At 39.2% G+C, this 115,262-nt stretch overlaps 8 protein-coding genes and 1 long non-coding RNA gene across 10 annotated transcripts; 6 read left to right on the forward strand and 3 right to left on the reverse strand.

Annotated features, from left to right (window-relative positions):
* Positions 1-260: 260 nt before the first annotated feature.
* prlra (prolactin receptor a) lies at positions 261-14,110 on the forward strand. The gene is made up of 9 exons (XM_044334675.1): positions 261-474; positions 6,048-6,135; positions 6,452-6,584; positions 8,718-8,887; positions 10,228-10,394; positions 10,596-10,737; positions 11,113-11,209; positions 11,969-12,038; positions 12,167-14,110. The coding sequence occupies exons 2-9, from the start codon at positions 6,066-6,068 to the stop codon at positions 13,262-13,264; spliced, it is 1,947 nt and encodes a 648-aa protein (XP_044190610.1). The 5' UTR covers positions 261-474; positions 6,048-6,065; the 3' UTR covers positions 13,265-14,110.
* Positions 14,111-15,096: 986 nt separating this feature from the next.
* Positions 15,097-27,126, forward strand: LOC122968245 (alanine--glyoxylate aminotransferase 2, mitochondrial-like). 2 transcript variants are annotated; one of them, XM_044333294.1, is made up of 14 exons: positions 15,097-15,350; positions 17,000-17,088; positions 17,324-17,514; positions 17,639-17,762; positions 17,859-17,953; positions 18,268-18,361; positions 18,932-19,025; positions 20,135-20,235; positions 20,499-20,591; positions 21,518-21,650; positions 22,679-22,767; positions 22,943-23,092; positions 24,324-24,422; positions 25,857-27,126. In XM_044333294.1, exons 1-14 carry the CDS (start codon positions 15,272-15,274, stop codon positions 25,956-25,958), a joined length of 1,533 nt encoding a protein of 510 aa, XP_044189229.1. In that variant the 5' UTR covers positions 15,097-15,271; the 3' UTR covers positions 25,959-27,126. The 2 variants fall into 2 exon arrangements, with proteins under 2 accessions (XP_044189229.1, XP_044189230.1); XM_044333295.1 differs by lacking the exons at positions 15,097-15,350; positions 17,000-17,088 and having other exon boundaries at positions 17,349-17,551.
* Positions 27,127-28,009: 883 nt separating this feature from the next.
* Positions 28,010-33,320, reverse strand: LOC122968246. The gene is made up of 2 exons (XR_006398794.1): positions 32,641-33,320; positions 28,010-28,127 (listed from the first exon to the last, which is right to left on the reverse strand). It is a non-coding gene; the product is annotated as an uncharacterized LOC122968246 (long non-coding RNA).
* Positions 28,414-39,548, forward strand: LOC122968244 (alanine--glyoxylate aminotransferase 2, mitochondrial-like). Its single transcript, XM_044333293.1, has 14 exons — positions 28,414-28,615; positions 29,843-29,931; positions 30,826-31,016; positions 31,130-31,253; positions 31,355-31,449; positions 32,162-32,255; positions 33,367-33,460; positions 34,173-34,273; positions 34,470-34,562; positions 34,724-34,856; positions 35,589-35,677; positions 36,086-36,235; positions 37,681-37,779; positions 39,446-39,548. The coding sequence occupies exons 1-14, from the start codon at positions 28,519-28,521 to the stop codon at positions 39,545-39,547; spliced, it is 1,551 nt and encodes a 516-aa protein (XP_044189228.1). The 5' UTR covers positions 28,414-28,518; the 3' UTR covers position 39,548.
* A 366-nt stretch (positions 39,549-39,914) lies between these two features.
* On the reverse strand, positions 39,915-47,886 carry dnajc21 (DnaJ heat shock protein family (Hsp40) member C21). The gene is made up of 12 exons (XM_044333292.1): positions 47,448-47,886; positions 46,929-47,022; positions 46,658-46,781; positions 45,737-45,868; positions 45,272-45,576; positions 45,015-45,181; positions 44,662-44,746; positions 43,534-43,725; positions 42,739-42,787; positions 42,503-42,648; positions 40,842-40,926; positions 39,915-40,609 (listed from the first exon to the last, which is right to left on the reverse strand). Exons 1-12 carry the CDS (start codon positions 47,542-47,544, stop codon positions 40,448-40,450), a joined length of 1,638 nt encoding a protein of 545 aa, XP_044189227.1. The 5' UTR covers positions 47,545-47,886; the 3' UTR covers positions 39,915-40,447.
* Positions 47,887-50,522: 2,636 nt separating this feature from the next.
* bxdc2 (brix domain containing 2) lies at positions 50,523-54,326 on the forward strand. Its single transcript, XM_044333838.1, has 10 exons — positions 50,523-50,722; positions 51,698-51,809; positions 51,958-52,001; positions 52,090-52,160; positions 52,253-52,302; positions 52,398-52,471; positions 52,702-52,752; positions 53,108-53,209; positions 53,358-53,486; positions 53,699-54,326. Exons 1-10 carry the CDS (start codon positions 50,573-50,575, stop codon positions 53,945-53,947), a joined length of 1,032 nt encoding a protein of 343 aa, XP_044189773.1. The 5' UTR covers positions 50,523-50,572; the 3' UTR covers positions 53,948-54,326.
* On the reverse strand, positions 54,240-58,892 carry rad1 (RAD1 homolog (S. pombe)). The gene is made up of 7 exons (XM_044333839.1): positions 58,811-58,892; positions 58,188-58,389; positions 57,928-58,036; positions 57,567-57,724; positions 57,322-57,422; positions 56,785-56,883; positions 54,240-55,343 (listed from the first exon to the last, which is right to left on the reverse strand). The coding sequence occupies exons 2-7, from the start codon at positions 58,380-58,382 to the stop codon at positions 55,166-55,168; spliced, it is 840 nt and encodes a 279-aa protein (XP_044189774.1). The 5' UTR covers positions 58,383-58,389; positions 58,811-58,892; the 3' UTR covers positions 54,240-55,165.
* A 2-nt stretch (positions 58,893-58,894) lies between these two features.
* Positions 58,895-61,484, forward strand: LOC122968522 (UPF0729 protein C18orf32 homolog). The gene is made up of 3 exons (XM_044333840.1): positions 58,895-59,022; positions 60,694-60,909; positions 61,349-61,484. Exons 2-3 carry the CDS (start codon positions 60,730-60,732, stop codon positions 61,412-61,414), a joined length of 246 nt encoding a protein of 81 aa, XP_044189775.1. The 5' UTR covers positions 58,895-59,022; positions 60,694-60,729; the 3' UTR covers positions 61,415-61,484.
* Positions 61,485-63,712: 2,228 nt separating this feature from the next.
* Positions 63,713-115,013, forward strand: dym (dymeclin). Its single transcript, XM_044333731.1, has 17 exons — positions 63,713-63,932; positions 65,655-65,861; positions 67,676-67,728; positions 67,916-68,009; positions 69,060-69,196; positions 70,304-70,376; positions 72,590-72,715; positions 73,899-74,038; positions 79,770-79,955; positions 80,113-80,291; positions 81,984-82,109; positions 82,239-82,352; positions 82,614-82,708; positions 86,144-86,243; positions 101,732-101,914; positions 104,207-104,320; positions 113,460-115,013. Exons 2-17 carry the CDS (start codon positions 65,722-65,724, stop codon positions 113,607-113,609), a joined length of 2,010 nt encoding a protein of 669 aa, XP_044189666.1. The 5' UTR covers positions 63,713-63,932; positions 65,655-65,721; the 3' UTR covers positions 113,610-115,013.
* The last annotated feature ends 249 nt before the right edge of the window (positions 115,014-115,262 follow it).

The following is a 115,262-nucleotide window of genomic DNA, read 5'->3' on the forward strand; positions in this document are numbered from 1 at the left end:
TTATGTAATATAAACCAAGTTGAGCAGAAGCAAAAAAAAAAAAAATCTGCATGACAAGATTTTCATTCAACACTTCACAACTTTTGAGCTACCAATCATCTAATCTTGTTGTGAATCGTTTTCTTTTAAGGGACTTTTTTCCTGGATGGCCGTCTCGTCCACCAGCCCGGTCTCTATACTGTCTACTCTGGCGGATTGTGGCAACCCCGGCCGCGGGCGGGGCTTGTGCGGAGGCAGGGCTCCTCCGCCCCGCCCCCGCCAGGATCATAGAGGCGCAGGAGGAGAGTGGATGCTGCGATTTCTTCGCTGACGGGACGGCTGAGCTGCCCGAGTTGTTCTGTAATGCATGTTTGTCTCCTGTCATCCCGGTAAACCCGTTACACAAGTCGGAAAGTCCGCTCTTGTGGGAGCAAGCGGCGGAGTCACCACGGCTAAAGCACCGAGGGAGAGACTAAAAACTCCTGTCAACTGCTGGTAAGTTACAGCAATACAGATTGTATCATCGTGACCGGTGTGAATAAACCCAGCACAGGCTGGGACCATGTTGTGTTTACTGTACTCATGGGTGGTCTTTTGTGACCAGTTACAGATGATGGACTTGCTGACTGGTCGTGCATCAATTCCATGTGTGTATAAAACCACATCCTGCAGCTTATGAAATGCTTTTTATATGTCAGGACTTTACTTTGAACATCAGGTTATGCTTTAGAGTCCAAATCTTTATTTCTGCGAGCTGTTTAAGGGCACAGCTAGTGTCATTATTATATTGCCATTATTATTTTTGTGAGTGTGTGTTAAAAGGATAAATTATTGCCTGTTCCCATGACACAATAAGATGAAAGCATGTCACATGTCATGTGAACATAAAAAGGAAATAAATGTTAGGTCAAAATCAGTAATGACGTGAAAATGTTAATAATTAATTTCACAGAGTGAGTTAGAGATGAAAAAGGATTGTAAGTCATTGTGTGCAGATCTTAAAAGGTTTGTGAGTCAGTCAAGTGATTTTTTTAATGCTAATTGCCAAAGTAATTCTACATCAAAGTTGCACATTTGTCCCTCTGACAACCCATAAAAATTCATTCAGTTGCAATTACAACAACTTACTTTGGATCAGTTTACACCGATTTGTAATGTGACAGAAAAGTAGCAAAAAGAAAGAAGTACTTTGGTGTAACATCGAACAAGTGAGTGGGATGGTGCTATTTTTGGTTTCCTTTGGATGAAGACATATTCCCTGCTTGACAGCTGACCGATTGGCAGGTTATTTCCTTCTTTGTAGGAGGATGATGATGCTGGGGTGTCAGAGGTATAATGAGATTTTCATGCTCATGATCTGCTCCTCCTCTGCATACCCACTGACCTTTAGTCAGGGTAGGAAGAGGTGAAAGAGACCATTGGCTATTATAGCACCAAGCTGATCAACTCAATACTGGATTACAATGTTAGGTGCCTGCAGCTTACTGACTCTTTCCACTGTCAGCCCTGCACCCAGGCTTTATATAGTTGGTCCAGGGCGTTGCATGTTACAGCTGTAATTATTAGTCTGATGAAGCATAACTGAATGTCGTCCAGGATAGCTTTTAAAGCAGTGCGTAGCTTTGGCCTGAAATTTAACATGCTTGCTCATCAGTGATAATGAATTATACACATTTAAAGGGTACAATTCCATTTGATCAGTTCTCCAGATCAGAAAGGCAGTGCTGACTTTGGCCTTTTGTTACACCTATTGAAAACACAAAAAACAAAGGCTCATTTGATATTACAGGAAGTGAACTGTAATATGAGTATTTCCTGCACATAACAAAAACCATATCATGTGACAGATCATAGCTTCATATCATAGCTTTTGTAGTAACTGCTGCTGTCACACATAATAATTGGCACCACAATAAGTGATGACTCATGGTAATAAATTCTCTTCACAAAAGTATGATGGCCTGCTTTTAACTTCCTAATGCACTCTCCTCACTTTTCTGACTTAACGACAAAAGAAGTATCCGTTCTTTCCCCTCACCTTTTCACACATGCACACACACAGCTCAGCTATTTCACTCAATGTTTCCATCTGACAAACCAGATGGAGGTCAGTTGGAATGTCGTTATGCCCACCGTCAGAAAAAGCACATGCCTGCAGCCACAATTAAATCCTGGCAGGGCCACCTATGTCAAATCTATCCCTTACACTCCAGCTGTGTCGAGGGAAATCAGATGTTCAATTATTTCACCTTTAAAAAACATGCAGTAACTGCTTTACCAGGCTGATGTGTCCCTTAAACCAATGGAAACCACTCCCAAAATAACATATTGCTACTCTCTGAGCCAGTATGCTGTAGCGGCCTTCTATAAATAAAGGTATCCTAGTCGTTTCCCTTATTCTATTAACCTATTTCATAACTTCACTACAGCTGAAGATCAGTAGGATCTTTATTGCTGCAGGTGGTGACGGGCGTGTTGTCCGCCATCGTTGAAGCTTGAAGCTGCGTGAGTGCTTCAAAAGCACAGAAAAGCACAGGATATAGTCTATTGTATTGATTGGCCAATACAATAGAGGAAGTACAATTTCTCAGGCAACAGTGAAGTAAAATTTATTGCAGTAATGGTAGCTGGAACAGTGCTGAAATATCTGACGCATGATGAATTGTTGATTTTGGGAGTTTTTATGGTTTACTGTGAGAGCTGTAAATTGTTTAATGCTGTCAAGTGAAAGGTGCAATGACAACTTTATTCTTATCGTACATAAATACGCCATTTATTCGTGTATGCGGATCAAGCAAATAGACTTTTGCTATTTGTGTGTAATTGAGCGCCGCTATGCTCGCACACTGTGTACAGTATGTGTATGTTTTTGTATGTGTGCACAGGACTTACATTGTTTGACTTTCAGAAGTATGTCAGAGAACTATACCTGAACATATAGATTGGTATTAAACTCTGCTTGTTCTCCTATTGTCATTGTACAGTTTATACAATAGAATACCCGTATGTACTAGCTTTTGTCATCCTACAGTGTCCATTTTAAATAAGTAACTCTACTGATTCTCCAGACTCCAGGGTGTTTTTGCCAATGATTAAGAAAAACAAGAATAAAAGTCTAAAATCTGTCCTGTTAATTATTCTCCATAATATGAATGTGAAGTGACAAATTTCCTTCATGTACAGTATAGCTTCAACAGTAGTGTAGCTAAAAGTTTGTCTTTAGGGTGACACTAGAGCAAAGGCCACTGGGTCATTAAAATCAAGTGTTTATCCTTATAGGAGCAGTTTCATTGCCATGAAATTTGCTCAGCAACTTCAAGTTCAATGTTTTGTTTTCTTTTGCTCTGTGCCCTTGACTAACCCCATAAGAAAGAAAAAAAAAGTCCCTAGAAAGGCGTAGGTGCTGGTGAACAAACCGGTTTGTTTCGGTCAGTGCTCACGAGAACGCTGTGACCCTGCATGAGAAAGAAACATTCCTTATTAATCACCTTTGCAAAGGTGGGCTGTTGTACAACCATGCCCGAGGGGATCATCTTGCTTCACTGCTCACATTTTACCTCAACATGTCGTTTGACGCGTCCTCTCCTCACCTTTTGAAATTGAGAGGCCACTGACAGACACAAATTGTGAATGATTCATATTTACTGGTCTAAATTTGGATCTTAGCCTCATGTTGACCCAGCTGACTCATTTTTGATTTTTCACACTCCTTACATTACACTTGGAATTAATGCCAAGGCTAACACACTGTATTATTTATCTCTCACTGTTTTTTTGTTGTTGCTTTTTCACATCGAAGCAGAACAGCTGCTCTATATTTGTCAGAGCCTGGGAAGTATGACATTAAACATACTCACTTATTTATAGATCATGCACTTATTATGCATAGGTTATTGAAAATGTAAGCTACGTGTGCTGAGAATCCTTATAACAAAGTTAAAAATTTAACATCCAGACCATTATTATCTGCGAGGGAAGAGCTTCGCACTGTTGGCCAGTACTTTCCCAGCTTAGCAGCTTATTCAGTTTGGGCTGCTGGTTATGTAAGACAGCTATATGCAGCAGGAGGCTAATCCAGTGCCTTGACCTTAATGCCAATTATCAGATCATGGTGACGTTATTGAAATGAAGGCACCATAAAGAAGAGTCGATAACAGTTTCTTGCCGAAAGTCTTTACGATATTAAGGATGTGTAACAGCCTGAAGACAAGCTTGATGCAAAGGTGCTGCAAGAGTAGAAAAGCTTACGTATTGTAGTCGCCATGCGGCCACCGTGACTAATACATCAGGTAAAGTTAAGTAAGCTTACCAGTGGACATGATGTGATAACACATGCCTAAGCAGCTACACCACCCACCAGTATTGCAGCACATGGTATTAATGATGAATTTGCAAGCTTACATCATTTTGTGAATGAATATAAAGTAAAGTCAACAAGTAACTTGGCAGAAATTAAAAAGTAAACAAGCAGTCTTTGCCTGTTGAAACTTGTATTTTAGTGTGATAGTTCGTACAAGGCGTTGTGTTGACGTTCTTAGAAATACCACATACACTCCTTGATTTCATTATAACACCCCTATGTTTCCACCCAAGCTCACTGCACGAAAGAGTGAAGCAAGTAGCCTACAAGTGCGGGCGGAGCACAAACACTAGAAATGTTTCCGATCAAATGAATATGATAACGATAATGTTTTAGACACAAGTTAAAGAGTATCGTTTCGAGCTGTACTTTTTTTCTGAGGGAATTGTGACTTCTAACTGGCTTAAATCAAAAACACCGTCAAACAATAGAGCTTGAAATTTCGCTTTTCTAAACGCATTTCTTATTCCATTTCCTAGCACCTGTGCCATCACACATTTTTCGCACCACGGCATTGTTTTGTTGTGTCACGTGTAAATAAGGCACAAATTGTGGAGCATCTCCAAATTTCGTCAGCTGACCGCCTTGTTTTGCATCTGTTTTATGTGTTTGTGTTTGGCTAATTATTTTTTGAAAGCCCAATGCTTTGGGGTGTAGTAGAGGGAAGTCATTCGCATACATTAAGACTTTATTTATTTTCCTAGCCTTCATTGACTAGAGCAGTGCAAAATGTCTCTATTCAGTATGTCAAATCCTCAACTGACAGCAATAATTCAACATCAGTAATCACAAGAAAGACAGAGAGCATATGAGAGAGCATGTGAGGGAAAGAGCTTTCTGCCAGCTTTCAGTTGTCACTGATGCAACATCAGCTCTTCTATCTATTTGACCTCCTTATCATTTCCCCACCTCCTATTCTCCCCCCCTCCCACCTCCCCGGCTTTCCCATGGATTCAGACATGAAGGGTCACGCCTTCAACATCTGCACATGGCTAGGGAAATGCAGATTTCCAAGTCATGGGAACAGGAGTCGTGCTGGCTGGCAGCGAGGCTAACCGGCCTCCCGCTGTGTGTGTCTGTTGTTGTGGCAAAAGCCTGAGCTCAGGTTATGCAATCATTTACGCTGCATGTGCCAGCTGGTAGAGGTAGACAGAAAGAGAGAGGATGATTTTTAATCCTTAGTGGAGCAGCATACATTCTTCATAGAAGATTTCAGTTGTATCAGTCTGTATTCATTCAGACTTTGTGTCATTTTAATACTTGTTTAAGACATACAGTACTGTAGGTTTGATGACAGGATTCAATACTGTTCTCAAACAAATTACTTGTTGATTCTGTTCTATATCGCTGCTGGAATGTATAAATCTTTACCTCCATGTTTTTTTCTCCCACAAATTCTTAACTGTTCACCTGTGGATGACAAGTTTTTCATTATGTCTCCAGGGCTTTAAACTAATTATAGTATCGCACGCATCACTTCACTCACAAATGTTGCATGACACAATAACAAAACATTACACTTTACAGCGGGCAGTTTTCCTTTATCATGCAAGTATGTTGTGACTCACTACAAGACATGCAGCTCTGCTTTTGTGGCGGACAGCATCAATCATTGCAGGTCATGTGATCTGTCAAGAGCACAGATCAGATAGTTCCCCTGTCAACACTTTCATTGTTTTGTTTTGTTTTTTTTCCCTCTGTCCAACAGCCAAGGCTTTGCGGTGCCATGATGAAGAGAGTCATGGAAGCAGTTCTGCTGTTGTTGCTAGTCTTCACGTCGCATGCTAAGGGAACACGTAAGTCTTTGGAAACACAGTCTTAGTATCTTCTTAAGTTTCTGGCAATGAGTTAAGACATCTGAGAGATGTCTGGTGGTTGGTAGGCTGTTGAAACAACGGGAAACGGGAGCCAGAGCTGCACAATTAATAGGTGATAATAGTGTTGTTTATCTGTGGATATTTTTGCGGTATATTACATAACATTCACAATTCAGATTTTAAATCGGTTGCAGCTGTGCAAATATTTACTGTTGTTCTCTGTTTTTTTAATATAATACACTCTTTTCACTACGTGCTTCCACTTCCTTTTCTGACATGTCCTGTCAATCTGTAGGCTACAGCCCGCCAGGGAAACCCGCGCTGACCAGCTGTCGTTCTCCTGAAAAAGAGACCTTCACCTGCTGGTGGCAGCCAGGCTCTGATGGAGGACTGCCCACTACGTACGCCCTGTACTATCGCAAAGAAAAGTCAGTGGCTCCCAGTTTCATGCAGTACCACATTCACTTAATTTTGTCTTTTGTTTAATTTTTTGCATTTTATATGACCGTACTGACCAGAAAAGGATGGATTGTTAGCACAGTCACCAGTCTAGTCAGTAAGGATGAGGATGTCACACCAACATACATGCCAATGGAGCATAGCAGCAGTATAGCAGTTGTAGCAAACACTATGAGATGTTTTTACATTGTCAGCACAGTCGTTGGTGAGTAGCCTACCTGTTGGTTTGCAGGATTGAGGGCAGCCAACAGGTGCAAGAGGATAAAGATTGCAGAAAGTTATGCGGCTCAGGTTGTGCCTGATAAGGAACAGACATACAGCAGATCTAGAGAAGGAGGGAAGGGACAGGAATCACTTTTGTCTATTTCCTCTCACCTCACACTTTTTAAAAGAAAGCATGTTTTAGAAGAATGAAGGTGAGGTGGTAGAGCAGTTACAAACTCTTGGTGGTAACAGAGATTAAGATTAAGATTAGTGTTTCGGAAACTGTTAAGGAAATAGTTTGACATTTTGGGGAGTGTGTTCATTAGCTTTCATGTCAAGACTATAATGAGAAGATCAATACCACTCTCACATCTGTCAATTAAATATGAAGCTACAGCTAACAAAGTCCGCTGCAGGCCTTTGTTGCATGTCATACCTCTCTTTCTACTCCTGTTTCCAGTCAATTGCTGTATATATAAATAAAGGAAAAAATGCCAGAAAACTAAACAAACAAGAAAGAAAAGAGTTGCTGGTTGGCAGATTTTTTTTTCTTTCTTTCTTTTGACAAGGCCCGGCTCGCTTTTTCCTGCTTTTTCTAGTCTTTGTACTAAACTAACCATCCCCTAGGTGTAGCGTCACATTAAACTAACAGACACGTGAGTGGTATCAATCTCTCTCATCTAACTTTCTAGTGAATAATAAACTGGTAAATGTCAAGCTCTTCCTTTGAAGAAATGCAAACAGGCTGCACAGAGATGAACTAAACTTTAACAGCTCAAAAAACAGAGAAAAAAAGAAAGGAAAATATGTTTTGAAGCTCTGTGGTTCACACCAATGATGTTCAACCACAGTGTGATTAATACTCCATTACTGATCAAACCAAGTCATAATACCGTAAATATTTGTGAAATGTCAATATGGAGAAATCTGTGGTGCTTGATATCAAACATCTGCGAAAGACATGGAGAGGTCATTAAATCACACAAGTGTTTGAATCACATGTTTGTGGTATGTAAAGGTCACTGGATTGTGCTGTGTGTCTGTGCTATGGGATTTAAAAGGGATAATGAATCATACATGACATATACTGTACACTTGACCTGATATGGAGTGGCTGTTGAACTGTATCAGAGCTTCAGAGCTTTATATTATCTACTACATCCTTTGGAATGGGGATTTTTTGGGGGGAGGGGAGGTTATACTAACTATTTTTATTGAGTTACTACATTGATAGTTTATAAGGAATGTCTATTGCTTTCCAGAAGCATACCGAATGGAGCCAATAATAATAGACACAGCTGGAGAGCCCTCTGCTCAGAGAAGAGTCATAGAGATCTTAAGAGATTTTATTCTGAGTAATCAGTCTCCATTAGTGCATGACGCACTTTTCAATTGTAGTGAGAAAACATAATAGCTGACACTCAGTTATGTTCATTCTTTCAGTATTTCCAGTTTTTCTTCTTCCTAGTAAGCTCTGTTAACATAAACACTTCCAAGTGTGTTCATTGAACCACCCAGGTTTACTGGAATTGGAACCCAAGTATGCTCAGGGGTGGCCAAGTGCTCATGCACAACATGTCGGCTGAATTATTTCCAATGTCTCCTTGAAACGTGCCTGCGTAACAGGACAGCATGAAACAAGTGCAGATAACAAAAGGACTAATTGAGAGTGTAGGAAATAGAGATGAAATTACACTGGTATTGTCCTTTAAGCACAGTAGTTGTCCACTCATCTCTTTTTTGTTGCCCCACACACACCCTCACAAAGACACACACACACACACACACTGTTTCAGGAATTGTAGCATGAAGAATGCATGTTGTTCAGTGTAACAGCAAAGTACAGTGAAAATACAGAAATGCACAACTAAATGCCGTTCCCCCTATCTGTCTTACAGCTCTGATACGGTGTACGAGTGTCCCGACTACCGCACAGCAGGACAGAACTCCTGCTTCTTTAACAAGAACGACACGTCCATTTGGGTCAACTACAACATCACCGTGGTGGCCACCAACTCACTGGGCAGCACCTTCTCCGACCCCGTGGATATAGATGTTGTCTACATTGGTGAGGGAATATTTGCTACTTTTTTAAAAATTATTTGTTCTCATGGTTTAGCGTGATGTTGGAGACACAATTTCCCTATGAGGATTAAATAAGTGTATTTTAACACACACTCGCAGTGGCACACTATGGCTAATGCTCTCTGAGTGTACTAACCCTCCCTCCAGCTGTAACTGCTCCCTGAAGGTCACCATTTGAAATAAAAAAAATTACGCTGTCGGCCCGCTGAAGACATCACAATTGAGCAAAATGTGAAAGAAATCAAGTCACTTAAAGGATAAATCTGGTGACGTCCTGTATATTTCCTTTATTACAACCAACACAGCTTTATTTTGAGGCAATCGCACATACACCATCCTGCTGCCGGAAATACTCACTAGCACACCAAATGCGTAATAATCCTTAGCTGAAAATAGTCCCCAACCAGTGCACCATTTACTCCTCTTTGGGTAACCTTTTCTAAAATCTACCAACTATTTTAAGAAATTACTTAGCTTTTTTTTTTTTTAGAAATGAAAAAATATCTTTGTGACTCATCTTCATAGTGATAATTATAATTCTAGCCGTTTCCTTTTAAGATGAAATTAAGTAGATGCTCGGGATGTTGTTCCACTGCTCCATGAAAATAGTAAATGCATTGCCTCCGAAGTTAGATCCTGAAGTTTGTTACTGAAAAATTACATCTGATTAAATATAAAAACTGCGCAGATCTACTTCATATTATGTAACAAAATATAAATATTGAATGAAGTGTGGAATTAGTCCTGTTCTGTCATGTTGCTTAACACAAAAGCATGTGGTTTTGTTCATGAAAAATCCAAAAGGAGCGTAAACTGGTAGATTTAAAAGACTTAAAAGTATCCACCTTGCCCTTGAAGCCGCTTATCTGAAAATGCTCCTCTTCCCCTTCTCTCTAATAGCATTGACCTAATTTAGTTATCAGTCCTCAGTGATATTTATTTCCTTGTCATATGTCACAATGTGTCTCCAAGAAGATAACTTAAAAGCCTAAACATTTATCTCAACCACGTCACCACACATAAGCACACGTCAACAAATATTTGGAGAGTCACTCCTGCACCATCGGTGTTCATCCGCTGGAGGTGTGCATTGGTTTACTATTACACAGAGGAAGAGACATGGACACACTCCTGTCTGTCGGGAACTAATACCATAGTGGTTTGGCCCGATGCATTTACACAGTAACAGTTGGCTCCTAATGTATTTCTGTGTCACAAACATTATTTCCCACTTAATTTCTTTTTTTCCTCCTCCGTCTCAGTCACACACACACACACAAAAAGATTCTCATTCACTTTTTCTCTCTCTTTCTCCTTCTCCAGTCCAGCCTAATCCTCCGGAGAAGGTGTCAGTGACTTTAATGGAGGACAGAGGCTTGCCTTTCCTCCGGGTGTCATGGGAACCGCCACGTAAGGCTGACACTCGTTCCGGTTGGATCACACTCATCTATGAGATCCGCATCAGGTTGGATGGAGAAAACGACTGGGAGGTACATAACATTACCAAACAGCGTGTTGACATTATCTTATGTTCCTCTAGTAAATATTGACAGGGTGGTAGATTTTCACCAGGGAATATTCCTGATTAATTTTCTCATAAAGTCTTTGGATGTCATACTATACAACATTTCTAATCCATGTGGTGACAAGATTGTGCATGACTGCTCATGTCAATTGTGTTGTATTTCCAGATGCACCCTGCTGGCCAGCAGAAGTTGTTTAACATTTTCGGGCTGCGGTCAGGTGGTACTTACCTCGTTCAGGTGCGCTGTAAGCCTGATCATGGCTTTTGGAGTGAATGGAGTTCCACTTCCTACATCCGCTTTCCTGACTGTAAGACATCTGCCAACATCTACAGTACACATATATATATATATATAAAGTGATAATATAGATATACAATATAATGCATGTATGTAGGGAATAGTACCACATTTGGTGGAATACACTTCTTTCCTTTTTGCCAAGACTTGGATGAGAAGATCGATACCACAGTCTTCTCATTTTACTCTCAGAAAGAGAACGATTACATGTATTTCCCAAAATGTGAACTATTCCAGTAACTAACAGTTAATGGGACAAAAGCAGAATGATGGTATAATTATGCATTATACTCCTTTAATGTCCTATGATAATAATCACCATAGGAAAAATTCAAATGTTGTATGTTGTGTTGAAGCACTTACATTTTTATGTTGTGTCTTACAGATTTCCATCGGGAAAAGTCAGTGTGGATTCTCATTACTGTCTTTTCTGCGTGCATCTTCCTCATCCTCACATGGTTGTTACACATTAACAGCCACAGGTAAATGGATGCCTTATGCCATTTTTTGTGTCAAATATTGACATTTATTTATTTACTTATATGCTACAGAGGCTGCAGCTGTATTTTTTAGGCTCTTTATTTCAGAGTTTCAGTGTCAGATTATCCTAAGATTTCAAACTATTTCCTTTGTGATCATGACTTACTTGAAGTACTATTTTGTGATGCTCATGAATATATTTCTAAACACAATATTCAGATAAGAGATAAGAATGTAATGACATTGCCATGTAGAGATGTCAGTCATCTGTTTGTTGTGATAAGCACAGAAAGATCTCATTCACATTATTACATATGAATTTTATGAATTTTAATTAGTTTAGAGGAGAAAGGTCTTACTACAACTTAATGGACAAGTTCACAGGGAAAATTATGAATTTACTGTGTAGAGATATTGAGAGTACTTGAGAAAAATAGTGTCTGTTAAACTGACCATCACAAAATTGCTAAAATGTTGTAATCTGTTACAGTTATTTCCATGTATTCCTCATTCATGGCAACTAAATTGTTTTATTATGGCAGAATAATTAAAAAAACGTACAGTGAAAGAGTTTAATATCTTGAGATAAAGTGATACTTAAGTTGTAATCATGAAATAAAAGGTTGTGTATAATCACTGCCACTCTGAGCTTTTATAATATGCAGCAAGTGAAATATTGATTTTAATTATTGTCTCATATTCATTGACTTTCATCTGCTGCTCGCAAATCCTGACATTGATCTTCTTTCTTTCATTTGAAGTTTGAAGCACTGTCTGCTTCCACCAGTCCCTGGTCCTAAAATCAAAGGATTTGATAAGCAGCTTCTTAAGGTAAAGCAACAACATATGGAAAGATATCATTTATACAATAATTCTCTCAATCTGCTGCTAATAATCATATGTAAATAAGAAAAAAGGACCTCTGACTTATCACAGCTTGTTTATCTCTTTGTGTGTAGAATGGCAAGTCAGAGGACGTTTTCAATGCACTGGTGGTGTCTGATTTCCCCCCAACCCCATCATCCAACTATGAGGACTTGCTGGTGGAGTACTTAGAGGTGTATGTCCCTGAAGAGCAGGAGCTAATGCTGGAGGAAGGCAAGGATCTTCATGATAGTTGCCTCAAATCCGAGGGCTCCACATCTGACAGTGACTCCGGCCGAGGTAGCTGCGACAGCCACACTCTGCTGATGGATAAGTGTGGAGAGGCAAAAGATGAAGAGAGACGAACAGGTCAGGAAGGTGGTCGACTGAGGACAGAGACAAAGAGGCACCAGAAAGACTGGGAGGAGGAGGCGCTGGCCTATGCTCATGAAGATATGGTTAGCCCTGATATGTCCAGTGGGAGGGTGAAGACCTGGCCTTCAGTGTTTTCTCCACTGCCCCAGTACAGCTCAAGCCCAGCGGACCAACAGAGCTCACTTGAGATGGCCAAACACCACTGCCTCTCCGACAGTGTGTTCCCACCAGGCTCCACATCCTTCTACCTCACCCAACCTGGCCACAGCTCCAACGAGGCTCTCGGACCTAGCTACTGGGAGTTCTGTTTGAGCACCAAGCAACCTCATTCGCTCCATCCCCAGATGCAGGCCCGCCAGCAACTCCAGGCCCACAGCGACATCAACATCTCCAGCATCGGACGCAAACAGGTACCTGCTGGCCATGAGTCGCCCGCTCTCCAGTCCACTGAGTATGTCGAAGTCCAGAGGGTCAACGAGGATAATATGGTGCTCCTCCAGCCCGTTGAGTCGGGCCAAGGCCAGCATGAAGGCAGCCCGCAGGTTCTTCGGGGGGAGGACTACAGCAAGGTGAAGAGGGTGGACAGTAACAACATGCTGCTGCTCCAGAGAAAGGTGGATGTGATGGAAGAAGAGGTGGACAGGTGCCCTTCTGAGGACCAGGGGACAAATGGAGTGACGGAGAGTTGCTACACATCATCCACCATCACCAATACCCAGAAACCTACAGCCTGCATTCACACTGCCATGCCGGTCCAGGAAGAAAGGGTCCTGTTTGCCAGTGGTTATGTTGACACTGCCACCATGCCCACATACTAGGAGCACAACTGGCAGGTCTGGGACTTTGCAAGACCTGTTCTAGGCAAAAAACACTAACACTGTGACTGTGACTCCTTCAGAAATGGTTGCAAAGACAATATTTTGCTATGATTTATTGTATAAATTATGTGGTACTACTACTACTATGCTGTTACTATGATTAATTATATGTCTCATGAATCTTTTTCTCCGTCACAGGTACGTTTCATGTCATGAACATTTTTTGATATCGCTAATGAAATATATTAATGTATACTGGTGTAATGTGAGTCTCTGTTAAATGATTTATGTAAAATCAAAACTGCAGAAAGCTCAAACATCAAACGTTTTTATTTTGTTTTGCTTTTTTGTATGTGCACATTTTCTCTGCTCTCTCTAGAACACTACATTTAAAGCTGCTTGCTGGTTTCCACATTTATACACAGTATATACTTATATACATATATATATATATTTTGTGTGTGTCAAAAAGAGAAAAACTGAGAAAGAGGGAATATATTTTTTCATTCAGAGACTATTTTATGTATATAAATTTATTACTGCTTTGATCAGCTAAGTGGTAAATTAAAAAAAAAATTCTACAAAGATATTTTTTGGATGAGAAAGTAGTGTCATGATGCCATGTACAACACTAACCTTAAGTGACTCTGTCTCTATTGTTTAACAGTGATAAATTGCTGTGTTTTACCTTTTTTTTTCTTTAGCATGTATAGCTATCTATGTATATCTTTATAAACAGTCAACTGCCCAAATAGAAAATGTGGAAAAGTGGAAAGAGCACTCAAATCTTTTTTGGAAAGCTTGCCGTAAAAAATATACCCATAATAAATTTACAATATTGAGTAATGGGATGTTGATTTTTATTTTTTTTCACTGAAATTCCAACAAGTGTATTGATAATTACATGCCACTTATTACCTGTGTATATTTATCATAATGGCAAAAAAAAACCATGCTGACCTGTGATTTATCAATAACTTCTGACTCTAGAAACAGCCACTGTTGTTAATACTCATCAACAAAAAACTGAGAAAACAAAAGGCAAACTGCAAGTAATATGCAAGTAAAATGCAAACTCAAACATTTAAATTGTTTTCTTTTGTTTACGTTTTTAAAGAATGTATTGTTGTATTAATATGGATAATGTATAGGCAATGGAGATCTTAAAAGATAGGTTCACAGTTTTTCAAGTCTATCAGTAATACTCAAATGAACACTGACACATGTTTTTATTTCCATAATTATTCCTCCTGTTCATACTGGCCATTAAGAGATCCCTTTATGATGCACTTACAATATAAGTGATGGGGGACAAAATCCACAATCCTCCTCCTGTGCAAAAATGTATTTAAAAGTTTATTTAAGGCCAATATGAGACTTCATCCATCCAAATTAGTCAAATCAAGTCAATATCTTTAAAGGTTAAAGTCATTTTAGTGTCAAATTCCCTTTTTTTTGTTACTGCAGCTGAACAGAAAATCACTGTCTGTTGAGACACAAAGACGGAATTTCTACTCAAAAGATTGTAACTGTGGAAGATAAATTGTTTGCCTAACTCAGGCGACTGAATCCTTATATTATCTTCAGATAAACCTTTAAATAATTTTTGTTCAAAACGAGGACCTTGGACTTCGGCTCCCATCACTTACATTGTAAACACATTTGGAGGATATCTTCTAATGGTCAGTAGGAACAGGATGGAATGATTACAACGAGAAAACCCTGTTTCAATGGTCATTTGGGCATCTCGCTGTTGCTTTAAGACAGACTTTGCAAATTGTGAACCCGTCCTTTAATCTACTAGTGACACTTTGTTTACAAACTCGATTTGTGTACTTGCGCGCGCATCCTGTGACGTTGCAGCTGGGGTATCCTGAGTCAGGGTCATTGGCCGCGCGCTGTCCGCCCTTCCCAGAAACTTAACAGAGAAAAAGAAAAGTTTGAACGGACTGAGTGTCAAGCGGTGAAGGGAATAGGACAGCTGTGAGCCCTCAGCACCTGCTCAACATGTTTAAAGTTGTGTCCTGTCTTCTAACAGGACAGTCCTGCTGTCGACCCAGTCTGGCCAAATTCCACTTGGCAAGTGGTGAGTTACCATGGAGACCAACAAAATCCAGAGCTAGCTAGTTGGTTATAGTCTGTAACTGCTGCTCATACAACCTGATACAATCTGTAACAGACCAGAAACTGACAGACGGTGTGTTTAAGTTAGCATGTGTGTTTATCATAGTCATATTTGTCTGTTTTTACGAATTACCGTAATTATTTGAATTAGACAAACCCAGATTGAATGAAGAAAACAGCTCTCCCGGTTTTTAGCCAAAGACAACGTGAATAAATCCACAGACGTTAGCGTTAGCATTAGTTGAACAGAAATCAATATTATGTTTACTGTACTGTAACGTTAGTTTACTGTGTTATAGGGAACCAGTAGAAATCAGTACAATGCATTAACTAAATTACTGTATATACACTTAGGGTTGCAAATAAATACAATTTAATTTCAATGTCAATTATAGAGCTGCAACGATTAGTCGCTTAATTGATTAGTTGCCAACTATTAATTAATTGCCAATTATTTTGATAGTCGATTTATCATTTGGAGTCATTTTTTAAGAAAAAAAAGACCAAATTCTGTGATTCCAGCTTCTTGAATATGAATATTTTCTGATTTCTTTAGTCTTCTATGATAGTAAACAAAAAAGCAAGACATTTGAAGACGTAATCTTGATCTTTGGGAAACAGTGATTGACATTTCTCACCATTTTCTGACATTTTATAGACCAAACAACTTATCTATCAATCGAAAAAAGATATATTATGAAATTAATCATTACCTGCAGCCCTAATCAATTAATCTGTCAATTTATTTTCTCGATTATACAATGTCAGAAAATGGTGAAAAGTGTCAATCACTGTTTCCCTAAGCTCAAGGTGCAACCTTAAATGTCTTGTGTTGTCCTGGCCAACAGTCTACAACGCAAAGGTATTAAGTTTAATGTCATGAGGACTAAAGAAACCAGAAAATGTGTTTTTTCTTAAAAAATGGCTCAAAGCAATTAGGCTAATCAATTATCAAAATAGATGGCATATTTGGCTGGGTGACCTAAAAATACAGGTGACAACATTGATTAAAAATACACCTTGCACACTGATTGCAATCCAATTTAGTCATACCATGTCACCTTATTTGAAACAGTATTTGGTTAAATTGTGACTTCATAGGAAGAGGGGATTGTTGAGGACATGCTATTTAGACCTTTACATAATCTCTACTCCTCTGTGCACAAGGTAAATGTTTCTCCGGGGGCTAGACTAGTCCTATCTCACAGACCAGTCCCTCTGCCTCACGTTTTACAACCAAGGGTAAACATCAGCATTTTATCCTGTGTTGCACAATGTGAAGTCCAAGGTGAACTTAATGTCAGCTAGGTTTTAAATCTGATTAAATGCACACAAGAAAGTTCTGGATGTTATGAAATTGATTAAAGTATCAACAATAATGAAATATTTGTCTGTTGATAACAAGGGCTCAGAAAGAAAGATGAAAGTTGTAAGACCCCAGGGGAAAGTGTCATCACAGGTTGTTTCACAAAACAATCCGAAATGTCACCGAAATGTCACCGTAAAGCTTTGATTAGCCTTAGCGAAGGAGCACAGTCATCTCATGGAGATCTTCACAGTAAATATCTCCTTTATCTCTCTGTCTGAACTTCAATCACAATTATTTCACAGGTGCATTATGTCAGAAATCAGCCTTAAAATACCCTCCCACAGACCTCCCAGAGATGCCCCCGTGCAGTTTCAAACCAGAGGAATACAAGGTAAGAGCAAAATCCTCCAGGTGCACAGTTTCTCTGTCTTGCACAGTTGGGCCCTGTGTTCTGTAATCACCTCAGTAATGAATGTAAAATATTATTATTCCAGACTAAGTAAATAAAAATATACTGGTTCATTCATTCTCAACGTTGTTTACAGTGGCACTATCACAGCTACAACCACAGACTCCAAACATTGATCATCTTATTATGTAACTCTTGTGTGTTTGTCTTTGTCCAGGGTATGTCCAAAGAGCGGATGATGGAGATCCGCAAGCAGAACTGCAACCCCATGACCATGAAGGTTACCTACTATAAGAAACCAGTGTTCATCCACCAGGGATACATGCAATGGCTGTGGGATGTGGACGGGAGGCGATATCTGGATCTGTTTGCTGGTGTGGCTACTGTCAGTGTGGGTCACTGCCACCCGTAAGATCCTTTTACTTTGCTGTGTTACACAGTGGAAGTAGGTTTTATTCTGATATACATTTTGTAATGAAAATGACTTCTTATTAGTGTTCTTATATGTGATTCCTCCTAACTGTGGTTACAGGAAGGTGACAGCAGCCGCAGAGCAGCAGTTGAAGAGACTGTGGCATACGACTAACATCTACGTCTATCCTCCTCTCCATGAGTATTGTGAGAAACTGGCTTCCTACTTCCCAGATCCTCTTAAGGTACCAATTTTTTATTTTGGTCACCTGAGGGCAGGAGCCTGGATAAATATGTTGGCTGAAATTAAAATGTCTGCATCTCTCTGTTTCCCCGTCCAGGTGATATATCTGACCAACAGCGGCTCAGAAGCCAATGACTTGGCTATGTTGATGGCTCGACTTCACACAGGCAACTATGACATCATCACTTTCAGGTTTTCACTTTTATGAATTGCCCATAGAGACAAATGTATGTGCTTTATAATAACATAAAAAGTATATAAAAATGAAGAAATGTTTTTGTATTAAGCTAATAGTAACATTACTTTTTCTTTTACAAAGCAAAAGACTAAAATTTAAAGGCAGTGTTTACTTTTTTCCTGGCCCGGTAATAGATTTTTTATTGGCTTTGCTTTCCTTTTTCCTTTTTCCTATTAATTCAAGATTCCAGCTTGATAGCTTGATTGTTAAGAAAAGTTCTCTGTAATCTAAATGTCCAAAAGGTTTCTGACTGATTTTTCTCTTTCAGAGGGTCATACCACGGTGGCAGCCCACTGACCATGGGTCTCACTTCCAACTCAGCATATAAATACCCCATTGCCAATGGTTTAGGCTGCACAAATGTATGTATGCATGAATTTATTACAATTTCAGACCATGAGAAAACCATATATAATATGGTGATATACTAAATGCACCAGCACAATTATGGTAAATAAACACAGAAGATAAAGGAGAAGCCATTCATTGCTAAATGCATTTGAAATTTTCTAAGTGAATGCGCACATGCACTTGGAAGCAGACAGAGCACACACACACACACACAAACACACACTTAGACACACTAAATGCTCAGGCAGCATCTGCCTGAAGAATAGTTGCCATTCCAGATGTTCCGAGAAACACATTTCTAAGTTTGGACTGCATTGGAGCTCATTAGCTGTCATTCCTAACATTTTTTATGGATTTTTTTCTTCTTAGTGTTTATATTTAAGCATTACTTGAGCAAATTAAATTTCACAAAGTTTTGTATTACGCTATTTTTGCATGGATTCCACAGATATCTGAATTATACAGGTGAATATGGCTGTGGCACCATTCCAAGTTTCATGCAGATTTCTTAGTGCTGCATTAATTATGAGTGACTGTTGCTGTCACTGATCCTACTGACTAGGTTTCTGCCCAATAAACAGACCATGTGTCCTGATGTGTTCAGAGGTCTGTGGGGAGGAAGCCACTGCAGGGACTCTCCCGTGCAGACCATCAGAGAGTGTGGCTGTGCCCAAGGTACACAAACACACGCATCTACGGTTCAACACACTCAGGTTATCTCTCTTGCACGCTCTCATAAAAAGGAAAACTCACCACCATTGTCTGTTGTCTGTGAGATTAAACATTACGATCTCTTTGCAATATTCCTACATTAAATTATATTACTTTCAATTCACGTATTGTATTAATGCACAGTGATTAAAAAAACAGCTCTTGCTGGGCGTAGTGTGTTTTAATTTATTTCATATCAATTTAAATGCTGCACAATATCCACAGGAAGTCATCATTTGCTTGAAAGATTTAAACAGAGTAAAAATAAATAAAAGATAACAAATAAAAAGATGTCAACACTTTTGGCTGCTCTCAGAGCCTCTGGCAGGCTGTTCCAACAGCTCAGAGTAGGAAAACTAAAAGCTGCCTCACCAAACGTTTTCGTCCTGCATTTTTTGGAACAACTAAAAGACTTATGCCAAAGGACCTGAGGGGCTGTCCTAGTTTTCACATCAGAAGCATGTCACACAAATAGTCTGGTGCAAGAAGTAGAATCATGAAGTACTTTAAAAACACAAGACCAGATAGGAGAGTATGACAATAGTCTAGAGAGTGCTGGATATTAAAGTGTGCAACAGTCTCTGTGTAATGCAGAGAAATGTCTGCACAAAGCAGACTCGGTGACATACCCCACATGAGCCTTAAAGTTTCATTCTGAGCCAAAGACGCCACAGAGTTTTCTTGCCTGTCACTCAGGGTAAGTCCAAGAGAATATAATTTTATGGCCAGTTTCTCTCTCTGAGTCTGAGAACCTATAACTAATATTTCATTTTATCCTGGTTGAGCTGTAAAAACATCTAAAAAGAACATCAATTGATCCAGTGTCATCAGCTCTGAAATATGAAGGATCTCACATTGTTTTAGATCATTCATTCATCTGTGAACCACAATGTAGTAATATGAGTATTTTGTCATGACACTATTATATGGAAAGATGACAAACAATGTATTGAATAATTATTCAGCCTGTGCATTTTTTTTCTTACAAAGATAGGCATTATTTTCTCATTTGTATACATATGCTAATGTCTGTATTAGTTTGATACAAAGGACTTTTCTGTTTAATCCAACAGGCTACTGCATGGCAAATGAACAATACATTGGGCAGCTCAAAGAGACATTTGCTACTAGTGTCCCGAGTCGAATTGCTGCTTTCTTTGGAGAGCCTATTCAGGTATAATATTCTTGAGCATTACAAAAAGCCTAGTCTTAGCATGTTGTAAATGCTACCGTACTGACTGTTTGATCTGTTGCTTTGCCACACTGATTATTAACAGTATCGACTGTATTAGCAAGTAAAATCAAGTCATCAGAAAAATCTGAACAGAGTGGCATTGTTATCATGCCATCTGTGTTAATTGTTTTCTCATATTCAGTGTGACTGCTTGTGTTAATTAAGATGGGACTGCGGGATGTCAATGTGTTTGTTTTGTGCAGGGAGTCGGAGGAGCTGTGCAGTACCCAAAAAACTATCTCAAAGAGGCTTACAAACTCGTGAGAGAAAGAGGAGGAGTCTGCATTGCTGATGAGGTTAGACACGTATTTTTTATATTTTATAAAATGTTCTGTTTAAAATGTATACTCTATTGATTAGTATATTAATACTTGTGCATCACAATGCACTCACAGTGTATAAAGTTTGGATATATGGAGCCTGTATTTATGAATTTTAGGTTGGGAATCAAGAAACGTCATATGTGAAAAACTTATACAGTACATATTGTTACATCGTTAATCAGTATCATCATACAAACCATTAAAAATAACTTGGAGGCAGAGCAACAAGGTGCAAACACAACACTGTTTAAAAGGTTGCTACAGCAAACATGTTAGCATGTCTATTTACACATTGAGCAGACATGGTGCTACATTATCATCAATTTGGTGTTGTTGTCCACAATTCTCACTCATATGAGCTCTTTTTGGTCTACACTAACGCTGAGAGAAATAATTGTCTCTTTAGCCACTAAATGTACTTATGCACTATAGTTGTTAACTTTGTCCGTCTGCTGTTTGTTGCTGCGCAGATGATGTATAGTTTGTCAGACCTTTTTTGATGAAAACAGCTGCTTCCTGTGGCAAGAAATAAGGATGATGAGAGCAGTGAGAGTGAATAAAAACAGTAAATTCACAGGGTGTAAAATCAGAATAATGAGCTGAAAGATGTTAAAAGGCAGAGCTAAGTGACAATTGTCTGTAGGTTAAACACAATGAGCAACTCTTTTCACATTATACATAATCATTTGACCAATTGTTAACATAAGAATATGGATTATTGCAGCTTTGCAGTTCCACAACAAAGTTGATATGTTATGCCCAAGAGAAAGACACATAAAGCCATCACCATATCACAAGGCTTTCTAATGGTACTAATGGTCTCTTAGTGCTTCCACAATACATCACTGCATTTGAATAACAGATGTAAATAAACTTCAGGGATGTTTTGCACCTTACAGGTCCAGACTGGATTTGGGCGAACAGGAACCCACTTCTGGGGTTTCCAAGGTCATGATGTCATTCCTGATATGGTTACAATGGCAAAGGGTATCGGTAATGGCTTCCCAATGGGAGCTGTTGTTACAACACCAGGTGAGAACATAAAACACAAAAACCTTGTTTGAAAATCTGCTTATATTTCCTTAAAAGTTGATGAATCATTCGGTTTTATTTTGTGAGTTGATTGTTTTGGACTAAACAAGCTCAAAACTGTGGGACACACAGCTGGGAACATTTTAACTATTTTAAGTTATTCATGATGCTAGGCTGACCAGAAATTATGCTAAATTCTAACATTTATTTCAACATGTATTGAAAAAAAAAACATTTCATCAAGTAATAGTTACACATTCAGTTCCTCAATTACTAGTCGAAGAGATTTTATCACCACCTCTGGTACATTTTATACATTTACTTGTAACAGTATTTATCATAGACGATTGTAATTATGTCCATGACTCACTGCTTTACCCTCAAGGAGCCAGGCTCACTGCTGAAGGAGGGGGAAACTGAACATCAGCTGCATTTCTGGATCCTGGATAGATAGATTACACAACACAACAAGGGTCATTAGAGGGCTCTCTGGTACCAAACTCATTAACACATCAATACGGGTGACCTGTGAGAATTGTACTGAGGTTCTTAGAAAATAATAATGCTGAGAGGATGAGCCCTCTTGACCTATCACCACTATTACTAGTTGCTATGGCTCTCAACCTCCTTTTCTGTATGCTCAAGCTGAACGGATGTGTTGATTACAACGAAGAATAGCGTTGTGTCTTGAAACAAATACGTCTATTTCTGGCAGTGGATGCATGTTAACAGGTTGCACTTTGTGTTATTTGCTATTTGTTGAGATAGGAAGTTGCCATATGTCTCTCTCTCTAATCATCCTTTAGATGCACAATTACTTCACCCCAGTGTTTTCTTTTTTTATGTCATTCTGAAATCCTTGTTGGTGACATTTCTATAAAGGTACAGAGACCAAACATGAAACCGCTTTTATATTTCAATGAATCATTTGTAATGCATGTAGTCTAAGAAATATATTTTTGTTTGAGGTTTTCATTGGTGGCAGCAGAGGGTGGAGGTGTGATCTTGTTTATTCATGTGTTTTCCAGAAATCGCAGCCTCATTTGCCAAGGGGGTTCACTTCAACACCTTCGGAGGAAATCCTGTGGCTTGTGCTGTTGCTTCGTCAGTGCTTGATGTAAGAATTCATCTTCTCTTTCTACATCAGTCCTGTTCATCAGCTCAAGAGAGATTCATTTGATCAAAATCCAATGTATTTCTGCTTATTGTTATTGTAGCTGCATGTGAAAACTCAAACTTTGGAACCACACAAGAACACTGAATTATAACTCAAACACATTTTTACTAATCAGGTTATCAAAGAAGATGGCATACAGCAGAACAGTCTGGATGTGGGCACCTATCTGATGACAGAACTGGCAAAACTCAGGGACAAGTACGAGATCATCGGTGATGTCCGTGGGAAAGGCCTGCAGATCGGTGTGGAAATGGTCAAAGACAAGGTACTGAATTTGGAACAGAAGTGCCGCTCACCTCTCCTCACATGCTTGTACAACGTGTTTGTGTGCGCTGTGCCTCCCAGGGGCATGGTTCAGCAGTGCCCCAGTTAACTATTAGCTGGAGCAGCAGTGACCATCTGTAATTGTGAACAGAACAATCTCTGCTGCACTGCATGTACTACTGACTGAAGTTCTGATTTAAATCTGGCAGATACATGAAACAGAGCATGTACAGAATCTTCTGATAGTAAAAGACAGATGTCCGGCAGTAAATACCAGTGTAGTGAAATGTGGAATCTTCAGTTTTGTTTGGCAGATATCCTGCTTTGTCTGTTTTGTTAAGGGTCTAATTTTGCCCAGTGTTCCTCTTTGCTAAAGCAGTTTTCCTCTGTTTGGCATAGTCATCATGGTTTTGTGAGACTGTCCCTTTGCTGCATTGTTTGTAACTGCTGTACAAGCCATTTAGGTAGAATGATTCTGACCTCTTAACGCTTTATTTTAACCTGGAAACACTTAGAGTATTCTCAGATAGAAGTGTTGGTGTGTCAGCAGTAAACACCACAAAATTATGAAAAGTTGCAGAATTATCTTAAAATTTATGACGACTTATAGGAAATGCGTGACAATTACAATGACAGCGAGAAATAGTGATCAAATGCAGACATTCATCAAGACTGCCCTAAAAGAATTTGCTCTAAAACCACAAGCTGCGGTCTCAAAGATGACCATCAAATTGTAATTAAAAGCTTCATCCCATTATACACAATATATTATGTAACACCAGTCCTGATATATTGTCTCAGTTTGGAGAAATGTTGCATCTCACTCCACACCACATTTTCTATTTGAAAAATACCATTCAGTACTTTGAATTACTGTTCAAATTAGGGACTGATTGAGCATGAGCGGAAATTAATTATTCCTGGAAGACACCATTTTCTGTCGCCATGTTTGAACTGCCTGCTTTTTACCCAACAGCTATACTTAGCCTGAAAATTGCAGATGTGGTCAACTCATTTTGGAGATACTATGCACAAGTTGGCCTTGCCATTATCCAGATGTATAGCCTGTCAAGCCAATTAGCAATTAGAGGTTAGATGCTTCATTTACAATTGAATAATTATTGGAAACAGGCAGTTGGACAGTGTTCATTTAGTTAGTTACTTGAATTACTGTGGTTACTGTAACACATTCAGCCTCACCCACACGTTCACCTCTTCTCTATCATCCACAGGCCAGCAGAGACCCGCTGTCTCCTGAGGCAATGAATGAGATCTTTGAGGACGTCAAGGACATGGGAGTCCTGATAGGGAAAGGAGGATTGTACGGACAGGTAACAGCACTCACCTTCTGTCCTTCTGTCAGATAATTTTTTCCTGGGTCAGCAAACTTTGTTAAAAACAACAAGCTAAACATGTTAAACAAGTACACTAGTGCACTTTAAATACAGCTTTTTCACCCGCATCAAGAAAGATCCATGTTGCTTTTGGTAGTAGCTTGACAAAAAGATTCATTGATAAATTTTAATGTTACAGTTTTTGATCATTTGTGTTTTTTTGGGTTCAGCAATTGTAGGCTTTCAGAAAGACTACCTCGGGTAATTTTACCTTCAGCTCTTCTCATCGCTCTAAAAGGACCATTTTGGTGTGAAACCTGCTATTTACAGATAATGAGCATGTTGCTTTTACTGGCTTTAGAAAACAAATTACTGCAGGTATTTCATGTTTTAGCTGCATAGTGATTATTACACTAGAACAATAATATTAAATATGCTGCACATGTTTTGAACACTCACATCATATCTTGTCAATCGAAAAAGAGGAAGTCTGAAGAACATGAAAATCATTCTTTATACTGTAAAACTGTCCACATTTATTCCGACATGAACCTCAACTTTCACACATAAGTTTTTTGAGTAAGCTCAGGAAATCTGATGTTTCAGGGTCCAGTTTTACACATCTGTTAGTTGTAGAAAACGTGGTAACTTTCTCCATCACCGTTTGGTTCTGTAGTCTGATTACTACTGAAACAAATGCATTACAAAAAGTATTAAGGCTGTATTTAAAATTACTGGCCACACCCTCACATCACAGGTTCGCCTGCATCAAAAGGTTTTGAACATTGTTACAGATTATTTTTACCCAGCAGCTCCTCTCTTTGAGAAATTGCCCCTGTGGAGGAGGTTTAGACAACTGTTATAAATGTGAGCTGTTTAAACGAAGTACATTCCCTGCAGTAATTCAACCCTTGAATGGTGATGTAATATGAATGGTAAGGTAATAATTTATGGTATTTTGTGTATTTTTGATGTGTTTAGGATATCTAACTTCTGAATTGCAAACCTCCAGCCCTTTAATGTGTATCATTTTTAGTTTATCTTTTATATTTATGGTACTTTTATTTATATTTAAGGTTGTTTTGTGGTATTGAATGTTGTCCTGTGTGTCCTGTTGCACTATGAGTACACCAAGACATTTGCTGAAATGGCAATAAAGTCAACTCAACTTAACTCAAAGAACCATGCTAAATCCAGGAATAATCCATCAGTCCAAAACACACTTACTGGTTGTGTTTTACTTACACTTTATCTTATGAAAAATGCTGTTTCTACTGCTTAACATATGTTCCAGAAATATATGAAATGCCCGCTCTTCCTTTAGTGTGTGACACAGAATGAGGCACCTGGTTGTGCCAGTTTTTCCTGGTAATAAGTATCTCTAGCGCTTCAATAATCTCCCATCTTGTTTTGTTTTTCTCACCACTTCAGACCTTCCGCATCAAACCCCCCATGTGCATCACGATGGAAGATGCAGATTTCTTCCTGGCAGTCTTTAACAAGTCCATCCACAACTACATGGAAAGAAGATGAAGGTCAGATAGATTACTGAGAGCCAAGGACCAAACCTGGAAATCCACTCTAGCAGTGGATTGCTATTTTTGTACATCTTTTAAAATGTTGAAAATGTCAGTATTAATCATTTTGACCCTCTGGGGAAATCTACCTCTGTTTTTGGCTTTGCGTAGCCATTGTAAAAGAGATGTTTAACTATGTTTTAACAATTTGAAAAAAAACAAACTTATTTGATTTCTGGTGGTGAGTTAGCATTTGTCGAGTTGATCGATACCACTCTTATCTGTCTCTTAAAATACAAAGCTACTACCAGCAGCCAGTTAGTTTAGCTTAGCACGAAGACTGGAAACTGGTGGACACAGCTAGCCTGGTTCTCCCTACCAACACCTCTAAAGCTAACCAACATGTTATAGCTTGTTTGTTTAATTTGTAAATTTTTTTAAAAAAGTATAGAAAACAACAACTTGGAGTTTTACCAGGGTTTGTACTGGACTTTCTCTTGGCTGGGACTAGTAACATCCTTGGATCTTCACTGGTTGCTTGGCAACTGGCCCTGAGCGAGAAATAGTTCAGCACATAACCCAAGGTAAAGCAATTAATTTTTCTTTTTTTTTGGTATGGATTAAACAAACGAAATATAATATTTTAATAATTTAACTTTAGAGGTGATGGTAGGCAGATCTTGTTACCTTTGGACAGGCTAGCTCTTAACCCTTGTTTCCAGTCTTTGTGCTAAGATTAGCATTAATTGACTACCAGTGGCTTCATATGCACCATACAGCCATTGGAGTGTTATCAATCTCTATGTCGCACTATTCATTTAATATATTATTTAATATAACACCTCATTAATTAAATGAGAAATAAAAATCATGTACAGTGTATTTTTAACACCTGACGAAATTAATTTTGTTCTTTGTGGATGTACTGAATCGTGCTTGGATGTAACGTATGATTGTTTAATAGTTTGTAATTTGTGAACACATGCTTTGTTACTGATTATAAATGTGAGCTTGAGGAACAACCATTTGTGCTTTAACAAATTGGTCACACTGCCCCTTCCTGTTTGTTTATGGAAGTCCTATAAGTACTGCAGTAGTTTTAATGATATTTTTAATCCAGTCATCCTGTAAATCACATGTGAATTACCTCATAATCTTGGAATAAAAAAGTTATTTTATCATGATAATGGATTACTTTATGTCTGAAAAATAAAAGGTTGTTTTCTTGAGATAACAACAAGATAAATATCTTGTTTTTACAAGATAATAAAAGGTGATTTTCTCAAAACAATCCAGTATCATATATATACATATCCAGTTGTTTCCTCTGGCATTGATGATCTGTTGGTGGGTCTGCCACATTGGTCCAGACTGAAATATCTGAACTATTGGGTGGATTGCCATGAAACTTGGTACAAACATTCATGGTCCCCAGACAATGTATCCTAATGACCTTTCCTCTTACGATACCATGAGGTCAACATTTTCGGTTTTGAGTGAAATATCTCCATAATCATTGGATGGATTTCCTGATTCTGTACACGAGCCAGCTCTAGTTTTCTTGAGATTTTGTAACACCTTCCTCCTTCCTTTCTTGACCAACAAATACAGTGTGTCAAACAAACTTTTGTTTGTGTCAAAACAAAAGTTTTCCAAACAACTCAATCCCTGAAGTCAAAGCTGAAAACCGAAGGTCCATCTGTTTAACAGCAATGTCAAATCCCCTCAGCCAAGTGCTGTGAACAGGCTAATTTGGAGAAGTTATGTCTTGATAACTAACTCTAACTCTCTTGAATAAATGTCTCAACTCTGCGTGGTGTGCTGGGCTCGAGTCTATACAGGCTTCCTTAGATGCCAATACGCCAATACAGGCTGGTTGTATTAGTACCTGGGCAGGTGGCGACCGGTGGGTTTTCAGAGCTTTTTAGCTAAAAACAGCTGTGTGCCGAGGCTGGAAGCGGGGTTGATAAGAGAAACAGAAATATTAAAAAAGCAACCCCAAACATAAATACTGCATGTTATAACTTGGCTCAGACTCCCAATTGAGGGAGTCCACACACAAAAAAGTTGTAAATGCCAATTTAGTTTATTTTAGGAAAATATGAAAGAAAGTGGAGATGTCAAGGCTGTCCAGCGGTCCAGTAGTCAAGTCCTGACCAGTAGTGGCCTGGGAGAGTTTTCCCTCCTGCAAGACGAAATGCAGGCAAAGTATAGTAAGCATGGATGGTGGACTGTCACACTCTACCATACATCAAATTACCATAAATACAGAGTGAGATTAGTGTCTTTTCTGGAATCCCAACAGAAATTAACTGGCACCACGCAACATATCTGACCTTCCTAAACTCAACTCCCAATCAGTGAGCATGTTGTGGAAATGTAGTCACCTGGTGCCACTTGTTATATATTTAACTATGTGACGTCTCAGAGAAATCATTGCCATTTGGTGGGATCAGGGTACCATTGGCTGCGCACTGTCCACCCATCCTTGTAACCTTGAAGAAAAAGAACGTCCTGAAGCTAATCAGCTGCTGAGTGTCAGTGTCAGTGAAGGGAGCCCTCTGTATCTGCTCAACATGTATAAAGTGACTTCCTGTCTAAGTGGCCGGTGTGCAGGTCTCACTAGACAGGCCTTCTGTCTTCCTGGTTTGGCCAAATTTCACCGGGGAAGTGGTGAGTTATCATGGATGCAAACAAAAAAAAACATAGTTTGTTAATTATGGTCTGTTGCCGATGCTAATGAAGAAGTATTTTATGTAGCATTTATCTTGTAGCATTTATCTTTGACATAGTAAATATAGTAAGTGATCATATAGCTAAAATAATACGCAAATTATTTTGTCTTTGTTAAACTCAGAAACCAGAGATAAACATTAGTTTAGATGTGTTTATTATAGGCTACAGTAGTAATTGATGCACTACACTAGGTAACGTATTTACTGTTATTCAGTAACTGAGTCAGACAGACTTGTGTACATTATGAAAACAACTTCATATGGTGACATTAAAGTTCAGGTAACTGCATCAAATTAAAAACTGCACACAAATTACTGTCATTTTATCTAATTTGAAACATGAGTGGGTAAATATATGGTGCATTGAGAGTTAAAAACATGTTATTCAGACCTGTACATAATCTCCACTTGTCTGTGCTCAGGTGAAATGTTTATGCAGCAGCATTAATTTGATTTGATCATATAAATAGACATGTTGTCATATAAATAGCCATGTAATAGGAAAAGCACAAGTGTTACTTATAACATTAATAAAGGGTCAGTTCTATTCAAGAGTCCCAGTAAGTCTTGATAGTGTGATAGTGAGCCAGCGTTCACAATACCAGGACCCTGAAACCAAAGGAGATCAATAGAATTCAGTTTATTCATTTTATTTATACCTGTAAAAAGGTCTTTTGTGTGTTTGTCAGTCAGATCAGTTTTAACTGACATTTTCCAGAAATGGGTCAACTACAAAAAAACAGGCAGCATGTTTTTCCTAAGTTGCACAATTTTAAGTTAATGTGGTTCAACCATCAACCAGGTTTTAATCCAATTAAATATTGACCAGATAATTCTGCAAGGTACAAGCATAATAAAAATTGTGCATCTGATAGGTATCCTTCTGTAGATAATAAGTAGCCTGGTTCCAGATTAGACTGACATCTGACTTTTTTTTTTCAGCAATTCATTGACAATTCACTGAAAAAATGCAATTTGATTATTAGGCTTGAATGTAAGATTTTAGAGAGAAAGTTAAGATTTTTAGACTTCTGGGAAAATGTTATTATATATTGTCACTCAAACAACTCCCAAATGTCAGAAACAGAATCAGCTTCAGCCGATAAACGTGATCAGCTCATGGAGTCTTCCTTGCAGCTCTTTCTGAATTTTGATTATTTTACAGGTGCAGTATGTCAGCAAACAGCCCTCAAATACTCTCCCAAAGACATCCCAGAGATGCCCTCATGCAATTTCAAACCAGAGGAGTACAAGGTAAGAGTGATGTGCTGTCCAGACAGTATCTAATGCACTGTTGGTGTCACAATGGCCACTTCAGTTTAAATACACAATAGCACAATACGACTGCAGGGGGCAGTGTGCATAAGGACTGCTGATGGTGGTAAAAGTTAGCAATGCGCAAATAAAAAGACTGCAAGCTGATTTAGGTTTTGAAATACTTTATGAATATTTTATGAGGTTAAAAAATTTAACATATAAGGGCCTAGCTACACAAAACTGAAAATGCCACAGGGTTCCTCTTAAAGCTACAGAAAGACAGATTTCTCAAGGAAAACTGAGTCTTACTAAGAGTTTAGACACTAGCGGCGCTGTGAGGTTGGGGACACAGGAGTGCGTTAAACTAAATACTAACATACACACAATCGCAATGTTAACACGCTGATGTTAACAGAAAACGTTTACCGTGCGACCCCTTTAAATTTAACATGCTAGTATTTGCCAATTGTGGGTAAAGCCTATTCACGCATCCTTGTGAAATAGGTGGAGTCTTGGTGTTGTAGTATTCACAGGACTAGTTGATTAACTACTAGAACAAAGGTGTAAATTTATGTCAGGGTTCACCAAAGTTTAGCTCAACGCGAAAGGATTTACTTCACACCCCCGCTGGTGTGGTCGGGTCTTACATTCTGACCTGCCAATGGCGCCAGAAGAAAAGTCAAGGGATCAAATAAATCATCAGGATTCATCCTCTAGGCGTCACAGATATCTGTACCAAATGTCATAGCAATCTTTCCAATAGTTGTCAAGACATTTCACTCAAAACACAACCCATTTCTTATGGAAAATCTCTGTCCCAAGTGCTAAAAGAAGGCCATGATCCTCCTATACTGTAACGTTAACCCCTCTCCGGTGTTTGTCTATGTCCAGGGTATGTCCAAAGACCAAATGATGGAGATCCGCAGGAAGAACTGCAACCCCATGACCATGAAGATTACCTACTATAAGAAACCAGTGTTCATCCACCAGGGACACATGCAATGGGTGTGGGATGTGGACGGGAGGCGATATCTGGATCTGTTTGCTGGTGTGGCTACTGTTGGTGTGGGCCACTGCCACCCGTAAGGTCCTTTTTTTCTTTGCTATTTCACACAGTAAAAATAGGTTTTATTCTGATTATATTAAGTATCCTGACTGTTCCTTGTTGCTCCTACACTGTTATCTGTGAGCACAGGAAGGTGATAGCAGCCACAACACAGCAGTTGAAGAGACTGTGGCACACTACCAACATCTACGTCCAACCTCCTCTCCATGAGTATTGTGAGAAACTGACTTCCTACTTGCCAGATCCTCTTAAGGTACCATTGTGAAGTTTTATTTTGATCACCTGAGAGTTGGAGCCTGGATAAATATGTTGGCTAAAATTAAAATGTCTGCATCTCTCTGTTTCCCTGTCCAGGTGGTGTATCTGACCAACAGCGGCTCAGAAGCCAATGACCTGGCTATACTGATGGCTCGACTTTACACGGGCAACTTTGACATTATCACTTTCAGGTACAAGTGAATTATCCATAGAGATGTCCTCATGTGCTTCAAATGAATCAATGGTATTTTGTGTTAATGCCCCAGAAAACTTGGGTGTGTATTAGTAACATTAATTAATCAATAAAAAAGCCGCAATCAAAGATAAACTTAAAGAAAATAAAACATTGTTCAACATCATTTATTGAGTATTTAACACTCAAAAACTCAGCCAATCTGATTGATCTGGACTGTATAGGTGTGGTTTTCAGATCAGTGTGCAGAGTCGTTTTCAGTCTGTCTTTCAAATAGATGTGACTGTTAAATTCACTAAGAGAAAACCAGAGTCATCTGAAGTCACGACAGTCCTGTAAACTGCGGCAGGTGTGCACGCAGCGTAACTAATCACATCACAGTTTACGGGACTGTCATGACTCAAAAAATTCAAAAAATCCACAAGCACTTTTTCCTTCTCTAGATTAACCTGAATTTTTTTTCTTGGCTTTGCAATAGTTTGTACTTTTTCTCATTAACTGAACGTTCCATTTGGACAAATATAAATCCTTTCATGGACAGAGGATGCCATACACGAGTAAACAGAAGATCTATAAAAAAGATTCTGTATGAATATATTTGTGAACCTGTTATATTATTCTTGTAATTCATTCAGTATGTCAAAACTTTAAAACTTGATTGATAAGCAATGTTGAAAAAAAAAGGTTTCTGATTGGTTCTTGTCTTCCAGGGGATCATATCACGGTGGCAGCCCACAGACCATGGGTCTCACCTCCAACTCACCATATAAATACCCCATCGCCACTGGTTCAGGCTGCGTAAATGTATGTATGCTAGGGCTGCAACAATTAATTTAATTATCAATTAATCTGTCAATCATTTAATCAATTAATCATTCAGGCTACAAATTATGAGAGCTCAAAGTAACATCTTCAAATTACTTGCTCCAAAACTCCAAAATATGCCTTTTTTGCTGAATCAGCAAATATTTGGTATTTTTTTCTTGATAAATGAGTTATAGGATTACTCAATTATCAAAATTATTGACATTTTACTGTCAGTTGACTAATGGATTAATCGATTTGTTTCAGCAGTGATGTATGCATTAATGTCCCACAATGTCATGCCATAGGAAAACCATACAATCCAAGCATAAAACACACATTAAAATTTGTATTTTAATGAGGTTGAAAAAATTGCATCACTGACTTGTTGCAATGTCCCGTTGTGAGGCCGGTGGTGATAGTAGCTGTTCCAGTTGGTGGAAGGCTGTCTTTGGTCAGCCCGCTCTTCTCTTGACGTTGACAGTTTTGATTTTAGTTCATTAGTAAATAAAAGAAGCGGCTGGCAAAGTTCACCTCTAGACCAATATTTCAAAGAGCTGCCACAAGTGCACCATGTGCTCTGCCCACAAAGTGAAAATATGTTTTTAGAAAGTTCTGCTAATTTATTAAAAATGAAAAACTGAAATATCTCATTCATTCAAGTATTCAGACCCATAACTCAGTATTTTGTTGAAGCCCCGTTGGGTGTCTGTGAACTGCTGTCTTCAGGTCTCTTGAAGTCTGAGCCACTCAAGGACAGTCAGAGACTTGTCCTGAAGCCACGCCAGTGTTGTTTTGGCTGAATGCTTCAGGTCATTGTCGTGCTGAAAGGTGAACCGCCACCCCACTCTCACGTCACTGTGGAGCAGGTTGCTACAGGTGGACTCCAATCAAGATAATTAAAACAAACAGGATGCCCCTGACCACAATTTGAGAGATTTCAGTAGGGAGAATACAAATGTGTGCATTAATTGACCACATTAAATTTGCAACACCTCTGCTTATTTTGTATGAATTGGTGAAGGTGAATAATGCTGTGGCAGTATTCCAACACTCATGAAATGTTACTGTCAGATTGACCCAACTGACTAGGCTTCTGCCCAATATACAGGCCGTGTGTCCTGATGTGTTCAGAGGTCCGTGGGGAGGAAGCCACTGCAGGGACTCTCCTGTGCAGACCATCAGAGAGTGTAACTGTGCCCAAGGTACACAAACACATGCATCCATGGCTCAACACACTCAGGTTATCTCTCTTGCACGCTCTCATAAAAAGGAAAATTCACCACAGTTGTCTGTGAGATTAAACATTATTTTCAACTTCCATTGGAAACTGCTTGTCTTGTTAGAGTGAATGCTTGACTTTTGATAGCGTACAGTCTGGATCCAAGGTTAAAGAACATTTATATTTTTTATTTATACCTAGTTTTATATTTCCGTATAGACCTCAGTAACAGCTGTTTATTTTAGTTAAATTGCCTGTTGTTTTGACAACTGGCCCCCTTCTTTAAAATTTGCTTGAAAGTAAGAGGGGTTAGTTTTATCCTAGAAAATCAGACAAAAGTGTTGAAGTTTCTGTATAAAGTTCTAAGTCAGAGTCTACCTGGATGCTCAGTATTTTAGCATATTTTAGCACTCATCTACATGACTGTTTACATAAAGTATAATAACAGTATGAAGAATAATATCAGGCACACCAGAGTTAGTAAAACTAGAACTTAAACTCACCTTCACTCCATGGAGTCAAAATATTTTATCAGAGTAAAATCCTAGAAGAAAGCCTGTTCTCAAGTATTTAAAATCTCATGCAGTAACAGATTTTGGTAAGATGATTAACCCTATATTTTTTTAATATTGCATTTAAATATACAAATGTGTGTATTATTACTCTCACCAAAAGAAGTGTCTTTCATCACACAGGCCGCTGCATGGCAAATGAACAATACATTGACCAACTCAAAGAGACATTTGCTACTAGTGTCCCAAGTCGAATTGCTGCTTTCTTTGGGGAGCCTATTCAGGTACGATATTATGTTCTGGAGTAGTGATTTACCTTGAACATTAATATTTTTGAATGCACGTCATCAATGAGTAATTTTAACTGAAATCAGAAAAGTTCTTTGCTATTATGCCATCCATGTTTGTTGTTTTTTCGTCTTCGGTGCTTGTGTTCTTTAAGTTGGAACTATGGGATGTGAATGTGTTTGGTGTATGCAGGGAATGGGTGGAGCTGTGCAGTACCCTAAAAACTACTTCAAAGAAGCCTACAAACTAGTGAGAGAGAGAGGAGGGGTCTGCGTCGCTGACGAGGTTAGAGACACATTAAATTATTTTATGCTCAAATATAAAACACATAAGCTACACTAACAGCCTTTGTGCCTGCATCTCTTTGGCACAAATGTTTGCATAATATATAAAGAAATTAGAATTTTTATAACCTAGTAAATTTAATCATGTTTTGCACCTGACAGGTCCAGACTGGATTTGGGCGTACAGGAAGCCACTTCTGGGGTTTCCAGGGTCATGAGGTCCTTCCTGATATCGTTACAATGGCGAAGGGTATTGGTAATGGCTTCCCAATGGGAGCTGTTGTTACAACACCAGGTGAGATAATTAGACACAACTGCCTTGTTTGAAAATCTGCTTATATCTCCTTTAAACATAAATACAGGTTTGTTTGTTTGTTTTTTTTTAAAAAAAGAGGCTGTGTGGTGATTTTCTCTAAATTATATCCACTATTAAACAGTCAAGAAACACTGAAAGAGATGAGAAAGATGTATGGTCTGATAAACTGTTTTCTTTATGTATTGGAAAAACAGTTTGTGATAGTTACACAATAAAATAGAACAAGATTGAAGGTGCAACTTCCTGAAAGGTGCTAGATAAGAACTACAGAAACAGATGAGTAAAAAACACTCTTGAATATACATGATTTATATTTACAGAACACCTCAGATACACGTCATACACACAATCATACCTCAGCTACTAATTGCAGACCACTCACCACCATCTGTGGTACATGTTATACACGTAACAGAGTAAACACAGGGTTGACCTCTTCAATTAAACGTACAGTACATCGGCTCTCTGCCTCATTTTTTATATGTTTGTGGTGACCTGATATCGAGTTCATGTTCTTTTGTCTTTCAACCATGAACAAATACAGATGAATGAAATATTGTTTTTCAAAAATCCTGCTGGGTGGCATTTATGTAAAGGTTCAGAAACCAACATGAAAACATGTATTTTGAGAAATATATTGCCAGGCCAGGGTTTTAATTTGTGGCAGCAGTGAGTGGAGGCGTGAGCTTGTTTATTTGTGTGTGTTTCCAGAAATTGCTGCTTCCTTTGTTAAGGCGTTCCACTTCAACACCTTCGGAGGAAATCCTATGGCTTGTGCTGTTGGCTCATCAGTGCTTGATGTAAGAATTCATGTTCTCTTTCTAAATCGGTCGTTCACATCAGCACAAGAGTTCATTTTGATTAACTCTCTTGTGCCGATGTATAGGGGGGGCCCCCTCAAATATTTCTCTGGTGGTACAACACACTGCCTGCCTATGGCTTGTAAGCTACAGCACTTTTTTTTTTTTTTTTTTACTTTGTCTCTCATTCCCCTGCTGAGGCTGTTTGGCAGCTGCTGTCAATCAAACACAGACACCAACACGCCCTTCCAGCAGATTGGACAGAAAATGAGTAATTCTGATATTTCCAATGAGACCTTTATTTCTTTTTTAATAATAAAAATCAGTTGATAATATAATATGAAAATATAAATATATTTGACTTCAAAAACTAAATGTGACATTAACAGACAGATTTTTACTTAACAGGTTATCAAAGAAGATGGCATACAGCAGAACTGTCTGGATGTGGGCACCTATCTGATGACAGAAATGGCAAAACTCAGAGACAAGTACGAGATCATCGGTGACGTCCGTGGAAAAGGCCTGCAGATCGGTGTGGAAATGGTCAAAGACAAGGTACTGAATTTGGTACAGAAGTGACAATCACCCCCTCTTCACATGCCTGTACAACGTGTATGTGTGTGTGTGTGCTGTGCCTCCCGGGGGCATGGTTCAGCATTGCCCCAGTTAACCATTAGCTGGAGCAGCAGTGACCATCTGTAATTGTGAACAGAACAATCTCTGCTGCACTGCATGTGCTACTGTCTGAAGTCCTGATTAGTACTCCTCGTAAATGCACTTGTTCCTAAATTTTCCCTGAAATCATTTTAGAAAATTATAGCCGTGTATTTGCAGCATGACTGGATGTTTGTCCTTCACCTCATATTGCATATTAACTGATACTGTTTTTATTAATTCCATTAAATCTAGTAGATATTGTATTTGAAAAGGGAACAAACAGTTTGGTGATGCTTGTAATGTTCAATTTACTTGCGTCTTTTTATTGAACGTTGCAGTGCTGTTAGGCAAATATCCTGCTATGTCTTTTAGTCTTTGAGTCAATTTTTTTCATTTTTTTTTCTCAACATTTGTGAGCTTTCCCCTTTGCTACATTGCATAATTTGTCCATAACTGCCAGCAATTTAGGCAGCTGTTTTCTGGGCTCTCTAATTCCATAATTTGTTTTTATTAGATCTGGAAACACTCTCTTAGCTGCTTTTTGTAGTTGTAATGTAGTGTTCTCTGCTAGAGGTGATGGCACACCAGTTGTTAGCACTACAAAATTGTAATATAACAAGATCAGAAATCATGAAGACCGATACCAAACTCTGGATAATAAGAGCCTCAATGAATAAAGTCAGTCTAACATTTAATACTCCAGTCTTAAAGATAACCAGTGACTAATAAACACCTGTTAGCTTCATCCAGTTAGATTCAGATTTATTAACATGTTTCTGTTATTTTGTCCAGCTCATATATTGTAAGTGTCCTCCACAGATAAAGAAATTGTCTGTTTTTACTACTGTACACTATCTGACACCATTCATGACATTTTGCATGGATTTGGAGAAATGTTTAATCTCACCACTCCACTTTTTAGTGAAAAATACCATTTATTACTTTGGATCACAGTTCAAATAAGTAACTGATTGATGGCGAGGAGGAATCATTATCCCTTGAGTGTTTTCTTCTACCTTGTTATTGTTGGGTTTTTTTTTTTTTTACCTCTCAGCTATTATTGGTCTGGAACTTGTAGATGTAATTAACTAATAGCAGAAATCTTTATTTCTTGCAACACTGATGCTTACGTTGATGATAGCTCAGTGTCGGTTCTCGTGTGGGTGTATGCGCCCTTGCCGACCTCTTGTAAAGCCTCTGAGGCCATTTAACAGTCAGTGAAGTAACAAACAAACAATGTGAACATTTCTGAATGCCTGTGTCCAAGCAACTAACCACTAAGTATCATTTATATAACACATCCAGCCTCATCCACACTTTCATCTCTCCTCTATCATCCACAGGCCAGCAGAACCCCGCTGTCACCTGAGGCAATGAGCGTGATCTTTGAGGACGTCAAGGACATGGGAGTCCTGATAGGGAAAGGTGGAGTGTATGGACAGGTAAGAGCACTCACCTTGACGTAGCCTGTCCCCCTGTCAGTTTATATTCACAGTTTTAGCTTAACTCTGAAGGGAAAATAAATGGAAGTCATAATGTTATAAAATAAAGAGAATAAAGTTGCAATTTACAAGAAAAAAAATCATATTTTTAGAATAAAAAAATTGCAAGAAAAAAGGTTATAGTATTTCAATAAAGTTGTAATTTTACATTATGTTTATTTTAATACTGAGTTGCGAGCAGTGTCTCAGTTTAAATGTTAGATGAGGTTGTATAAATACCTTAAAGCCGTGACGACAAAACGTAGTAAAAGGTTAAATATAAAAGTCAAAAGGTTAAAAGTCAAAGTCACAAATAAAACTGAACACCTGCTTCCGTAAGTCATTTAAAACCTCTGATGAGAAATTTATCTTAAGAAAGTTTGTTTTACAAAAGAAAAGACCTCAAGGATGCATAACTGCAGTGCATAACCCCTTCTCTAAGCTTTATACAGTCGTATACTCACTTATCCAAAAATCAGAGAAATGCAATGTAAAATAAATAGTAGTCTGATCTGCTCAGTCTCATCATAACATACAATGTTTTTGTTCTTGAAATATAGTAACCTTCTTGGAGCAAATACTATGACTTATTATTATGATTGTTTTCTCATAAAATTTTAGATTTTATTCTGGGAGTAAAATAACTTTTTAGTCAGGCAGCAGAATGCAATATTTTAACAATTATTGGAAGGATTGTCATGAAATTCGTGGCAGACATTCACTTTCCCCTCTAGTGCCATCATCAGGTCAAATTTAGCAGAAAATCAAATTTGTACATTGTGAGCATGCTGATGTTAGCGTTAAGCTTAAAGTACAGTCACCAGCATGGCTGTTATACTCTTTTTTAATACAACTTTACTCTTGCAATCTCAGGTTTCTCTTTCCTTAATACTCAGTGATAAAACACAGCCGACTCCTACATCAAAGTAGATTTTTAATACAACCTTGCTTCAACTAAGAGGCAAGTTCCTTTCAGTAGTGGCTTGACACTACAGGATTTCTTTACTGTTTTCAACATGGCAAAGTCTGCCATCGTTTTGTGATTCTTTGGTCCAGCTGCAGTATCCTTTGATTGACACCATCTTTGGTCATTTTGCCTCCATCTCTGCTCATCAGTCTTCACTATGAACAGACAATTTTGGTGTCATACAATGTCTACACAGCACATTGCTTCTACTGGCTTTAGAAGATAAAATACTTCATACTATTTCATGTGTAATTGCTATAAAAAACTGTTCATTCACAAAGTAACAAAGTATAAATCTGCAATCGTTTTTACAATTTAGTTTTCTCTGACTTAAACCTTCATCATCACCTCGGCCTCACCTTTGAGATCTCTTCTGTTAAAAATAATTTCAGTTGCAATAGCAGTTTTCCATACATGACACAGTAAATAAGTACCATATGAGCCAATTGTACATTTCAATACCTACTGGAACTAATTCTAGTCCACAGGATACTGATGTGTAGATTAACTTCACTATCTCACCTTCTCTTCCTCTAACATGTGCCAGAACTGGCTGAAGTGCCTCCTTTTTCAGTAAGGTTAAGAATGTTTTCCTGGTAATCTTGTGCTAATCAGCTTCTTTTCTTTTTTTTTTTTCCCTTTTCTCACCACGTCTCACAGACGTTTCGTGTCCAACCCCCCATGTGCATCACGAGGAAGGACGTAGATTTCTTCCTGGCAGTTTTTAACAAAGCCATCCACAACTACATGGATGGAAAATGAACGGCTAAATCATGCAATGTCAATCATTTTACGATCTGCATTTTATCATTATAAAGACACTTGAGCTGCAGTCATTCCTGCTTTAGAACATTGTTTCACAGTGAAAACTCATAATCATCACTCTGAGGGGAAAAAATATTACACCTACACATCTCTCTAACGAGTGACCTGGAGTTCATTTTGCTCCAGTGCTTGAATCTGACACCTTTATGATTGTTATGCAATGAATCTTTGTGAACACACAATGTGTTATTGACTGTGAATGTAATAATTATCGCAGTTTAATGACAACCATTTGTGCTTCGACATATTTGCTTCAGTATCTCATTTTTTTTCTGTCTCACCAATAAAACAACAGATAAAAAAGTGTGGTTATATGATTGATACAGACACATCCAACATAGTTTATTCTCAGACGTGGTTACTAGAGGCATTAATGCAAATTATACCGACATGCAGTATCACCTCTAATGTTATGATAGGAAAAAAACAGCTTAATTGTTGGCTGCGGTAACCAAGGGAGACCATTCCTAAAATAGTAAAGGATCTGATAATGGGGATAAATGTGTATCCAGTGCACAGCCTTGTATGTTTTTCTCCACTGGTTCATCAATTCAGAGGATCTTAGAAGTCATGGGGAAAAAGGTGCTGAATTACTTTGTTATAGCAGCCATAAAAAAAGAGTCTCAGTGTCAAACACATACGCAGTTGTCTCACTGATCACGATTATTATGTAATTTTAAGAAACTATCTTCACGCAGTCGGCCAATCCAGTCCATTAAAGTCCACTTTCAAAGGCTTGTTGTCTGTCTGTTTATTTATTTTCCTACTGACAGACGTCCCAAAAGCGTCGTTTCCTCCCTGCTGAGTCAAACTCTTTCAGGTTCAGATGAAGATGTGTTATCTGTTCTTCTTTTTGTCTTTTTTGCTCTTGCTCGTGGAGCTGTGAGCGGCGTTCGAGTGGAGCGCGGAGGCGTGGCCGCTGGTTTTCAGGTGGTCGAACAACTTGTTTCGGGTGGGGAACTCGTAGTTACACGTCACACATCGGAGGTTCACTTCCTTCTGGAGGTTGGGAGAGGAGAGGGGGGGTAAAGTGAGTGCCATTTTAAGTTTGGTTTTTTTTAGTTTTTTTAAGTACAGTAAAAAAAACAAAACAACACTTTTCTGAATCTTTCTTTTTGATAACTAAGAGGTGGGAAAGGAAAATCGAAACACTGACAAATGTGCAAGTAGGCAGAAGAGATCTGTTCTAATAAAACTGATTAAGTTAAGTTTTGGGTTTTTCTGTACAAACCTCAGGACATTGTTCTCCTGTGTGAGACTTGACATTCTTTGGTTTGTCTTTTCCTCCTCCCTTCTTTCCTTTTGTCTTCCCGGAGCTGCAGAGGCAAAGCAGAAAATACAACACATTACATTACGTTAACACAATTAACTTGTGTTACTTTACATAATTTATTTTAGAAATAAACTGTCATGTGTTCAAGAAAGAATTTTAAAATCTTGGATAAGATCAGGTTTCTATATGTCCAAAAATATCATTTTTCTGTTATGAATGTTGTGTCAAAAACTGAATGAGAATATTTGACCTTTTTTTTCACGTAGTGTGGCCAACATAATTTTTAATTCTTTGTTTATGCTCGGTCAGATTGGATTCCTGTTTGTCTGAAAACAGGAACCTGATCAGAACCCAACAGGAACCACAGCAGCAGGAACAGGAATACAAACAGTCTTCAAAAGTCTAATGAGTGGGAACATTTTTTAAAACACTGATGAACAGGGGACACCCATGTATGTAAAGTTTCGGGCCTAATATGAAGTCTAATACAGATTGGGTAATGCCATTAACATATTTAAAGCTGCACTTATCAAGATTTTTAATCAAAATATGATAAAATGAATTGTGTGAAAGGTGTCAAAGTGACTTTATCACCCAACTCTGCAGATCCCCTCATCTCTAAGGAGCTTTATAGCATCTTTAAGCTCATTGTTTGATTTTACGACTCACAAACTCTGCTCTTATCAAGCTCGTTTTCTGCAGGCAGCTGTTTTCAGCTCGGATGAACCCACTGTATGCTACCTCCCTGGCAGCAAATGGCAGAGAGACAAAGTTAGCAGTTAGGAGACCAAAAATAACTAAAAGGAGACTGAATACTGGATTTAATATTCATCAGGCAGCCAGAAACCCGACTCCAAATGAATACTTATGTTTCTCTGTGTCTGCTGGAGGTGTAAATGGGAACATTTGCCATGACAGATATTGTGTTTTCTGCTTCTTCTGTTGTCCCCAAGTCAACAAATATTTAGTACCTGAAGAAAAAGTGTATATATAAATTTTGCCTGCCTCATTGGATAAAATCTAATAAGGTTTAAAAGTGGAATAGCTGATTTTTTTGGCCACTTGGGGGCAGCAGAAACACTGACAGATCATATTGTTTAAAGTTACATATCCTGCAGTTAAAGAGCAACATTATCATTCATTCAGAGTTGTGTTTCTGTCCACCTAGTGACTTTAAGTCCAATATTCACTCTCGTTTACTTCTGTTTTTGGTCCCTACCAACTCCTGAGGGAAATATCTGGCTCTTAAGCTAAATGCTTAAGAGCCACTATGTTCACCAGCTGGTTGCTAACTGTGTCTGTTTGGTGCTGAGCAGACAGTATTCGGAGGGTTTTTAGAGCTTTTGCCCTAAAAATAGCTGCCTGCTGCGGCTGAAAACAGAGTGGTGACGGTTAAACAGTAAAGTTGCAGTCTGGACAGTTTAACAATGAGCTAAAACCCGCTATAAACTCTGTGGAGCCGAGGGGAGCTGCAGATATGGGTGATAATTCTCTGTAGGTTCATCACTTTGAGCGACAACTCTCACATTACTCGTTGTCTTTTAACACATTACAATTATAAAAATGATGAGAGTACAAACAGTGACTGTATCTAGTAGCATGAAGAACAACTGGCCGACCTCTTTGCTTCCGTGGGAGGGAGTTCATCCTGCTGCTCGGGCTCTGTGGGGTCCGCTGACTTCTCGGGGGCATCTTCATTGCATGTGGTCAGCGTTGGTTTCTCCTCCTCCTCCTCCTCCTCCTCCTCCTCCTCTGGAGCACTCTGCTTTAGTGGAGGAGAACATGAATAGAGAGGGCTTTTAAGGAGGGTTCACTGAACCAGGCACAGCCGCTTGAAAGAAAAGATATTACTCACATGCACTACTTTCTGCTGTTTCTTTTTCCTCTTTTGCTTTTTGGAGAGCCTGTATGGGTGGACAGAAAAATGTCAGCGAGACGACTAAGAAATTATATGAAATTCTGACACATCATCAAGTTCTGACTGTTATGGAGAAACGCTGATCAACGGTCAAGTCATCAGTGAAGAAAGCGTCCAGGAGCCTTTGATGTCTTCTGCTGAGAATATTTATTGAACACTTTATCAATCACAGTTTTCTGTGCATTGATGTTGTCTCTAATGCTCTGACTTTGGTCTTTAAACCCCACAAATACTATACGCCCAGAAATGGTCAAACTCAATGCATCTACAATATGAGAAATGACTCTATTGGTTCATTAGTTTCTAAACAGGGAAATGTTTTAACCCGAGTTAGTTCAGTCACATTGCATAGAGTTTGGAGCCGCTGTTGTCTGATTATGCCAATGGAATATATGCAGTCATCTATCTGTGGTGTCTAGGGAGTCGGGCAGTCACCCCCTCTGACCTTGGTAACCACGGCAACGCTGACTTACCCTTTATCAGAAAGGCTTCCGCTTCCCCAAACATCACAGACAGCTGCTCTGAGTCTTGAGAGGAGACAGTGTCTCCTTCAGATTTAGTGTTGCTTACTGGGAGACCTCAAGGCCAAAGCTTTTCCCATTATAACCCAATTTGTAACCCCTTAAATTAGAATTTTCCACTAACCCTACCCACACTAACTAACACTAACCACTCCAACAACCAGGTGAAAATACGTTTTTTTTACAATTACATCCGGCATGAGATACATACTTTTGCCTCGGCTTATCTTCCTCCTCCTCTTCTTCTTCTTTTTCTTCTTCTTCCTCTTCCTGCTCATTTTCCTCCTCTCTTCCCTCCTTTTCGTCCGCGTTCAAACCGAGTGAATCCTCTTCTTCCTCCAGCTGTTGCCGTAGCAACGCCACCATCTCCCGGTGCTTTTTGGATTTTTCATGGTTTTTCATGCTGTAGAGACATGAAAATGCATTAAGAGCATAGACTTAAGTTAACAATGTATGAAAGTCGTTTACAGATTTACATTATTATCACCAAAGAGTATTAATAGAATCATTTTATATGTATATAATTATATATAATTAGTATAACTTTCTCATTTAAGTGAATGGGAAGGTGTGTCCAAACTTTTGACCGGTTCTGTGTGTGTATATATATATATATATATATATATATATATATATATATATATATATATATATATATATATATATATATATATATATATGTATAATTAGTATGAGTATACATATAAAATTATTCATCCATGGAAATTAGCTCAATCAAGGAATTATACCCATGGCAATGAATCATTTCTAACCATTTGTCTCAAGTGTGCAGTACAACTGAGTACGGAATGAGACGAGAAAAAAAACACATCAACAGCTCCGAGCAAGTCGATGAGTCACAGCCAAATCAATTAGTAAATTCCCACAACACGTGTAAACAACCGCAACCAATGAACTTGTCATTCTAGCTTGACTATTAGTTTTTCCTCCGTTGTTCAGACGGAGGAAAAACTAATAGTCACACTTATTTTTCAACAAAGTACATCTAGTCCACACCTACAATCATCTAGTAGTGATAAAAAAATACAAATAAAATGACTCTGTGTACTCTCTATATTGATAATTACTACTCCATATCTTCTACATCCGGCCACTGATTTTCAGTCACATCACACCTCCTGTCCCCTCCGGCCAAAGACACACACAAAAAAGCTTTGTGTGACTTTCTAATGTGGTGCTGAAATCAATGAAAGTTAACTGAGTGCTTTTGAAGTTATGTTGACTGCCTGCTGACCATTACTAAAATCTTAGCGAGGTGCATTAATACGTGGTTCCAGAAAGCAGCAAATAGAGGCTGAGTGGGAGGGAGGATACTCACGCTTTATCTGATTTGAAGGATTTGTCGCAGGCTGGGCAGTAAAGATCATCAAAATAGTCGATCAGTTCCTCTCCATCAAGCTGCTCTGCATTTGTGACCACACACACACACACAAAAAAAACAGAAAAAGCACATAATACCTTATTTATTATCAAGTTATTACTAATAAAACATCACTTGAGAATTTAAATCTGTGGAAATGACTGAAAACATAATTGGTTTGTCTAACGGGGAAAAAAACACACGCTGACCGATCACAGTTCTTGCAGTCTCTGTATGTTATTTCTGTAGCCGCTGTAGGTGCGACGTAACCACTTATCACAGAAATATTAATAACACAGACTCTCACTGACCTATTCCTTCTTCACTGGTCTTCTCCCGTGTCTCCATATCCAGCTCTTCTTCCTCACTCTCTGATGCATCACCGAACTCCTCTCCGTACTGAGCCTCTATCTGCTGCAGCTCCTTCTCGAGTTCAGACATGGCCGCCCAGCTCTGCTCCTTGTACTCCTCTGCCAGTCTTGGATGGACAGACAGAACAGTATTATGAGTATGAGGAAGACATAGAAATACGTAACACATTTAACCCAACTCTCCATCCCTTACTCACTTGGCCTGGTTGAGCTTCTGCTTCCGCCTAAGCTCTTCCATCTTCTTGATCTTCTCCGCGTTCTGTTCCTCCACCAGCTTCCTGTGGGCCTGGACCCGCCGGTCACGCTTGCGAACGAAAGCCACTAGCTGTCGCACCAGCTCGTTTCGCTCTTTTCGAGCCTTGTCTCGGGTCTTCTTGTTCTCCTTCTCCATAGCCCTTTTCTCCCAGCGGTTGGACGCCTGCCTTGTATCGTACTCCTCCTTCCAGGCAAAGTTTTTCCGCGTGCAGAAGCTCTGCCAGAAGCCGTAAAATACGTGCACTACCTGTAATACGGAAAGAGAAGCTGATTAAGTATCCCTCCTTACTGGTTCATGATTAATATTTCAGTCATGTTATGTTTTAAACTGAATTGTATGTGGAACTCATATCATCCATCAGAGGAACAACATCGTGACACATGTTTTAAGTATGGGGCTGGCTTACGGTATCATAGTCACTCTGAGAGTCTCCGAAGGGCGGAAACTCTTCCTCCTCTTCCTCATCGTCCACCCTGCCATGCTCCGTCTCCTCCTTAACAATAGACTCAAAGAGATTCCTGTAGACTGTGTAGAAGCCCTAGAGAGGGCGAGTGAATGAAAACAAGAGGGAACAATAAGAGAGGAAATTAATGTGCATCGTTCAAAGCGCATGCAGAATATCTGTCCACACAATCATGAAGGATAAAGCTGCCACCTCCAACCTGGACAGAGAGTGCTGTGTGTTCTTACGTACTGAAAATAAGACTGGATGTTTTCTTTTTTTAAAAGTGGAGGATTATTTCCAGCTTGCCCACTATCCTACAGCTGATGTTAATGTTGTCATGGCTTTTTATCTGCCTTTTGATAATCTCATTACACCCTCTCACTTGTACACTTATCCAGCGAGGACAGACAGTCTGACCTGTTATTTAACTGAGTGGTGCCAAAGTTCCTGGGTTACCCTGACCTTTTTTTAAAAATCAGGAGATATCCAATCAAATTCTCTGGTATGTGTTTTGAGTTGAAGATTGCATTTTCTAGGCCATTCGCGGTCATACGTTTCTCTGTGCTGATAGAGACGACGCCTGCACGCCTTAATGGAAGGCTATTTCATTTCACACATTCAAATAATTCTCTTGGGAACAATGTTAAAATCACTGATTCTGACTTTATATGGCTCTAAAAAGCTTAGACTATGTTCCTAAAATAGTTTTTACTTTCCCTCCTTTTATTGCCAAAATACATTTTCAGTCTGGACGTACAATAGATAAAGTAGTTTTTTTTGGCAGATGCAGCTCCTGTTTTCTGTTAAGATTGTCTTTGTTTGAAGAAAGTATCTTAAAAGAACTGCTTGTGAGTACTGATCTTTGCATACATGACCACAAACCTTCTCATCATCTCCGTATCCAGAGTAGCAGGTAACCGTGAAGTACTGCAGCAGGTCGATGCTATCATCTTCATAGTCTCCACTCAGTCCTCCTTTCAGCAGCGCCTCTCTGTGATTGTCATACCTGCCACGCAGGAGGAAACAGAGACATCATGCACAAGCCAAACTGCAACTGTCTGTATATAAAGCAGCAGACAGTGAAAATATTGTGAGTCAGGGAGAGATGTGCTGCTGAGGGTAGACAGTGATGACGAGGTAAATTTGTACAAACCAGGCTCTCTCCTGTGGGTCACTCAGGACATCATACGCTGCCTGAATCAACTTAAACTGCTCCGCCGCTTCCTCGGCATTGTCCAAGTTCTTATCTGGAAATGTCAGAAGTATATCAAAAGGTCTGAGTATGATTTGACATTTTGACAGGCAAGTCTGAAAGCATATCAAGCCACCCAGCCCGGGCCAAAGGAGATTCAGGAGTATTTCTGTTTGTTGTTTCACTTTGGGAGCCTGAAAGCTCAACCTGCACTACATTTCAAAAGCAATCTTGACATTTTTATTGTCCGTTTTACAAAATACGTCATGAAAATAAAGCGTTTGGGATTCAAAACTTGCCAATTTCACCATCACAATGTAATGTCGTAAGACGTGAATGAATGTCACACCATTCTTATCTATAACGTTAGCTAGCACTGTTGGTAGTGGTGCCTCTATTTAATTACAAAATAAAGAGGCGAATTATACTTTAAATACTTGAGGATAACTTGGTACTCTCCTACTAACTGCCACCACTTACCTGGATGCCATTTCAGTGCTAATTTACGATAAGCTTTCTTCAACTCGTCGTCTCCTGCGTCCCGTTTCACTCCCAAGATTTCATAATGACACTTCATTGTTCACTTACTAATAAGAGAAACTTGAAACGGGGATAAATATTCAGTAAATGTTGTGAAAAACGTTGTCCCAGACTAGGCTAGCTTTAGCATTTGGCTAACTGTTAGCATGCTAGCGACCGGTAAACATCTCTAATTTATCTCTAAAAATAACCGAAACTTCACAGATGATGGCGACAACATTGTAATGTTTGGGCTTTACATATTCAAATCCGTGCAAAGCTGTGTATCACTGACAAAGCTTCTATAGTATTTATTTATATTTAAATAGTCACTTTACGACCGGTAAACCATGGCATGGATGGACTGTCCTGTGCCGTTACAGTCTCGCGAGAATTCGTCTTCTTTTGTGTTATAATCTCGGCTGACTTGAAGCTATAAGCGCTTATTGCTGCCCTCCACAGCTCAAAATGAAGATCGTATTCAGTTGATAACTTAAAGATCCCTTCCAGACATATTTTAAGATGTATATAAAATAATTTACTTTGAATAATAATGTGTGTCTGATATGTTTTTCCCACAAAAAATATAATAAACTTGTTAAAATCCCTAAAATGGCATCTACTCCCTCATTGAATATTCCAGAGTCTATGAATATGCAAATATATTTCATTTCAGATGTTTAACTACTTCACAGAGGATATATCCAGCTTCACTGTTAAGTCAATTCTCAGTGTATGTGCTCTGGAGGCTTCAAGTTTCCACATCACACTTGTGTTTGTTGAATAATGGACCACAATTCGCTCCAAACCATTTGTGATGTCACAAATCATGCTTGGTGACCCACCCCTTTAAAATGGTATTTTCAATGAGCACAGAGAAACTTTCCACTTTCAGCAGTTGAATGTGAAAACTGCCTTCTACTGTCAAACTCTGCACATACATCATTCTGCATGGTGAAGCTCAAACATCCAACTGTAGGAGCAAGAAGAAAAACATATTTTTGATTGAGGGGGACTTTACATATTGTTGATTATTATTACTAGGCTCTACCCTCTCAGTGTTCTTCTAACGCAACCGCAGAGATATTTTCCTCAACTGAATTAGAAGAGCAGAGATGATAGTATGTGAAAGGTCACTAACACTCAGTTTTTATCTGTATTGGATCCGAATCACAGAGGACGCTGCATACATCAGACAAACAATGAGGATTTTTTAGGGTTTTTTTGGTTTGCCTGAAGTAACAATAAGAAAAACACATTTTTGAGTGGAGGGGGACTTTAAATATCTGCACTCTCTGGTCTACTGCCTATTTTTTTTTTTACAGCTAAATACCACATATTTTGGTTTGACTACAGATATTTAAAAAATCCTACTCATCAAGCTATCTCATTGGACCTTTTATGTGCCTCAGCTCATATCTGTCACCTATAAACATTTTATTACACACCCCTTTAAACTTATAGTTTAGGCAAATAATTGTCATGCCTAATTTTATTTCACTAACCTGCATAAATGTGACTTGTTGTCCGACTTACCATAACTGACAATGAATACTGAAATGCTCCATTATTACACAAAATCTATTTCCAGCCAGTCAAAGCAATGATTAGTAAATTAACCACTAAAGTATTAATTATTTACAATACACACTGACTACCACAGCTCTCTGTTTATTGCATACTGTTATAATTAACCTGTGATTGTACAATGAATACAAAATGTCACAGATACCAATTTACAGCCATTAGTTATCCCATGATGCACTCTAGTGATGACGAGGAGACTTGCACCTTCCACAGACCACCTCCTCATCCAGGATCATAAAGGACACTAAGTCATTCAGACAGGTATTTTATAAGCTGATTCTAGTATTTTTTTTAAATAAATATTTTGGGCCAATAAAATCAAATAATAAATAAATAAAGGCTTTAGTATTTATCGGCCAGGTTTTTATTTCTGGAAACACGGAGAAGGCTTTGAAACACCTTTATGTTGGGAAAGAAAAAAATATAGAAAGTATAATTGAACAGGTAGATGACAAAATAGAAAATATCCAAATAATAATGATGAAAAAAACATTTAGATTTTTTTCCCCCTTGGTTTCTGCTGATGTAGGTGGGGGTGCTCTAGTCAGACACATGGCCTCAGCCTTTTGAAAATCCAGGTGACACAAGATTATATTTTATACCTATTTTATACCCATTATATAGGACATTGTAATCCCTTTAAGTATAGTTGATTCAAGTCAAATCAAACATTTCTGAATAAAAGTCTAAAATCTGTCTTTAGAACCGACAAAAGTCACTTGATTAGACTAAGTGGGGGAAGGAAAAAAAATCACATTTCATAGTTGGAGCATAGCTGGTGAAAGGACAATGTTCTCTGGGATGGCAGTCTTTGAGAAGGGACACTGAACTGTGACCAACAATGGACTGATGATGGGATTAAAAGCTAAAGTCTTCAGACAAAGCTATAAGGGATGGGGCTGGAATTTTCTGGACAGTTTTGTGTTGTTGTTGTTGCTGTTGTTGTTGTTGTTGTTATGTTGTCATGGTTTGTTGGTTTCTCCCTCGCTCCAGGCTCCAGAGAAAAGGAGACTGAGCTTTTTTTTTAGGTTGTAGCTCCTAAACTTTGGAATTCTCTCCCATTGGGACACTTTTAAAAAAAACAGCTCAAGACCCATTTCTTTAGACTTTCTTTTGTTTAATTTGTTTTGTTTATTTCTGTTTTTGCCTTGTTTTCAGCTGAATGTCTGCATTTAATGCCTGTTATATTGTTTTTGTTTGTTTTTATTGCGAGGCACTTTGTGACGTCTGCTCTTGAAAGGTGCTATATAAACATTAATCATTTTTATTATTTATGTATTTGTTTATTTTGGTAGGGGCTACACTTTCAAAATGCCATAATTTGTCTGTGTATTGGTCATTAAGTTTTGTGCGCACTTTAAGTGTTTTTGGATGTAGTTTCTGCAGTACCACCTCCGCGCCACCAGGAAGGCGCTCCTCCTCTGTTTGACCCACACATGTGTTGTTTGAGTCTTCGGCTACGCGAGACTTGTGTCGGCGTGCAAAAAAAAAAAAAAAACATGTCGACACACAAGAGAAAACGTGGAGGACAGGGTCCCGGTGGAAAAAAGGCAAAGAAAGTAAAATTTGTAGCAGAAGCAGGTGAGCCACCCGGTGAACCCGAACAGGAGAAGGAAAATGAAGTCACAATCCCAGCACCGGTGTCGCAGGTAAGTGATCTTGCTTGTTATTTGTCAGTGAAGTTGGTAGCTTGTTAGCGTTAGCATTATACCTGGGGGTAAATTGTCTTATAAGTTATTTATTGTAACATTAAAATGGTTGTCAAGCATGTTGCTATAAGAAATACACTGAAGAGTAAAATATAATGTACAACTTTACAGAGAAAGAGCCCTTAAATTATAAATTACACTCAAGCTGCTCCAAATAGAAGTCTGCCTTCACCCAGCATGTACACCATGCATCATGTTCACTCTCTAATCGGGGCCAAGATACATTTGATTTACCCAGTATGGTTAAAGGACGTGTTCACAATATTTCATGTCTGCCTTAAAACAACAGACAGGTTCCCAAAATGAACATTGAAACAGTTTTTTTTTTCTCGCCATAATCATTCCTTGCCTCATACTGGCCAATAGAAAATCCCTTCATGATGCACTTACTAAGTGATGCGGACCAAAACCCACGAGCCTCCCTCTGTGGAAAAGTGAATTTAAAAGTTTATCTGAAGCTAATATGAAGCTTCAGCCGTCCAAATGAGTCAAATGACGTAGATATCTTTCAATGTTACACTCTTTTTAGAGCCAAAGTCCCACTTTTTTGTGACTATACTTCTGCAGCTCAACAGGGAAAGACTGTCTGAGTAAACACAAATTTGATGCTTAAAAGACTGTAAATGTGGTAGATATCCACTTGATATGACTAACTCAGACCGCTGAAGCCTCATATAAGCTTAAAATAAACTTTTAAATGCATTTTTTGCCCCAAATGACTGGATTTTGTCCCCCATCGCTTACATTGAAAGCACATTTGAAGGGGATCTTTTAATCACCAGTATGAACAGGAAGAATGATTACAGCGAGGAAAAACCTCTTTCAGTGTAATGATGAATGACAGAGTGATTTCAACTTCACAACAACAAACATGTTTTAGTTTGTTTTGATGTTCTGTGATAAACTCTTTAACAGGGCAAATGGACCAACAAGGAAAGGGTTCTCATTTTCTCCTCGAGAGGCATCAACTTCAGAACGAGACACTTGATGCAAGACCTGAGGACTTTGATGCCTCATTCAAAAGCAGGTTAGTGTCATGTAATATTGACATGCAGTATGTCTTTCATACAACTATCTGCACTGATCCATATCAGACTGTTATGTATTCAGATATCAGGATGTCACTATTTTGTATTTTACTGTTTATAATATCAAGAACATTTTCTGCCTGATAGATACAAAAATGGACAGAAAGGACAAGCTGTTTGTTGTAAATGAGGTGAGTTCTATGTTATTTAAAATGTGGACACACTCATTATATACCAACACACACTGCGGCAGAGCTAAAGATCAGCATTGTTTTACAGGTGTGTGAAATCAAAAACTGCAACAAATGCCTCTTCTTTGAGGCCAAGAAGAAGCAGGACCTCTATATGTGGTGAGTATTTGTGATCTTTATTACATTTTCTAAACGTCATCAGCATTGTAGAACGAATTAAAAGTAAATTCATTAATGTTTTTGTTTTACAGGATTTCAAACAGCCCTCATGGACCTTCTGCAAAATTTCTGGTTCAGAACAGTAAGTTACTCGTCTCTTACAGTCCTGAAGTGAATCAAGACTACATTTGTCATATTGTACAAGAACTGATTTACATGTTTTACCTACCTCCACAGTTCATACACTGGCTGAACTCAAGATGACAGGAAACTGCCTCAAAGGATCCAGGCCGCTGCTGTCGTTTGATCCTGTGAGTAGCCGCTGGACGCTCCGTTGTTAATGGGATTTTGTCAGGATTTGTTTTCATGGATTTTGTGACGGAGACAAAATTATTCAGGTCACAAAAACCTCTAGTCCTATAGTCCCCAGATGCTTTGGAACAATTTACTAGACTTTGCAATTATAAGAATTTAAGAAAGAATTTGTGAAAACCCAAACAAGAGTTTAAGGTTTTATGTTGTTCTTTGTTTCCTCCTACAGAAATTTGACAAGGAGCCCCACTTTGCTTTACTGAAGGAGCTGTTCACCCAGGTCTGTTTCAAGTTGTTTGTCAAAGGATGCACACATTAATGCTGTCAATACGTTTAGTTATAACCTAGCAAAGTACACCTTCTGTCAAACTGTAGATCTGATGAATGTTATTGAATTAAAATGTTCAACTATGTGACATTTAGTTGCTGCTGTGTTATTTAAAGACAGGTGCAAAAACTGAGAGTTTACTTGATGTAATATGACTTGGACTGTGTCAATACTGATCATTGGTTAGATCCAGCAGTGAATGTATTCTCAGCATAAACAAGCTGTGTTTTGTTTTAAAGCTGTCAGAGTTGTATATCTACCTCTATTTAAATTTAAGAAAGTACTCACAAAGTTTTTTCTGTTCTAGACATTTTCCACTCCACGCTACCACCCTAAGAGTCAGCCTTTTGTGGACCACGTCATAACATTCACCATCGCAGACAACAGGATATGGTTCAGAAACTACCAGGTGAATAAATGGTTCTAGGCTTACATTGGCATTTTTAGGTGTATTGAATATAAAAATCTTCTGTTGTGGAGCTTCTGAAATGTGATGCTCAGCGACTTTTTTTTTTTCTTTTTGTAATGTTGCCATAATCTCTTTACACCACATTCAGATCATCGAGGAGGATGCCTCTCTAGTGGAGATTGGACCTCGCTTTGTTCTTAACCTCATCAAGATCTTTCAGGGGAGCTTCGGAGGGCCTACGCTCTTTGAGAACCCAGACTTCCAGTCTCCTAACATGGTAAAAACCTATTTTCAGCCAGTTGAAACTGTAGGCATGATATTTTATCTGTGAAATTATGCATTTTGATGGTCAAAACTTATTTCGTCTGAGTTTAATGTTGCTATAGTCTTGGGTTTCACACCCAAGTGGCATCTCTCTCCAGCTGTATTGAGCACACTTGCTAAGAAAACCACACCTGATCTTATATTGTCTGATTGTGTCACCTGCAGCATCGGCGAGAGATGCGACTAGCAGCGGCAGCCAGAGTGCGTGAAAAGCAGATGGTGAAGGAGATGCAGAAGATGAAGAGGACCGAAGCAAAGGAGGATTTAGCCAGAGATGTGACCGCCGACGTCTTTGTAACACCGGCTGAGGAGAAGCCTCTTCACATCCAGACAGAACCACCTGAGCCAAAAGTGGTGAAGAAGAACAAACACAAAGCTTTCAAAAGACAAAGGATGCAGATGGCACGCAGGTAACCGGATGGACTGGATCAAGCTGAGAGAATGACTCACTGCTACTAAGAAAGTGCAGTGAAAGGTTCAATATTCAGAGCTGTTTTGGTCATGATAAGACTTTGCCTGCAACATGTCGGCATTTCATTATCAAATATTTGACAGTCAGAGAAAATCCTTTACTGGCAAATGTGTGTTGAGTGTCTTTTGCTATAGTTTGTGGATTCACACACTATATACTAATGTTGCTGGCTCAGTCACACGAATATTGTAACTGGTAATCAAAGTCTCAGCTTTTAAAACATCACAAACAATATTTTTCCTTTTTGATAACTTGTTTATTGAGTTTGAATGTGACTATAATTTTCTATGTCCTGGAAATAAAACAGTCCAACTTACAGTATCATCTGATGTCTTCTTACAACAAATGGTGTGATGTGAAAGGAAAATTATAACCAGATGTGCAGAACCGCTGAAACATCTAAAGCTTTGTAGATGATGTAGACACACTGTATATCATCTCATAGAACCAGCCCACTGCATGCGTCAAAAAAAGGGCTCCAGAAACAGTATGTGAGTGGATGAAATATAAAATTGCCCTCATAATAATCAAAGGTAACGTCAATCTTAACAAGTAGTAAGAATAAAAGACCGTTGTCCAGCTCTGTTCATACCTGCATACACTGGGTGAAAGGCCTCGACAGATCTCTAGTCTGTCATAACACCCTAATAAGTTAGTGGTCTACTATTGTAGTGTGGATAATGTGAACCATTAGGTGATGGTTGGCGCAGAAATGGTGTTGTTTTAGACTTAAAACACTTCTGGAGGACAGATTTGTTCCGATGCAGGAAGAAAACTATTCACAAAGGCAGACAATGTCCACATGTAGAGTGCCTTGTGTTAAAAGAGCCGGGACTCCAGTGTAACTTGAACACAATTCAGTAACTGCAACCAAAGTCATTTCCCATATTTATAAAGGAAGCAAAGAGCTGAGTAAGATATTCCCATTAGTCCAGTGCCAAAGTGCTACTTAAATGTCACTGTTTGGGAAATGAACAACCAGTTGATTTTGCCATAACAATCCAACTTTGCCCATTTGTCCATAATCCACTGTGCTCTCTTCACATTCATTTTTGTCCAGTGTGCACCCCACAGGCTGTGCTGCCCTCCCAGGATTTCTTGCGCTAATTCAAAGCGACCGGCCACCACTGATGATAATGTGTTTATCAGAAAGAGTGTAATCAATCCTCATCCACCTCCTCGTCAGGACAACAATAATATTCTACAAAGCAGATTTGTCCATCGTCGTTTCTGACCAGGTACTGCAGAGAGAGGAAACCTCTGCTATCTGTCCTCACAGAGACTTTACAGGACAAAGCCAGAGCCTTGGTGGACGGCTTCAACAACGACATCTTATACCTGGTAGAGGGAACAGCACAGAATATGGACATGTTAGAGAAGAAACAAGGATATTCCTAGGTTAATAATATAAGAGATAATGGAGTCGACATAATACAGTATAACAACGTATAAATTGAGATAAAGGCCTTTAAAGCCCCTCAAAAAGCACAGGTGTTAATAATAACATCATTAATAACTGTCACAAGTTGCCAAGCCCTGCTATTGTGCATGCTGACTCACTGGTATGTATGGCTGGGTATCAGTACTCAATACCTTGAAGGTATTGATTGAAATAACCCAATACCAAGTAGAATTAAAACTTCTCCAGTCAAACGATACCTGCAATTGATCCTTTTTGTCTCCAGATCTAGAAAAAAATGTATATGGTTTTGCTCGCAGCCAATCACCACAAGCGTTCTTTGATTTAATGCGATGTGTGATTGGCCCACTACCATAGCAGCTACAACCCATACAGTCTATGGTAATAATACTTCATTGTACAGTTATTTAATATTTAAATAATTTAAACACTTTCAAAATGTATTGATGTAAAAATCATTTGGAGTCAAATGAAGTACTCTACTGGTATCGGTATCACTTTAAAGGTACTGGTGTTGTAATTTTTTAAATGATACCCAGCCCTACCAGTATGGCTTACTGAGACATTTAAATGGAACAAAGCAATCATTAATGTTATTAATTACACTAGCGCTTTTCCTGCTATGACAAATCACAATGTCTGCTGTGAAGAAAAAGGCCTATTACATAACTAGTTACAGTATAGAGGTATATTAATTCAGTGAGGTCAGCCCTTCACCACTTTTACAATCCAAAATAAGACAACTAAATGAAATCCAAATAGGGCCATGCAAAGCGTGTGCAATGATTTAAAGGCCCTACACTCTAACACAGGTGTTGTCATCTATTCTGGCTGATTAAACTTCTGCACTGGTTGGGTAGAGCGACGCTGAGAGTTACAATCCAATCTGTCCGCCCACACAGTACTGAGGAGAGCTCTGATCAGACAGATTAAGTGAAAGCACTAGTGGGGTTGAACCCGTCTGTGTCAGTGTGTGTGCGTGTGTAGGGGCTTTAACAAGGCCTTCCACATGTCTGCATTGGCAGAGTCATCTCAAGTTGAAGGTCATCAACGGGATGAGCACATGTTTAAAACATGTTATGTCAATATACTCCCGACTAAATATTATTTATTAACAGGATGAACTCATCCATTATCCAAATCCCATAAGGATTCATGGAAGTAGGTTCCACTACTTGATCTAAAATCATTCAAATTTACTTTAGAATTATCCACTGTTACTTGTTATACTGATTACGATTTGCATGGCAGAATGATTAGGAGGATTAAACAGTTTTATAAGGTCCTTCCTCTCAATGGGCGTTTCTATCCTGCTCCACCACATTTCTCTATAGTCTTTATACTATACTCTGTGCTTACCTGTTGGTTTGTGTCTTGGTGCAACGGAACAGCTCCATCATGTCTGAGTCTTTGGGATAATCATAATGTGCATTTCCAGAGTTCCCAAATGTAGACAACCTCAATAGAACAACAAATCAAATAATAAGTTAGTTAAATTCAGTCGGCATAGAAAAAATAGCTGAAGAGACCTTTTGCATGCTTTCGTCCTTAAAAGATTAGACAGTCCAATTATTGACAAAAGGTTAAATGTATTTTAAACATTATTTTGGGCACTTATGCAATATAACCATAAGCCAAATGTCCCCAAGAAATTATACTGAAATTGTTTAAATAGTAGTGGTAGTATCAGTAGTAGTACTATGTGAACCTCACATAGTATAGATTATTGGGAACAGCAATAACATATAGTTGCAATAGTAGCAATCGTGTAGATGCAAGACTACTCTTAAACTATTTACTTGATGTAAGACTTTGTTTTCTAACACCAATTGGATAAGTGTATGGTAACTGATGTGAACAAAATATTTTAGTTTAAATAGTGTTAACAACACACACCGAAAGTATGGCTGGCTGGGGGACATAGTGATCTGTAGCACCTCGCTGGTCATGTCCAGTTCAGAAAAGGCTTCCTTCAGACTCTCTGACAGCAGGATCGCCTTTGAAAGGAGCCAAAGATACAGTCAGTAATCAATAGAAATCAATAGAATATGCATATTTTTGTTTATTTTTAGTCTCTAAAGAGATTGGTATTGGTAGAGTATATCTCTTTCATTATATTATTTAATATTCAGAAAGTTCACCTTGTTTGTGACGTTGGTGCTGCAGAAGTCAAAGTCAATTGGCTCTTCTGGTTCTTGTGTGTTGATCTTGCAAACAGTCACCACCCCACCCTCCTCCAGGAACAAGGTCAGAGGGTAACCATATCCCCTGTAGCACATCCGTAAGGCTGTTGATATTCCTGCAACATCACGTGAGGGGGATAATGAAACAAAGATAAACTACACTCATGCTCCAAAAATGCAATGGGTAATAAACTAATGATGGCTTAAGATGATTTAAATTTAGTAAACTGTGTTGAAACCAAATAAGAGCTGGTTTAATTAATACTTTTTGCATACTCTGAGTTTCAGCTGCTTCCAATGTGGTTTCCCGTTTCTTTACCTGGTACTGTGCTTCCTCCAAAGATATTGAGGCAGTCCAGCAGAACAGTAAGGTTGACCTGAAAACCCACCAAGTCTTCTTTAATGGTGAACTCTTGGAAGATCTCAGCCTGGAATAAAAAACAGAGGCCAAATCTATTATCTGAAGTATCATCACTGAAGGGGAGAAAACCAAGACTCTCTTGCATACAACTGGATCACTTCATCTGTGTTTACTCCAATTAAAAAGTAAGGTTTATTATGATTGTATAGCAAACACACCTGGATGAAGGCATTGGCTTGAAGACATTTGCAGTCTTCCACAGTGACCTTCAGGCCGTTGGGTGTAGCGCTGAAGATGGCATGGTCCTTGAAGGTGATTGCTTTCAGGATGTTTGACAGATTGCGAGCATTATCGAGACTGGCCACTAACACGTACTGTTCATCGTCGGGTTGAGACTGGGTTGATAGAGGCATTGTAGCGCTGAAATGAAAACGCAAACAGAGCTTTGCAAGAAAGGTTTGGACGTTTTCAGGACGTTAGAAACTGTACAAACATAATGTGGCATTTAAATAGCAGCCATTTTAAATGTCGAAAACGTTAACTTAGATGTCTCCTTTATCACAAATTGGGTACCATTTTGATATTCACATGAAGAGGGAACGCTTTTCCATAGAAAGGTTTATGTAAACTATCAAATACACCCATGAAACTGTCATTTTGCTGTCTGTTATTGACGTATCCTAAGCTAACGTAGGCTAGAGTATCACACGAAGAGATAAAACAACGTAAATAGCTAATTACAGCTACCTTCAGTGCAATATATTGTAATATCTTATATCCAAGGTGAGTAAACTTTTAAACAATTGCTACTGCCAACTGTGAGGAGGTGTCAGTCACTTACAAAGTTGCAATCCAGAAATTCACACGATTGTGTTTTGAAGAAAGGCGCCCCGGCGTGGAACAACTTCCGCGTCGCTCTTCTTCTACGGAAGTACGTTTTGCGCAAGTCACGTTAGCTCGCGTTCCAGAGATTTCTTCCAAAACACACACACGAGGACTATTCTGTGAACCTTGACAATAGTCGACAACACCAGTATCTTGTGATCCACGGAGGTGAGACACATCACTCAGTTTAATGTTGTTTAGCCTGCAGGTTAGTTACAATCGTTAATACCTGTCTACGTTCAGCACCGAGCGTTAGCAGGAAGCTAGCGTTAGCTTACAGTCAGTCTGTTGACGTTGTGACGATAATGTTCGCTGACTTGTAAAAAAGACAAGTTAATAGTCCCTAATCTCTTAAAAGAAAGCCCTCCATGAGTATGCCTCAGTTTTGTTAGAGTCATTTAGAAATTATGCAGGACAAACACCAATTTTCCCGACAGGTCGCTGGTGACAAACCTCACCGCTCACTTACTGGTGAGGAGAGGCAGAAATTAAGTAAGTTAGTGTTGACCCAGCATTATTAACATTACTATAAATGACCAAAACCAAGGTTTTCAACGCAGTTGGACACCAGCTCACCTCAAGGATGTAGGGCTGCAACTAACGATTATTTTAATTATTGAGATTAATCTGTTGATTATTTTTTCGATTAGTCGTTTGGTCCATGAAATGTTAAAAGATGGTGAAACATGTTGATTACAGTTTCCTGAAGCCCAAAGCGACTTTCTTTCAGCCCAACCAAGAGTCCACACCCCAAAGATCAACAAAGACTAAAGAAACCAGAAAATATTCACATTTGAGAAGCTGGAATCAGGGAACCTGAACAGTTTTTCTAAATGTATTTTCTTAAACATAACTCAAAACGATTAATCAGTTATCAAAACAGTTGCTGATTAATTTTCTGTTGATCAACCAACCGATTAATCAACTAATAATTGCAGCTCTACAAGGATGTAACGTTGTCATCCTATGACTGATTAAACTCTGCTATTACTGTTGGCTCTCAGTCATCTTTGGCAAGTGAGCATCACAGAAATATTGATTCAAAGACAAATGGTTAAAAAAATCATAATACCAACAGTTAAAACTTATTGTTAGATAGTATTTCTCAAAATATAATTTTGGATCTAAGTAATTTTAAATCGTCACAAACTCTAAACACATCACCACTGTTGGAACTTGAACACGTCAGGTAATAGATTATTTCGTTTGCATATTTATTTACAGGCTTGCCTTCTTTGCATCAAAGTCTAACTAAGTGTTATCTAAAGTGCAACTGCTGAAACATTCATGGATGGGCCTCAGTTATGAAACATTTGTGCACACATATCTTAGCAACCACCTAGCAAAAACCTCTTAACACCCCTGAGAAAACACCTGTGGGGACATTGCAACTATCCAGCAAAACCTCAGCAACCACCTAGCAATACCCTTCAAAGCATTTAGCAACACTTTCCAGAAAATCCAGTCTTAATCCAGACAGCATCACTATTATTTTCTCAAGAAAATGTATCCTTTTTTAGTCGTAAGACATTTACATAGAATATATTAAGATTGTTTATGTGTTCATGATGTTGTATTCACCCCTCTGTAGGTTTAGGAGATCAGAGGGTTTTCAAAAAAATGTTCAGACTTAATTTCTAGTTTCTGTCTGTATCTGTGTATCTGCAAGTTCCCAGAAAGCAGTCTGGGAACTTCAGTCAACTACTTTGCTATGTCAGGTGGCCACATGGGCAGATATGTAATATATGGGCATGAAAGCTGTCTCACCCTTGTTGTCAACGAGATGAAGACACATTATTATACTCTTTTGACAACCTGTGTCCCCTTTCTGTGCTGCAGGTTCTTCATTTTGGACGGCCTGTCTGAGCCACAGTCATGGTGTGCATTCCCTGTATTGTGATTCCTGTCCTGTTGTGGGTCTACAAGAGGTTCCTGGAGCCTTTCCTCTACCCTTTCATTTCACCCATCATTAATACATTCTGGACCAAAAAAGCAGTCCAGGAGACGGGCAGTAGTGACCAAAAAGTTAGTGAAAAGTGTAATGGGACAGACAAGGTAAGAAAATGAGTAATGACCAAGTCGTTGTAAAATATATATATTTTTTTCTCATTTATTTATTTTGCTGGATGAGGGTTTAGATACCTGTCTGTAGCTAATATCAGTATGTGTGTAAGGCTGTGCTATAATTCAGTATTATCTATTTAATATCAGAGTCATACTATGATGATATGATTGTATTGTGTTTTCAATTTACTACATTTTGTTTAAATTAATGATTTAAACCAAATTATTAAATGAAAACTAACCAGACTTGTTATTACGTAACACAGCTCATCCAGACATTTTTAATGTATTTTGTTGTATTTATTTAACATATTAATTCAGCGGATAAAATTCCTAATCATGATTTCTCTTTTGTGTAAGCATTTTAATGATTGTATGTTGTTGATTATAGCAGGGTGTTTTATTATTTTTACTTATTCATGTCTTTCAGCCTGAAAGCAATGGTGAGGCCACTGCCAACGGATCTACTATAGCAGCGGATAAGAAGACAGACTGACACCTCTATTTGATTATAATGCAGCTACAACAGTGTAAATATTTGATATAATATAGAAACTATAAATTAACTTATCAGTCTTCTTTGAATGGTCTTTACAACCTTCCATATTGTGTGTTTACCTTGTTTTTAATTATTTCATTTATATTCCAGTAACTTTAGGAAATTGGTTAGTATTATATTTTCCTTGTCAATCATGAATTGATACAAGACTTTAATGTATTGAATATTCAAATATTCAATGGAATAGTTTTTCTAAGTCAAACTTGCTGTTTAATCAATGAATAAAAGAAATTCTTCAAATAAAAAATTGCTCATTTATTGCTCCCTTAATGAACTGCTTCAGATACAACTAGTTTGCTCCCTCCTCATTGTCAAGTCATTAAGGAATTGATGTCTATATTTCATGCTATTTTAAACAATATAAATGTGATAGCAATATCACAGGTGTGCTAAATGGGTTTTAGATTGATCATTGATCATGATCAGTTTAAAGTAGCAAACAATTAGACTGCTGTAAGTTTGTTGAAAGCATTTCCAACTAGAATATATTTTACAATAGTAGCTACCATTAAGGGCACCATGTCATGATGATATTGCATATCAAGTGGCCACATGACTCAAAATGAAAGCTAATGTCTGCTGGTTGTGAAATTAGGTAGTAGTTAAACACATTACTAATAGCCATGTTGTATTCTATATAATATGATGGCTCTTTATCTGTCAGCTTGCTTTGAGTTTTTCTATCTGGGCAAAATTGGACTCTTAAAGCTGCACAAAAAGGTGTTCAACCCACAGGATAGTTATAATGTTTCAGCACACACAAGTGTTTATTGTTTGGCTAATTAAACTTCATTGCTGCATTTGGCTGTTGGAGGGAGACCAAGGCTGTGCCCCAAAAACACTCCCTATTTACTGTATAGTGCACTATATCCTCCTGTGTGAGTGTGAAATTTCTGCACAGTATAGTGCCCTCAAAAATGCAGTGTCCATGGCCTGTTCACTACTTTCTGCTAACGATCTCACAATTCAATGCTTCACATTTTATAGATGTTGAAATTACAGCTGGGCGAGACACCACTTGTCAGTGATGAAAATATGAAAAATAAAAAATAAAAACTTAATTCTCACTACAGAGGAAACTATTTAGTGTGTTTGTAATTTCTGATACGACCAAACCATGTTTTTCACTGTGCTCTGTCCTTGGTGATGAAACATTCAAACCCAGGCTATGTCACTTATGAATCATCATTATTTTCTTTTTTACCATCACTGATGGTGCGGTGTAGCATAATGTTAAAGAGACAGATCAAAGTGGTCAAAATTAAAGCAGCAGGGGGGCAGAAATATCCTGACTTTGCTACTATGACTAAGCTTTACTCATTATCAGGGCATGCTCAGTTGGACAATGGTGACGGCACCTGCACACAGTCCTGATGAAGCAGATTAAGCAGAGTTTTTAAGTGTTGAACTCTTACTGAATTAATATTTAATGTTATAGAGAAATACTAAGATTTGAAGCTGGGTTTTCAGGGACTATTCATTAATATCTTGCACTACACTCTAGCTCTTTTACTTTTGTAAAATCCTATTTATCTGTCTTTTTATATTGCCTTGTACTATCTTGTCTCAATAAATAATGTGTTAGTCTTCTTTGAATTAAACTTCCCAAATTGTGTGTACCTTCTTTTGACCTTTTTTTTTTTTGGTAATTTCATGTAACACTAAGAAAATCTGTTACCTTTTCTTGATAATGATAGGTTGACTACATAGGAGCATGTACTTGTGTATTCTTGAATGTATTTACTCTTAATTTAATAGTTTTTATAACTCAAACTTACATTTTAATTAATGAATAAATGATCATCTTTTCATTGACAAGGTGCTCATACACTGCTTCTATTCTAACCAGTGCTTCGCTCTCAACTGGTTTGCTGACTTTTTACTGAAATTACATTATTCAGACAGTATAATAATAATAATAAAATAATAATTCATTTAATTTGTACTGCACTTTTCATTCACAGTGAAACTTAAAGTGCTACAGTATTGATAACATAGAACACACAACATAAAGAAAATAATAATAGTGTAAATGTGTATGTGTAGTGTGGCAGTGTATGTGTAAAATGCGAACATCTTGAGGTGGTTACTAAATGTTTTTAATAACTTCTAAGACGTTTAAAACACAACTAATAAGTAGATAGAAAATGTTAGCTTAGATCGGGCACTTCTATTCACCCTATTTCTATCTGCAACGTCACTTACGTATGTCAAAGCCCTTATGTCGTCATTACGCAAGGGGTGGCGACGTGGAAAACATGGAGGAAAGGAGTGTGTTGTAGAGTAAACTTAACTGTCTTAATTTCCACGCAATTTCAAGCGTTTGCCTTTGTAAATTACGCTCGGTAAACAAATTGGACAAAATTGCTAATTAGTGTTAATAACAAAACAGTCGTTTCTTAACGGTCGTGGGATCCGAGCGAGCCACGGAAACTGCGAGAATCATTCATGACAGGTAAGCTAAACGGTCAGCTGATTGCAAACAAGCAGTGAACGTTAGCTGCTTTCTGGACAGTAATTAATGAGTACTAATTAACTGGACACGCTCGTGAATCAGTAATATACCTATATTTGACTTCATGCTACTTAGTTTATGTCAGTATATCGTGGTGACAGTCAAAATCGCCTCCCTGGCGCCTGCACTTGAAACAGGATGAGCTACCTGACGTCCTGTCACGTTAGCTAAGTTAAACTGAAACTGCAGTGATACAAGAACAGATACAACTAGAGGGGCATGAGATAGCAAACTGGATGTGGAAACTAAATTTAGCTCTGGCAAAGTCACAATAGTCCGTTAGTCTATAACAACAAGAATATAAGGATAGGTAGCATTTTTTGATGACATACATATCCTTATGTTTTTGCTCAAGTTTGTATTTTTCATGTTTTCCCATAAATACATGAGGGGCACAAGGTGTGGTACATCACTGTTGTATGATGCACTTCACCTGAGCAAACGTTGCTCCGCTGGCTACACCTGTATGCCAAAGGTGTGTCATTTCAAGACGACAAAACACGTCCTGGTTCGCAGCGTGTCACCCATGAACGTGGCCTTTCACATGAATGATTTTTTTTTTTTTTTAATTGAGGAGGACTGATCCAATTTGCTTGCATGCAATGTTCAAATCATGTGATTTGATAGCTCTAGTAGCAACAGTAGCTTCTTTTAAATTCCATCAGCTTCATAATTTCCCCAACCCTATTTTGGAGCAAAAACTAAACTGACCTACCCAAATTAAAATGGTTGCAGCTCCTGAATCACAGTGACTATATCTATAAATAAGGTCTTACATAAGGCCAGAAAGGTGTGAAAGTGTTAGACACCCTCGATGTGATACAGACACAGAGCAGTAGGCCATTGAACATTGAAATCTTTTGTCCCCCCTAAAATAAAAAAAATCAGTCTAAATAACTTCCTGAGGCCTCGTCTGTAAAGAATGTAAATGAATTACCAGTGAATACCTTCCTCAAATTTTAACATACTAGCACACAGTATGAGAGTTCTACAGTTTTTTCAAAAGGGACATTTGGAGACTTCATATTCTTGTGAACATGAGGTCCTTATTACAGCAAAACCACAAGGGATGTGACGTATCAAGGCAAGAAAGAAAAAGAGAGAGAGGGCCAGCTAGCAGACGCTAGTGTCCTAGAGGAGTCGGATAGTTTAAAGTTTTACACAGAGCAAAGACACACACTGTAGCTTTTCTTGACCTAATTAGTCAGCTCATGTGCTGCGTCCAATGTCAATAGTTAATCTTTGCCAGGATATGAGAAATGAAGGAAAAATAAGTGATTGTGAAGTATTTGTCATTTCCTTTTTAACACGGGACATCTACTGACGCCATAATAAATATGATGTGAAACAGAGTAGTCATGTGCACATCCACTAAACATAAACGAAACATTGCAAATAAAGTAAATGGAGTTCTGATTTAGTGTGCAGGTATATCATTATTATTATTATTATGATCTATGAAACATGTTTGAGTGTTAGTGCAGACAGAAATGTAAATGATCTGTGTTAAATGCAAGCTGGTTTCTAGCCTCATAATAAAGTTATGAATGCAGGCTTATAAGTATAACATTCTGTTAAGCATTAGTAGTTTTGCATTTGTTTTTGTTTTGGTTTTGTTTGGTGGTGATGGAACCAAAGATTAAAACGTTTCCTCTGCCTCAGGATTTGGCATACGCCCGATGAAAAATCAGTAAGGAGCGGTGCATCTGGCTGAGTGTAGCCAGTAGAGATGGGAGCCAACACCAGCCAGGTCAGTGACCTGTCTGAGAACCCCAGCCTCAAGGCCCTCGTGGGCACTGAGTCCATATCGGAGAATGACCCTTTCTGGAACCAGCTCATCTCCTTCACCTTCATCAGTCCAACCAGCAGGTACTCAAAACACACGCATAGAAATGTTTTATCAGACATAATGTCAAATTATGTGCCAGAATTTTGCAGCTCTTTTCTCTTAGACTGCAGTGAATGAAGGTCCAGCTGAAGAGCGAATAGCAATTAGTGGAGTCATGATTTTTGTTGCTTTATTTACATAAACTAATTGATTTATTGATTTAGTTGAATAATTCAATTGCTGATTGTTTGACATGGTTAATTTCAGATTGGAAAAAATATTATTAATTTTAGGAATTGATGTATAAAAGTACCAAACATTTCCTGTTTGCAGCTTCTTCTAAATTTAGAGGACAACAGATTCGTCAAAATCTCTCGCATATTTCCTTTTGTTTTAGCACCATCTCAGTTTCCCCAAGCATCTACTCATCAGTTATAGTATGCTATACCAACAGATGTCCTTGAAGATTCCCAGCCAGGATCCGACATTAAACTTTAGACAGGATGTTTGCAGAGCTCACCTGAGTAATGATTCAACAGGGTTATTGGCCTGTAAGGCTGAGGACTAGTTAGTGTTTAGTTCCTTTGTAAATAGTGTTGAGAAGTAAAGACACTGGGTTTCCTCTTGAAGCTGGACTGTGACTGAAGTTATAAAATGATGTTGTTGATTTGTCCTTTATATTTCATTAAATCTAGGATTCAGCTAATCATGGTTTTAAAGGGCAGACTTTTTTTTTGATAGAAAACTAAATTCAACCAAAATGCCACAGTAGTTTCTGTTTGGGTTCAAATGATAACATCAACTTTTAAATAAAGCAATCTGCCACTGAATTTCCCACTAGCAGTAAGACTGTGGAAATGCAGAGGACATATGATCTGCGTGTAGAGCATACCAGTGAAATATCTGGACAAGCCTGAAAGGGGATCATGCCCAATTAGCACTTGAGAAGGACACATGAGTGGAAATGAGAAAAGATCTTAGCGTGACCCAGCTGGTCTTCTCAGTTCAGGCTTGTTGAAATTGATTTTAAAAAAAGTTTTTTTTTCGCTCGTGATCACAGTAACGCCCAGAGGACACACTGATACTTTACCATAAAAAATGAATGGCACTCCACTGCATACTGCACACAAGCACGACATGACGGTACTTGACAGAGCTGTCCACCAGAAAAGAAACATATTCCATGCTCAACTCTAATGGAAATTTACAGTTGCATTAGTTAATATAAACCATGAATTCCTCCATCTGACCTAAGGGACTAACATATATAGAGCTGCAACAATTAGTCGATTAATCCATTATTCAATCAACAGAAGAGTAATCACCAACTATTTTGATAATCGATAAATTGTTTTTAAAGTAAATTTTTAAGTAAAAAATGCAGAATTCTCTGGTTCAAGCTTCATAAATGTAAATATTTTCTGGTTTCTTTAGTCTGCTATGGAAATAAACTGAATATCTTTGGGTTGTGGACTTTTGGTTGGTACAAAACAGACATTTTAGGTTGCATCTTGGGCTTTGGGGTACATCAATTAATCAAGAAAATAATCAAAAGATTAATCAATAATGAAAAGTTGGTTGTGGCCCTAGATATAATATGAAAAAGTTGATCTGTACACCTTAACAAATCCTTGAACGTCTCATTCAGACTTTTAGATGCATTTATATAACTTTTCCTCCGTCCCTGCAGATCTATGACAATTGCAAATAACCAGTTGTTTCAATGTTATTAATGTTAAATTATACAGCAGTTTTCGAGCATTACAACAGAGAGCACTGATCTTTTATCATGCATATCTAAGTATCTTCTCCTTTTCTCTCTACTTCCTCTCTTCCCTGTTTTCCCCTTAAACAGTGGAGACTCTAAGCTGCTGGAAGAGGCCGTCATCCCCCTGGCAAAGATCCTCAGTATGTTTTCTATGATTTAAATATACTTTATATGTGCTTATTTGACCGATCAATACCTTATTCTAGTAATCACAATTAATATCAGCAAAAATACACGTTTTTTCATGCTGTTGTTTGCAAACTGAACTCTCAAATTAGGAAGTTAGATTATGTAATGTTGTTGATAAGTTCGTTTTTTTTTTTCCAGTTGAAAACAATCCCAGAACGGGGAACTTTGGCGCCCTTGTGAGAATTTTCCTGGGAAGAACCAAAGAACTGAAAATCTCTACAGAATGCCAAGAGTGAGCATGGGAACCTCAGAGGAGGGGAAAAATGAACTATGAGGACTGTGTCAGTAATGATACACCCTGTGCATGTCAGTGTCTTCAATGAGTGGGAGTGTAGGCCAGCTATTGTTTGATTGCATGCAGTCAGGGAATCCCTGTGTTTGAAAGCAGAGAAACAATGAAGCGGTTGCAGTTTCCCATAAGAAAACTGCTGAGGTATAACCATCAACACATGTGGCATTATTCTACACTCACTGCCAAGATCCATTTCCACATAAATGGACCGTGCCCAAGTTAGCGTTTGAGAACTCTTCATTCTGTGAGGTTGGACTTATCGCTCCCATCTATTTTTCTCAAAATTTTTAACAGGTTTTGTTAACCAAACCCACATATTCTGGGTGTAACATAATTCGCATGTGCAAAATGTCAAATTGTGGGACTGATTAGACACCTCCTTGTTGCTGTTTAGTGGTTGTGAAACATTGCGGCTAGCGCTGGATGGTTCCAATCATTTCTTATTTTCCTCTACATTTCTTTCTCACCAACTTCGTCCCAATTTTGTCTCCGTCAGAGGCATATGATTATACTCAAAGGCCGCTGAAGCCGTGAAGTCGAAGAAGCTGTGTCATGATTTGCGAAACACCAGAGTCTCTACTTTGAATGTGAAAAGTAAAAGTAATATGCTCCACTGGTTTGGCAAGCACAAAGTGATAACATGATGCTTTATTAATTGCCATCAGGAAATGAACATCACACACTTGCTCCTTTTCCTGGAGTTAAGAGCTCTGGTCCACAACAAAACACTCATGGAGCAGTTAGTGTTGGGTTTCCAGTTACATTAGGCCAAATACACAAAGGCTTCAGTCCTAGTTTAGTATGCTGAGCAACTCTTGGATGAATATGTGTAACTGTTTACATCGATGGCAACATATTACGAGAACATTCAGGGTCTTACCTTGTTAAATTTAGGACATAAACCCAACAGAATGAGCCTACGTTGCATTTATTTCAGTCACATGTTTGACCTTGATGTGACACATCTTTTGCTTTGTTTCTCCTCCGCAGTCAGCTGTTTATCTGGCAGGCCCACAATGCACTGTTCATGATCCGCTGCCTGCTCAAGGTGTTCATCAGGGAGATGAGTGAAGAAGAGCTGCACTTACAGTTCTCCTACCAGGAGAGGGCACTAGGCTCCTGTGGAGGTGAGCTCCAGCATCATCATCATCTGATTTGGGGAAAGGAAGGTGTGCCACAGGAAGACTGAAATGAGGCCACAAAATTAAAAGAAAAGAAATCAGCTTCACAGGATTCAACAACTGATTTTGAGTGAAAACCTCTCATTTTGTTTGTAAGGAGTGACCAACAGCTACATTGTCAAACACAAAAATGAAAGTGCTTTAAGTCAGTTTGAGCATTTTTACTTTCTTTTTGAGTGTACTTTACACACAAAAATAAATAATTTACCGAAAAATCTTAGGAGCAACATCCTTGTAGGTGTTTGGATCCCAGTAGACACATGAGGTGTGAGTTAATACAATTTAGTCACTGGGGTCGAATGCGTAATACTTCCTTTCCTACCAAAAGAGAGATAAGAAATTGACTTTTTAATTGAGCACAAATACCCCTGGCTACTGACCTGGATCAGCTGTCTCTGAGAAACTCAGTTAATAAAAGTCAGAATCTACGTTCCCTGACTGCACATCATTTTTGGACTCAAACATAAGCCCTGCCTCTACTAAATACTGAAGATATGCACTCTGCAAACGTGTACCCTCTTGATGACCTTGATAAATGTAAATTATTTAAGACTTTTTTTTTGGTGGTCACTTACAGAGTAATTAAGAGATACCATCAAGGGGACAGTGGAAGAAATACACATTTTTATGGTTCTGCTGTGTCTGTTCCTCAGTCTTGTTCCTGTTACTGTATTCTATGCTCAGGTTCACATATCTACCAGTATTCACTCACATACGTGAACTGGGACATTTTCCACAAAGACAGAAACACATTCACTCACTTGCAGCTGCCTACAGACCCTCAGGATTTGGTTTTATATCTGCTTTGTTGGATGATTGTTTTCAAATACCTTCAATCTCTGCTGATTTGTCTGCAAAATAATACAGTGCTAATTTTGAGTTGTTGAAAGCGGTAAAAAGAAGATTCCAGTGAGCTAATTTCACTCAATGCCATTCGCTCTGCACAGTGAGCATGAAACAGGAATGATGGTTGGGAGTCGGAGGGAGCAGAGAGCTGCGATGTATTTCTTTTATAATAATTCTCTGTAATAATGTCCTTAACCCTTTGTATAGAAACAGGCCATGAGGATCTCCTTGAGGAGCTCTTATCCAACCTCATTCACCTGATCGTTGAAGTGCCCCTGCTGTAAGTATCTCCCTGCTGTTTGTGTATCTATGATTATGTACTATGTATCGATGCTTGTGTGTGTGTAAGGTTGAATTAAACATCCAACCATATCTTCCGTACACTAAAAAGGTCAGACATGTACGACTGATTCAGATACAACACTGTAAAAAGACATTTTACATGACCAGGTTGTTCACATTTCCCCCTACACATCAATTTAATAATGTCATAGTGGTATTTGCTCAAGATCTCTTGTCTGACATTATATTATAAGCGTAATAATCACTCGGAAAAATCAATGGCTTGTGCGGTTTCTCAGTCCGGTCCATCCCTTAGTTTGATCTCCTTGTTTTTATTCATTTTCGTTCATTGTTAATCTGTCTAGGATGTTAGTCATTGAGTTAATGAAAAGCAGTTTGTGAAACTTTTCTCTTTGCGTGCTCTGTTTGCTCATTCACCCCCTCGATACACTAACCAAGAGGAGATGAAATCCATTACGGGACACGCTTTGGCTCGGACATCCGTGTGTTTTACTTCCAGAGTCCGTAGCCATATAGGAAGAAGACGAGAAATGGTTTGAAAGTTGAGTAGGATTAGCAGGAGTGGTGCCAATGAGCCGGAGAGGAGCACATTGAAAAATGGTATCAGCCTTTACTCCCAGTGGGTGGTGTGCACGCTAGCACACTCAGCTTTAATGAGTGAACGTTTCCATGTGTTTACTTATCAATGGCAGAATTGTCTCCCGCCTGCCACTCAGTCTGTCACAGAGGGACAAACAAAGATACAGAACGTACGTAGAAGCAGAGAAAATCTCCCTTGCGGTCCTACATTACACATGAGCATCATAATAAGTTTGCGTAAGCGTCTGATAAATGACGCAGCATCTTTCTCTTTTCTCTCTTGTTTGTCGTTGTGTTATCTCGACGTCTTCCTCTCTCTCTCTCTCTCTTTGTCAACCGATCTCTTCTTCTTCTTCTTCCTCTCTCCCTCTTCCTCTCTCCTTCTCTTCTGTGTCTCCGGACATCAAACCCTGGCTCTTGTATAAATGCGTTCAGTATTCCAACATTATTCATTGTTCCAAGCTTCAAGACTCTCCCTGTTTTTCTTCCCTTCACCACTTTGTGGCTCTCGGCCCATTTCCTCTGTACGTGCTCCTGGTTTGGATGGGAACCTTACCATTCTTTTGGTGTAGTTCCCCCAAATCCTTAAAAGACTTCTGCACTTTGATTGTAACCTTAATTTTTACAAGAAAGCTAGATGTCAGCATTTTTTTTTCTTTACTAATTTTCCAGGTAGGCAGTTGATGCATATTGATAGTCTAGAATCTGTACGGTTAGATTAAGTACTGATTTAGACTAAAATATATCATGTATGTCTCTAATCAATGTATGTGCAGTCTTATTTTTGCAATACTTTGTAAAATATTTAATAACCTAAAAAAACAGACCATTTTTCACCATTTGTTCTCCATTTACGTCCTGTTTTTTTTTAGCTGTATCTTTGTCACTGGTCATTTTTCAACTGACAGGTGTAGAGCTGAAACAATTATCAAAAGTGCTTAATTTCCTGTAAATGGACTCATCAATTGATTGAGTTATCTATTAATCATTAATTAAGTCATTTTTAAGCAAAATGCCAAAAAACTCGCTGGTTCTAAAATGTGTATTTATCTGGTTTTCTTAGTCGTCCGTGATAGCAAACAGAATATTTTTGGGCAAGCAACTTGAAGATGTCAACTTGAGCTTCTGGAAATTGTTTTTCATTTTTTTTTTTTTTTCAGACAAGTGATAATCTTTCAGTGTGACTCATAATTGGCAGAGAGTGTGTGAAAGTGGAAAGAAAACACTAGTGACCCATGTCTGAAGTCAGGTCATTTCAGTTAAAGCTGTTGTGCGTACGTGTTATGTGTCAGGAAGCAGGTACGAGTTAAGTTTAGTAAACAGGCTTTAGTGGAAGGATACTCTTCTGTAGTGGGACCAATTTCCACCAAGGAATCACATTGTTCTTTCTACCTCCTTTATAATGTGAAGTCAATGTAAACAACACTGCAAGGGAGATATGAATCACAGCTGCAAATAACCCGCTTCCTAAAATGTAAAGCAATAAATAGGTGATGCGTAGAGATCATCCATATACTTCAAGGATTAACGCATCTAGATACCATTTATACCTATGAATTTGTGATACAAAGATTATACATTAACTCTGCTTGCATCTGTCCGTCCCTGTAGTGACATCACCTATAGCATCCTGTTCGAAGCGGTGACCACGCTGCTGGTATTCTTCTCCTACCAGCTGTTCCACAAAGACATCCTTCGAGATGGATTAATCTACCAGCACATCATGAAGGGACGATGGTGAGGACACACACACACATTTGTGGTCCACTGAGGACTGCCATTGACTTAATGATTTGGTTGGGCCACATAGTTTTAATGATCACAATTACTGTTTGGTGCATTAACTCTAAGCATAACAGTAAAACCAACTTTGTGTAAAGATAGAAATATGAGTTGTAAACAAACATTTAGGTGGAATCATTTTCGGGAATCTCTACTGATGTATGACTTAGTCTCACTCGTCTTAGTAACTGGGTCATCCACAGTCTGTTGACGACTTTTAATGAACACAGATCATTTTGGACCTCTCCACGTCAATGTGAAACCATGTAATCCAGCCTACTGTTCCTCTATCTGGACTCTAATACCGTTAGCCTGTCTCTGTGCTTCCAGACATTCTCATCATGCTCCAAACAGTGTCTTCATGTGTCATTCAGTTGATACGAAAAGGGGGGAAAAAAAAAAGACACAAGTCTATTCAACCGAGACCTTTGTCTCCGCTGTGACCTTGTAGTCTGTGATTCCGTGGGAAAGTGAACAAGCGAGTCTGTTTTTTTAAATGATAATAACATCCATGAACTTCAAAATGCAAAAAATAAAACGTGGCGATAAGATAACTTACTAAATGCTAATTAAAAGTAAAAACAACATTCTGATGTTGATCTGTACTTTGAAATGGTGAGAACCCAATTTTCTTTAGTTCATTCTTATCTTGAATATTGATAAATGTTGATTAATGCTGTACCACTGAGTCTCATAGTGCAGTTTAGATGGGTGCACTAGACAGAGGATGAAAGTAATTTTCTTTCAGGGCTCTCACAGCATAAGAGCCGAATGAGAGCACTTTGGATTAATTGCCACTGAGCTGAAGAAAGGCTTCCAAGTAGCTGATGTAGGCAAAACAGATTAGAGGGCTATCTAAAATGTTTTTGCCATTTAGTCTGTCAAGAAAGCAAAGCTGTGTCAAATTACCAAAACAGTGATATCGGATATTGTACACACAACCAATTATATATGTATGTCACTGAGAGAGAGTTTATATGATGAAGGAAGAGTAGAGTCTCAAACTGACACCTGATATGGACACCTGTGGATTGAGAATAGGATGTCAATCTGTCCTGCGATGTTTCAAGTGGAGTCAAACATAAAAAATACATAAATTTCTTTGATTTTTAACTCTGCATTTGTCTCTTTTCTCCAGTTTGTGTTTAACCAGTCGGCTGGTGAAGACCCTGCTCTACAACTTCATCAGACAGGAGAAATGTCCACCTCCAGCGACCCACATCTTTGAGCCGAAAGCTGAGGGCGGCCTGCTTTACGGCCTGGCATCCGGGGTGGCAAGTAAGAGTATACACATACACACACACACAAACTAAATAAAAGGAAACAATAACAAAGGAGCAAAAGGAAAATCCATTTTTTCAACCTAGATCATAATTTTGGCAATCATTTGTATTTGCTCTGACAGCTTTTTACTCACCAATCTAATTACTGAGGTCTTTGGATGCAAGTGGACAGATCCGCAGTGATTTTGTGTTTATTTTTAAAACTGAAAATTGAGTTTGAATGAATGTTTTACACGGTTACCTAAACTGTCCATTGTAATCATCTTTTAGATTTCGCTGCGCTATATTCTGGTTCAGCTTTGGCATAGATCCAGTTTCTCATTGCAGTGAATAATTATTATGGACATTTTGGATGCATTCACCTTCATTTTCAAATAACATGGCTTAGAAACTGTAATATGGTAACACTGCGGTTTGAATTTAATCTGACTTATTATTGGATTATTTGTTGTAGAGCTGAAACAGTCAATTAATCAATTAAAACTTATCAACATCTAGTTTGATTGATCTTAAACGATAAGTCTTGACCATGAAAACAGCAGTTTGACAAAAATCCAACTCACTTGTTATTTCCGAAAGCTTTTGACCATATGTCGTGGCTGAAATTACATACTTAGGTTACATGATAACCGAACTAAACCATCTCCAACTGTGCAACTCTATCTGCTGAGGCTTTGAAAACAACTGGTAGCTTAAAGGACCAGTGTGAAGAATTTAGCGGCATCTAGTGGTGAGGTTGCAGATTGCAACCAGTTGAATACCTCTCCCCTCACCGTCACCTTTCAAGCATGTAGGAGAACCGATGGTGGTCATGAAAAACGCGAAAAGCCCTCTCTAGAGTGTTTGGTTTGTCCGTTCTGGGCTACTGTAGAAACATGGCGGTGCAGCATGGCGGGCTCCGTGGAAGGGGACCCACTTCCTCTGTAGATATAAAGGGCTCATTCTAAAATAACAAAAACACAATGATTCTTATTTTCAGGTGATTATAACATAATATAAACATACTTATGAGTAGTATATTCCATTTCTGCAAGGTCTGTTCCCCTAGATGCCGCTAAATTCTTCCCACCGCACCTTTAAGTTGGACCTTTTGTTGTGAATTTATTAAACTATTGCTAATAATCGATATTTGGCATTGATTAACATCTTAACTTGATGTTCTAGTGACGTCACCACGTTCCCACATTACATCTCATCATCATCAGAGAGTAAAAATGTCATCATAAATTATAGGAATGATAGTCAAATTACAAGAGAGAGAGAGAGAGAATTAAAAGAGCCAAGGAGCCAGAAATATGACTAATCTGCGAAATCAAAGTGCAAGTCGTGCTGACATCCATGCCAACGTAGATGAAAGTGATGAGTCAAAAATTAACAGAGTATGTGTGTGTTAGACTGGTAGTGTGCTCTGTGTTTGTATGTTGAATGGATGTTTGTTTGAGTGTGAGAATAGGACTGCGCCCATGGGTTTCCCCCACAGATAAATGCTCTTTGTCGGTTGTTGGTGGCAGATTCCTATCAGTGAGCCATCAGCATGCACCCAGCCTGTCTGTCTGTGGCCAGTGATCGGCCCGATGAGTTATGGTGCCCTGTCCTGTTCTGTAATCCCCTAGAGCCTGTCTGTCTGCAGCCGCCTCCCTTATACACACACGCGCAGACCAACAGAGACACAAGCTCTCTTATGCCCAGAGCTCAGAAACAAAACACTTGTTTTCTTTCTCTGTCTCTCTGTCTCGTATGCACACAGTCATCGCCCATTGACAGACTATACAAACAAGTACATTTTATTAAAAATGTGGAAAATGGGTGTATGTATGAGTGCTGTTCTGCAGTACCATAAATATCAACTGAATTTCTTGATCTTTGCCTCATGAGCAAATGTTCAGTTAATTAGAGGAGAATTTTACACATAAGTGGTTAGTACGTGTCCCGTCCTCAGTGGCTCTGGAGGAGCTTTGTCAAGACGGAGAAAATAAGCCGGATGATGTCATGGTAGAGTATGTTACAAATTGACCATTCACCAGGCAGGTATGGTCTAACAAATAGATGATATTGGCTATTGGCAGTATGGGAAATGTAGGATCCAATGTTTTCTGAGCTCGACCAATAGCAAGGACAAAAAGTCAAGGATATCTCAGCCATCTTCTTTTAATTTTCCTCTTGTGAGTCTCCCAACTTTATAGCAGCAATAAAAAAAAAAAATCATTTGAGTGACCGTTTAAAGGACCACACCAGTGGTTTTGCATGTATCGGCTAATTTAATATAAATCACTTACAAATTATCAGGCATCTATTGGTTTCCATTAAATTCTTTGTGGCATGATGATAAATTAGTAGGCCCCCTGAAACATTCTTGACCTGTGTAATCCATCTCAGTGGATATGAAGTCTGCATTAACTTTTGTCAAAGTTGCATTATTGTTGCAAGGTTATGCAATGCAGACTTTTAATTCAGCATTACCCCAGACAATGATAATGGAAACCAGTAGCTTCCTGAAACTGTAGGTATCTCTGTCTAGGTTCAAAAACAGTGGGCAAAAATAGTAAGTAAGTATAAAGTTAAGGTCTCAAAATTTTCTGGACTGGACTGAATACTGAATACTTTACATTCCCATTGTTATTGAGGAATCACTGGTCCTCATATGTTATTTGAGGAGAACATATTTGGATGTCAGATCACTCATACCTACACACTTGGATTCACAGACAGGCTGGATGGTCCCCAGATCTGAATACTGGTCATTGTCAAAGAAAAACAGTGCTTGATTTCTGTCGCCATTTTAATGTGTGTGTGTGTGTGGGGAAAGGGGGGGGGGGGGGGGTAGGATGTCTCTTCCTCTCTTGCTTTTACACACTCTGCTGTCTGAGTCTGAGCGAGCGTCTGCAGGGGGGATTATCACCCAGACTGGCAACTCAGAGCTTTTTCTCCTCTCCTCTCCTCTCCTCTCCTCTCCTCTCCTCTCCTCTCCTCTCCTCTCGCTTCTCTACTCTACTCTCCTTTCATCTCCTCTCTGCTACACTACTCTACACTACCCACCTTGTGATGTCTACATGTATGTGTATAAGGTCCTCGTTAGTATCGCACACTTACCAGTAAAATATCCTGGGAAAGGTCATTAGAGGATTAATTGAACATATTAGCGCTAGCTTTTTAATATGATTATAGTAATTGTTTCCAAATTATTCTAAGCCTGTGGAGTGTTCTCATATGTTGTATGTATTTTGTTTTTTTAGCAGGGATTTGGATTGGGTTTGGGTAAAAGCTCTTTGAGCATACAGTATATTTTGATTTGTGTGGGATTATCAGAAGAGTGTGTTTATTTATTGTCTGTACAGCATGTCTCCCCATGTGCATTTTTGGATAATCATCACGAGTCCGGCATACTTTGTGTGTGTGTGTGTGTGTGTGTGTGTGTGTGTGTGTGTCTATGTCTGCATACTTGGCCAAGCCACTGGCCCGAAGCCCTAATGTCATATTTCATTCACTGTTATGCAAGTAAATAAGTAAGAAGCATATTTTGTCTGTCTCGGTTCGCCCGGTATCTCCGTCTACACTGAAGCATATGTTCTCAGCTATAACTATGAGGAATGATTTCCCACCTCAGCTCCCTTACAGTATCTAGTGTCTCCACAGGCCTACTGAGGTGGTCACATGATCAAATGGATGTTGCAGGTGACACAGGTGAAACAGAAAAGCAGATGTTTAACCTATCCTGCAGAAATTAGTCATTAAAGCTCATCTTCTTTTGCAGAAAACTTGCATCATGCACTGTTTTTCAGCCTGTTTTAATGGATTTTAATAGACGTTTGCTATGTGTAAATATTGTTAAGAGACTTGTTGACATTTGTTTAAAAAAAAGGTGGAAAGATCAACTCTTAATGTTGTCGTGGATACAGGCTCATACGGCAAAGTTTTAAAGTAGGAATTTGTGGGTGCAGTTGCGTCGCATGTCTCACAATACGATGCCTTCACTGCCACCGAGTCCCGAAGCCCAAATTCTGCGTGCCAGCTTCTATGTCCGTGTGTGACCTTCTCTTTTCCTCACTTTCCCCTTCCCTTTCCTCCTCTTCATGTCCTCCTCCTCTTTTTCCACTGGGCGGCCGGCCAGGGCCCGAGCAGCCTAAGCAGTGTAGCATTATTGGGTTTATGTGGTCGGCAGGCAGACAGGCAGAGGGAGCTGAGCCAGATGGATAACAAACAGCACCCACTAAGGTAAAATAGAGCTCTGCGAATGTGAGTGCGAGAGTACAGGAAATGTGGCTGCCAGACCGGGTACTCTGACACTGTCGGGCCAGTCACTCTGGTGCCAGTGATGAGATGAACAGGGCTCCGTCACAACTTGGCCCTCTCTCTCTCTCTCTCTCTCTCTCTGTCTTTCTCTCTCTCTTTCTCTCTCTCTCCCCAGATTTAGTTTTCTCTCACACTCTCTCACACTCATTCCTCTCTCTGTGCAGTAGAGGGAAGAAAGACTATCGTGTGTGTGGAGAGAGAGACAGAAATTAGGGGAGAATGACCAGTACAAATGATGTCATTTGTTGCTCGGGGGTTTTCTTTCTGTTGTGGATGCAGCTTGTTGATGTCCTCTTGTTGAAATATAAACTCCTCTCTGGAATTGCACACACAGTTGTAAACACAAATGCTGGGAGTAGCTCTTTACTAGCCATTAGTGAATTTAAGGGCAGACCAACATATAAACCATAGATGTTACTAACAATTTAAAACAGTCACAAGCTGTTGAAAAGAAACTCTTCACAAGGGAAAGTATATGAAATGGTTTAAAACTTTTACTGTTTAATGTAATAGGAGGTCCTTGCACATAATGTTTTGAACCAGCATCTCCTTTTTCGCTTGTCTGACATCTTTTATGGGTCAGCAACCAAGTAAACAGATGAAATGATTGTGTCATAGTCGAATGGATCAGGATGACTTAGTGACATTATTCTTCAACAAGGAGAGAGAATGTCCTGCTCTTCTATCCTTCGCCACTAGATGGCAACAGATCTACTTGGCTTCTCCTCAATTTCAGTAGCTTGATCAGTGTGGACCTACAACCCACCCGCCGCGCTGCCTCTCACTGGTGCTTCGGTTCATGCATTCTGTGCAGCTAGACGTGCAGGAGCCAGAGAATGTCATCTGTGTACCTTGTTGCTCATGCTTCTCGTGCTTCACATGACGCCTGAAAGCACCAGCACTTCAGCGGCTTCGTAGGAAATTCGGCTCTCCCTCTCTCATCCCCCCCAACAAGAAAAACGAACACGGCTCCAGTTGGCCAGTAGTTCTAGTTTCTCTTTGTTCTCTGGCGCCGTCTATGTTGTTTCAAATTTCAGGTGCTGCAAACCACTGTGCGTGACTCCATTGTGCCCATTTTGGCCTTGATTACATCAGTCTGGCTGCACATACTCATTTTTTCCCCCTATGAAGCGTAAATCAGTTATGAGAATGACTCTAGTGCTTTCTATAAAAAGGTTGACATACACAACCTGACTGCTCTTCATTACTGGATCCTACACAGATTACCCATCTGTTGTACTGAAAATGAGAGCTGCAGTTCTCAGGCCTGTCTTAAATCTACTCACTGTAATGTGAGACAATTGACATGAAATATTTCTTCTAGTTGAAAAGAAAATTAATAACAAATAAGTAACAGAAATAATTCAACAGAAATAAAAATCATATATAGTAATGCTGCACTTGTGTGTTTACCTGTGTGTCTGTTGTGTCTTCAGGTGGTCTGTGGAGTGTCTTCACATTAGGCGGAGCTGGCAGCAAAGCAGGGATGGACCAGGAACACAACCCCTTACCTTTGTCCAATCAGAGCCTTTTGTTACTTCTGGTCTTAGCCAATCTGACAGACGGGCCTGATTGGCCCAACCCATACCGCCAGGCTATCACTTGTTTCAGAAACACACAAGGTAATATATGCACAGTTGACATATTATTTATTTTAATCTGTTGTACATTTTTTTTATTGCATATTGTAGTTGCTGCTGAGAATATGTCGTTTATATGTACGAACTGCGCCAGAATACGATCCACTAATTCTGATTATAATTGCTTCTGCCCATGTAGACACATCGTCGCTGCCTGTGGAACAACCTCACACTTTCCAAATCAATTTCAACAGTCTGTACACAGCGCTGTGTGAGCAGCAGCGCTCAGATCAGGCCACACTACTGCTCTACACGCTGCTTCATCAGAACGCCAACATGAGGACGTACATGCTCTCCAGAACCGACATGGACAATCTGGTGGGTAGGAACGAAGCAACAAAGACGCTTTGATTTTGTTGTTCATTTACAGAGCGTGGTGCACAAATGCATGTACATTTATTCCTTTCTGAATCTGGCATTTTAGGGTTTTTTTTTTTTATCAAAGCAAAAGCAAACAACACTATTAAAATGAATAAGAGTGTGATTAGGTAATTCTCAACAAAACATTTTATAGAGTTCCTTCTTTCCTTCCTTCCTTCCTTCCTTCCTTCCTTCCATTGAGATCATAATCTCCTTCAAGAGAGACCTGTGTACAATAATAGACACATACAGCTTAACTTGGACATCGGTTAAGAAAAGCAATTACTAGTGGAATTGCAAATACTCAAGTATAGTCTTTTAAAATCTTACGGAAATGGGTTTGGCCGTAACATTGTTTCATGTAGGACCAGTGCTATGGCTCAGTAAACAGTGAAGATGTATGCAGTGGCAGCTGGTGCTGTTCTACTCATGTGGGACAGTGCCAGTTATTGTTTATAGCAGAGTGAATGTACTGGGGCATTTACTGAATGGATTTCAAGCTTTTAGCTCAGCATGTCAGATGGTACACGTTCACAAATTAGACTTTTTCACACAGCGTAGCACAAAATAATGTGGTCTTATGGCGAATTATCCAAATAATGTGATTGTACTGTGCATTGTGATTATCATTTTTCAGGGGTTTCTGACATGTGTTGACATATTAATGTGTGGAAGTTAGAGTTAAATGGTATCTGTCAAGCCTTTGTGCCATGGTTAGAGAGTTGAGAAAACAACATCTGAACCGCTAACAACAGAAAAATGCTATAAATTCAAGACTATAGCCAAACATGTGCAGGTTTTGAAACTGTAGGTCAATTAAATCCCTGTCAGTATGACCTTTCTGTGTATTCTCTATTTTTTCCCCCATATAGCATCTACAATAAAATACCATCATTAGCAGATCTAGATTGAGCTCATCATGTAGGGGGGGGGGTACTAATGAGTACTGCTACTTCTCTACTGAACAATAAAGCACCACCGCACAAGAGCGTAATGAGCTAACACTGCAACTGTGTGTGTTCGTCACTCGCTATGCTAGCCACTCACTGCTGTCACTCTGACAGTGTGATTCTGAGAGTAAAATCTTTTGCACACTTTCACCATCTGTTCCGCGTGCTGCGTCTGATTGTCACATCCGTCTCCACCTTTTAGTTTAGCAGTCACGGTTCAGAGCTCTCAAAAAAGTGTGAAAAGATATCTGAAGTGCAGTTTTTCCTGTTTTTTTTTTTGTCTGTTTGACTTGGTACTCTGTTAGCTCCACAGGTGGAAACAGGACTGTACTGTATGCAGTCATACTAATTATATGATTTTAATGGCTTTTGTCCCTCTGAATGCATTTTCGAGTGTGTATTCAGCTCTTCATTTTTTCATCTATTGCTTCTGCAGTTTGCCCCCTCATGCCGCCTCCAAGGCCTTGCCCACATATAGCCAGAAAATCCATAGATTCGGACTCCCCTATAGTCAAGCACCAAAATTAGGAATGGAGGAATGTAACTGTTGAATTTGCAGGGCTGTGGCAAATACATGACTCATTTTTTATCTTCAGACAAATGCCCATGCACACAAAGTCAGAAGTCTTGTAACACGGATCTAATAAATGTTATCGCACATGCTCAGCCCTTCCTCTTCCTCTCTCACTGTTCCTCTCAGGTGTTGCCCATCCTCGAGATCCTTTACCACGTGGAAGACAGAAATTCTCATCATGTCTACATGGCCCTCATCATTCTCCTCATCCTTACAGAAGACGACGCCTTCAATCGCTCCATTCATGAGGTGGTGGGTAGACACCGAGTTTAATACACACCGTTCACGTCGGCACTGCAACCCTCAATTATCTGCAATTGCTGGGATTATAGTAAATTATTCCTCATTCGTGTCCCGTTTCTCTCTTTCTCATTCCCTCAGGTATTGAAGAACATCTCATGGTACACAGAGAGGTCGTTGACAGAGATATCACTTGGCAGTTTGCTCATCCTGGTGGTCATCCGCACCATCCAGTTCAATATGACCCGGACAAGGGTAAGCTGCACATACATGCAGACACTCACACACTTTGTGCATTTGCAAACATGATGTGTATACAAAAATCCATCCGCTATAGGCACATTTATATGTCTAAATAGTAATTTATCACATAAATAAGTAACATCCACATACAGCATTTGTCATGGTAGAACTGTAAAGATGAAAATGAGTGACTTGAAGTTTAACAAGATCATCATTGTGTGTGTGTGTATGTGTGTGTTTGTGTGTGTTTATGTGTGCATCCACCCTCTCTAGGATAAGTACCTCCACACCAACTGTCTGGCCGCACTCGCAAACATGTCAGCACAGTTTCGGTGTCTCCACCAGTATGCTGCCCAGCGCATCATCAGGTGAGGACATACTGCAGGTGTACAATTTGAAAATCCACACAGAACAGAACAGAGGATGATAGAAAATGTTAGATGGTATCTATTTTCTTCCATCTATCCATCCATTTTCTATACGACCTATCCCAGCTCTTGTCTTATTATGCATATGAATGTATTCTTTGGCAGAATATTAATAGCGGCTTAAAACAACACATAACCAAGTCTGTTTTTATTGAGTATGTTTTGACATTTGATTTTTATCTTTAATGGTTTAAATTAGAATCTCTGTCTTGACCTTCATAGTTTTTTCATAGTCTTTATATCCACCAACCAGGGATGGGTGATATGGATACAATTCTCAGTATATGTAATTTTATATCACAATATCAATGCACATCATTATATAATAAATTGAGAAACTGTTCCTGGATGAAATAACCAGACAGAAATGTTTTTTTTGATAATTCAGTGAATAAAATGGATGATAAATCAAAATAGGTCATCACAATTATGAAACAAAATGTGTACAAAAATCTAATTTTGTCACTAAAAAAAGTCCTGCTAATTGATTTGCAACATTTGCTACCATGGTCTAATATATTTAAAGATGTTAAATGCTAAAATCTCTAATGGTAGACCACTTTATATCATCCTACAGTCAATATTAACACATCACTCAACCCTACCAACTCTAAACTGTGCTGAAGTGCTTCCTTTTTGGCAGACTATGTAAAATAAGATTGCTTAAATTAGAGCTGTTGCCCACGAAGGTGATGCGCTGTCTGACATTTTTCGCTGAAATCTATTTCAATTTTTTAAATTGCTGCTTCTTCAGGACTTGACCTTCTTCACTAGATTTTTAAAAAAATGCATGGGAGGCAAACAAAGAAGCCAAAAGAGAGAGACACAAAATAGCCCAAACACAAGAGTGGAAATTCTAATTCACACAAAAACAAACTCATTAATGTTAATGATTCATGTTGAATCAGCACAAAATATTTATTGTTGTAGTAACTTGACAGTGGCTGCAGCAGAAGAGACTAAGGCATTAAATATTGAAAGAGTGGTGTGCTTGTGTAGAGAAGAACATTATGTAACGTGAGGGAATTGAGGGAAAGGGTTTGGCCCATGAGGAGACGGAAGACTTGCGAGGCGAAGGTCCAAACCACACACACAAACAGACACACACACACAAGCATAAAGTCATTCATGTCTGTTTGTTAACTTCAGGCACACAGGAAGGAATGTTTCCTTCCCTGAAGACGTGCACACATTCACGCACACACAAGGATTCCTCTTATCTCGCTGCCTGTGTCTTTCTCTATATCTGTGAGTCTCTGGTGCTTTGAGTCAGAAAGGAACACTGTCTGTGAATGTGTACTTGTCTGTCTTGTCGTAATGTTGAGCAACTGACTCCATGTCTGATGATAATGATGATGATTATGATGGCCTGGGTTGGGCTAAACTAACTAACTAACTGGCTGGCTGGCTGGCTGGCAGGCAAGATAAAGGGAATTTCCTGCCAGGAATTTCCAAATTTCAACCAGGAAGCCTTGAACTCTGCTCCTTAATTGACTCCGAGAGAGAGTGGCGGCTGGTGCTGTTTATTTACACACAGTAGTGGGTAATATTCCGCCCGCCACCACCCCATATCTTTTTCTATTGTTTTGTATTTATCCTCTGTCTCCATCAATATTTCCTCTGTCTCTTGCCCATCCACAGTTTCCTCTCGGCTCGTGTCTTTTCATTCACTGATTACTTTGATGTCTGCGGATTCAACAGACACAGCCTAGTTTTCAGTAGTCCACAGTCAACTGATTGAACTTTAGGTACATTTCCATCCATTGTAAAAAAAAAAAAAAAAAAAAAGTGGAAAAATTGGTGTATCACCAAAGGGAATATGTGATAAAGCCTGAAATAGTTTTTTTTCAAATATAGCTCGATGTTGCAGTACCTGAGCAGCGTAGCTCCATCAGAAAGCCATCATTGCATATCACCCTTTAAAGTCCCCCTCCACTCAAAAATATGTTTAGCTTATTGTTACTTCATTTGGAAGTTTGACCCTCACTGTGCAGAATTTGTTTTCAAGTTCATCTGCAAAAGGACCAAAGTTTCTCTGGGCTCACCTTAAATCTGAGTTTAAGATGTGTACATAAAAGATCCTTTTGTGACATCACAATTACTGCCTCAGCATAAGTGAGGGGAACGGACAGAACAGCTAGTTACACTGCGTTATTGTGGGCGAGGGTCCCCGTGGGAGCTTGCTCGGTGGTCTCTCATTTGAAATAGAAAAAAACCGACTAAATAGTACAACAGGTCCTATTAAGCAGTCTGTAGGTAACAAGTAGATCTCTTCATAGCTGTTCAAATAGCTCTATTTGGCCATTTAGCTAAAGATAAAGAATGCTGATAGATTTTGTGTATGTATGTGTGTTTTCCAGTGCCGACAGGTGAACAGGTGCAGCTCTAAAGGGCTTAGCTGAAGTCTGTTCTTGCTTTTCCCAAGTCTTTTGCTGTCATTGAATCTAGTTTATTCTGCATTTTTTTTCCATTGGAGAACACAAAAAAATATGAGAGCCCAGCAAGACCATTGAAAGGTTTTATTAAAAACAGAAGGTCACTCACTTCATGTGCTTCTGTAGTTAATATGATGACTAATGAAAGAAATACTACCAATATATTAAATTAGATTTAACGTTTTTTTAATCACACTACTAATTATTGTGTGTTCTTTGCACTGGAGGTACTCAAAGCTGAACGTAGAAAATCTTGTGAAAATGTGTCTTCTGTCAAGTCTCTTGCATGACCACACATGTTGAATGAATCAGTTTACTGTGACATGAACACTGTGTCATTAATGGTGTGTGTTTGTGTGTGTGTGCACTGACTAACACTATTGCTACAATCCAAGGTTGCCCAAGCAGACTCTATGACTCTTGATGTATGTCTGTGCAATCATGTAATCTCCTCACATACAGCATCTCTACAGACACAAACAACATACAGTAAGGTTAAAGCAAGTCTATGAGCCACTGGGTCAAATGGAAGGCTGTCACCTACTACTGGAAATACTGGAAATTCTCACAAAGTAATTAAGGCTGTGTGACCTGTCGGGCAAATATAAGCCAGATCACAGGAGTTGTGATTGTAAATTAAGTGTAATTTTTATTTTTACACATAAATTTCATGATTATTTTGTTGTTGCAAGACTCATTATTACTCGTTATTTTAAAGGCCTCATTTACAGAGCAAAACAAGCCCGTTTTCTAATAGTAATCTGTTTTTAAATAAAGGCCTCTCTCTTTACTTGAGGTAAGTAAAGGCCACTATTTGAGTATTTAAGGGACATAAATTACAGGTCAACATGTGCAATATGACGACTGCGTATTTTAGTGTATCATTCATCTGTCATTACTACTCTCACTCCTTTCCTCTCTCTTTGTATCTCTCCTGCAGTTTATTTGCTTTGCTTTCCAAAAAGCACAACAAGGTTTTGGAGCAGGCAACACAGAGTCTGAGAGGCAGACAGGGAGATAACACAGCCTTGCCCGACTATGTGAGTAACACACACACACACACACACACACACAGTTTGCATTTGGTTTATTGGTGGTTGCCAAATTATTTGTACTTTGATAAGGTACAGTAGTAGACATGCATAATTTGAAAGTTTATTATGTGTGACGATTTAGTGTGAGGTTAAAGTCCCTAGGGATAAACAGGCAGACCAGTTTTGAGGAAAAGTAATAAGAAGAGCCCAAAGTGGTTGAATTTTGACCTTTGTATTGTCAGGTTTAGCATTTTAAATTTTTGATCTTGAGACTGCAACAAAAAATGTAACCATCAATGAATTGATTTGTTTTTCATTTAATGATACATTATTTGTTACAGTAGCCCAAAATATAACCTTAATGAAACGGTTCAACTCTTTGGAAATGTGGTTATTTTCCCTCTTGAAAGTTAGATGAGAAGATTGCTATCACTTTCATGTCTGTCCATTAAATATGATTGCCATAGCCAGCAGCTGCTTAGTTTAGCATAAAGACTGGAAACAGGGGGAAACAGCTAGCCAGGGGCTTATGTGCAGGACTGTTTCTTGGCCAGGCGCAATGACTTCCCAGCCAAGAAGTATTCCTGCACATAACGCCCAGTAAGACCACAAATTGTAATTTTTACACATCAATTTATGTACAGATTAAACAAATGAGTTATAACATGCTAATAGCTGAGCTTTAGAGGCGCCGGTAGCAGGATTTTGTTTCCTTCTGACAGTGCCAGGCTAGTTGTTTCCTCCTGTTTCTAGTCTTTGTGCTAAACTAAGCCAACCAACTGCTGGCTGTAGCTTCATATAGCATACAGACATGAGGGTGGTATCAATCTTCTCATTTAAATGTCGGCAAGAAAGCCAATAAGTGTATTTCCCAAAATTCAGATTCAGACAACTTTATTGATCCCAAGAAGGGCAGTTCATCCGCAGCTTACCCAGTCCACACACACAACTCCAAAACTCACAGGCAAGGTAGTTATATGTCAGAGGCAACAGATCAACATGCATGGGTCAATACAAGGAAACAATGAGCAGTAGTAAATAAATGAAATGTTTTGTTATAATTCATATAAATAATCAAGTTTAAAGGAATGAAACAGTCATTTAAAATGACTACTGTCGGCGTTTAGTAGCCTGATAGCGGAAGGAATGAAAGACTTACAGTAGCGGTTTGTTCTCCTAAGGGGCACATTATAACGCCAGCCTAAAGGCATTACAGTGAATTCACTGGACAGAACATGGTCAGATTGGCTGATAATTCCTTTTGCTTTCTGGGCCACCTGTTTCTCCCAGAGGGAGCACAAGTCTCTTTGCTGGGCTCCAATTATCTTGGAACAGGCTTTCACAATACGATTTGGGCTATTCTTGTCCTTCACAGACAACCCATTAAACCAGCAAATAAATGAGAAAGTTGGAAGACTTTCTATGAATGATTGATAAAAATTTACATAAAATAGTATCACAGACATGAAAAGAGTTTAGCTTCAGCATCAAGTGAGTTCTTTGTTGTCCAAACTTGACAACTGACTGTGTTTACTTTAGTTGAGTTATATGTGTTGACAATTTGAACATCCTCGCCATGTATAATGCTAGCTTTTGGTTTGTCACTATTCTGCATGAAATCAATGGTTAATTCCTTAGTTTTTGATACATTAAGGTTGACAAAGTTAACATCACACCATTTAACAAAGGCAGGTAGGGCACAACCAGGATCTGGCTCCGAGCCCTGGAGAAGAGACAATAGGGCAGTGTCGTCAGAGAATTTCACAAGATAGTTGTCCTCTTGAGAAGTCCTGCAGCTGTCTGTATACATAATAAAAAAGCATGGTGGGTGGAGGGGGGGGCAGGATACAACCCTTGGGATGAGCCTGTATTTGAGACCTTGGTGTTGGACATATGTCCATTCACCAAAACCTGCTGGATTCTGTCCGTTAGAAAATCTAAAACTAGCATCAAAAGCTGATCAGGTAATGTAAAATAAGAAGCAAGTCGCTCAATCAAAATGAGGCTGCTTGTTGTTAAAAGTCAAAGAGAAATCAGTGAATAAAAGTCTCACATGAGATTAGGGTTTCTTGAGGTGCTATTACACACTCTTGAGAATGAAGGGTGTTGCATCCACCACACCTTTACCAGCTTGATAAGCAAACTTTAAGGGGTCTGATTTGCAATCAATGAGGAAATAATCCAGATTATTTACATTTTATAGTGATTTTGAAAAGCAAATACAAGCTGACCAGCCATTTATTTCTACCCCACTGCCATCAGTATTAAAGTAAAATTGTTTGACTCATACATAAAATGTCAGTCTTTAAAGAGTCACTTAACTTCTCACCTTGCTGCAGTGATGTAAAAGTGTACTCCACGGTGTGAGTACATCGTGACATCACTGCTCATTTCTGACTACACCTGACTTTACCCAACAGTTATGATGACAGTCATGGTGACTGTCATCAGTCATCATGACTGTGACAAAGAATATTTTATTATGGCTTGAAAAGCAAGCAAGTCATCACAGAAATTCAATTCTGAACCATAACCAGCAAATGTTTTGTAATTTTATTTAATAAGTCACTTAAATTAATTATTGATTATCTAAATTATAATTTTAAATCATTATTAATATAATAATAATGTATAATGTGCTACCACACATGCTTTGGTCTGCTTTGTAGCATCTTCTCTATCATGGATTTTGAAACATTTTTTGATGCCTCCCTTTTTTTCTACTGTAAAAGAGGCAACTCCGTATTTGGCTTATGGCAGCAGTAATATCAGCCAGTTTAGGATGCGGGGCACTGTTTGATGCTTTTTTTGACGTTTTCAGCCCCTGGAAAGTATAAAATCTAAAGGTTTGTTGCTGCAGGCCCACTGTCAAGTGACAGACTTCAGCTCTGTCTGCTCCAATCCTTTGTCTTCTTCTCATTATTTTTGCAGCCCACATCCCCCATGTTTAATTTGCATTGAAAGCATTTCCACTTGTAGGATAATATTTGATGAAAGTATTGAACATTTATGAAATTGAATATTAAAATCAGTCACACTGGTACCAAAGTAATATTGAAATTTCTCTGAAAGATCAGTGTTAATCTGAAATTGAAATCTTAATAGCACCACAGCAGTAGCTAAGTGGTGGAGCTTGAAGCAATAAATTAATCATAATGTTGTCCCAATGCAATAAACTATCTATGGATCCCAATAGTCACACCTGACCGATGAGTGCATGTTGTTGACTATGTATAATTGTATTTGTGTTCAGGCACCTTTGCCTTCAGGTTTGTCTGTCTAGGTCTCAGTCTGGCTGTCTCATTAGATTTGCATGGTTCTGGATAAGTGTGTGTGAACATATTTGTGTGTGCGTGTGCGTGTCTGTGCATTTGGGGGTTGAAGATGTAGGCTATTAGTAGGTCCCCACAGATGCCCTTAGGTGTTGGGGAAACATGAGTATATTTGAGTGCTCCTTCAACCATGTAGCGACTGTCTGATGAAGCCCCTTACAAACAGACATCCATAGACACACGTAAACACACACACACACACACACATAAAAACATGTAAAATGCAATTATCCAGCTTTGTTTTGATGCATCCTTCCTTCAGGGCTTATTTTAATGTTCTATTTTATTTACACACACGTGCATAATCGCACACAATATATGACTGAAAACAGAAAAGAAAAACATAAGAGAAATTACATTGCCATCATTAAAGATATCAGTCCAGCCACATGTTCTCATAGGAGAGTGTGTTCAGAGCGAATATAATAGTTACGACAACAATAATAAGACAAAAACATGCAGTGGAAGGTCAAAGTGTGAGGCCTGCTACGCAACAACACTCCTACTTTTGAAGAGTCAGTGTGTTGCTCAAGGGCGCAAGGCAGAATTCTAGTATTATTATTTCATGGGAATTTCACAATGAGGGTCTTTTTTCCAAGAATAGTGTCAGACATCTAGTCTGGGTCATAGAGTTTTACGACAGAACTGGTCAACTTTTCTGATACCGCCGTTATCCTTGAGCTTAGACTATACTAACTCAGTGTGACATTGGTTCCCATGTCTACAAGGGTTCCTGTGTCTGCTATCCGCATCTAGAAGTCAATGTTTAGCTTTATTTACATCTCTAAATGAAAAGGAACATATTGTGTTGTTTACCCCCTGAGCATTTGCCCACATACACCCACCAAGAGATATACATTCAGCTTAATTGTGTCTTGGACAGTAGTTAGGTTTTATGTGCACCCACACAAAAGAGCATAATCAGTTTTTCTCATGTCTTTGGTAGTAAACATGGTGATTTTCAGTGTTTGATAAGGCCTGTTGTGTTGTGCCGTTCAAAGGGAAAGGGACCTTCCAGTCTGGCTTTATGTCTGACTGTTTTCATACAGTGTGCAACCTTGTCATGTGTTTGCAAGTCTATGTGAAATCTTCCCTAAGTTTTTTTTTTTTTAATTCATTAGCCACTCTAGCAGCATTATGCATGGCACCCCTTTGGTCCCGACTGGAATATTTCAACAACTATTGGATGGATTGCCATGTACACACATTCATGTGTACCTCAGTATAAATAGTGTTAACTTTGGCAGGGTTCAAAATTAACTTTTTGCTAATTTTGAGCCCTGCTTTGGTGATTTTGTTCATGACGCAATTCCTGCAAACTATTGGCATTCCCATCAGCCTCAGGAAGTTAGTGCTAATTAGTGTTGGCATGCTAACACGCTAAATTAAGATGGTGAACATGGTAAACATAATATGCGCTAAACATGTTAGCATTGTTATTGTGAGCATGTTATTATGCTAAACTTGTCATTTAGCTCAAAGCATCACTGTCCCTATTAGTACAACCCCATAAAGCTGCTAGCATGGTTGTAGAGTCTTAGTCTTGTTTGTATTTATTTGAAATTAAGTGTGGCATAGATATAATATAAAAAAACACTTAACTGCCAATACTTTGTGAATGTGGTTCTGACATTGTTTTATTTCTATCTGCATATCTGGAGCAATATTCGTGTTTTAGAATAAGTTGTATTCACGCAGTTTACAGCAAGAGGGAAATATCCAATTATGCTGGGTAAACCATCGTTATTTGGTCATTTAGTCGAACTGTATTGGCATAAAGTTTTGTAATTTGAGGTTTAGTATGTTTTTTTTCTCTGTGTCATGTCAGATATTAGCAAGCTAACGTTAGCTTGTCTTTTGGTTCACTCAGCTAAGCTAGCTCCTCTGATCAGATTACTTCATAAAAGTCTAAAAGATGTGATTTAAACAACAGCACTGCGCCATTATACAGCAGTGAGTTTGACTAAGGACCGTTTATTTTTGTCCTGTGTGATTTCTAAATGTGTGTGTGTGACAATTAGGGCTTGAACTGTCTTTGAACATAGCGTAAATGTTAATCAAATATATAGCTCATTTGTTCCTATCAGAAGAGGAATGAGACTGTAGATGAAAAATAAACGGCTAGTTAAATGTTTAATGCAGCAGCAAATGTGAGAAGAAAGTAACACAATACATGAGTTAACGGTTACAAATGTTATCGGTAAGATAAACATTAGCTGACCAGCCATTTCATTCTACCCTCTGCCATCAGTGTGAATCTTAAACTGACATTTACATAAATCCTCATGCATAGCATTTCTTATCTGGACAGTTATAATGACCTGGCACACTGACTAAGGTCCGTCATTTGAGATTGAGGTTTGAGAGATGCGACATCCAAAAGAAGGATTGCTGTCTCATCGTGCCGACTCCTTTGTCTCCTTGATCTCTGGCTCTCCTTTCCTCTTTCAGTAGTGGTAGATGTGGCAGAGCAGTTGAAAACTTGCTCTGGTGTTACTCGCCTTAATTTTGGGGAAGTGAGGAAGTTTTGGGATGTATAGGGAGAGACGAAGAGGAGCAAAAGGTGAGGAGAAAAGGAGAACAATAGAGAGGAGAAACAGGCAGGAGGAGAGCAGAGCAGAGTAGAGGAGGAGGGTATGGTAAGTGTGTTTTTGTGACGGGCATCTGGAAACAATGTAATTTGGCTGAGTCTGGCTCTGGAGAGAGAACTAATATTTGTTTAATGTGGGATTGTCCTGCACATGTAATTGCTCTCTTTACAAGGCAGAGACTGAGAGAAGGGTATGAAAAAAACGTCGTCAAATGCTCCAAGCTTTAGAACCGGGCGCATTCTGCTTATGTGTTAATGTCTCTCTCTTTCTCTCTGTCTCCTCTGTTTCCCCTCCCTCTCTTCCTCTTGATGTCTGCCTCTTGGTCTCCGTCTCTCTCTCTCTCATATATATACACACACAGTACACTCCCCCCCCCCCCCTCCCCTCCCCATCCCTGAATGTGTTTGTGCTGCTGTGTCTGGTTAGTGTCAGGGAAGAAAGAGTGAAGGGTTAGGGCCCCTTGAGCCCTCAGGGGACAGCCAAATGCTCCCAGTCCAAGCAGGACAGCTCTCAGGGGGCCCCACGGTTGCTCTGTGCAGCCTCTGCACCTCTGATTGCATTTTTTTTTTCTTCCCTTTGAGATATATGCAGTGACATGCACTATGTGCCTGTACACACAAACAAACATAAAAAGAAGGAAGTATATGCTGGATTGCATTGAATTGCATTGTGTGTCAATGTTTATGCTCCCAGCCAGTGGTAATGTTACTTCTCTCTCTTAGTCTGTTTACTGTTGCACATTTCTGGGAAGAGACTGAAAGCGCGCACACACACACACACACACACACACAGCCAGAAGCATGTTGGACCACCCTGTCTATGTGTTTATGTGCACTGGTTGAGTCACAATCTGTGATCTCTTTTTAATAGCCAGAGTAGAGACATGCATTAGCTTTGTAGCACCATTCCTCTTGTTTAGGGGAAACGCAGAGCCAGAGGATATATCAACTGATAATAAACATTATGCCTTCTGTTTATCGTCAGGCCTTCCAGGAATTTGCCACTTTCTTATGAGGCAACAAAAATGTTTTGCAAAATCCAAAGTTTTCCATTAATGCTGCAATAGCTCATAGACGACTAGAAATTGTGTTTTTTAAAGCTGGTTACGGTCCAGTCTATGAGGTAAACTGCATTAGCTGAGCAGGTTTTGGAGTTCATCATCAATCTGGTGTCATTAATTCTTGTCCTGAAAATGATTGTTTAGTTAAGTTTAAAGTGGCGTTCATCAGCCTTATTTTTTCCCTACCCGCATTCCTCAAAGACCCGCCATACTCTGCCTCTGATTGGCTAGTACTTCTTAACTTCATCGGTTAGGTTGGTTAGATTTAGGCATGAGGGGTGAGATGTTGCGGGTAAATATATCAGGGTCAGAGCCAATCAGAGGCAGAGCAGGGGTGGGTCTTCGCAGCCGTTCATCAGATTAGATTTTACTTCACAGCCGTTTTTTCATTGCCTTGGGTATGTTTTACAATTTCTGCTTTGAGTCCATATATGTTAATATGTTCCCACACCAGTGGTGTAAAAGTAAAAACTCACACCTAAGTAAAAGCACAGATATTTTGTTTGAGAAATGTATTAAAATATCTCAAATGTCTCTCAGTCTATCTCAAGTGCTCTTCGCTCCCAGTCTCCTTCGCCAATACTTCTATCTCCTCTCCTGATCTTTCTCCCCTCTGCATATTTTATATGAAATTACTTAAATATGTCTGTGTTCAGTGTAGCCCCCTCTTGGCTCCATTGCAAGTGGAAAGCTCATGTATTTTCAACGTAAGTCCCAGTGTCAGACATTATAAGAAATGGCAACTTCATACGCTGACGTTCCTCCATGTCTATTTCATCTAATTCCACGGTGCCGATGGAGACTCCAGGACAACATCATGTGCAAGGACAGAGATCAGTGTCTCCTTTCATACATGGTTTACCTGAAAGTTGGAATTGATTGCTTGAAGTGTGAATGTTATATTATCCTGTCACATTTCTTGCAGTCTTTTGATGTGGAGCCAATCCTCCCGCCAGACTGATGTACATTATCATACCCCTTTCCCTGAAATCAGAGGTTACAGTGCACACACAGAGCTTCCTGTCATTTCATGTGAAAATACCTGGAAGGGAGAAATAGATATAGAAATGAGGAAGGTAAATTGCACCTATACATTTCGCCTGTTACATTTTCATACCATTTAATAATAATGTGTTTGCCTACAGTTGGAAGATTTTGACTTGTGGCCTAAAGTCTAACAGTACATGAGGACTATTAACATATATTAGGAACTTATGAATTACTTGTTTGGTGACATAGTATCAACACATCAGACTCAAAGATATTAAACAAATAATTCTTTATACAAAACAACTGCACCAAAAACTCAAATGCAGCTTCACCTAAACAAGTACAGCTGTACTGCTATACTTTTTCACAGTGTAGCTTTGAGCTAAATGCTGCCATCAGCATGCTAACAGGCTCACAATGACAATGCTAACATGCTGATGTTTAGCAGCATAAGCATAAACATAAAGTATAGCTTGATCGGAATGTCATTAGTTTTGCAAGTATTCAGTCATAAACCAAATATTGACCTGATTGACAATTTATCCTGACAGGGAAATTAATGTTCGCACCAAATTTCATGGCAATCAATCCAATATTTGTTGAGAAATTTCAAAATACAAATGTCAATCTCATGGTGACGGCTGGAGGAAAGGTCATTGGATTTCCAGAGTCAGTGGGGTTCATCCTCTGGGCACCATGAATGTCTGTACAAAATGTCATTGCAATCCATCAAACAGTCGTCCTGATATTTCAGTCTGGAGCAACCAACAGACCAGCACTGCCATCCCTCTAGCCATTGCATGGCTAATAAGAACTGAAGTGAGCTTGCTTCCATCAAATATACCTTGCTGTTTCTGAGGTGTTTTGTTCGTAACGAGCCCCAAGAAGATGGGGTTTAAAAATACCAAGGTTGTTCACCTCCTGTAATGAACCAAACTCACAAGTCTTAGGTGGTCTCCATAAAAGTTAACACTGAATAAAATGATCTAAGATAAGGTTGAGCTTCACAAATTATAAGTAACCTCTAAGACTTTGACGCTCTTATGTGGTTCATTATGTCATCCACTCAGTCTCAACATACAGTAAGTCTGTTCCCTTGTGTTCCACTCATTAAGGCTGTATCCTGCTGAGAGCGGAGAGCTGACTTACTCCCTCACTCCCCCACCCTTTTCTTTTCGTTTTTTTTTTTAGTCTCTCATCCTACGAATTTTTTTCTCACCTGCCTAGACGATGCTGGGCCTAGCTGTTAGTTTACTTGTTAGCCTGTCTTCCTATATATCTGTCGCCCTCTCATCTTCTATCCTCTGTCTCTCTCTGACTCTTTCTGTATTTATTCACCGGCAGTAGGAGTGGCACCCCTGCAGACAGCAGGTGCTACGGGGTCCTAATGATTGTCTGCTTCCAAATGGTAATTAGGGCAGCCCCGCTGTGCCCTGGTCTTTTCCTGATCGGGCACAGCACAACAGAGCACAGCTCGCAGCAGATCAATTAGCACTGCCCACCTATCTGTCAGAGTGCTGTTGCGGCCGTTGGCGTCATCTTTTTTTATCATTATCACAGGCGTCATCGCCAACATCACTGCTGTTTCGCCCCCCCCCCAGACCCCTGCTGTTAGTGCTAGCCATGTCTTGGAGAGGTGGTGTGCTTATTTAAACTGATAATAAGGTGTCTGTCTGCAAATATGCTGGACTTCCCCTCCACACAGACAGTGATGTAGCACTTGTCTAGCACAATCTTTCCGATCCTAGACGCAGACAGTGTTGATGGTGCTGTTGTTCTGGGGGGGGGGGGCAAACACTGTCTTTTGCTTCATTCTGTGTGTGCAACAAAGGATGTTTTGTGCTTGCATGAGGCTATGGGGTAATAAGAGGCTGACCTGGGCACAATGCTCTACAAAATGGTGTGATTATGACATGGCCGTGGTACCATAATGCAGGTCAGACAATGACCTATTTAAAAAACTCCCAAAAGACAGAGCAGGCTGCTGCTGCTCAGCCAGTCTGACCCTCTCTGTCTGCCCACATAGTGTGTTTTTTTTTTTTTTTTTTATTCTTCTCTTCATGCTTTCCATCTTCTGTCTTTTTATTCCAACCATCACTCTTTTTAAATTAGTGGTTTCCTTTGGTTCTTACAAGAAATTACTTCTCAATATTTTCTGTCTCTCTCTGGGTTTTTTTTCTCACATGATGACATGGCATCAGGGATGAAAATGCAAATATTCCTTGTCTTTCTGTTGAATGATTTGTATTCTGGGAGGGTAAAAAAAAAAAAAAAAGATTTTAGGCGTGGCTTTTGACTCTTTCTGTTTTTCCCTCCAGGTATCTCTCAGTGTTTATCTCCATGCCCTTGTCTTTGTCAGTACTCTTTCTTAATATGTCTGGTTTGTCTGCCCTGCAACAGCCTGCAGTGAGCAGCGGGGCCAGCCAGGGAATCACTAAGCTATTGGTTTAATGATGCCAGCTCCTACTTTACAGGGATTTACATGTCTGTGTCTCTAAACACCCTGTCCACACACACAAACACTTGCATAAAAAAAAAAAAAAAAATATGCATGGGTATGATAGGACGGCAACACACATAGACACACACACCCTGTCCTTCCCAGGCACAGATTGCATCTGCAAACTCTATAATTTTCCTTGTCAGACAGATAGCAAAGGTCAAACATACCTGCAGACATAACACATTTGTGCCCAGCATGTTGAAGAATTAGCAGCAGAATCAGACAGATGGAAAAGCTTACAAACACACACACACACACACACACAGGCGTATACGCATACCCGCAGTCTTCGTGTAAGGTTTGTGTAAATGGTGATACAAGTAAAATGGGGCAGGATCATTGAGACTAATGATATAGCTCATGTCTGAGGCCTGTGTTTTCCTGGGTGGAGAGAAATAGCGGCATGAGCGGTTGTGACTAAATGACAATGCAGGAGGCTGGAAAATAGCACATGACTGGAGGAGACGGAGCAGAAGAGAGGAGGGGAGGAAAGGGAAGGGAAAGAAGGGGGGAGAGAGAGAGAGAAATAAACGAAAGGCATTAATGGTTTCATGCAGTCATACAAACACATGTCAGGTGTTTTCTGGCTGTCTAGAGGATAGGTTTTTTTTTTGGGAGGGGGGGGGGGGGGGAAACAAGTGCAAGAGAACAGAGTGGGAAGTGGAAGAGGTGGGGCCAAGATATTTAAATCCTGTCTGGGTTTCAAGTAGACCATGGACCTCTTAATCTCATCCACTTGACAAACATACACACAGGGCCAGGCAGATGTCTAGCTAGCCTATTTTCATGTGACCTGAATTCCCCAGTGTGGCATTTTTTTCCTGCCAGGCTAATCTCATTAAGCTGGGTGCAGAGCTAGAGAACAAACACACTAGGCATCCCTCACTCCCTACTCTCCCTTCCTCTCTTCCTTTTTGTCTCCTCTTCATCGTGTTCACTTTCTCCACCAACACCCCACCCCTCCACCCCCCCCCTCCACTCTCTTCCTCTACGCTTTCATTTTTGCTCCCGTCTTCCTCCCTCTGCCTCCTCTTCCTCCTACTCGGTCGTCTCCCATATCTGTCTCCGCTTTTCTGTCTAATTATGGCCTGCCAAAGCAGAACAGAGTAGAGCAGGTCTAGCTAGGCAGTGGAGTCGAGCACAGAGAACCACCTCTGCTTCCAGACGCACAATCAATCCTCATTATAGCCGGCTCTCCTGCATTCCACTTGCCTCTTCGCGTCTGCCTGTTAAAGCTCCACGCCACCACACACCTCCGTCCGCCCGCCTGTGGAAATTATTGCATCTGTGTGGCAAGCCTGATTCATGGTCCACGCACAACAGAACACAGTTATTTACAATCATTGTAATCCCCCTATGCCTACTGTCAGGTGGTAACTATGTGTGTTTGTGTGCACGACATTGTGCGTATGCTTATGTGTGGATATGGCAAAAGGGAAAAGAGAAAAAAAAAAAAAAAAAAGAAAGGGCCACACAGCAAGAAAAGTTATTTATAAGATAAGGACTTGTTTCCGAAGCAGAGAGCTGAAGATGGAATATAAAATGCTACCACATGCAGTTCTGTTACAGATGGTTAGCCCAGATTTGAGGTGGAATCTCGGCTTCCAATCAGCTTGCCGTTGCAGTCTCGCCAGGCTGCTGTTTTGAATCTGGTCTTAGCTGGTATTAACAAATTCTTGGTCAAAACAGGTCATCATCAGAACAATGATGTTTGTCATGAAAATGAATCCTTAAGGTTAAGTCTGGCCATGGAGAATATAAAGGCCCATATTCTTTCCCAATGATAGATCTTGTTTGTCCATGGTAACATGTGTTCTTTATTTTCACTTTCTAAGATTTGAAATATGTCTCATATTTATAGGACACAAGCTTTTTTTTTATGGGAGGGCTTCAATGGTTTATACATTTCTGCATTAAACTGGCTTCATCTGCACCTTATTCTAATTTATAGTATTTAACTGGAATTGTAATACTTCCAGTGAAACACACTTGAAATGAAATGAGGCACGATGTAATCCCGGAGGAAATGGCTGATGAGTACTGTCTAAGGCGAGGCTTCCTGTAAAGCAAGGATGGTGTTTAAAGTTGTGGGAACTACTGACTGAGTCAATTGAGCTTAAACTTCTAGCATAGGCTAGCTACCATACTTGGTTTAGTAAATGTGTTTTGTGTTTTTCAATAGTGCACTATTAAAGGCTGCAAATCAATCAGTGCGCTCCAGTCTTTTCTTATCTAATCTGGGCTGGCATCTGTTCCTTCTAATGAGAGTGCTAGGTGTATTAGGACTACTAAAATCATTTTCTTTATTGATTAATCTGCCGATTATTTTCTACTCAATTAATTGTTTGATCCATAAAATGTCATGAAATAATAAAAAAAAAATTGCCATCACAATTTTCTAAAGCCAAAGTTGACATGTTCAAACTGTTTGTTTTATCCAACCAACAGTCCAAAACTAATTTTTAAATATCATACAAGACTAAGAAAATGGGGTTTAGAAGCTGGAACCAGTGAATGTTTGGCATAATTGCTCAGAATGTGACTTAAATTACTATCAAAACAGTATAGTAGCTCTATAATGTGCACAGAAATATTTTATCCCACTTCATCATGAACTTCCTACTGAGTGTCCATAGTAAATTCACATCATTTGGTGGCTTTCTATGGCTCCACCTGGCCAACAGCTCGCACACACGATGGACTCACAATGACAGAGTAGAAAGTGTTTTAGGAAAAAATATGAAAGTGACACACGCAAGTTATTTTAGATGTCTGCCTTGTTTTTCTTTTAAGGCTTTTTCTTTGTAATTGTGAGGCTAAAGGCTGATTTGAAGTTTTTGCATTGTGTTTAGCTTGTTTTTTGTGTATTTATTCACAAGCATGCACCGTAGGGTTTGTCAGTAGGTCTAATGGTCAGACAGGCCCGGTGGTCATTCTACCAATGGACTTATTTCATTAGTACTCGATAGCATTAAGTTAAGCAGCTTTGAATGTTCTTGACTCCTGCATTCTTTCAGTCTGCGTCTTTTGTCTCAGTTGCGTCTTAGCCGTTGACCGGTACATCTTGGCTCTGTTGTGCAACACAGATATACTGTTTATAGATTACACAAACATCAGGGCAAATGAGCTTCCAAGTGGATATTAGTACTCTTTTACCAATACATTTATTATTCTAAATTTGACTAAATTGAAAGGCAGTCATTTTTATTATTTTTTTTGGCAAACGAAAGAAAAGACAAGCTGAAAACCAGAACATGGTGTCTGAAGTCCATTTTCCTGGCACTGTTTGTTTTTACTGAGCTGAATTATGGCACTATTCATTGTTTTGTATTTTTAGATTGTTTTTGTAACCGACTGCATCATCATGGGATCTTATCTATAATACCATCAGTGCATGATAGATTTTGCAAAGGCTCTGCCCATAGTCACGCCACGGGAAATCAGACATCATCTCTTGAACTGTAGTTGCCAATTCATGTCGCCTGGTTTTTATCTCTTTAAAGATTATTCATTTTCACAGTCTCTCCGCAGTTTTCTTTCTTTGCCACCACCGAACAGGCCATGTGGGACGTTATCTCGTCATGGTGGCGTCTGTCTATCTGTCTGTCTGTGTAGACACATTATTGTGAACACAGTTACTACAGAACAATGCATGACAGAATCTCTATGCAGGTTTCCCATGTAGAGGAGATGATCCGATTAGATCTTGGCATACCTTGTCTTAGATTTTCCGTATTAATAATAAGAGTGACTTTTGGAACTACCAAAACTTCTTAAAATAATGATATAGTACATTATAATAAAGGACTGTAGGTTAACTATTTTAAGAGCTACCACTGGCAGTACGAGCTAAAGGTTTTGTAGCACCTTCAAAACTGAGTTTCACAAATGTAAGATTTTAATGAATGGATGTTGTATTGCTTTGGATTTTAGTAACTGGTACCTCAGTGTATTCTGCTGACTGCTCTTATTAGTTTAGACTTCTTAAAACAGGACGTCTTAACAGGTCTACTCGGTTCCCAGGATCTAAATTATATTGACTCTGATCAGGTGGGGTTGAGGTCCTGTTCTATTGCTGTGAGTGTCGAGTATGTGCGTCAATATATCTAATACCAAACTGGATCCAAGCAGGGCTGCTTTCAGCTCTAATTACATGGTTTTGGTCAGAAATTTGGTTCCTGAGGTGAGACGGAGAGTGTGAACTGGGAAATGCATTTCTGTAAATTATTCGCTTTCTTGCCAAAAGTTAGATGGGAACATTGATACGACTTTCATATCTGTGTGGTAAATATGAATATGGTAAAGACTGGAAACTGGGAGATGGCTAACCTAATCTGTCCAATGACCAAAATCCACTCTACAAGCCCCTTTAAAGCTCACCCATTTAACATGTTAGAGCTTATTTGGTTCAATCTGTACTAAAACTAAATCGTGTTTTCCAGTGTTATGTTGCAGACTAGTTTGGGCTTTGGAAGTTCTGTTTGGTGGGTTTTGTTACTGCTGGACAGAACCAGGCTAGCTGTTTCCAGTCTTTGTGCTAAGCTAAGCTAACCACCTGCTAGTGGAAGATCTTCTCATTTAACTCTTTGAGCTATTATTTGAGCTTGAACTCTTTTAACAACAACACACTCTGCATGAAAGTTCCTGCCTTTTACTGTCACAAGTCTACTTTGTGTGAATAACTTTTGAAATAACTCATCATGTCAGCCTTCCAGCCCCCCTGTCTTCCCCTCCATCTTTCCCGCATACTGTCACCTGTCCCTTGTGACAGTTGTCTTTGCCCACAGGAAACATACTGTGACATGACTTGATCTGTGACATACAAGGTCACCTTGGCTGACAACTTAGTAACAACATCGTTCTTTCCTCCTTTCTCTCTCTCCTTCTGACATTTCTTTCACCTTTCTGTTCCCCCCCGCTGATCAATCTATTAGGAAGAAATCATTTGAAAACACCATTATAAGTGAAACCAGTGTAGTGGGAAACCAATTAACCTTTACATCCTCCCTCTCCCCCAGGCCCAGGACCTGAATGTGATTGAGGAGGTGATCCGCATGATGCTGGAAATCATCAACTCTTGCCTGTGCAACTCTCTCCACCACAACCCCAACCTGGTGTACGCGCTGCTCTACAAGAGGGAGCTCTTCGAGCAGTTCAGGACACACCCTTCCTTCCAGGACATCATGCAGAACCTGGACACGGTCAGTCTGTTTGAACTGAGAGAAGCTTGGACCTGGGAGCCTTTTTAAAAACCTCATGGTGTTGGCTGATTTGCGGTGATTACGCCACAGATCAAGGTTATACAGATTTTTCCTCCGCATATCCTCTGCATCTGCTTTGAAAGTTTCGAAAATCCAGGCAGTGCGGGAACATAGGGGAGCTGCATTGTTAACATACTGTGCAGTTGGACTGTACAGCATGCTGAGCTCTGTGAGCTTAAGTAGTATTGATAAATTAATCAGTCCCCTTGTGTCGAGAGGCTCTGTGTCAAATATTCATTGAGAGTGTTTGGTGTATGGGGGAGGAAGGGACAGCGCAAGAGAAAACTGTCATTCAAAGCTGTATTAGTCATGTAGAGGAGGAAAGGAAGCTGGCAGGCTCCAGTCTCCCTTTGGCGTGTGTGTGTGTGTGTGTATGTGTGAGTGATGGGGGTTGCTGCATACGTTGCCATGAGCTTTGCTGTTATCCATAAGTATGAGGGGAAGCATGCTTGCTAGAATCCCTCAGTTAAGTCAGCCTCCCTAAGGCTATTCTCCGAAGCCTTCCCTGTGCTTGCAAATCTGTGTGTGTGAGCATGAGATTCAGGATGAGGGGCCTGCTTTTTTGCTCCTCTAAATTAACCCCATATGGGAGGCCTTCAGAGTTAATGAAGAGATTAGTATTAGATAGATGTAGACACACACATACACACACACACACTGCTCATGCAGGGCTCTGGTGTGTTTGAATTCTCTAAAGCAGCCACAGAGCGTGAGCAGAGAAAACATTGCCTGTAGATGCATTTTTCACTGTTGGTTTGACAAAAAAGAGCATTAAAAAGAATTAGTAATACAGAGTTTTTAATTATCAAATATTCAAATATTATTTCTCCAGGGAGGAACCTAGCACAGCGGTGGAAATGCAAAATACACTTTCCTTGATCTCTTGTTGGGGCTTAAACCCAGGAGGCATCAGATAATTTGAGCTCCAGTGAAGTGCTTATTTTAAGTGGGTTGAAACATGCTCAAACCCTATGGTGAGTTTGTAATCTGAAATACTTCATGTATGTGTTTACTGAGTATGTAGCCTACAGGCATATTATCCAAGCCAGTGTTTGTAGCATCTATAAAAACACAAGTTGTGCAGTTTTACAACCATTGCCTCAACTTTTATTTGCAAAGATTGTCAATCAGTCTCATTAAGCCTGGTTTTGGCTTATTAATGATGCTATACAGTATGTATCACTGCATAGTATAGATGCATTTTTTGGAGCAATTATACTGTTGCTAGGAAACATGAGAGCCCATGAATTTGTCTTGTTGGCTGTTGATGCCAGTAGCAAAATGTTGTCTCAAAGCAAACAGATCATAACAAGCTAGCTATATAGATTAAACAGCGATTTCTCTGACACTTAATGTTTTGAACAGGTTGGAACTTTAACCAGTGTTAATGTTTACAGAATAAAGCCCTCTATATGTGGTATGATGTCATTTTGTACCAACTTTAGATCTCCATATTGCATCCAGTGTCATCATATAGGGTGTGGCTGCTGCAATCTCAGTGTGACAGCTCCAAACACTGGGATTAGACGAGTCAAAGGGCTCCATGACAGAACTGGGAATTGATATTAAGCTTCAATGAGATCAAGATGGCATGAGATCCAGCGTCTTTAGGAACGGAACAGGATTTAATGGTGAAAGATTTAGACTAGAGCCCAGACCGATACTGGATTTTTGAGACCAATAACTAAATATATCAGCAGGTATTCTTTTTTGTTTTGTGATTAAGATATGTTTGAGTAAAGATAGAGAGGCCAATTTGCTTACTCAGTTTCACAAGCAGGAAATCTGGGTTCTCTTGAAGATTAAAAAACTCAGAACTGAAAAGAAAACGTTTGGGCAGAGCAAGGAGAGAAGTTGTATTAAAAGCCTTTATTTAGTCAGGCATATTGCTAAAAACCTAATTGTCTGAGATGACAGTAACTGTAAATATAACATTTTCAACTGTAGACGTCATTGATATTAAACTAGTTTAAATATTAACCATAAATAAAATCATATACACATTTGGAAGCCAACATAAACGTTAATACCAATATATTTATGATAATCCAGTGTTGTCCTATGATATTAGCCCACCCGTGTCTACTTCAGCTATAAATAATAGAAAATGTAACGCAAAATAACACCAAATTCATAATCATTCACTATGTTTCACCCCTTACAAAAACTGTTTTCATTACAAATCAAGTCTATCAGACCAAATGTAAGTGTTTCCTCTCATGTGACATTTAGGTGATTGGATTCTTCAGTCAGCGTCTGGAGCAGGCTGGAAGTGACCTGTCAGTTGAGAGGGTTCAGGAGGTCATCATGAAAGGAGCCCAGGCCCTGCCCACGGACAGACTGAAGGTAAATCACAAACACACACTCACACAGACAGACAGACGCACTACATGGAGACGAGGAATAGTGAAACATGAGACCGGCTAAAGAACAAAGAAGTGGTACATACATATTGGACATCGAGATGCATGTGTAGAGGGTACAGTGTGTTGTCAAAGGCTGTGAGGTACTGCCGATTGGTTGCCGGGAAGTGAGGAAAAGAAAATGAGTTTTGTCTGAACAGGTGAAAGAGGGAGAGGTATGGGATAGGGATATGGACTGGGGCGAGGGGAAGATGGAAAGAGCCATTGGGACATGAGACAAAAGGCCAAAGCCCAATTCTCATTAGCATTAATGCCCGTCTTCATTCCATCTCCGCTGGCCTGCTACAAGCGAACATGTAATGACATTTCAAGGAGATGGGATGGGGGGCTAGGGGGCACTTTGTCATGGGCACATAAGATCGAGGGGAAGGGTGGGGGGGGACATAAATCTGCCACTGCGCCTCGTTACCCAACACTCCCAACACTCCTGGCGGGATCGCTAACCCCTGCCCCTCCCAGTGCTCCTCCATTAATCAGTGAGGAAATATGTAACCAGCGGTCTCCCTACTCCGCTCCTCACCAGCACCGAAGCTCTTAATTGCATGTTTCATCATGTGTTTCATGTTCTATACTTGGCGGCTGGCTGCAAGGCATTTGTCTTGCTGGCCAATGTGGAAGAGGGATGGTGCGTGGCCACGAGTCCGTGTGCTCTCTCTGTCTCTCTCCCTCTGTCAGCGCCTCGGAGCGCTAATGTAGCGATCGACCGTATAGCCGTAGAATTACACATGGAGCCATGTGGATAACCCTGCCACGTCCTTCAGCGATGGCGCTGTACCTGTAGCGCACGCTCATGCAGGCAGCTGTGGTGTGTGTGTGTGTGTGTGTGTGGTACAAGTGTGTGTCATTCCTCTCCATCTGTGTGTGTTTGCAGATGACCGTTTCTGTGTTGAGACGTGTAACTGTGTGTGTGTTTGTGTTTTGATGAGTGTGCAACCATGTGTGCCAGTCTTTGTTTCTCTGTGAAAGTGTTCTTGATACTCACATTGACTCTCCTACATCTGAGTGCTTTCCAGTTCCACAGGGTGACGTGAAGTGAAGAGAATATCTGGGCAATGTCTCCTCAGGGAGAAGTCCCAGCCGTTTGATGGTACCATCGCTCAAACAAACAGCTGTCTCTCCACCTCTCGCATCCCTTCATCTTATGAGCTCATTCTACTATTCAGCCCCCAATGCGAAAATCCATAGCTTGGATTAATGTTGTGTGGAATCATCGATAAAGTTGGTAATTACTCAGTAAAAGCTCTTAGAGGGAGTATTGGTGTCTCAATCAGTTGTGCATGCAAGGAGAGGGCTGACTAGAAAGAGATGTAAGGAAAGGAGAAATGGATAATCAACAAATAAATTATATAATTCCATTTATATATCGTAAATAAACAACATATTTTGGTTCCTCTCTTAAAAAACACCAGTTACATAATAGTAGCACAACATGTGTCAATGCGTTACCAGTTTTGTTTGGAAATCTGAATTCCTGAAATTGCAGCCATGTCTGCACTAATTAGCTTCTTTTCCTTTTTGGCCTTCTGTCTGCACTGATCCAGTATTCTCACCCAAAAACAGAAGAGCAGTTTGATAAACCTCTCCCGAGAGGATAAATCTGAAAACACTAGTGTTGTGTAGTAGTGTGGATGAAAGATTGGTGAATGGCGGTACAGACACTGTAGCTGTAATGTAATGAAGCGATCTCTCCATCTCCCAACATACAACAGTGAGATGACAGCAAGCAGCAACTACCACAGCTTGAGGCTGAAGCCGATGCGGAAGAAACTGAAAGCGCAACACCGACGACAGCCGCTAGATGCTGGCTCCCAACAATCCCTGCTCCAATGTACTACTGTTCAAAAAGCATCAAATTCTCTCTAGAAATATCAATATATTTTTTCAACAACTCATTATGGTCTCAATCATTATATTCGAGCCCTCTAATAATAATAATAATATGCTGGCGGTCATTTTGGAAGTTATTGCTCCGTTAATGAGATTTTACGACTCATAGCAGGCTTTGATGTCCGCCGTGTGGGCGTTGATTGACAGTTGTGATCGACAGTTGGCCCACCAGCTGCTTTCCAAGGCTCTGAGACTGAGTCAGACTATTGTTGCAATATTTCTGTAAGTTTAACATCACTTGATTGTGATACCTGCCCTGTTAGCACAATATAGCTAAAGTAGCTAACGTTAGCTCAAGTATACACCCCACACTCCTTATCTGGAAGGTCCATTTTGTTACACAGTCTATGGTTGACAGGCTCGTTGCAGTATCACAGGATTTACTGTTAGCCTTGATCAGAGGGTAACATGCATGAGTCTTGACCAGATTACTTAAGCAACAATTGTCTGACAACAGAAACAAAAATATGTATTAACTAAATTATGTGTTCATCTATACTGAAACACAATATAAGCGCGAGAGATAAAATAAGTTTAAACTAAGTCCAAACAGAATAACTGAGTTTTGTCTGATGATGGGTTTAATGGACAGACAACTGAAAGATGAGGAAGAAGACATTTTCCTATTGTTTTTGCATGTTATTGCGCGGACAGAGCAGTCTCACTAAAACAACATGAAAATATTATTATTTTCACATGGAAACCGAACTTCCATATTTTTCCTCTTTTGAGTGGAAGCTGCTTAAATTTGCTGCCTTGAAATCTGTTTTTTTTTGTGGGGGTGGTGGGGCTGACAGTTGTAAAGTAAATAGAACAGAACAGAACCATGTTGTTTTAGGTGAGGGATACATTGTAGACACAAGACTACAAAAAAAGCCTGTTTACTTAAAGGCGTTTACACAAAGACGTAGACATGCAAATGAGCTCCCAACTGAAAAAAAAAGGGTTAAAAGAAGGTGGTAAATACCCCAGGGACGACCCTCAGTGCCTCGTCACTCAACCGTCTCTCTCTTTCGTTCTTTGTGTATGTGTGTGTTGTTTCAGGGTGTGTGAGGCTGAGTGGCTCTCATGGGCAGTGCCTGAGGAATGTGTTGTTTAGCCTGACCAGCTGAAATCTGCCTTATTGAGCAGCGATAGCCCACAGACTCTCTGGCTCCTCAGGAACAGGACGGAGGGGGTGGGGGGAGCAAACCAGCTGTTACTCAGTCAGTACCTGGGCCCTTTGTAGGTCTGATGGCCGGGTCAACCCTACTTTCCCACACATTAAGGTTTTTCTCACTCTCAAACATCTTTAAGATCAATGCAGTAACTTTAGGGTTCAGATTAGTTGTGAAGCAATTAGCCGATTAATCAGTTGATCAACAGAAAATGAATCAACAAGTAATTTATCAAGGAAAAAGTCACTGGTCCCAGCTTCTGTATTGTGAGTAAACAAGCACATTTTCACTGTTTTATAGACTATATTATCAATCAATTAAATGGAAAAGGTCAACAAATTAATAAATAATGAAAATTGTTAATTCTAGCCTTACTTCAGATAAACTCAAGTTTGAGATGGTTTGATTTGTTCAACATTATAACCAATCTCCAGATGAGGGTTTAAGACAGATCTGGCTTGGCAGACTTTGGGCTAACAAGGTTTTTGAAGTTATAATATGGTTACTTTATGGTCTAATAAATATTTTAGGGTTACTAGAACACAATAATAGATATAATTAGAAACCTCTAGCCTCTAGTCTTAGAAATACTTGAACAGGATTGCAGAATGTGAGTTGTATTAACATTATATAAGATGACAAAGTAAAGAAAGAAATATCTCATGAAAATTAGAGCTGCATTTTGTCCAAACAACAGTAAAAAAAAAACAAATATGTTAAATTTACATACATATAAAACAGACAAAATCATCACATTTGATAAGCTGGAAACAGGAAATGTTACTTTTGCTTGATTAATGACTTAAACAGTTAATCAATCACTGAAATTGTTGGTTAATGTAGTGTTCATCAAGTAATCAATTAATTGACTAATCGCTTCAGCACTAATAAAGATAAACCGCTTCATCCATACCATCATGTTGAATTGCCAGTGTAAATATTACAATGACCACTTCAAGTGATTTGGAAGAATGGACAAGAAATGAAAACAGTGAAATTTATCTGAAAGGACGACATAAATGTATATTTCAGATGTATCCACATTAATGTAAATATGGTCTGAAATTACTAGTGGTTATCATTATATAATGATATATAATGTGTTGAAGGGGTGATTCACTGATTCAATGTGGACTCACAAGACACATTAAAAACTGAATCGTCAAAACATATAATGTTGAAGCTGTTCTGAGGTACAGCAGTGCTTTGAGCTAAATGCTAACATCAGGATGCTAACGCGCTGATGTTTAGCAGGTATAATATTTACCATGTTCACCATCTTAGTTTAGCATGTTAGCATGCTAACATTCGCTAATTAGCAAAGTTAAGCATTAGTTTTGTAAGTTCATAAACCAAAATACTGATGAAAAATACTCAATGAAAAGTCAGAGGATCACCAAAGTTATTACAAATCATCCTTAGGGGGACATGAATGCCTGATCCAAGTTTCATGGCAATCCATTGAATAGTTGTTGAGTCATCTCTTAACTTAGACTTGACACAGAAATGTGAATCTCATGGGGATGCTAGAGGAAAAGTCAGGGGATCAGCAAAGGATCCATCCACTTTGCACAATGAATGTGTAAATGTTTGTGCTAGTTCATCAACTAGACGTTGAGATATTTCACAGGATAAGTGAAAACTTTGACCTACTAGTGGCGCTAGAGGAAAAGTCACTGCATCATAAGTCATTAGGGTTCATCCTCTGGGGACCGTGAATGTCTTTACAAAATGTCATGTCAATTCACCCAATAGTTGTTGAAATATTTCAGTCTGGACCAAAACAGTCGACCGACCTGCAGACTGACATTTACAACCACAGAGCCACCCCGCTAGTGTTGCTAAAAACACTGAATTCTGAGTAGGACTCCTCATGACCATGAACTTATATGAAAGATTAATACAGTAGCTTTTTTTTTTTTTTTTTGGAAAGATGACCTTTCAATGTTTGTGTGTGTACCTGCGTGTAAGTGCATATTTGTGTGTGTATGTGTGTGTGTGTGTGTGTGTGTGTGTGTGTGTTCAGTTCATATTTGCTCCCTAGCTGCATTCTTCTCTGTCTGGCCGAGCTCTGACAGCACGGCAGCGTGCAGAGGAGGGAAAGGAACACTGAGTCCTGAGTGAAGATATGAGGCCAGCCAGTCAGTCTGTGTTCAGGGGCGAGGGCCTGACCCGCCAGGACCCATAACTAACTGATATGAGCCTGGGCCAAGTGGGCCCAGACAGCTGCCAGACTGAGAGCAAAACAGAGGAGGGTGGGAGGGAGAGAGAGAGAGAGAGAGACGGCAACAGAGTGCCAGAGGAGATATGTACAGAGAGGAAGCTGCAGTATGGACAGAATAAGGGACCAAGATAATATTGGGGACAGGATGTGGCAGTCCTGACTGATATTTCCAAGAAAGCACTGGAGCCTGGAAGGGACATTCTTTCTGTGAAGCATGTAGTGATATCCAAGACTTCCCTAAGCACCAAATCCCTCGGTGCTCCCTCTAATATAGACACAGGAGAAAAAACGTTTGCCACTGTGATACAAGGATAATTTTTCTTTTTTTTTTCTCTCATTTTGTGTTCTTGTGAACATATCTGGATGTGCACAGGGAGACTGTATATCGCTGTCATTTAGTTTCATAATTTTCTTCTCCAGTGGGCATTTTTGTCAAGAATCTCTCTCTTAGATAAAAGATGTTTGTTTTAGTGGCACAAGATGCATCATTTTTACTCACTTCTCAGTCTCTCCACAGCTTGTCAGATTATGTACTGCCTGTTATACTGATGTAACACTACACTAACAGCTTTTATCATTTTAGGAAAAATGCTTATCCGTGCTCTATTTTTTTTTCCTACCTGTTCCTGTAAACTGTGAAAGCAGCATTCACGAGTTATGATGAAGTGCTCCTCATATTTAGTCACAATAAACTGATCTTTTACTGTTCTGCCTTGATGGAAACCTTTTTATTTCCACAGCGGCGTATAACGTCTACAGACATGTTCTTATGAAAACAATAACTTACATGACAATACTGCTTACACCACATGTTCCCCGTATAGATGATGTGATTAGCTTTTGGAGCATTTTTACATATATTTGCACATTAATGAATGGAAAATTAGATTCCCTAATGCTTCAATGATATTAATACCACACGTGTTGCTTGAAAGTATGTTGACATAGCAGTGTTTGCTGATTAATGCTTTAATTATCTCAATGACCTCATTATCATAATTGGCTATGTTTCATATATCATGATAATTATTGCAAGTTATTAATCAACTCAACTAACCTTCTGTTTTGTTTTGTTTCTGCTCTGTGATCAGCAAAAGCCGCTAAATAAAAACAAAAAAAAAAAGATTCCGTCTTAAAATTAAAAATTAAAAACGATATTATATTACAAGCGAAAGTGAGCCTGGGTTGAGTAACCGTCGCCGTCAGTGTCGTATGAACATTTGATGAGTTGGTAAGCTTGTCTACGAGACAGTCACCTACACACAAATACCAGCCAGATAATACAGCTCCTGCATTGTGTCTAGCCATCACAATGGCACTGGTGTGTGGTCTAGCCTCAGTAGCCTGGCATATGGCCTGTGACCCCGTAGCCCCCCTCTTGTCTGTGTCATTATGATACCGATAGTGTGGCTGTGAATAGAGCCAGCCGGGACTCAATAGACCGGACTGCAACCGCCACATAAAGGCCCTCTGCGTCTGTCTTTCACTGCAGACTGATTACTGGCTGCGTGTGCGTATATACATGCGTGTGTACACAGGAGAATATAATGAGGTACCGTTGTATTATTGATGCTCTTCTTCTTTTACCTACCTGCTGTTAGGTGGGTCAGGTCTGGTCGGTGGGCTTGTGTTTGCTTCTAGCGGGTTTCAGAAGACTCGCACATCCAGTATTTCTTATGTCGCTGTGGCAGAGAGGAGTTCAGTATCTTGTTTACATTTAAGACATTTATTATTAAATCAAATGATGGATTCTGGACTTGTGTTTTCTTAAATGTTAAGTTGTCCTAAATGTGCTGAAACTTGGACTCTTTTGTTTTATTTGTTTTATTTCATTAGTTTGATTGACAGGGGTCATGTTCATTGATCAACAGTAATAAATAACAGTAGTTAATGTGGAAGGCTGTGTGTTGTCCCTGGCCAGATGTTAAAAAGGCATCCTAAAAACAGAGTGAAACAACATATATTATGAAATTAATTAGAGCTGCAATTAACAATTATTTTATATATTTATAATTGAATTTTTTGGTGCATTAAATGTCTTAAAATGGTGACATAATCAGCCTAAAACCCAAAGATATTTAATTTTATATCATAAGACATAGAAAACCATCAAATCTTCACATTTGAGAAGCTGGAACCAATGAAACAAAATTGTTTATCAAAATATAGCTGATTTATTTTCTGTTGATTGGCTTAATTGACTAAACTCGGGTATAAAATTCATATATACAACATCTGAAATATGCAGAAGACAGTAGAGAACACATCCACAACCACGATATGTTTGTTTTCCCCTTTTTTTTCCCTGTTGATCAGCCTCTGACATAATCTCACTGACAACCTGCGGTATGAACTTATAACATCTCTCGGTCCAGCTCAGTGAGTGTTTTGTGTCAAGACAAGCTGAAGCTTGAGTCTTGAGTCTAGTGGCTGTTACCAGGTAATCGTGTTACTCAGCACTTCTCCACAGACCTAAACAATAAGGTCACAATGGCTGACAGACCGCTCTGTAAAACGACACGCTTCTTTCTATGTTTGGTTTCATTTTTATCAGATTATCTTTTGTTCTTTATGTATTTACTTGTTATGAATTGAGGTCAGGTCTGTAATGGAGCTATTTTCTCATTTCTCTGTGGCTATTTTATGAACAAGTCACAAGTGACTCTGCTGTCTGTTTCATTTGCCAGACAGTAGCTGTCGATATCCAGTCAACTGCTTGGGTCAGAAGGTGACGTTAGCACATTAGGCAGCCCTTTAAGAGGTCAGCGGTCGGACCACAGAGTGATACCTGTCCCGCAGGCAGCTGTAAGCAATTTTACCCCACAGTCGGATGGAATTACATCTGCCGGAGAGCTACTGTACCCGATGAAGAGTGATTACTGAGAAGCCTGAACAAGTTAACCTACCTGTATAGAAGCACCTATAGCCTCCATCCATGTGAGAGAAATGTCATTCTCTTGGTCACAGCGCTTTATAAATATCCAATGTGGCAGGAGGTGTGAAATTGTCTCTGTGCTTTCTGCTTTTTACCCTATGTTCAGACATTTGCACCTGAATTAGTCAGTGTCCAACATTTGCTTGAATTTTTAAGGGGACATATTCTGTTTTTTGTGGTTTTCTGTTATTTATATACTGTTATGATGTCGGATATCTATGTTAAACATGGTCAAAGTTGCTGCAAGTCAAAAACGCAGGCTTCTAACCTGCTCTGAACGTTTTGTTTTTTTTCCTACTCACCAACAAGCTGATATCAGCGCATGTCCATAAATGGCTGTCTGTTCCGTAGCCTTTGTTGCTAAGAATTGACATTTCAAATTAAGAACGAGGAAAAAGTAATGAAATCCTACTGCTGTAGTTTGTTTCATGGTTTGTTGACGTAGCCTCCTGTCAGCTGAGAAGCAGTTTCCGGAAGCTAACCAATCAGAACAGAGTTTGCTCATCGGGAGGCGGGCCTTAAAGAGACAGGAGCTAAAACGGCCTGTTTCAGACAGAGGCTGAACTGAGGGGCTGCATACAGAGCCGGTATAATATAAATAAGGAGTTTTTTGAAGTGTAAATCATGCAAAGATTTTCCAGTAGAGCCCCAGAATAAAAATATAGAGCTGGAAATGTGCATGATACGTCCCCTTTAAGGTCAATTTTATGTTACACTGAAAACGTCACAAATTTCTGCAATTACTGTTTACATCATGATTGAATTTGAGGCCGAATCTGCCCACGGTCTTTTTTTTGAATCCCTTTTTCATCCTAACAGTTTTCCTTGCATCTCTCTTTCTCTTCTCATGTGTCAACAGAAGTTCCCAGAGCTTAAGTTTAAGTACGTGGAGGAAGACCAGCCGGAGGATTTCTTCATCCCCTACGTCTGGTCCCTGGTCTTCAACTCTGGAGTCGGCCTCCACTGGAGCCCGCATGGCATCGAGCTCTTCAGCATGGACTCTGGCTGAAACATCTGCTGCAGTGGACTGTGTGTCTTCATCCCCGTTCAGTATAGAAAAAAAAAGAGACTGACAGCGCGTGAGTGTGTGTGTGTGTGTGTGTGTATGGGGGTGTGTGTGTTTGTGTGTGTGCGTGTGTGTGCGCATTACCCTTTATAGTATGTGCACGCTGCTTTGAAAGTGCCTCAACCTTGTACAGAACGGTGTTTCTTTTTTTTCCATTTTATGCAGCACAACCTCTTCTTTCCCCCCCTCTTCCTCTTCCTCATATCATAATAATCCCTCTGCTTCTACACTGTGAAGCTTCGTCTGTGCTGGTTAACAGTTCACACAGTAGCGCCCACTCATGTATAGTCAGTCCTGTAGTGAATTGCCTATTTAACATGGGAGCAGATTGACCTGATCCCACAGCACATGCTGCGTTACATCTCTTCTGTAAAACCTTCTGTTATTGTGAGGAGCTCAGGACACTGGCGATGGATAATCCCACGGTTGTTTGTTTTTTTTCTTGCTTACAAAGAAAAGGTCAATTAAAACATATACACCTAAGTGTTACACTGCTCTGGTGAACGTTTATTTACAGCTGCACTGAACGCTAAGAAATAGCACCAATGTAATATTCAAGGCAAGCCACATTTTTGGAAAACGCAGCATACGTCTCACGAATATCCTGTAAAATATTGACTTTTAGATATGATTATCTCATAAATTAGCTTTTTATTTTGACCACATATTGTTCTCTGAATACAAAGAGTTTGTATAAAAGATTTGTGTGAAATTAAGTTTAAAACAAGTCAGAGAAATCGAGCTGATCACCAACAGAAAGTCCTCTGTTTTGTCGTAATATCTTGGGGGCTTCAGATATGAGCCCACCAGTATTGCTTGATGTCCACCTCCAATAACCCACATTGAATTATAGTTTAATTAATGCTTAATTTCAGTCCCTGGATAATATTAGCAGTCCACATCACTCTGATACATGTGATTTCACTGAAGCTTCCAGCCCATTTATTTGACTTTACCCCGTCTTTGTCGTTTCCATTTTTTTTCCTGATGGTAACCCAAGGCAAGTACTTCAACTAGTCATTAAATCTCCTGTTGTACTGCGCATAATTACAACTGTCTCTTTAATTTGTCACTTTATTTGCATGTTTAACTAGAGACTTTGTATAAAATTATTTATTTTCATGTATATTGTTTTTTTTTTTTTATATTCAGCCCCTCCAAATGTAGATGGTAGTAGTAATGAAATATCTACTACTAATGAAAGAGAAACAGTGGTACTATTCTTTAATTCTTTCCAGGTGGGAAACTGGCTTTATATTATTACATATAATATGACAACAGCTGTCATTTTGTGGCAAATATTACTTTGAAAATAGGAGTTTAAATAAAAATATTACATCAAAGCAACCTAAGTGTCACATGGTTATTAAGCAAAATGAAAAAGAATGACTGTAGACATAAAAGGGGATTATATTGTCACTATAAAATAATACAGTTGTTTCATTGACACATAGATTATTTCAGTTGGAGAGCACAGGAGATGTCAGTCAAGAACTTAACATACTACTGAATATTTCTATCTATTCACTGTATAATTCAAACTCTCTCCCACAGCACCCAGTAATATGAGCGCACCGGGATGCTATGTACTGGTTT

This window comes from Thunnus albacares, chromosome 18 (assembly GCF_914725855.1).
Source record: "Thunnus albacares chromosome 18, fThuAlb1.1, whole genome shotgun sequence".
Classification (NCBI taxonomy): domain Eukaryota; kingdom Metazoa; phylum Chordata; class Actinopteri; order Scombriformes; family Scombridae; genus Thunnus; species Thunnus albacares.

Coding starts and splice junctions, on each gene's coding strand:
- prlra (XM_044334675.1), top strand. CDS start 6,066: ATGATGAAGAGAGTCATGGAAGCAGTTCTGCTGTTGTTGCTAGTCTTC. Junction 8,888..10,227: donor TATAGATGTTGTCTACATTG/GTGAGGGAATAT, acceptor CTCCTTCTCCAG/TCCAGCCTAATCCTCCGGAG. Junction 11,210..11,968: donor TTACACATTAACAGCCACAG/GTAAATGGATGC, acceptor TTTCATTTGAAG/TTTGAAGCACTGTCTGCTTC.
- LOC122968245 (XM_044333294.1), top strand. CDS start 15,272: ATGTTTAAAGTTGTGTCCTGTCTTCTAACAGGACAGTCCTGCTGTCGA. Junction 20,236..20,498: donor TCTTTGGAGAGCCTATTCAG/GTATAATATTCT, acceptor TGTTTTGTGCAG/GGAGTCGGAGGAGCTGTGCA. Junction 22,768..22,942: donor TTGCTTCGTCAGTGCTTGAT/GTAAGAATTCAT, acceptor TTTACTAATCAG/GTTATCAAAGAAGATGGCAT.
- LOC122968244 (XM_044333293.1), top strand. CDS start 28,519: ATGTATAAAGTGACTTCCTGTCTAAGTGGCCGGTGTGCAGGTCTCACT. Junction 34,274..34,469: donor TCTTTGGGGAGCCTATTCAG/GTACGATATTAT, acceptor TGGTGTATGCAG/GGAATGGGTGGAGCTGTGCA. Junction 35,678..36,085: donor TTGGCTCATCAGTGCTTGAT/GTAAGAATTCAT, acceptor TTTACTTAACAG/GTTATCAAAGAAGATGGCAT.
- dnajc21 (XM_044333292.1), bottom strand. CDS start 47,544: ATGAAGTGTCATTATGAAATCTTGGGAGTGAAACGGGACGCAGGAGAC. Junction 45,577..45,736: donor CTCAGAGTGACTATGATACC/GTAAGCCAGCCC, acceptor TCCGTATTACAG/GTAGTGCACGTATTTTACGG. Junction 45,182..45,271: donor CAGAAGCTCAACCAGGCCAA/GTGAGTAAGGGA, acceptor TGTCCATCCAAG/ACTGGCAGAGGAGTACAAGG.
- bxdc2 (XM_044333838.1), top strand. CDS start 50,573: ATGTCGACACACAAGAGAAAACGTGGAGGACAGGGTCCCGGTGGAAAA. Junction 50,723..51,697: donor TCCCAGCACCGGTGTCGCAG/GTAAGTGATCTT, acceptor ACTCTTTAACAG/GGCAAATGGACCAACAAGGA. Junction 51,810..51,957: donor GATGCCTCATTCAAAAGCAG/GTTAGTGTCATG, acceptor TCTGCCTGATAG/ATACAAAAATGGACAGAAAG.
- rad1 (XM_044333839.1), bottom strand. CDS start 58,382: ATGCCTCTATCAACCCAGTCTCAACCCGACGATGAACAGTACGTGTTA. Junction 57,725..57,927: donor TGGAGGAAGCACAGTACCAG/GTAAAGAAACGG, acceptor GTGATGTTGCAG/GAATATCAACAGCCTTACGG. Junction 56,884..57,321: donor CCCAGCCAGCCATACTTTCG/GTGTGTGTTGTT, acceptor TGTTCTATTGAG/GTTGTCTACATTTGGGAACT.
- LOC122968522 (XM_044333840.1), top strand. CDS start 60,730: ATGGTGTGCATTCCCTGTATTGTGATTCCTGTCCTGTTGTGGGTCTAC. Junction 60,910..61,348: donor AGTGTAATGGGACAGACAAG/GTAAGAAAATGA, acceptor CATGTCTTTCAG/CCTGAAAGCAATGGTGAGGC.
- dym (XM_044333731.1), top strand. CDS start 65,722: ATGGGAGCCAACACCAGCCAGGTCAGTGACCTGTCTGAGAACCCCAGC. Junction 72,716..73,898: donor CACATCATGAAGGGACGATG/GTGAGGACACAC, acceptor TCTTTTCTCCAG/TTTGTGTTTAACCAGTCGGC. Junction 74,039..79,769: donor CCTGGCATCCGGGGTGGCAA/GTAAGAGTATAC, acceptor TTGTGTCTTCAG/GTGGTCTGTGGAGTGTCTTC.